At 46.6% G+C, this 121896-nt stretch overlaps 1 protein-coding gene across 1 annotated transcript; it reads right to left on the bottom strand.

The window, feature by feature from the left end:
* Positions 1 to 1470: 1470 nt before the first annotated feature.
* On the bottom strand, positions 1471 to 103062 carry LOC142576538 (monocarboxylate transporter 12-B-like). Its single transcript, XM_075686698.1, has 8 exons — positions 102847 to 103062; positions 76934 to 77091; positions 42473 to 42802; positions 23600 to 23881; positions 21391 to 21534; positions 8789 to 9014; positions 5381 to 5961; positions 1471 to 3783 (listed from the first exon to the last, which is right to left on the bottom strand). The coding sequence occupies exons 3-8, from the start codon at positions 42600 to 42602 to the stop codon at positions 3569 to 3571; spliced, it is 1578 nt and encodes a 525-aa protein (XP_075542813.1). The 5' UTR covers positions 42603 to 42802; positions 76934 to 77091; positions 102847 to 103062; the 3' UTR covers positions 1471 to 3568.
* Positions 103063 to 121896: the final 18834 nt, after the last annotated feature.

Here is a 121896-nt window from a genome sequence, read left to right as displayed (position 1 = left end):
TAACAACACCGATGCGAAAGCTGAAATATAGAGTGATTTATCCTTGCTGGACTTCTTGATTCCTAAGCGTAGACGCGCTGATAACGTACAGACGGACTCGGCGGATACGCTAGGCCTAAGCTTCGCTGGGGTCCGATCTCGGCGCGGATAGCTGGCAAAAGCTAAAATGTGTGCATTTGAGCCTCAGAACATTTTTTCAGTACAATACGGAACGTGGAAGCGCACAAATCGCCTCAGCTTCGTTATCGGTGCGATAAAATCAATCACCGGTAGGCTTCGAATTCGGGGCCGGTTCGAGTGCGTCTGAACGACTTCTGGATTTCATGTCCAATCCACAACATTGCGACAACGGCGACAACTGCCAGTCATATGTTAATGCGAACTGCTGAAAAACGCGGCGTCCTCCGCCTTTGCGTGGTTTCGTTAAAAAATTCAGCTATCCGCCCAGTCAAAAGAGACAATGCAAAAAACGAAAGTGATCTTCAGTGTCAAATGCGCATGAATAAACAACGCAGCTCACACACCTTTATTCAAAGCTGCGACACAAAATAGAGTTTTATGACCCCAAGATATAGCGTTTTTAGGACAAGACACTAGTATCAAGCGATGGAATTGTATAAAGCATTTCATATTCAGAAGCGCTCGTCCTTGCGTACTGCAACCAGCGCGGCACAAGCATAACCAGCGCAATTTCCAGGGCGAACCAGAGCCTGTACAGCACAAACAAATGCGCCCCAGCGTCATGGCAGTCGAACCGGCGACTCTTCCAGTGTGACCCAGCTCTTATCCAGCGTTCTCACTGGTGTCCCAGTGAGTTCCGGCGAGCGCCAGCGTATCCACTGCGATCCAGTTCTAAAAAACGCGCTGGTTTCACATTGGAAAGCACTGAAAGACGCTCGTTTTTGCAATAGGGTTGCCTTTAAGACAGAAATTTTCGATGTGTAAATGGAACTGATTTGGACCTCTGGCCATCCACACATAAAAAAATCGTCCAACTTTCACTATACCATGTATATGCTCATACAAGAAATGAGGCCAGCGAGAATAGCTTGTATTTATTCGAGCTAATAAAGACAATGACATTAATACCTCACATTCAAGAGCCACGCGAATGTAAACATATAGTACAAGTACTTTTTTTAAATGTGGCTCACCATCCGGACTACCAATAGTACTAATTGGTTGCAATAAAAAGCTTAGCCAAACATTTAGGACAAGTTTTGATAAATAGCTGAAAGGCTTGGGCGAAATTACAGCTGAGAAGTGACATTTCACTTCGTGAACGTGAGTTACGCGCAAGGGTATGAGTGCTATAGCGCTTTTGTGCAATGCGCGTAGAATGCTTTAAAAATGCTCGGATTGTGTGTAAGCGTAGCGATTTTCCCAAGGCTTACTCTTTATGCTGTGTTTTATGTACGTTTTTCCATCTTTATAAAGTATAAAGTACCATTAGGAAGGATGATAAGACACTGTAAGGAAATGCACAGTCTTTATTATTTCAAACAATTTCGTAATGTACTATGCACACTATTTATTTTCCCCTTCCTCTTCTGGAGTCTCCTGGGTATCCTAAGGCGAGGCCTTTTCGTGGATTTGTTCAGCTCGTGCCCGGCGCTTGGCCACGACTTCGGGGTTGGTAGAGTCGCACTCGGCCTACCGCGGCTGGGGTCGCTGCTCCATCCTTCTTGCTCGGCGCTCGGTCTCTCGATCGCGAGACAAACCCAGTAAGTCCATAGAGAACACGGAACCCGTGGCAATTGCCAGAGGAGATGAACTGAGCGCGCTCCCGCATACCTTACTACTCATCAAAACTGAGAGCTGGGTGTGTTGGTGTAGCACCATCTTAAAGAAAAAAGTGCGCGAAAAAGGCGTAGACGTGCACACTTGAGAGGGTGGCTGTTCTCCTTTCAGCGTAGTTTTATACTTAATCGGTTTCTTTGGAAATAAACTGTTAGTTGCAAGTTGCGCCCATGTTTGTCGTTTCTCTCTTTCTCGTGTACGCCTTTTTCATACACTTTCGCGTTAAGATGGACCTTCCTACACTGCGATGCCTCGCCTCCTTTTTCCTTCTCCGCTTCGCTCAACGCGACCCAGAGGATAGTCTAGGTGGCGACACCCAGAACTAGACTTTCCTCAAGGTGGCGTTGCTTTGCCGGGCGCTCAGCGCGCCCCCGTACTTTCCCCGGCGTACGATTCCCTTCACCTCCAACTGCATTCCTCCTCGGGTGCTTACGTCCCTCGTGGCGACACACATAATCTCGCCGATTTCCCAGACTCTTACTGTACTGTACTCTTACGCACAAAAGAACCTAGTCGGCCGGGTAACTCAGCTGGCAAAGAGAAAGCACAAATTTAAAAATGGGCACAACATAAACAAACAGCTGTGACATATTAGTAGAACGGTCTAACTCCAAGAACCACAAAAAACACATGACGCGTCCACGAGGCTCTCCAAAAGAAACTGCGTGTCGCAACCGTACTTGAAAACGTCCTTGCTGCGCTCTCGCAGACATGCGCAACTGGAGTATACATACACATAAACTAAAATGTTCCAAGCGTAACAATGTCCACATCACAGACAACAAATGCAACAAGAACTTAAAAGAATAATAGCGTGGTAACGGTCACTTCAGTGTGTAAACAGTTATCACAGAAATGACTGCAGTGCCTTCATGACCTACCATGAATATTAAGGAAGCCTATAGGTGGCAAGGAATTTTGTACATAAGAAAACAACATCGGCGTAGAATTATGAGAATATTCCCCAACGAAATTACCTTGCATTTCGTGCGATGTGACTTGCTGGCATAATTTATTTTCATTTGCAGGATAACGAACGCCAGTAGGTATTGGTGCCGCTTTTGAGCAATAAACATTGCTACATAATATACGTCCAGGTTCTACTGTGCACTGAATTTATCATACTAAACGTAATTATAGTTGATCATAACCGTAGCTCTATGGTCCTTTCACCCCCGAGACATCGCAATAGTAATGACTTCAAAAAGAGGTGCCACAACCATGATATTCTGTAAACCAAGCAAAAAATGAAATAGCGAGACAGACATCAAGGGGTCACACCAAAGTATCTGAACTATTGAATTTTGAGGGCTCAAACACGAAGGCCAAAGCATGGAAAACGCACTTCACGAGTGCTCCAATGAGAAGATAGAAAAAACCCATTTACACTTTCATTCAACTCAACATGAGTATGATTTTTTTTTACAAGGATGCGATATTTTTCTTGAAGTAGATCAATCGGCACAAGTTTGTGACCATCGTTTGGCACACCTGCAGCTACGCCCCTACAATGACGAACAAACATCGCACACACACACATCTATATGCAATTAATATTTCTTGCACGTAATTACCCACAACAAACCCTTTGCACTGAAAAATGATCTCAGGACTGCCTATCTAAAACTGCTTTCCAACTAATGTCAGAAGGTCAAACATTCATCTGTAGTTCCCGGTTACTCATATCAACTTGCGGGCTCCAGCTGCACTATTTAGTCACTTGCACACGGCTAGGTGGCGAAACACATTTGCTTGAGTGTCAGCAGCATCACGCCATCAACGACGTCAAATCCATGACTTGGTAACCAGTCAGCGTTGGAAGGTCACACAATTGGAGTTGAGAACTGATCGTTGTCCACTTTCCTTTCTTACGGAACCTTTCTGTAAGATTTACGACTAGCCAAACAAAAGCATTGAAAAACATGAAGCCACTCATGAAGCGGTACAGGTTGTCATAAGATCCCTGCATGTCTCTGAAGAAACCTGCAAAATAGGGCACAAAATAAGCGTCACATAAACGATTAAACAGTAGCGATAGTAGCGAAGCTCATTCGAATCAGTGAATGGTTAGGCGCACTGCGAGAATAACTAATTCTAGCATTTCTTTTTTTTTTCAAGTAGTTGACCTTACCTGAAACATGGAAGTTCCATAAAGGAAGTAACTCATTTTTTTCTCTTTCTTGAATGCTAGTTTGCATAATGTATAATTTTTTAGACTTACTACGCCGAAGGTATCAAGAAATTGGCGTCTTAAATTTGCGGCGCGGGAGTTCTGCTCCGATCGATAAATATTGTGGATGCATTTGACAGTTTTGGTTTCATATTGTGGAGCTGCTGGTTCCAAATTAGTTTTGATTGTACAACAAAACTTGCTCAACCGGTATTGCACTAACTCAAATGTGGAAAGAAAGACAGGCGAGAATGTGTCGCGAATGCCTTGCACTGTGTCGAACCTCGCAGAAACAGCGCACATGACAGGAGAAAGCGATGCGGGAAATAAAAGGAGAGTTCTTTTCGACTGATGTTGGAAGAGTGATATTGGAAGAATCATTCTTTGTTGGCCTCACTGTTCAAAAATAGAAGATTCGCTTTTGAAGATTCAACATCAGATTTCAAGAGTATTTGCTTCTGCTGCCGAGAAGTTTCAATACGATGTGTGGTAGCCAATGGCTACTGGACGTTAAATAGCATTCGGCATTCGTGCTTATATAAATACCGGCAGGTAAGCAGGCTGATATCATATTAAACTTCGTTCTGCCGTAAGTTCCGAGGTTTTCTATCCCCTCTTCTCGGTCATACTAGCATTCACTCGTACTTAAAGGAAGAAATGCAGAAAACTTCATAAACTTGGTGGCGACTGCCACAAGCCGTCTCCGGCAATATTTTTCTACAAAATATATGTGCATTTACTCACTCCCTCTGATTTCTCTTCCTCCCACCCAACCCGCCTTGAGTATATATTCATTTTTCTTTGCGTGTTCGTTCAGCGGACCGATGCATCCGTGAGGCATCAATGGGTCTGTTATTGAATAATTTTGATTCATGCGACGAATATTACATATAGTTTTGCTTAAAGCAAAGCGAACAGGTACTTTTTATATGTCCAGTCTGGCTGATAGCTTAAAACTGGTACTTCAGGGGCAGGGATCGCAATACCTTTGCGCCCGGAAGCTCACAAAAGGGCGCGGCAGTCAGAAGTAAGCGGCTGAGCTAGCATGTCCCTAAAGTAGGATTTTGGCACACTTTCACGACACAAAAAGTAGACCACAATAAAGGAACAGAAAACCCTCCTTGTGATCTCTAAGGTGCAATTTCCGAGTTCGAACGTGAAGCTTGAATTATCATTTACCAACTTAATGGATACATATAATAATTACACATTTTTTATGTGCCCTGATTTCAGTTCTTACTTTTGAATTTCCCGTGACTACACTACTCGATGATCTAGTAGGCAAACATTGTGATTTAAAGTGGAGCGTTTCATTTCCTTGTGGCATAGTGACCCGTATTCCGAGTGGCGAAATTTAACGAAAGTTTTCCCCTACTGCCTAGGAACTTGTTACAATGCAAGTATTCTCACCGAAGAGTAGAGGCTTCGTAAGAAAGGATACGGTGGCGATGCAGGTTACTATCACGTTGCTGAAGTTGAGTTGCTCGGCTCCGACAACGTCCCCCATCAGCGAGTTGTGCACAGCAATTGCGTGGCCGCTGAAGACGCCGAAGCCGAGGCAGGTGGCCAGCATTGCGGGGTAACTCCGGATGAAGGAGATCAGAAGAAATCCGACGCCAATGAAAAAGTAGTCCACCATTACGAGTGTCGATCTCCTCACGTACCCCTTCGCGGTAGCCAAGGGCATCACAACGCGGCCAATGCAGTCGAGCACAGACACCGAGGGCGCGATGGTGATCGCCAAGATGACGGGAATGCCTTTGCTTAAAATCGTGTCCACAGAAATACTCGCGAAGAGGTTAATGACGTAAAAGAAAATCAGGTGCGTCAGTGCTGTGACGTAAAATAGGGGTTTGGCGAATATAGATCCAGAGACGGGTGCACCAACATTTTCTGAAGAGCTCAGCTTAGTTCCCTGCTCGATGCTGAAAATTTTCTGCGCTGCAGTTGAAGGTAAGACGTTATTGTTTTCTTCAGGCTTCCGCCTTGGTCTGAAATGAAAAAAAAGAAAGAAAAGAGGATGACCACCCTGACGCTGCGCAGAGTTTGTGCAGCAGGCTTATATAGTCGAACGACAAAATAGAGGTTACGTAGTAAGTTATAATCTAAAACTAAGTTAACCAATCGGCAGCTGTGTGTGTCGATGCTGCCCCCCCAGCACGGCAATATTTCTATGAATTTTGGGGGCTAGATTAATCTGTGTGAGAGAAGATATTGATGTGAATCTAGAGATCTGTTTTCTTTCAAGTTTGCAGCTAACTTCCGAGCATCGCTGCTATAGAAGTACTGTACGTATATTTGCAGGATTGATGAGGAAAACAAGATTTCTAATGGCAATATGAATGTACTCCAAGCAATAGCATGTTTTGTAGGTCAACATTGCCCCCCCCCCCCATGTATCTGTAAAGACAAAATACTGTCCTGGCATTCAAAGGTGCACAACGTAGCTTCAGTTACATTGGAATTTGATTTATCTCACGGCGCTAGTCGTGCTCTCTTGCATACAAGTATTATGAAAAGCGTGGTAACCTGCGTTGACATACCGTATTATATTATGTACAAAGACTGAACAATTCAATATCTTTGAATCACGAAAGAAAGAAGATCTCGCTAAAAAATTCGCAACAGTTTTCCACTGAATTTCCCGTTGGTTCATCTTTGCGAAAAGTATTAGCATTTGCTTAGTAACCACAAGTTCCTCGAAATTATTAACGAATATGAACATATATTGTTCCAGACTTCCAGAAACATTGTCTCCTTAATTTGGCTATATGGTTTAGCAATACAAGATCACTGGAGGAGCGAGTTAAAAACAGGGTTGAATATATTGGCAATGATCGGAAGCTGCTGTATAACCGAACAAAATGACATTAGAAAGTATCGCCTATAATGTAAAGTAAAAATATACCCTCGTGTGTTACCACGCTTACGAATGTAGCACTTCTCACACAGCTTGTCCGTAGCTGCACCCCTGGCTTATACACCACTACATCTCTATTTCACAATCACATTTTTTGTCGCATTGCAGAGCCAGAAAATATCGCACCGCACGTTCAAATTCAGGTGAAGTTCTGGCGTTGAATAGAGCATCCTGCCATATAAAACTACCTATCTGATATTGCTAGGCCCCCATCTTGGCCCGTCGCCCAGAATGGATGTGCCAAGAGGACACAAGGGGTATGCAGCCCTAGATTAAATCACTGGAGCCCCATCCCCAACAGACACCTCCCCGTCGAGCGCGGTTGCTTAACGGATAGTCATAGAAACGAAGTAGCAGGCAGGATACTAGGGATAGTGATAGTTCTTGCGAAGTTTCATCTGGTGTGTCGTAATCACAAGACATTTTAACTGGGTCACGGTATAATTCGGCACTGTGGTTGACAGCGATATTGCCACTTCCCTGAGTCTGCTCATGCTCCCATGAGGTTTCGTGATTTACGGATGGTATAGGGATGCGCAGCTGCTTGCACAAGAAAACTACCGCTGACTATGGCAAACATCTTCGATAGTTTCCGCCGCCCTTTTTTTTTTGTATTTGCAGTCGTTGCATGTTTGTCACACGTGCGCAGGCTTTCGCTCTTGCGGGAAATCAGATGCCTTTACCTTCTCACTGCGCGGTATACATACTCCGTTTGCGTACTTAGCGGGCAATACTGCGGAAGTTGCGCAAGTACTGTAGTCATAGAAGTCTCATTCCGCGCGTTTCACAAAACAGTTCTGCCTAATTTAAGACGTTTACTAGTCGATAACACTTTACATCTCACTAGTGCAATTTGTGGGTTCAGGGAAGTGAAATCACGTACTTTTGGCGCACCTTTGTGCGGCTTCTACGCAACGCACAATGCTTCACTCGCCAGCGAAAGCAGTGCTCCGTGACCGCTAGTCACACAATCGAGTCCCTCCTCTCGTTCGGTGGAAGGTAGAGTCTGATTTGTGACGCCAGCCATGTAATAAACACGTCATATTTTGTTACGTATAAGTGCGAGAGGAATACATCGAATTTGTCTTGCCGCATACCTATGCTTATATCATACATGACGCACTAATTTTTGCTCCAACATGAGGGAAATAAGTGAAGTCTCTAGCATTTGTGCCATTGCATGCAGTAGATGAAACGGAGTACAAGTGGCCGTTTGCTGAAACAAAATTTAGCTGGCACAGCGCAATCGTCTCTCCTCCCCTTCTTCCCACACTGTTTCCTGCTCCTTCACATAATGTTTCTGACCCGACTGGTCCTACTTTCTTTCTGCTTCCGCGAATAGCGGGAAGTATGTAGGGCTCCTGAAATTTCTGTAACTGTGGCGAACATGTTCGTACAAGAAAGTTAGAGTATATTTGTGACTAATTTTTTGGTAGCCTACTTACACGCTTTCCTGGGACGGCTTGCACGAACATTGAATAAAGAAAATAATAACTAATTTAAGAACGCTTTCTTCTGCGGACTGGGCGTTGTCTAAGGAATATTTAGAAACGCGTTCTTAAATTCGATATTATTTTCGTTATGAAATGTTCGCGCAAGCCAACCCTGGACTCGTCATCTTTTTCGAAATTCGCCCTTCTAACTGACATTCCGTGTAAGGGTATTTCATTCGCTCAAGCTTCTTTCGCAAGGGAAGTTGCGTGGCCTTCGCCGACCTTGTTTAGCTGCGCACACACTTTTGACGGCATCTACTGCTTGCGCAATGTATACGGATACTTCGCAGCAACGTGATAGCTTGTGAAAAATCAAAGGAAATGCCGCTTGAGTGAGCTGCACGCAAACAGTGCGCATAACCGTGATTCATTCCGGAACGCATGCAGTGACTAAAAGTAACTAACCTGAAAAGCACGCACAGTACAGGCACGTTGAGCAGTACTCCGGCAAGAAAGAGCATCATCCACGAGTAGCCGAATTCGTGCGCAATGTATAGCAGTATGCGAGGGAAGAAGGAGCCAGCACCGCAGAACGCGACCATGTTCAGCTGCATCAGGAGACGCCGCTTGGTGACGAAAGTGCGCTCGATGAACGTGCCAGTCAGCACAAACACGAGGCCAGCCCCAATGCCTGTGCATTCACAAATACCAATACAGTGAACCGGCAGAAGGAGAAAAAAGAGATGAAAATGTAGCGAGGTTTGTCAGCGTAAGTACTGGCTGTCTACCATCTACCACGAAATAGCTAAAGGAAGTAAAACGTGATACAAGTAGAGAATAGATGAAAGAAAGCGAGATAAAGAGAGATCTTATTGCAGGAAGCGCTAGATGGTCGGATTTTGCAGGTTTGTAACCTAGTAATCTAGTAACCTAGTAATCATCACTAATGCAGTGCAACGCGCTCCAACTTTCAGAGGCGGTCACACAATCCACAAGTCCTTAACTACTGCAGCAATGGTTCAAGGCGTGGGTTGCTGAACCCGGTGAGAACGAACCACTCTGCTGAGACTCTCTCCTCCGTCAGAGGGGAATCGTCGAATTTGTCAAACACGGTCGAGAGCACTTTTCTTGTGACACTGTAACCGGAAACTTGTCACCACACGCAGGGGCTATGAAGTATACACACGTAATGCAACGAGACGACATTTCACAGCAAAAGAGTGTTTCGACAGCTAGTACTTCATATTTAAGTACTAACTCTCGATATAATCTTACCGCGAACAAGATGGACAAAAGAGGCAGAGTGAAACCTGCACCGGGAGTAGCGTTCGCGCCGTCACCTTCTTCGTCAGTCTTGATCACACGCCCGAAATTCGTTTCTTCGTAAGAGAACAAGGCTTAGATAGCGGCATAAGTTCATTCGCGAATGATTGGTTCGCTCTTCCTACGAAGAGTACGCCATGTTGTGTTGGTCACGCGAAAGTTGTGTCAGATTTTCACATATCCCGCAATGAATTGAATTCAATACGTTGTACCTAAAATAAAAATGTTGATTTATTACTATGCTTTAAGAGCCTACATCTTGTGTACGTCGTTATGTGCTTAAACTACGCCATCATGTCGGAAAACAGCTTGCTTTGTAAACAATTATTACATAAGAAAGTGTGAGCTGCCTTCATTCCTAAAGGGTTATAAATACCATAGATGGACAAAATACAAAAAATGCACAAAAAAGTTAATACTCAGAATTATTGCAAGAGAGGAGCCATCGTGAATATTTTTTTAAAATCTTCCCCATATTTTCATGCCGTCTCGTGATCCACGGAAGACTTTATGGGGATGTCAGCCGAAACACTAAGCCGTAATGGAATACCTGTTTAATTCGAGATGCGCGATCGTATATATATATTTGAAAATCGATCCGACATGCAATGCGCACGTGCTGTACACGTGTTATCCATTGCGTCACGGAGTGTCTGAATTGGATGCGTGCTTTCATTTCATCGCTTCTCGCCTATCTACGTGAAGGCATGCCAAATGGATTTAATCACGTGATCCACTATCTCCGCGCCCGCATATTCGCTTCCACCTCCCGTGTCCCGCTCTGCTCGTTCGGGCATACTAACATCCTGCCTATTTGTAGGGCGAAAAACACCCACCATTCAGAGTAGGTGCAGTAGCTGAAGCAAGATATCTCTTTAAACAACCTTATTAATAAAACCTTGAAAACAATGTTCCAAAGGAAATCGCTTAAGAGACACGCCTCGATCATTGCCTCAAAGTAAGAGAAGCGTGTCATTGTTCAATTCTGGCATAACTGTTTCATACAAGCGGTGATCTCAAACGAATAATTGGAAATTCAGTTACGTGAGCAATTCAAAAATATGCAAGGCCGTTTACCCAGCGTGGTGGATAAGCGGCTATGGTGTTGAGCTGTCAAGCATGAGGTCGCCGGATCGAATCACAAGCCACTGCAGCCACATTTCGATGGGCGCGAAATGCAAAAACGTCCGTGTCTCGTGCATCGGAGGCACATTAAAGATCCCCAAGTGGTCAAAATTAATCCGGAGTTCCCGACTACAGCGTGAATCATAATCAAATCTTGTATTTGGCACGCAAAACCCGAAAATTCAATTCAGTGCAGCTTTCTCATAGTCATTAATGGGCCAAGCGCAAATTTTGCACTGCTATAGTATACTTGCATTGATCGCTATTTCATCGAATATGTCCTTGCGACCCGACATGGTTGCTTAGTGGCTATTGTGCTGGGCTGCTAAACACGAGGTCGCAGGATCGAATCCCGGCCACGGCGGCCGCATTTCGATGGGGGCAAAAAGCAAAAGCATCCGTGTACTTAGGTATAGGTGCGCGTTAAAGAACTCCATGTGGGCAGAATTTCCGAACTACGGCCCCACTACGGCGTACCTCTTATTTAGATCGTGGTTTCGGCACGTAAAAACCCATAGTCTAATCTGTCCTTGCGTATGACAAAGCGCATCACAGACGCCTGAGATAGTTGATGCACATACGAAAGATGTGATGAAATTAAGCACGTATGTTCCCTTAGGTTGTAGTGATAAAAATAGCTCTAACTCATACCTTTAGAAGAAAATTAAAATTACAACAAGCAGCTCTTCACAAGAATACCTGCAAATGCACTGTATGCATCAGAAATTTCATTTCCATTTGCATACCATTGCAAAGTGAACCTTTCAAGTTTTCGATTTCGACTCACATGATCGATTCATCGCGTTGTACGTTCAAACAAAAACAGAAGCTATGAGAGCTATTATAGCGCGGAGATTTTATTTTCATCCCTGAATTCTTTGAAATGCATCTCAAGCTCGTCATACGAAGATCCTATGCAGTCCAATTTTATCGTACAGTAGTAAATTGAATTGTTACATCGTGCACAGCAGAACGCTATACAATTGAACGGCTGCACAACGAACGCGTCTACTACAATATGGCCTGTATAACGAAAGATTCATTACCTCCCAGCCAAATTCCTACGTTTCATATGTATTGTTAACGCCTCCAGAATGAAGACCAGTACAACAAGTTTGCCTGTACGAGGAATAGATTTATGGGACCCCTACGGCTCATTTGTTGCTTTATAATGAACGTAACGTACTGATGCCGCCGTTGCCCACTCGCAGACGCCACAGGACTGCGCCCTATCCTGATGCTGATGGCAACGCTAGCGACGCACTTGACGAGCGTGTCAATGTCAAGGAGTCTTACAGTCCTGCTACACAGATCCAGCAGTCGTTCAACTGATGCGCTGCTTGCTGTAGCGCTGCAGCAGGTGCGATGGCCGAGGAATACGTCGCAGATGATGATGGCGTGATGATGTAATCGAAACAGATTGTCGACGATGTTTTGAAAGTCGTGTATGGCTGTTTATATCGCATTCTTCACTTTCAACTCACCGGTGTTGAAAGTCTTCTTCGCGGCGTCGGCATCTTTGAATGTAACCGCCCACACATGACTCATGTGCTACGCGCCTAAGGCGATAACTTCCGGCAGCAGTGAAAGCAGAGCTAGCGCATCACGACAATCTTCCACCCGGTGTGAGCGGGCACTGATGTTGCCGTGCAGGCAAACGGTGTTTAAATAAAACGACCTGTAGGCAAAGTAGGCGGTACGACCTGGTATTCATTGTCCGATGCAATAGCCTTGTTTCCGCGACCAGGCTTGGCCGCTGTAGCCGCTCCAACGGAGCCCGTCATCGTACGCCCGTCGTGCTCGGTGGCCGAAAGTATATATCGACAAGCGAGCGAAACGCCCTTATGAACTGTCCTGGGCACTCAAGTGCCATAAGACGCTTGGCGCGTTTGGATATGGCTGAATGGACAAGCTGAATTTTTGCAATTAATAGCAATTGTGCGGGTTCGCGGTGTCTTCTGCACTTCAAAGAGTATAGACTGCGCTGAAATTTAAGACAATACGATTTATGTAGTGCAATGTGCAAAGCCACAAGAACGTCTGAATCCACGAGCACGAACATCAGCCAAATCCATGTTCTCTCGATCATTCCCAAGGTAGTACAACGATTGCAGCGCCAGAGTTCGCTCTAGTAATTATTGTATGAAACTCTATGGTTTTAACCACCCGAGATTCATAGCGTGTCAAGAAAGAACTGCGAAGAAGCGTCCCTGCTGGAATCATCAAAATAGGCCGCTAAAGCCCTGAATGGAACCTGCGACTTTGTGCTTAGCAGCAGAAGGCCGCGTCAGCTGAGTGACCATGGAGGGCGCTGAGGGTTCGATCATGGTATCACAATATTAAACCAAACCTCTGTTTTCGTAGTTTCCCAAGTTTGTCGACGCTGTTGCCGCTCTGCGCAGACTGCTGTCTGCTTCGCCGTCAGCCCGCATGTCAGCGGCTATATTTGTGGCTACATATGCTGGCTATAAGGCCACATATTATGCGTACTTTCGGTTCGCTTCATCGTTTTTTACCTCTACATTATCATAATGATACTCTTCTACTGGGCGATCACTATCTGAGACCAGGCCAGACAAAGAGAGGGAGATAAGCGGGATGGGAAAGGCAGGGAGCGCAACTGGATGAGGTTCTGGATGCTACCCTGCACTGAGGTAAGGGTACGGTAAAGCCAAACAAAAGCGTTCGTTTTGCTTCCGTCGTTTAAGTGGTGGAGGTGCGGGGTGCACAAGTAGATTCCTCCTTCCGCGTCCGTCTTCCACGTTACCTTATTCTCTGTTGCCGCGTCTACCACAGCGTCCCACCCAGAGAAGTTCGATAGGTGAGTCGGCTGCTGCTGTTGTGCCGCCTCATCCAGCATGGACGACACCCAGGCAGATCGAAAGCTTCGCCATTGCGAGAAACGACCTGTAGTATCGCTCCGCGTGGACGACGCAGTTCTTCTATGAACTCTATTCGAAGCCATGGCCTCTCTCAGGAGTTTCTACATCGCTACATCAGCCGGCACACCGTTGTAGAACAAGCGTCTGTCTTGAATTACCGCATATACGCAGCACATTCTGCGGACGACCTCCGTCGCCGCAACACTGAACAGTAGATGCGTCCAACCGCAAGCCGTTGACTCGTCGCTCCCTTGTTAGACTCGCTCACTTATTTTAGAAAAGCGTTTGCCGCCTTACGTGCATTAAACCCAAGCACCTTTGCGGGACGTTACCTTGCGTGTGTCTTCAGGGCTTTTAGTTTAATGCACGCGAACGCAAACGTAAGGAAGAAGTTAGAAGAAGCGATGCCGTCTGGTCCCTCGCAACAAATGTATCCAAGCAAAGACAATTCGTTACCAGCTATCCTGCTATTATTCGGACGCATCTCGCAAGACCTACGGATGCCGGAATCATCGAACGATCTCAAAAATTGGACTTTCATAACTAACCTTTCAGGTGAGTTTAGAGGAAGCAAGAAGAAGAAGTATAATCAAGTTTTTAGAGTGGCAAGGATTAGCAGTGAAGATCAACGGCGGGCATCTAGACTTGCCGTTTGCAATATATATCACGCTATCGAGCCATAAAACAAATGATTGATAAAAAATTATTTAGGATCTTAATTGAAGTGGTTGATTACAAATTAGGTCTCGGGATTACGATAAACAGACAAATATATTATGCAAGAGTTTGGCAAGAAAACAAGAATTCTTTGTTATCTGTGAACCCCAAGAATATGAACAAAAGTACATTTATCCAGGCTAATTAGACACAGGCCGCGCGGATCTCAAAAGGCATCTCACAAAAAAATAATATCTGTGGATGCCACGCACTACTGGAATCGGTGTAAGCGATGCTTTCTCTGTTGTACTGGCGCTGCGATGATTGCTGCGAATCAGTACTTTCTTCAGCGTTTAGTCCAATACGAGTATGGTAAGTTGATTTTAAAAGCTACCGTCCGTGCACCATTGCTATTTGTCTGCGTCGTGCACAGAACGCAAAGGGAGACGTGTTTGCTTGAGGCGTTCTTGTGCGTCCTTGTACATAATCAATGTGTCGGAGGATTGAGCATTACCATTCCCTCGCATGGCACATCACATCTTGGCGGAAGTGCTAAACTTTCATTGAATTACGGGGATGCACGTAATTCAATTAATAACTATAATTGTACGTATAGATTGTATACGTACATTCGCGGTCCGCACCACAATTCGCGGCGTAGCGAAGGCGCTACACTTTATCCGCGCGACGTTTCTTTCGATCGATCCCCAGTGTCCTCTACGCCAAGGGCACGCTTTGGAGCCATTTTGGTGGCGCGCGTTTACGTGCTCCTTCTGCATACGTGGCCAGCACGCTGTTGAGACGCCAGCTCCAAGCGCCTCTTCAGGCTATGGACGGTTGTAATGTTTGCACTATCACAGCCCAAAACGCGACCTCGACAACCCAGCAGCTGCATTTCTGTCGCACGGGAAAGCAAGCACGACACATGTTATGCACACAAACTATGAGACGCTGCCGTGACGGCGTGTGGGATGCGCGGAAACGAGCGCCATCTGGTAGTGTTGTCAGGAACTCAGCGGCGCGCAAGGCAAGACCATCACGGCAGCAGGGCCGGTCATGCGGCGCGTTCCGCTGGGTTCCTAACATCACTACCAGATGGCGCTCGCTTCCGCGCATCCGCGTGGGAAGAGGCAAAGAAAACTTCGATTTAAAAATGGCTTGGAGCGCACACGGCTGGCATTGCTAAGTCGTTACCGACGCTTGCCGTTATCCTTGAAATCAGAAGTGCAAAGTTGTTGCGTTCTAGTGGTGCTAAAACATGGGGCAGATACTTAGAGATTAAAAAGAAGCTTGAGAAGTAGTTAAAGACCGTGCAACCGGAGATTGAACGAAAAATGATAGGCGTGACCTTAAGGAACAGGAATACAGCTGCGTGGATTACAGAGCAAACGCGAGTAGCTGATATACACAGACATTAGCAGGAAGAAATGGAGCTGGGCAGACATGTAATGCGTGGGGCAGATAGCGACTGGCCTACAGGATGGGTGCGAAGAGAAGGAAAGTGCAGTCGAGGACGGCAGATAAATAGCTGGTATGATAAAATTACCAAACTGGCAGGTTTAAGATGTGGTCTGGTGCTGCAAGACAGGGGCAGTTGGAGATCGCGTCGTCGTCCTACACTGGACATATGTGGGTGACGATCATGGCGACGATTATACGAAGGTGCTGTTTTACATGATTATTCTCTGGTGGCCTAAGGAAGCCGGGAACTGGATATAAGGCGAATAAAGGCAGCCCAGGGCGGCAGCTGTCGATAGCAAGCAAGGAGACGAGCTCTAGTACAAGCATTCAGTCATCTTCGTGACGTAATCGTCCCTTTATGGTCTTCATTACGTTGCGATCATTCGTACGTGATCGTTCCGCCGTCCTCATTCTGTCATCTTCACTGCTTTGTAATCACGTGATTGTCATTGTCATTCGGTCGTCGTCAATGCATCGTCCTCACGCCACCGTAATCCTTAGGTGTCATTCCGTCGTCACCATGCGGCCATCGCCATGCGATCGTCGTCGTTGATTCATGGTCATAACCTCATCGTCATTCCAGCTTTGTGGTGTCGTTGTCGTGCTGTCGTCATCGCGCCATTTATCTTCATACAGTCGCCTTTCTATTGTCGTCATGCTGCCGTATTATTCCACTGTCGTTGTTCCATCGTCGTCATTCCTTATTCGCCATTCTATCTACACGCTATTACGCCACGCTTTTTACCCTCATCCTCATTTAGTGACTCACACTCGCTCAATTGTCATCAATAAAGTGCCCCCCTGCCATCACCGTTACTGTGCCATAATCAGGAGGTCCTCCTTATTCGTTCGTGGTCACCGCCTCGTTACGATGCCGTCGCATTCAGTGCACCCTCGTGATTTCATGTTCGCCATCCAATTTCCGTCATGCTGTCATCGCTACCCTATAGTTATACCATCGCCGTTGATGCAGAATTGTCAGCCCAATGTCATCTTGTCGTCCTCGCTGCACCGCCATCATTCCTTATTCGTCGTGCAATCGTCATTATCATGATGTCATAGTTTGTCATTTTTTTTCATAAGGTCGTGGTGATTGCCATTTTCGCCCTGCTGCCGTCGTCATACCGTTATCGTCCTACTCACATTGTCATTACATCGTGATCAATCCTTCGACATCGTGCGTTAGATCTACATGCTCGAGCAGCACAAACTTATGTTGAGCTAGGCATGCTCAACCGTGTGCTCTCTACATAAATATTTGTTATTGGAGAGACTCGTTCTTCGCAAACTACAATGAAAGCTTCGCTTCAGCCGATTTCTAGCGCGTCGCATCAGAATTTTTTTTTGTCCGAGCATATAAATAAAAGATAAATGCTGGAGCACGTGCGATTCCTCATCTACCGCGTTTCAACCGTTTGAACACACGCCCAATATATGACACCGCATGACCGCATCCTAACCGCAAAAATAAAACCAAGAGCAGCACACGGTGGCCGCTTGCCAAACCGAGGCATCGCCCGCGGAAACCGAGAGCACGTGCCACCTGTTGCTGTAGTATCTATCTGAAGCGCAATACCGAGAGGCGAAATGCGGCCACGCGCTGTGCTTTAACGAGCCTCTAACTTTCGACCTAATTCTTTCACAGAACAGCACTTCGGTATTGCGCTATGCGAAGACCGGATGTAATAACTTCACTGTTGATGCTATAAATCCGACTCGTGTTGAACTTTCTGCCCTGTGTGGAAAATCAAGCGAACAAGTAGCATATACCATATATAGTCTCGTAAGGTCCGCATTTTATTTTCGCAATCTTGATTAAGTGGCGCCTCTACATAGAGGACAGGGGGTGAGGTTGCCATAGCGGTGTGCTCTTTCTGGCCGTGAGTAATGTTCTTCCTTTCTCTGTGCGGAAAGAGCGAACGCTGTTGTTTTCATAACGCGTATATTCGTTCACGCAAGCACGACACGCAGTTGGTACCCGTATACGACACCCTACTTTCGTTGCCACCGCTGCTAAGATTGCGTTCGGTAGCGGACTCAGGGGTACAATCGTCCTCAGTGTATCTGAAAGCGTTGGATGTAACTGTTATGTCGAAACATTTCACAGCGATTCCCGAAGACTGCGCACGCCACCTCCTCAGAATCCAATAGCATGCACACAAACTGCCACGTTCTTTCCTCTCTTAGAATTCCTTTTTCAACTTTATTTTTCTCATTTTGCGCTGCCAAGTAGCCCACAAAATGGTATCAAGCGTAAGCTTCACGACAAAGCGGACTTGTGCGGCAGTGATGCATGATCCTTCATGTATAACGAAACACTCTGTAGGTCGTAAGGACATCGTAGATGACGACGAACTGGAATTTCTGCACTGGCGAACAACGAAGCTTCTTATTTCTCATTGAATTGCACAGTGCGTAGGTGACAAACCGAATAGACGTTGTTACTTTGAATTTGATTTTCCCTACGCCTGAGAGCCAATTGCTTTCCTGGCGAATTCAAGTGTCTCGTACACTTTTACAGCCCACTGTGCTTTCTCACTCACGCACTGATTGAATGAAATAGTCGATAACAATAGACACTACACATATCGACAACTAAATCGTCAAAATGTACCTTTTCCGTGCGCACGCTACTTATGTATATAGCTGATCAGTATGCCCTTCTTTTTTCTCTCTGTATTCTTTTCGTGTGCTGTTAGAGTAATATTTCAGCGAGTGAATATTTTATAGTTCTGTTCATGTTATGCTTAGTCTCTGTATATGGACTTTTGCTGTTTTGCATGAACTTTGCTGATGTATACTGCTGTTGTATTTTGCATCCCGCATTTTCGTATTGTACTTATGTACCGATTCCTGCCATAGCTGCTAAAGGTAGCAGCGATTATCTGACAAATAACACAAAAAAGTCACAATAAAGAGACTGCGATGGGAAACTATGCCGTCAAATGGCCTCCAATCGGTTGTGCTACATGCTGACAACTTGACTGAGCTAGGTAAGATTGCACGACTCGCCTTCATTACAGACAAAATATAGGAACGCCAACATCGCCATTCTTGGCGCTGCACTAGACTCTCGAGCAGCTACTGCTCTTCTTTTAAGAAATGGTTGGCCTTTGTAATCGCCTTTGACTGTATACGCGACAATTCAATTTTGCGTGCATATGATTAGGCCAACTTTTCTTTTCATTCTGTTTTCTCCTAACCAGTGCTTGTGTGCTTAGAGGGCAGATAACCGGATAATTTTCTGGTTAACCTACCCACCTTAGTCTCTACACAGTTTATTTCTACGTAAAATGAAATTACCAGCGCCACCCTGAATAAAGTTCTGCAGCAGCCTTGTAGTTTTCTTAGAACCATCGTTCTCCAACACTTCAACGAGTGCAATAATTTCAAAGAATTGAAGAAAGCGTTGAAATAAAGTTACAACGTTAATCCGCGGAAGTAGGGCTTAAGGAGGCATTTTCACCACTTTTCCGTGTGTATGAAAACATCAAGAATGAATTCACTTTTATTTTGTATTCCCGCAAAAGCGCTACATGTTTACTCAGGCAAATATTTCTCCGCCAGCTACGCTGAATGTTTTGCTCATCTATTCACATGAAATTTCCTGACTCTTCTTTTAAGCCACTGTCCTGCGAACGAAGCCGATTTCCCTTTCAGAATTAAGGCGCCAGGGAAGTTTGGCTTTCTCAGCCTGAGAGCGCGGGAGGAAATAATTGCCTAGTAGCCGAAGACAGAGTTTGTCACGTTCTTCCTCCTGCAATTCCAACTCATTCTTTTTGGACCCGCCACGGTCGCTTAGCAGCTATGGTGTGCCGCTGCTAAGCACGAGGTCGCGGGATGAAATCGCGGCCGCGGCGGCCTCTTTCCATGGGAGCGAAATGCAAGAACGCCCGCATAGCGTGCATTCGGGACACGTTAACCAATTAGCGCCCACTGTACTAAAACTAGTACGCTTGGTTTCGCATGGCTCCCTTTGGAACCTCTGTATATTTCTTTTTGGCTATTTCAGTTTCTTCTACAGAGCAGATACGCACATAAACCCTAACACAGGGTATATCCAACTGTTTGATCCATATCTAAAAAAAGATCTCGCAAATTGCAGCAAAGGTGCAGACTTCGGACAAATTCTCATGAGCAATTCTGCTCACTAGGTCTATATATATATATATATATATATATATATATATATATATATATATATATATATATATATATATATATATATATATATATATATATATATGCTTTTCTTGCTGTGTTTAGTAGATGTGTTCCGGGTGTTAGAAAAAAACTGTCGTACCTGCGGCTTCGTTTCGAAGAATGGAACACGCATTGAAAGTTTGGTGCACTGGGCATTTGCATTTACAAATCTGCGCTTTAATTTTTCAGAGCTGTTCCATCATGTATAGATGGTTTTTCTTCGGAAGAAGCCGTTCTGTCGCTTGCGCGATGCTCTGAATGCGAGTGAGTGCAGAAAACATGTAAGAGGACTTTCTATCGTGATTGCACCACGAAGACCAGCTCAGGATACGGATGAGGAGGAATGCGACCACGAGAACACCGATGCTTTCGCTGGTTGGTGTAGGTTAGTATAGCCCACAACAATATTCCGCCAAAATGGTTTTATTTCAATAGCATTAGTGTGGACACCTCAGCTGTGCTCGTGATACCGGGGTTGTTCTGCTTGCTCGCTATCCCATGTGTGTGTTTGGGCGCTCATATGGTCGATAGCCATGGTCACTACTCCGAAAAAAATCGGAGAACAGCCGGGGGGCCGGTATTGTCACGCCGGAGCGCCATGGAGATGGTAGAAGTGCACAGCCACGTTATGCCTCAAAAAAGGGTGGGTCAAAACATTTCGTACAATGAGGTAGAAGCGCAAATACAAGTGCCTTGGACATTGCAACTCCATACGCCCGGTGTACTAGATGCAGTACAACACTGTAACTTGAGAACCAATGAATATTTGTCTATAACATTTTAAAAGATTTGTGTTATTCCCTGATTATTCTCATACTTTGATGAAAACCGCACATGGACTTTTAGAAGGGTTTATAATGAGTTAAAGGTCCCCTCGTAGTCAAAACTACTCCGGAGTCCCTTACTTCGGCGTGCCTCATAGTCAAATCGTACTGTTGGCACGACTAACCTCAGAATTCAATCCAACTACTTATTTTTGGGTTGCCGTTCAGTAATCTCTCATAACCAAACTTTTTTCTGGTTGTAATAGCCGTTGCATGACGTCATGTTCATTCTTTACGTGTATTCCGAGGTCGACAGTGTACGTGGAAAACTAAATAGGTGAAATGATGCGCGTTTGTTCGAACTGGCAAACATAAAATATGTGGAATTGAATTGCCATATCATATTGTCCCCTTACACTGTAGCATTTGCCTGTGCGACCCTTTTACATTCTGACCTCACAAAGTGTTCGTGCCTCACTGGATGCTATGAGCGCAAATAGAACAGGTTAGTTCATGACGATGAATTGACATTGTGCTCGCGTTAATTCGCACGGAAAACGCTTATTCAAGATTTTGTACCCTTGAAGCTACAGGAACGCTCTCGTGAGGGATGAAGCGCAAGAACCGGGTGTGTTTGGACTCATAAACTGACCGTGTAGCAGGCCGAAGGTCACCGCCAAGATAGTGACGTCTGGGGCGCAGTAGGCGCCGAACATCCCAGCCACTTGGCACGCTGAGCCGACCATGATCAATGGCCAGGGTGGTGACCACCGAAGCAGGAACTTGCACAGGACCCCTGAGAGACGCAAGGGGCCAATGAGGGAAAGAAACGTCAGAAATTTTACTTGTGCGGCGTACTTCAAATGTGTGATGTGATAGGCCGAAAGCATTGAAAACAAGATATATATATATATATATATATATATATAATTTCATGCACGTCATACAGAAATAGCGAGATCCGGTGCCCCCTATGGGGTGTTGTACTTCTCGTTCCAGATTATTTCACATTTTTTAAGAATAGGACTTAAACTGTAAAGTGCCATTTTGCAAGGCGAACACTAGCAGCCAGTGACTAATTGGCGACAATTTAACGTGGCGGGTGGCTCGTGCTGCGTGATACTGTCCCAGATGGCGCCCGCCTGCGATGTGTAATTACGAGTCTGCGGCGGTAGAGTGACCAGGCTGTCGTCGGCACCAATAACGCCACCGAATACTGCCAGGGATCCACCCGTCACTCCCACAACAGCAACAGCATTCGCCGCGCAAAGCATCAGAGCCATGGCAGACGTGCTTGGGTTTCCACTTCCAGGAAGCGATGAAGCATCGAGATACACGAGCACGGCCGACACTGACAGCACGCTGAACGGGAAAAAAGCCACCCAGCAGGAACTCGGCAGCAGCTGTGCGCGTTTGATTGCACAATTAGAGGACGTAAGTGTGGCGCCAGCTCTAGAATTCTCTCAGCCGTGCAGCTTAAAACACACAGACAGATAGCAGGCGGACGCGACTGGCAAATTCATTTGGATTCACTAAACATTACGGCAGCCTTGCTTCTGCAAACCGGATAATCATTGTTTTCTCATTACCGCTGTATTCAATGACAGAACGACTATGTAAGCCGCCCATCTAATCGATGGTCACTACACGCCATGTAATAGGTCTAGCCAGTATTCCTAATGGGCTTTGAAGTGGTTCTCTGAGCTGTTATTTCGGAACTCTAGAATATTTTTTGTCACAGTAGTTAACTTTAGGAAGCATGACTAGCCGTCTGTTACGTATGCACATGGTTAAATGCCAGCCAACTCGTGTGCGTGCGTGCGTGCGTGCGTGCGTGTGTGATGAAAACGAAGATGTCATAGGAGGCCAACAAACAATGACTCGAAGAACAATGTAGGGGAAATTACTTGTACTTAATAATTGAATTAAATAAATGGTAAATTAATGACATTGAAAGTGCATAAAAATACAACTTGCCGCTGGTGGGGAATGACCCCACGTTCTCACATTACGCGTGCGATGCTCAACCGATTGAGCCACCGCGGCGTCCATTTTCCCATCCGCTTTCTGGGGCACTTACGTGTTACTACGAGAACTAACCCTGGAAGTGTTAGTCAGCGCCACCGCTGTAATGTGAAGGCGTGGGATCGTTCCCTACTTGCGGCAAATAGTTTTTTATCCAGTTTCACTGCCATTAACTTATCATTTCCTTAATGCAATTGATCCCGTCCGCGGTGGTCGCATGTCGATGGGGGCGAAGTGCGAAAACACCCGTGTACTTAGATTTAGGTGCATGTTAAAGAAACTCAGGTGGTCGAAAGCTCCGGAGTCCTCCACTACGGCGTGCCTCATAATCAGAAAGTGGTTTTGGCACGTAAAACCCTATAATTTATTTTTTAATTTTTAATTCAATTATTAAGTACAAGTAATTTCCCCTGCGTTGTCCTTGGTGTCTCGGTTTATTGACCTCTTATGATATTATACACATATCACTTTGAAATAAGTGCCTGGAAATGCTCCAAAACTGCATTTGGAAGCAGTCGCAATGGCCTCGATGACAGTGATCTAAAGAAGTACATGATGCTTGCGCACGCTTACAACGCCACATTCCATCGTGACAAGATTCTTTGCTTTTTTTTTAGTTTACCTGCTGCCCAGCCAGGAACCTTTTCAAGGGGAACGCTTTCGTGCTCGCGTCTAATAACAAAAATATATGACATCTTTTGTCGTGATTTGTCATGCCTTGCACCGAAGGATAAAAGTGTTCATTACATTGGCCTTCTATACTTCCCTATACATCTTCTATACACATCCCTCTATACATCCCTTCGATACTGCACCGTGACAGCTGGCGTACTTACCGGAGAACGCGACACCTGCCGAGGTGAAACTGACGGACCACGCCGTTTGCTGCCTGGTGGCTCCGAACTTGGCCAGGAAGTTGACGAAGAGAAAACCTATGGTGCGTAACGTCGCACCGGTCATGAACGTCGTGGCCACGCACGCTGCGCCTATAACCCACTTGTCCAGGTTGCTGCTGCTGCCTGGTGGCGCCGCCGCTGTGGTGCCGCGCGCCGTGCAGGCTTGAACGATCACGGCAGGCCGGGTGAGCTTCCATTTATGCAGCTTTGTGCTTGCTTCAACTGCGTCACGGCATTGGAGGGGAATCTCTAATATACGCAAACTCGGTGTCTCAACAAAGTAAAGTAACAGCGCCTTTATCAAGACGCAAAAAGTACATTCTTATTTGAAACGTGAAGCCACTACAGTCACGCGACCTTATCAAAAAAAAAAAAAAAAACGCTCGGAACCTTCGAGGTCCTTAAAGTAATACATGTCACTTTGCCTATACACTGTGCTATTCGCAATAGAGCAAGCTGAGATCACTCGGCAACAAAAGTTGTCATTTAACGTGCATTGAAGGTATAGTTAGCGAGTGAAGTTGTTAATTTTCTTCAGCAGTGTTCATCCGGCGCTAGTGTGACTTGCACTGACCTACGAAGTCAAAGTTCACGGCCAGTTGCGAATGTATCATCAGCGTTCGGTGACCTCCGCTCTATACGTTTTTCTTTTTTCTCTCTTTTTTTTTGTTACGTGTCAGGGGACGCTACCGCAAGTAACATGGAGCCTGTTCATTCAAGCATGTTTTTGGTCGTGGCATCGACCGCCACTCGGAATGTGCGCCGCCGCTCGGTGGCAGCTGCGGATGCGCGTTCGTTGTACAGCAACAAATCAACCGTCAGAGTGGCCTAAAAATCTATTGTTATACAGACATATTGCTTGTAGCTATCATCGCCTGCAGACGTACTTAGGATGCATACTTAAGAAAGAAATTTAACTGGAACATGCAGAATCGTTTCTTTTAAGGGTCATTACACTGTACAGGCGTTCCACTCTGTATCGTGACAGGCCAATTCCTAAAGAAACCGAATCGTTGAAATAAGCGAGTCACAGGATATGGAGCAGCAAGCTTCATAGCCAAGCAATGGCGCTTTTCCTCGTACTGCCTAAATAATATGTACACAGTGCCATGGCTCTCCCGTTTGCCCATCGTCCCGTCCCGTATATACGGTTGTTACTGTAGAGTGAAAATATATACATCCCAACGAAGGGACTACAGAGCACAGTCGATGGTCACAATATTCCACACGATCTGGACCCGCTCCCGATTCTCGCATTATTTGCCTTATACTGTGCTCCCAACTTGAAAACTGCTGATTATTTTATTAGTTGAAAGATGCGATGCTGCCAGAAACAATTGCATGCTATCACTGAAGCGGAACGCACCATTGTAACATTACCTACGCATGAGTACATCAGTAGCTTTCGATATATGTGGTTTTGAAGGCTTTTTGTGACCTGGCGTTTTATATTAGGTGCCTATAAAAATGATCTCTTTCTTTAGAGGTACGGAAAACAATCTGAATAGATAAGGGTAACGTTAGTTTCTTGTTTGTTTTCCTAGAAAAATGGCGCATATTGAGAAAGTGAAACGAAGTAAAAAAACAAACTAAGCCGGCCACAACCTGCACACCATCTTTGGCGCAGCGACATTAATCAAAGTGCACTATATAAAAGGTGGTACACTTTTAAAATCTTCGTGCTGTTCACGGTCTAAATGATTTACTTGCGAAGGCATAACAGTAGCCCACGAACAACACACCGATACAAAGTAAGCTAAATAATTACAAAAAACTTGATTTAAGAAAGTGTGGAATATTTGCAGAATTAAGAATCAGTTCGCTTGTGGTAATTCGGTGTTATGTACGAGCACCCCATTGCGCATTGCAATGCAGCTTATGTGGCGTCTCAAAGAGAACCGCGAAACCTGCCAATGGCACGGCGCTTCGGGATTCGAACTGGCAGCGGGCACATTGAGGGAGAAAGTGGTTGTGTCGGTAGAAATGCGATCATGGCGTCCATAGCCGCTGAGCGAGAGTGGGCGCTATCACAGAAAATAAAACAATTGCAGGCACTAACTAAGCATCCCTTATCGGGCACGCTTATCAACCTCGAGCGTTAAAGAGGCTGTGAAACACTTTTGTCGTCATAGATTGACATCGCTGTTAAATTACGTCACCTCAGGAATCTCCTGCAGTAATAATTTTTTGAGTGCGTCAAGCGCAAGCGATCTTAGACGTAGGTAACGAACTGCTCCCCCCCCCCCCCCCAGCGGCTTTCAGTATCTTCATTTCCACTGGCTCGCTGGAAGATACAAAGGGGAGTCGGTAAGAGGCGCAAAAGAGCCATTAGAGTGTACTAATACACACTAAGAGCAATGTGTGTTGACATGCATTTTGCATATTCACAAGCGGCGACGCATGCGTCAGTTCTGCGTTGCTGATGCCATCAACAAAACTGAATTATCTCGGCGACTAACGCTTAATCTTCTTTTTCTGTTCTTTATGTCACCTTCAATGATGTCTTTATATGCTGCTTCTGCAAACAAAAAAATTTGGTTGCTAGTCAGCGCTCTGTCCTGGGCTTTTTACTCGCTCGTCCTGTTTCGCGCTGTTTCCGATTTATTCGTCACACGTGCTGCTGCATGAGTTTAGTACCGTGGCAAAGGCGTAGTGCCTGCAGAATTGCGTTAGTCTCCGTGTTTTGTTCCGTTGTGTTATCTAGACCGTGCTCTTGCCGCTGTCGTTGTGGCCAGTTGGGAGTGGAAGTAAAAAGCGCGAAACGAGCGCGCATGCAACGCCGTACGCCACGTGCCACGCCCCGGACGAAGGACGACATGCGGATATGTTTCCCGTCTTCAGTCGATTCATGCGAACGTGCCATCACAGGCTGAAACCGCTGTGCTTCAGCTTATGTACGATGAAGACCTTGCACGTCAGTGACAACTGTGCAGTGTTCCTACTTTTGACAGTGGACGATGCAATTACGGCACGTAAAAGAGCCATGTCTAAGCACGGGAAAGAAGCGGCTGCTGTGAGTAATAAAGGAACGAGCCCCGTTTACTGCAGCAGTCTTATCTGTGGGCTCGAGGGGCGCGGGGGGAAGTGAAGGTTGGCGCATTCGGTGCAAGATTGAACAAGGCTCGAAAGAAGAACGCATGCTTGCACGCGCGTAGACCCGGTCAATGCGCTGGCCGAACGCATGCGCGCTTACTGTTCGGCGCGGCAGAATTTTGTGTCCGCGTAGCTTCACTTCCCGTGAGAACCATATGCCTCAGGCCGCAGTTGGTGCATGTAAACGCGTATCTACGTTCTCTGCCGGACCGTTCGTCGGTGCGCTGTGGCTCGCCACACCTGCGCTGAGTGGCCACCCGAAACGTGCTCAGTAAAGCAGAACGATTTCGATGAAGCTACGACCAACATACGTGTTTGTTCTCACAAACCCCAGATTGGCTTGCCGTAGGTCATATCGCGATGGCATACACAGCTATTGGATCATTTGTCAGGTCGCTGCGGCGCGCAACCAGGCCAGGCTGCGCGTAAGTTTGCACCCACGCAAACTTAAGCGCAGTCCGCCGTGGTTGCCCCTGTGGTTGCGTCCCGAAGGCGAGAAAATGAAAATAAGAAACGGGAATGTGGTCCGACACGATGGCAGAGTAAGGCCGACTTCCGGAGTCACTTTGCTTCGCAAAGAGCGACGTCAGGTCCCCTGCTTAGATCTTCCTTTTTCCATGGTCCCACTCACATGTTCACTGGAGGCTCTTTAACAGGTCGGTAATGTTTTCTTAGTGTGTTCAAAGAGTGTTTCAGGGGCCCTTTAATTTAACTGGTAGTCGAGCTTTTTTGTGCGCATGCGTGCCTCTCTTGCATGTAGTCTTTTGCAGAAAATGACAATGTTAAGTGCACTGCATAAAATGGGGCTCCAGAACGAGTGCTTTTGAGCTATTTTGCCTGTTTACTTCTTTGCGGCGTGCAATACGAACGCTTGCAAACTACACCTCAGCTATCTGAAATGAAATCGCAGAGAGACTCGCGTGTCATTCGTACCGTACAATGGATCATCGATAAGCGCCAGTAGAGAAAATGCAGTATATCCTACTTTCGACGACTTCCTCGCCAACGACCGCAGATGCTTTCAGCCAACAGCGGCTAATTTAGAATAAGAAGCTCAACCACAACGACGCCTACTTCGACAGACTGTAATCTTACGTCGATATGATCGAACGCACATGGTTCAGCGTAGTCCTTGGTTCGCGCGTTTCGAAATTCGGACGAAGAGGCATTGGTCGCTTAAATTGAATACGTTGGCGTATCCACACTCCTCTCGTTTTCTAATGTGTTCGTCCAGCGTTTCCCGCACATACAAGCAATATATGTGCACAAAGCACAAATGATTTCCAACAGAACGCAATGACACGGGCATAAACGGTGCGAATCACGAGAGCCAGAAATACTGACTCCCCAATAAAATAGAGCAACGACGACCAAACGTTTGATATTTTTCACCAAGTGTAGGTCTCAAAATTATAAAAAAAGATATAGAAAATTGGTGCCAGCAACAACTCACGATAACTTGGCAATGATTACTGGTTGACACGAGATGTCAAACGCAGCATAAACAAAAAAGATGAGAACTTTACAGAAAGGAATTCCCTACAAACTATTTCAACTGTCAAAATTACAGAAACGTTTCTAAATTAACTGAAGATTTAATTATTTAGGGTAAAAAAAGCTACTTTAAAGTTACCCTTCCCAACATCTTGGCAATCGATACGAAATAATTCGGAAAGTTGGAACCCCCCCCCCCCCTACAAAAAAAAGGAAAAAGAAAACAAGAAAGGACAGTCGGAACACTCCGCCAATGTTAAATGAAGACGGAAATTTGTCATCACCAGAACGTAGCACCGATGAATTTATAAAGTACTGAACTGGTGTTTTTACTCGCAAATTGTCACTTTCGAAACCTACTGAGTGCCTTGGGAAACCGATTATTTAATTCCCTTTTTCAACCATCGTGATGTCAGCTCGCGGTGCGCAATCGATCGTCTGCCCCTCAACACTAGCCCGGGATCCGACGGCATCAGTTCTTAACTGTTGAAGATTTCGTCTCGGAATTCCGCACCATTACTTGCCTCAACGCTCCAGCAATACCCATATTCTGGTTGTGGGCCAGAAGACTCGAAATCGGCTCATGTCATAACAATATTTATATGCGGTGTATATACTGATCCAAGTAACTACCGATTTCCCATGCCTCCAGTTGTTGAAAGCTGATCGAGCATATTCTTTGCACGCATATAATTATATCCATGTAAATTGCAACATTTTATTCAACAATCAAGATGGCCTTCGCAAAAAATTATGTGAAACGCAACGGCACAAGCTCCTAACGGATCTCCATTCCTCTGTGCACAGTCTTTTCTCAGTCGATGCCGCTTTATAGAGTTTAAGAAAATCTTTGAGGTACGACACAAATGTCTAATGCTTAAAATTCGCAATTTGCAACTCGATTTGATCACTACGCTATGGATAGAAGAATCTTTATTTATCAGAATGCAGTCAGTAAAACTACAACAACGCTACTGCACATGGACTGGGTGAAAGGAGGGGACACCACATGGCGCTGACTATAGCCTATATCCTATAGAAAACATTCCGAATATGAAGCATAACAGTCGCGTAACCTTCACGCAGCCGCTCGGCATAATCAACGATAATTATCAGGAACACCAGCTTCAATTTAAGATTACACAACTTACGCATGTCAAAAGAGGGGAAAGCGACAAAACTATCGAGAAAACAAAATGAAAAATTAGTGTCTAAGCACCAGGCATATCGGTGGCCTCACGCGATAGCTAATAGGGCAACTTTGCTTTCTTGCAGTGATATGGATGACTGACTAACATATTGTGAGCCATTCTCTTTCTCACATGGTAAGCGTCCATTCAGTAAGAACCGTGTGCTGTCCCCTCCTTTTACTGAGTCTGTGTTCAGTCGCGCTGGTGGAAACATGAAGCTGTACCAACTCGCTCGATTTAAAATTAATTTAATTGTGGGGTTTTGCGCTCAATGAGGCACTCCGTAGTGGGGGACTCAGGATTAATTTTGGCCACCTGGGGTTCCTTAACGTGCGCCTAAATATCAGCACGCGTTTTTTTTTTTCTTTTCGACCCCGATGAAACGCGGCCACCGAGGCCGGGATTTGTCCACGCCGCCTCGTGCTCAGCAGTGAAACCCCAGAGCCAATTAGCAGCTCCGGCGGATTTCGCTTGCATTGCCATCCTGCTAAATTAGAAAAACACGTTTTCATTCTACCATAGGTAAAATCAGCGCGCCTCAGGGGTCTCTGTTGGGTCCTCTAATGTTTGTAGTAGACAGGGTGACCAATCCTAAGTTTTGCGAATTTTTTAAATATCGTCTGTTGCCGATAACATAATTCTAGTCGTTGAGCTGGACTATTCAGAGAGGCGCACAATATGGAACGAGATATCGCAACACATGCTCAACTAGTTAACGAAAATTCCCTAATTATCTTCTGAATTAGTTACTTTACATCACATGTTGCAATTTAAGAAGTGTAGCCGGTAATCTTTCAATGTGCATACGCTTAGAGTAAATTTTCCAGAATGACGTCAGTTTCGAGATATGTGCCAACAAATTCGCTGCAAAAGTGCACTCTTGGCTCAGTTACTTATTTAAAGAAACGCAGTTTTATGCATTGAAGCACAAAAGTGGAACGCCCACGTATTTTGTCCAACACTTTTGGAAATAATATCGCGAAACTGGTGTCATCCTGGAAATTCATATGAAGTGGATACGTCTTGCAGGCTAACCGGCTACAATTCGTAAATTGTAATATGTGCCATAATTTATTAAGAAGTTCATCAGTGAGTTCGTGTTATTTACCTGCATATGTGTTTGGATTTTTCGTACTAGTAATGTCCGCCTCTTCGAATAATCCAGCTCAACGACACAAATTATTTTATCTGCCACAGGAATTTTTTTTTAATTCCAAAAGCTTAATAATGATCACCGTGCATATAAATGACACAGCTTCAAACGAAACTTCTTTGATCCGTCTTTCTGCCGACAACTTTGTAATCACTCGGATGTGAGCAAGCTACAACTACATCCTTTTTTTCTGACGGCAAATTGCGAAAACCTAAACAAGCATAAAAATTTCCTTCGTTGTAATATTTCTACTATATTCAGGATAGATGGCGCCACTGTAGAATCACTCTAACAGCAGAAATATTTAGGTGTCATTCTTGCTTGCAATCCATGTTGAACCTCCCATATAGAGCACATGACTAATAATGCCTCTGAAGAAAAGCGGGCATTCTCAAACTTCCCTTACATCTTCTTAACAAGGGAACCAGACTATTTAATATACTTCGATAATGCGGCATTCTTTGGAATTGGCTTCCTTTATGTGCCATCACCACCCAGCTCATATTACAAACGTGCTCGAAGTGCAGAACAATGCAGCTGGTGTTCTTCTGTCGTGGTAATCCCACTATAAACAAAAAAGCAGACACAGCGCTGACTGCTTGCTGTGTGTATGTTTTATTACGCTGGCCTTTAACGCACACAAAAAGAACAAAACAACAAATAAAAAGCAGGATATGCCCATTTCGTTTGATCTGTCATAAATCTACCTCCATTTTTTTTTCAACTTGGACTTTTGCAGCTGCTCTTCCCCATTTGTATAAAAGGCAAGGGGTAATAAACGCTCTTTGTCCTCCTTGTAGCACCCAATCGTGTAGCGTTGTTCTTTTCGTAATTGTTGAAAATATTTACACATAGTCCCGGTGTCACAATTTCGGTGACAACCAAAGTCCAGATCAGCACAGTATAATGAGAGCGACAAATCGTTGCGGATTTTCCAAACGTCACTGACATGTTGCGATATGACTAAGTGTCTCAAATTTATGATTTTCTTGTGCTTTTCTCACACAGAAGTAGCAATTACATATTTTCTTGATCGTCTGATAGAACAGACAGCCAAACGTCTCAGCGAGAAGAGTTTCTTTAGGGCGCCTGCAGGTAAAGAAAATCTGCGCTGTTTAAATTTTAGGTCATGGGGAAAACAAATAAAAAGAAGTCAGCAAACCAAACTCAACTACTCGGCCAAAGTTCGCCACCTATGCTATTTGAGTTTTACATAGGGCTTGGATTCCTAGAAGTAAAAGGTTGCGTGGTAACTATGTGTGTCTTTTTTTTTCATAAGACTCCCCCAATGTAGGCCTAAGAGCTTGTGCTCCCTTTGCGGTATGGCTTTGTTTTTCGTCACAAGCGCAGAGCGGCTGTGAATGGAGTGAGAAGCACAACGCGGTCCGCTAGCTAGACTCCGCTTCAATTCTACCCCTCCGCGCGAAGTAGTGCGCGCTATTCCAGACGCCTCACAATTGAGAAATAAAACAGTCAGTAGAGCCCTTGGTAGTGCGTTGCGCTGAACCACCTGGCTGCACAGCTTCCTCCTCCTCTGTTCTACCTTCCTCGCTTGCTTTCTGACGCACTCATCCTACACGATTAACACCGAGTTGGTCTTCTGTGCGAGAAAGCTGCAGAAACGAAGCTCTATGCAAAGTGCCCCCGACGAGTCTATACCCAGAGAGTTCCCCGTAACCGGAAATAAGAAGAAAAAAACTTGCTTTCAGTGACCGTTATATTGATGTAACGTAGACAAGAGAATGTAACCCCCAACAACGACAGGGCTGGGCTTCCTGAAGGAAAAGCTGATCTAGGATGTAATTGCGGTATTGCACGCATAAAATGAGGCAAAGCGTTGCAGAGCCACAAATCTTTTCTTACGTAAAAAAGCGCGCAGCAGGCGTTAGAATTTATTGCGACATTTCTAAGTATAAGCTGTCCCATAAAGCGGATTAGTCTTTAAGTTTTTCGTTTTTATTGGAGTTTTGAATGAAAACAATGCGTTATTTGGATCAGTGATCTGCTGTCTGGGCAGTGGTGTCCAAAACACTGACTTTTTTTTGCACTTGAGAAGGAAAGGTTACACCTAGTTAAAAGCGAAACAATTTGTTGACAGAAAAAAATAGGAATATTCTTGAAACATTGGGATAAAGTGCGTCAGGCCTGTTTTCTAGGGACTACGAGCAATGGTGAGACGCGACGAGGGTGGCGATATGGGCTTGTTGGTCGGTCATCATTGAAGGGTATCTGTTTAGCGCAACAAAGCAAGGAAACAAGAAGAAACGAAGACGAAGACGAACGCTTGTCTTCGTCCTCGTTTCTTCTTGTGTCCTTGCTTTGTTGCGCTATACGGATACCTTTCAATGATAAGGAGCACTTGTTTCTGAATGCGCTCGAGCAAGGAAATATGGGAAGCATACCTTAAGTTCCATGACGTAAGGTGTTAAGTAATACGACTGTGAATTAAAGCGCGTTAAAAAGTAATGAACGTATGTTGATGAAAGCAACATTTTTTGTTCTTTCAATAGTTGCCTTCCGTCAAAGGCACGCTTTCTTTTTATTGAATTCACATGGATAACACATTTTAATGAAGATGTCTAGGTATAAGCCTAGAGAGAGAAAGAGAGAAAGGAAAGGCTGGGAGTTTAACAAAAAGCGTGCTTCCAGATTTCGACATATCACTAGGATTTTCTAGTCCTAAACATATACGTTGACTACAAAGTGAGATTACATTATCGTTTATGCGTAATACACAAATATAAGTAATCCGCTAGGCTGCTGAACTGAATATATATGTTGTGCTTTCGTGGAACAAGTGATGGTACAGGTAAATGCGGCACTGGTTCAAAGTCTGCAGAGACACTTCCTTATTTCAAAAGCCTCTGCTTGACTTCACTATGTACCAAAACTATTAAAAGCACAATGATGATGATAATAATCAATCCAATTTATCCATTGATTGAGTACATTTATTTAAATATCTCGCAACGCAAGAATACATGTAATTGGCAACTTGAGGAGCCAATTCGGTGACATTTGCTATTAATATGAGCACATACAAGTGATATGAACTGTGGTTATTAACCATGGAAAAAATGAATTAGGACCAGTATCGCATTACATGCTGAAATGAGTGAGAAATTAAATCGAAGCATTGAGATACGCGCTGCACATGCTAAAAGGAATGCATAAATTCACAGCTACGCTAGAACAAGCAATAACTACAGTCGCCGCTACTATGTACTAGGGAATGAAAAATGTTTCCAATTATTTTCTTTGAGGCTCTAAAATCATTCCACAATCCAAACAATTGTTGCGGACTAATATGAATTCTGTTGAGACGGTTCGAAAATCAATTCCAAGAGTACGTCTCCCACTCAAAGAGTGTTGCTGGTGAAGGCATCTTCTTGTCTCCCATAACTGACCGCACTTTCGACAAAACAGGGTTTCACAGCTCCTAAAATAGAGTTTCGCATTTGTGCTACGTCTAAGTGGGTGATCGCAAACAGAGAATTTACAAACGAATACCTCATTTGTTATTCCTTTATTTAATCGAAGTAAATTGAGGCAGTATTGTGTCTACACAGAGCCAACAGGTCTTTGCTTCGTGACCGCAAAGTAGCTAGAAATGCGGTCTTTCACAACAAACAGAGCTATTCCACTGTGTGAAGATAGATGACCATCGAAGCTGTTGAAAACCAACGCTACAACTGCTGAGGCTGGTATGCAATGCTTTATGGCTTTAGCGCAGTGATAGTAGTGCTGTGTTATAGTAATGGTAGGAACGGGAGTAATCGTAATTCTGACAGCACATCGCGACCCATAGCGGGGCTGCAACCACATTTAAATCAGTTGCTAGGCTGTATATTTTATATAGAGGATGGCCTGGGATGTCACACCTCATGTGTAAAGCTGGCATTTCCTTGGCAGCTTGCGCAGCAGTAATCTCTGCCGGGAAACATTTGCGGGGAGCGCCATGTGTTTGCCATTGCTATCACGAGCGCCTTATCAATTATGCGGTTCAGATGCTTCTTTTTTTAGCTTGTTCTTTATGAAACATGTGCTGTCCTGTATTTTCTATGTTTCTGTCCCCTCTTATCAGAAGAGAACGCAGCCGTTGTGCCCCTTCTGATGGCAGTTGCCAGCCTGCTCCTCGCTTGCGCTTTCCTGTCGAGTGTATATATATTTTCAAAACAAACAATGTATCCACTGTTCGCTGCACTTTGCTGAGTGCTCGTAGCCTCTGTCTTACGGAGGTATGAGCCACTGATAATGACAGTTTTCGGCATGCTGTTCTGTATGTTGTATGCGCGACTCCAAAAAATGTAAGCACTGCTCGCTTCCTATTGCTAAGTGCTTGTAGCCTCTACTTCACGGGGCTATGAGCGATTACAGTGTTTGTATGAGTGCGGGGGTGTTAGCCATTGATGATAATAGTTTTTGTTCACGGAGAACAAAAATTCACGGAACCCTAGCCATATGCAGCTTCGCTGTAAGAACCAAATATTGATAATAGTAAAAATGATATTGTAAATAGCTTCATTGACGCTAAATAGAGAACATGCATTGGCAAATTGGAAGAGGTACGATATCTTAGTATTGCCGCAAAGCGTCGAATTAAGAAGAAGATATAGAGTTTCATTTTCTCATGGTCAAGTCCAATAGAAACTACGATAAAACTAAGTGACCCGGACTAATATGTGCAATACTTCGTGTAATCTGGGTGCTGGTACAAACAGAATAGGCAGATAAGTTGACACAAAGGACACTCAGATAAACCGGATTTATTGAAAAGGAGTTCCACTCCTTCAACCATTAGCACGCATGTACTGACAGCAACAAATGAGATGACATCAAGCACTCAACGTGATAAGGGCGAAGACAGAAATATAGGCAGAAAACAGCGATGCGAGTCGCGGCCCTGCTGCGAAAACTGTCAGTAGCAGGTATCATAGCTGTAGAAATGTGAGTATAAATTCTTTGTTGTTTTGTCTGTGTCGCCTAATTGAACTATCGCCTCCGTAGCTGACAGCGTCTTAGTGTTTTATTCAGTGTTCCCTCACGTCGCCATATCTTTGAAGATTGTGTCAACGGACTTTTCGTCTACTGGATTTAGCCCTGTACTTCATGCATTAACGCAGTGTATGCTGGGGATACGATCCAACTACGGCACATACTCATTTGGAACATCCTCATATCACTATATCGACATGCGTGGGCTGCCCGCCTCAGCCCACGCTAGGTTCCATTTCTGCCCTTGTGAGGAATGAAGTGCAGCGATCCAAGGTCCCGTTCCAAGCAGCAATGCGCCGCCCGCGACAGCACACTATCAGCGGCCGTCGTATGCGGAAGTTTTGAGGCGAGTCCCTGCCCCCGCTCCGACGCATTTGGACCCCGCCACGTCTTACGCCGCGTCATACGTCCCGCCGCTCCCATCAGTGCAACCGATTCAACGTATGGAGGATCGGCGCCCGCTCGAAAGGAAATCTGACGTCTGGCGCACCCTGAACAGAAGGCCTCTGTGCTATCACTGTGGAGAAGCCGGTCACGTATACCGCGAATGCCCATACCGCCGCCTCGGACTGCAAGGTTTTGCCGCGGATTCACCAAGGCCCAGATATGGCGAAAGGCCTAGGGCGATTGAGAATACCTGAACCAGCAGAGTATGCCACCGTTGCCGCGGCGGCAGTCGCGCTCGCCGTCCGCTAGGCATTCTTCCCCAGCTCCTAGAAGCCCTCCAATGGCAGCACAGGGACGATCGCCAAGCCCTCGCGTGGGAAAACTAAGAACAGCGACCTTCGGGGGCGAGGTCGCTGATAATCGCCTTTCCGAAGACCTCCCATCGACGCGAGCATGGTCTATTCCGCACGATTCAACGACGACAGCAGCCGAACTCAGCGACAGACTCTCGCTAGACATACCTGTTGTGCTCGACGGCCGCCACGTTAGTGCTTTATTGGACACGGGGGCCGACTACTCAATCTTGTGCGGAAAACTAGCGACGCAACTTAGAAAATTATCACGCCTTGGTCTGGAACGCAAATTCGTACTGCTGGCGGGCATATCGTAACACCGTTGGGCATGTGCACGGTCAGAGTACAAATTCGTGGGTCCACGTTTCCAGCCAGCGGCCTTATACTCCGCGATTGTTCTCGGGACCTCATCTCAGGCGTCGACTTTCTGCGAGAGTGTGGTGCCATTATAGACCTCCGGGAGCGCACAGTGGCTTTGTCAACAGAAAGAGCAGCGAACAGCCGCGACAATTGCCGACGTAACGCGCTTCGGGTTTACGCCGGCAGTGTAACTGTACCACCCCGCGCAGGTGTCCTGGTAATGGTCGTACGCGACGATCTGCGTGACGGCGAAGCTGTTGCAGAGGGCAATTCCTCTCTTATGGTAACTCATGGTGTGTGTGCAGCCCGCAGTCTCATTATGCTTCGAGGTGGACTTTCGGCGCTCCTCATGACGAATTTCAGCCAGCAACATCGGCACCTATTTCGTGGTACTACTATCGCTTTCGCTGAGCCCATAGCAGACGTTGCTGAATGCTTTGCGTCTATGACGAAGAAGAACCCAGCTCAGACACTCAGCAATATCGACATCAATTCAGGCCTTTCGGAGGAAAAGCAGAAAGCGCTGCGCGAGTTGTTCCTTCGGTTCAAGGAGTGCTTCGCACCTTCTCCTAAGGTATGCCAGACACCCATCACGAGACACCGAATAATCACGTATGACGACTCTCGTCCCACACGACAACTGCCTTATCGCGTATCGGCGAATGAGCGGAACGTGATTCATGCACAAGTGAAAGAAATGCTCGATGATGACGTCATACAACCATCCCAAAGCCCTTGGTCATCGCCGGTGGTCCTCGGCAAAAACAAAGACGCAACGCTTTGATTCTGCGTTGACTATAGAAAGTTGAATAACGTCACAAAAAAAAGACGTTTATCCGCTTCCGCGGATCGATGATTCGTTACATCGAGCGCGGCGAAACAGGTACTTTTCATCCATAGATCTGAAGAGCGGATATTGGCAAATTGAAGTTGACGAACGAGATCGCGAAAAGACTGCCTTTGTTACGCCGGATGGACTGTACGAATTTAAGGTACTTCCATTCGGCCGGTGTTCTGCACCGGCCACATTCCAACGAATGATGGATACTGTTCTGACGGGTCTGAAGTGGCACAGCTGTTTAGTATACTTAGATGACGTCGTCGTGTTTGCCGCGACTTTCGAAGAACATCTGAAGCGTTTAGAGGCAGCACTTGAGGCGCTCCGATCCGCTAATATCACACTAAAGCCAGAAATGTGTTACTTCGGTGACGAAGAGCTGAAGTTTCTCGGGCATGTCGTGAACGCCGACGGCGTCCAGCCTGACCCAGACAAAGCATCTGCTGTTGCTGCTTTCCGACTCCTCGTGACAAGAAAGCAGTACGTCGCTTTCTCGGTCTGTGTGCGTACTATCGTCGCTTCATCGCTAATTTCTCCCGGATCGCCGAACCACTCATACGCCTAACGCGAGAAGACACACCCTTCGTTTGGAGGGATGAGCAGGACGCAGCTTTCACCGATTTACGGCAAAGCCTGCAGCAATCACCCTCCCTCGCTCACTTTGACGAGCACGCTGACACCGAGGTGCATACCGATGCAAGCAACATCGGTCATGGCGCTGTAGTCGTTCAGCACCAGGAAGGCATCGAGCGAGTCATCGCTTACCCCAGTCGCACCTTTTCACGCGCCTAAATCAACTACCCCACCTCCGAGAAAGAGTGTCTAGTGGTTGTGTGGGTCATCATGAAATTTCGGCCTTATCTCTACGGTCGCCCTTTCAAGGTAGTGACAGAACACCATTCCCTGCGTTGGTTAGCCAACTTACGAGACCGGCCCGGGCGAGTTACTCGATGGAGTCTCCGTCTGCAGGAGTTCGATGTTACCATCGTCTAGAAATCGGGCCGCAAACACGAAGTTGCGGACGCGTTGTCACGCGCTCCCGTTCAAACTTGCGATAAGGACATGGACGAAAACGGCGCATTCCTTGGGGCCCTCGCCGCATCTGACTTGATCATACGGCAGCGTGAGGACGCCGAAATACGCCCTCTCATCGATCACCTAGAAGGCAAGAATGCTACAATCCCACGACACATTTCTCGCAGTCTCTCGACCTTCTACCTCTGAAAGCGTGTCCTCTACAAGAAAACCTCGAGTGCCAGCGACGAAGAGTATCTATTGGTCGTACCTGCCGCCCTCCGTGATGACATTCTCCTAGCTTGCCATGATGAGCCCACGTCTGGACACTTGGGATTTTCACGCACTCTGGGACAGAGTACGCCAGACGTACTACTGGCCCAGACTTTCTAGCACGGTGAAGCGTTACGTGCAAACTGTCGTGAGTGCCAACGCAGGAAATCGCCATCTTTGAAGCCCGGGGGGTTACTCCAACCCATCGCACCAACTAGCGTGCCGTTTGATCAAATCGGCATGGATCTTCTGGGACCCTTTCCCTTGTCAGTCAGCGGAAACAAGTGGATTATGGTCGCCACGGACTATTTAACACGCTACGCCGAGACGAAAGCTGTACAACGTGCCAGGGCCTTCGAAGTTGCCTAGTTTTTTATCGATCACATATTCCTCAGACATGGTGTCCCATCACATGTCATCACCGACAGAGGCACTGCCTTTACAGCCCAGCTGATAGAGGACATATTCGAGCGGAGCTGTACACAACATCGCAAGTCGACTGCCTATCATCCGCAGACCAACGGACTGACGGAACGGCTAAACAAAACCATTGCTGACATGCTGTCTATGTATGTGGACGTCCAGCATAAAACATGGGATCAAGTCCTGCCGTACGTTGCATTCGCGTACAACACCGCCATTCAGGAAACCAAACGATTCAACTGTCTTGTCTACGGGCGCGAGGTCCAGACCACGCTAGACGCTATGCTCCCGCACGACACCGACGCATCACTTACTTCCGACGCCGAGCAACTTACTCAACAGGCAGAGGAAGCTCTTCAACTCGCGCACATACACATCACGAAGCAGCAGAGTACAGACGCACGACGCTACAACCTTTAACATCGGCAAGTCGAGTACCAGCCAGGTGACCAAGTCTGGGTGTGGACTGCAGGCCGTCGCCAGGGGTTGTCTGAGAAGCTCCTTAGTAGATACTTTGGACCCTACAAAGTGATACGCCGCGTTAGTGAACTACGAGGTCATTCCCGACGGTGCCGCGTCGCCTCGGCGTCGACAGCACCACTCAGAGATAGTGCACGCTATTCGCCTCAAGCCGTATTTCGCGCGTTAAGGCGGCGCCAATCCGATCTCATACGACTTCCACACTTCTACTTTCTAGTTTAGTAAGCATCGGGTCGATGCCTTTCTTTTGGCGGGGGAATAATGCCGCTAGGTGTCATGAGCCAGCACTGAGAAAGAAGTTGGGACTGGAACGCGCGCTCGGCAAGAGGCGGGCGCTGAAGAAGTAGTAGAAGCTGAGGACGCAGGCTTTAATTATTGCTCGCCATATTGTATAACTGTCTGCTTCACCGACGCCGGGTACATCTTCCATTGTCTTTTCATGACAATATGCTCAAACGGGACATTGCGTCGTCATGCCCTAAGTCAGCATGGATAAGGCCTGGGAAGGTTGTTCGTATCTTCGACCTGTTTACGCGTGAGAGCAGCCCAGGGTTGTCTTCCTTCGTACTGTGCGCGCGAGGCCGTCGCCACCTAAAAAACTTGACAAGATGACTTGTTTTCCGACATCCACAACGGAGGCCAAAAGAAATACGTCATAATGACAAACATTTTGGCTATTTCGCGTGAACTGAAGAAGCATTGCGCGCAATTGCAATGTACGCATGGCCTACTCAGCGCCTATCAGCCTTTGCCAATTGTATGGCCAGCAAGTGTGCAGAAAGCAAAACGGTTCGTCGCTTGCAGAATTGGCATAGTACGTAGGATTTCGTTGACTTTTGGGAAAGTTGGTGTAGGACAGACTACCTGCTCTACCAATGGCACGCTAAGAGACCGGTCAACATTGTCCATGACCATAGCGATTAGTTCCACATTGTAAGAAATTTGGTTGCGCAGTACTTTTACAAAAAAAACATGGTGGTAAGTAGATCTAAGGACAAGTTACCAAGGACAATGCTGGACGCAAGCCAGACTTGAGAACATACTGATACGTGCTTTAGATACTGATACGCACCCTAATGTATTGCGAAGAACAAAGAATTACCAATTACCTCATCGAAGTGCTGTCTAATATCTACAGTGTTTCAACTGTTCCCTCTCGTGCTGACAAGGCTCTCACTGCGGTTCACATGTGGTGCCTGATAAAGCCTCAGCTTGCTTTTCATCCTCGTCTTATCACTTTCGTGACTTTATGCTCATTTCTTTGTCAACTATGAATGCTTGCATTTTAAGGTTCGAAATGGTGGGATTCTTGTTTCAATATCCCTCATTTGCATGTGAGCAGCGTTCCCGTCATACTCGAGCACTCTGCTTTGAACAGAAGAACACGAAATGCCACAATCTTTCTTTTTTGGACTCAAGAAACCCGGGCAACTATAATTGCCTAATCCAAGCGTGGTTGTGTAGTAATAAAAGAGAATTTATTTTATTGAATGTTATCCCTATATTTCTGAGGATACTTTATGTGGGAACCAAGGTATGCTGGACATAACCGTACAGTGTTTCCAAACCAAAATAGTATTCTTCCCTATAACACTGCATGTCCGCATTTCCACTTCAAGGCACGGTGACTTGTCTCGCCCTTTGACTGCACTAGTTCATGTGCGTTTATTGTGGGCGAAGACAACCTTCACACATAATAACGCATCCACAAAACGCTTAAAATATTCTTCAAACCTAAATGCATGAAATTCACATTTATGCATGCGTAAAGTAGCATATAGCCGCGTAAAGTAGCGCACACACATATATCGGGCAAATTTTGATCGAGTAGTCTTCAATACTACTAATCTGTAGCAGATTGAACGCATGTGAAATAGTTGTTTTTCGCTCCATAAGTCCAGTCTCTGAAGTAACATTTATAGAACCTTTGATGTTACATTTCCGTGCGCAGCAAGCGCACATACAATTATGCTTTTAGATGGATTCGCTGCTTCCATAAAGGGAAGCCAACGCATAGAAACAGATATTGCTTCAAGTAAAGAATAATAATACGATGACATCAAGATACATATTGACATACGTAATGGAAATATATGTTACAGGAGCCATCGCACACTTCTGCACCTTGAAGAGAAGGTTGCTTCGAAAGGAAACTGACAGGTTGACGTTAGCATAAGGGCACGACCATATTTCTGCTTCCTTTATAGGAACGTGTAAACAAACATGTACATCAAAAATACGATACTGTGCATTATACGATACGCTGTGTGGGTTCAGCGGACATGCTAATGACGAGCAATGCATGCGTCTATCCTTAACGCTTTACATTTTTTAATTGGACTAAATTTCTGAACGATTATTTTTCGAAACGCTTGCACGACAGTGCGGATATTCATAATCAATGAGAATTGTTACCGTTAGGATGCAATATTTTGTTGGTTACGATGAATTTGCAATGTAAAAAAGCCGAATAAATCCAGAAGGACGAAGTTTATGCAAATGCATGCTCAATCCATGATTCCACGCTAAATGAAGTGCCATATGCCAACAGCTCCTGTAGATAATAGTGCACCATTTCTTTCTAATAATTCTTGCCGGAAACTATTCTTTGCACAGAACACTTAAATGTAGCAGGTTAATTACGTTTTCTTGTTTAGCACAAGGTAGGTTTCTTCTGATTATTTGTGGTGCATGTTTGGCCAATTGCTGCTCCATTCTTTTTTGTTCTTTTTTGTATGTATAATCATTCGAAATACTCACCGCGTTTTCCCACTCCGCCACAGTCGGACAGACCAGTTTGTAGCGAAGGATGCCTGGGCCGGAGATCACCGTCAGGGCAAAACGAAAGACACTGGTTCGACACAGCCAGCTCCGAGCTATCGGCCACCATTGTTGCTGGAAGCACGTCGCCTGGCAACGGGTTCGGGTGTTTGATGATAGTTGGGAAAGCCCCGGTGAAAGTGTGGCAGCAGGAACGGAAGAGGCGCCCCCCCGCTTCTTTTTGCAGAAGACAGGGGCTTTCCCTAGCAGCTGCCACCGTCGCAATGCCGGCGCAAACCAGGCAGCTCCGGACTTGCACCGCGCGACCACCTGTGGGACGACACGCGATGAACTGTTGCTGCAGTTGTCTAGCTCTACGTGCAGCGCGCGTGGCACAGGACGACACAGACAAATGACGGCTGGGAGCGCGACAGGAAGAAAAGAATAAAACAGATAAGCGCCGCTCGGCATTTTACGTGAAGCGAATCATGTGACGCCGCTTGCGAAGTGGTTTTGCGTAGATTTGCGCTCTGGAAGTACTGGGAGAATTAGGGTGCACGACGGAGTGTCGCAGTCGTAAATGCGTGCAGCTTACCCGCTCGCCAGTACAGCGACAATATGCGGGATTTCGCACACAACGAAATCAACAGATCACCAAGGTCGCCAATAGTGGGACCTCGAAATACGGGACCAATAAGGATATGTTCGTACGTGCGCTGTCACACATTCATATGACGCCTGCTAAAAGAAGCTATGACTGCGACTCATTCAGGAATATAACCATGGGGCAGCACCGATCAAGACCAAGATGCTCTGCTTGAGCAAGTCTAAGCTCAAAACTGAAGACTTCGCATTTTAAAGATTGTGAACTAATGAATTAGCTAGAACATTTTTGCTAGAACATGATTACAAAAGAAAGTCAGAAAGATAATACCGCAATGGCGCACACGTGCGTATAGAAGTGACAACCTAAAATGGCCATGACAACAAATTTTAGAGCTTCACATGTGCATCCCACCGCAAACCAAACTCGTCCCACTGCAAGGTTGCAAAATTTTAGCGCATTTGGTCGGTAGAAATGTTTGTTTAGGCTTTTTAATATCTCTGTGGCATTCCGGCAACAGTGATCGGTAAGTAAATGAAGTGCCGTGCGCATCGGGTGGCTCAATTTTCGCATGTGCGCCTCGGCGGTCAGGCCGAGACGCACCCTCACATGAATGAACGTGCACCTCCGCTGCACTACTTGCACCTGAGAAGACGACAGAGTGGTGGCCCCGGAGTTCTTGACTCAAAAGCTATGCCGAAATGCAGGTCGCTGTCAGTGTGAAAGCGAATTCCTATTGAATTCGCTTTCACACCGACAGCGAATTCAATGAAAGCGAATGACAGTGAATTCAATGAATGAAAGCGAATTAGTATTGAATTCGCTTTCATTCGGTTATCCGAAAGCTAATTCGGTTAAAATGTACGCGGGCTGCCTTGTTTGTTGTGTTTATAACAATGCCGGCCCCTCTGCTTTCGGTTACGATGATAAACTGATAATAGCTGGACGATGGTGTCGTGTCTCTTTTGCACCATCATTGTGAAAGAAGAGAACGCTTTATTATTCATAATCAAGCACGGTACAGACCACGCCTTTTCGTGGTTTTCAATTGATATATCTCTGCCACATTGTTTTGTGGTGTTAGTACAAACTTTCATTTTATTTGTTGCTATAGCTACTTACACAGCCATTGACACCGTGTGTATGAAAGAAGGCCACCAAGAAGAAGTACCCTTTCTGAAACAGTTCCCGGGGACGCCATTTTAAACGTCGTGCGCTCAGGCACGCCACCAGGTAACACGCTAGGGGAGGGACGTGTACGACGGGCATGCCACCCAGCATGCAAATTGAAATCGTCGATGTCGAATGTATTGACTAGCTTCCCTGATCCTGATATGAAATTCCACGTGTTGCTTCTATTAGTTAAATTGGATTAACTTGTCTTTTTCATTCGATTTTTGTCGCATCACATATTTCAGGCTAACTGTTAGTGCAGGCTAAGTGGTACTGATATAGCTTCCTACAGAGAACGGTACCCGCCACCTGAAATAATAGGTTACACTCTTGGCTGTTCGCTGTCAGGGCTTCCTCCTTTCCCGGTATGCCTTTAACCATCTACGATGCGGAAAACGAGAACAAGGTGAAAGCCGGAGCCAACGTTATGACAACTGGAGTTGTCTTTTTCAAGGCAAGTCCCCTTGAAGAAGTCAAGTTCACTGTCGAAACGTTGGCTCCGGCTTTCACCTTGTTATCGCTTTGCTCATCGACTTCGATTTCCATATCCCGCCTTCCCCGTGTTATTTCATGAATTTTTAAGCATCTACACACTCAAACGTTTCATGGACACAGATTCTTACTAATCGTAATAAACCTTCTTGGGCTAGTTGATGCCAATTCAAACACATGATTTCATGGCGCCGAATAGACACACGCAAAGGAGAAACACACATAGACAAAGATAGCACCGGTGCGTCTGTGTGTGTTTCTCCCTTGCGTGTTTCTATTCCGCGCCATAAAATTGTTTTCTAAGCCTTATTAATCGACTTTTATCGCCTACTGACACGAATGACAGGACGAGGGCTGTTTTCGTATTCTGCGGTCCACGAGTCTTAGTGACCGGCTTTAGTGGTACCGCGTGTCAGTAAGTACGAATGCACTGGTCCTGCTCTCCTGTCTCTTTTAGTATCCTTTGACCACTTGTGGCTTTGTGCAGTAGCCAACTCGTCGGACGCGTGGTTAACGCCTCCTTAGCAGTGCCATGTCTTTCTTCCCTTTCATTCCCATTTCTGATGATGCGCCTGTCGATAGCACGCGTTCCTGTCTTTCTGTGGCTGAAGTACTGACATTCTTAATGGGCTGATCAAAAATGACCTTTCTAAGAGTGACACGCCTTGTGTTTCCATGCTTACACGGAAATGGAAGCATGTTGAAGAAAGATCGTATAAAGCCAGATGGTGCTTCACACATGCACGCAGAAAAGCAAAAGTGAACCTGTTCCGTGCGGGCCTTGACGAAGACAACTCGACGTGACATGATCCCGCAGCATGCGTAAACATTTTGCGTTTACGACAGCTGCATAATAGGGGAACCAGTGTGCCGCCTAGATAAAAACAAAGCGGCGCATCCTTTCTTTGATCCGCACCTGATGTTGAAATTCTCTGCATACCCGTCGAGGTTGCTTAATGGCTATGGTGTGGGGCTGCTAAGCATGAAGGCACGCGCTCGAAACCCGGCCAGGGTGGCCGCATTTCAATGGGGCCGAAATGCGAAAACACCCGTGTACTTAAATTTAAGGGTACATTGAAGAACTCCAGGGCGTCGAAATTATTCCGGAGTCGCCCCTACGGCGTGCCTCGTAATCAGATCATGGGGCGCGAACCTAGAAGCCCATTATGTAATTTCATTATTCAGTCCTATGCATTAGGCAAACGAAAAAGAAAGCTCATTTCTCTGCTGTTCTTGAGACGAAGAAAGAACAGGGGGGCTCAGTAGATAATATATAACCTGTACCAGTATTTAGCAAAAGGTACGCTATAATTGTTTGCAAGAGCAAATCCCAGCTGAATCCGATGTTGAACACAGCATTAGCAAAGGCTGCTGGTCACTGGAAAAAAGCACGTACAAAAATAAAGTCTTATTACTTCTCCAATCTCCAGCTAGAAAACAGGACGTCCCCTAAAGTAACACAAAAGTACGGAAGTCGTTTTACAAAAAAGCGTAATGTGCAGATCAAGTTTCCTCTTCAAAACGCTCTGCCTTCGTGATGTCATGTCCGAAATTGCCCTAAAGGCTAAGAGCTAAACTCTCCATACGGTTTGTTCTGGTTTCGCAAGGTAGCATTTTTGAAAAATCTCCTAATATTGGCCCATGGTGTGAGCTAAATTTCCTGGAGAACTCATGTGGTCTCTTTCAGATAACGCAGTGTACACGTGCTATGTGAGCTTGCTGGTTCAAGAAGCTGAGCTCATTTTGTCCACAGAAGAAGCGCAAATGCACCAGAGCGACGCTTGCCGTAAGCACAGGTGGAAAGCAAACGTCCCTTATACAGAGACCACTTTGTCACGTCGATGGACCGCTTTAAAAGCACAGAACCAATGGTTCCATTCCAAAGTAAGTAATTAGCGATCTTTAACAGGCGCAGATCTCCAATGTAACAAAACAATGCGCTGGGCTATTTGGTATGAAAAGTTATTAGACATTACACAAACAACGTAACAATGAACAGACGTTGCGAAGCACTGTTCCAAAATAGTTCACTCGGCGTGTTGCTGAATTCCCAGTGCGTTTGCCAGAGTAACGAAGGATACTCCTTGCCGTCAGTGCAAATATAACCGAATATCAAGTCGTACCGAACATGAGCGCGAAAGATAGCTTTTAGTGATGTCAATACTGCACCAGTTACAGCGCCAATAAAGCAGCCTCCTACCAAACGAAGCACCGTGTCAAGTAAAACGTGTTTGTGAAAAGAAGTATCGCTTGTTGGTGTTTCAAGATGTATCGTTATAAGTCGTGTGTTCACACCATTCGGTCCAGTCCAACGGAGCCGTTGATCTGGATACCCGCCAAATTTCCTAAGCATACAGAAATGCCTTCATAAGTGACTTCCGCCTGGCTGCGTTCTGCCAGGCTAATGGAATTAATGTTACTGCCATTAAATCGAACATTCCTTTGCTAACCGTCCTATGTTTGGCGTCCCAGCTGCATGGTCACTTGGCAGCCTGCCATATTCGTATATGTAGACATTATATGCGCGTCAAATACAAGCTCCCACAAGCGAAGTTATGTTAGTCCTGTATACTAACATACAAAAGAGTGCCAGTTCGTGCACCCATATTCCATGTAAGCAAACGGCAAGTGACGTCATGAAATGTACGTTTAATGCCGGCGTATAGGTAGCCTTGAAGCACATACGCCTCTGAATGGGAAGTTTAGCTCGGGGCACCTATCTAAATATACATAAGGACAAAGAAATCGTTTTTCTCGGAAAACACTGCGCTGATATAGAGGAGCTTTGGTGCATTTAAAGGAAGTCTTATGATCTACTAAGTGTAGGAAGCGGATTCCTCACTTGCGTTATCAATTATGTTAGAAAAACATCTTGAGCATTGCAAAATACCTCGTTTTTCTCTGTGCATGCACCTGCCGTCACCATTCTTCCCGCGTCAGGCATCATACGGTGCCTTTCTTAGTCCCTACGCTGCATAGCCCGCACACTGTGCATTCCTCTGATTTGGCAGTCGATCTTGGTATTGCCGGAGAAAAGCCTACTGCAGAAATATTAATATTTCATGAAAATGAGGTTGTGACTTTTGCGGTAGTTAAACATAAATATTGAATATCATTACACGCTGCAGGGGATGAAAATAATTGCAATTGTGCGCATCGGCGTTAGTCGTGTGGCATTTAATAAAATGTTTCATCAGACCTTCCCATCACGTAGACACCGATGCGTGCGTTGCATTTTCATACCTTTCTTTCAGTCAATTCGAATTCTGGAAGGAACACTTAAACATAGATTGACCACTTTAAACCACGGTAAGAACCAGGGCTGGGTTGCAATTGTATCATGATACGAGACAAGATGCTGGGGCAACAAGTATGGGGATACAGATACCAGATACTACTCTAATTACTGTATCCGATATGATACTATCCATTTGTACCTTACGAGACTTCCATACTTTCGCGAACTTCTTATTATAACTCTATATAATCTAGCAGCAAAAACATATCCACAAAAAGTTTGCTTGGAAATTTCTTAACTCCGACCAACCTTGTTTTGTTTGTGTGAAATGTCTGTTAGTCTAAAAACTTGAACGCAATAGCGTTAAGGGCCCCGTGTCGAAGAAAATTCGGTGTCGGTGTCAGCGGAGTGGTGTGTCAGCAAATATTTCTGTATATATATATATATATATATGTATATATATATATATGTATATATATAGGTATATGTATGTGCAAAAGGATAGAAAGTTGCGCGAGTTGGTACGGTAACATGATCTTGGATTGTAGCGCGAAGTCAACACGGACACACAGAAAGGAGCAGACAGGATGAGCGCTAACTCTCAACTAAATTTTTATTAAAACGATGACCATATATATATAGATGATTGCAAAAACCGCAGCATAAGAACACGACAAGGTAAAAAACATCAGTTAAACATATCAGGAGGTATGGAAGTCAAAGAAGGAAACAAGAAAAATTTGACGCTAAATGTGATGCATTAGAGTTGTTTAGTGAATATTTGTGTTCTTGTAGTCTAATATTAATGCACCTACCGCTCTGTCCACTGTAAGCTTTCCCGCACTTGAGTGGAACCTGATAAACTATACCGGTGTTACAAGGCACTATAGGGGACACATGTTTAACGCCGCAATCATCTTTTCTTTTTTCGCCACCATGTTCAAGTTTCCTATTTATCATAGGGCACATGTTAGAAAACTTGCGAGGGGCCGACAAAACTGTATTGACGTCATACCTATTGGCCACGTTTCGTAAACCATGGGATAATCTATGTACATAGGGTACCACAGCAAACTTTGTTTCTTTTTTCTGTTTTTCTTTTTTCTTACCGCGGCTTTTACCGGGGCTTTTTACCAGCGCTCGTCTTGTCTGCTCCTTTCTGTGTCCGTGTTCACTTCGCGCTACAATCCAAGATCATATGTATGTGCCTCGCCTTGCTATATTGCCGTATATGCGCGTTATATTGCCACACCATTCTATCACTTAAGTTGCTCATACGTTGTCTTACGTTCTTGACAAAGTTGTTCCTCGCAATTTTGAGAATAACAGCCCACAAACAAATGTCATGCAACAACAGACCAATCGCATGCCTTTTATGTTATATCTTCCCAGTGTTAAATATCAAAAGTGAAAAAAAATAACAGAAACCTGCAAATGATGTAAGCTTTTAGTGTTTCTACCAGAAAGATCGCCTTCGTGCGTACCGTTCTCCGCCAACGTTTCACGGTAAACATTACGGTTGCATAAGCTGCAGTTGCCGGGAAGCATGAGAAGGAGCCAGGGATCTTTGCTTACTATCCCGTTCCCATCTTAATGATGAAGAAGGACGCTTACAGCATGTAAGCGTCGTCGAAATGTTTGTTTTACTTGCTGAAAGTATGTCTTCATGTCGAAAAAGTTTATTGTGGTTGCGTTAGCTGCTTAACAGGAATGCTCTTTGTACGCTGCACTGTCAGAGGTTCGTGCTTGTCGCTTCTGTAGATTATGGGAGTCGCTGGTGCGCTCGCCGATCAGCTAGTGGGCCGCCATCTAGTTACAAGAACTTCAATACGAAGCCTCAGCACGACGGCGCAAACACAACTGTGGCGTTTTACGTTCTCCGTAAGCGCATTACCGTTTACGCAATACCGGATCACCGGAGAGGTGTGCAGATGCAACAACGCGGGCATCGACATTGTTTTTTTGTGACGCGTCGTGTGTACAGAGAGAAAATAAAGCTGCAATGACCTTTAATATTCTACTTATCTGACCTTGACCTCATCGCGTGCCCTCGTTGGAGGGCTCTGACAGAAAGATAAACGGATGTCGCTGCTTTTAGTTTTATTCAAGTCGCTTGGTGGCAGCAGTAACAGCTTGAGAAGCGGAGTTGAGCCAACGTATATAGTGTCGTACGTTGACTTTCCGATAGCAGTATCTTGTATCTTGTACGGCACTCCTTCCAGGTCTGTTGCTGTAACCACCGGAGTTCCTCGAGTGTCAATGTTGGGCCAATTGCTATATTTAATCCTTTTTAACGACATTACTGCTAACATTCAATGTGACATGAAGCACTTCGCGGGAGACTGTTATTTATAAAGAAATTGTGAGTTACGCAGACCACTTATAATTAGGCAGAGCACTGGACTTGGTGTCCAATTGGTGTACAAAATGACAAATGTCAAATAACACTGCTAAATCTGTATGCATGTCGTTTACAACAAAAAGAACCCCAAGGAATTTTCTTATGCTCTCGGTGGAACTGGCCCGAATAAAGTAAATCACCGCAAGTACTTATGTTTTGCATTCACTTCCGACCATTCGTAGAATTTGCACATTGATAATATTACCTCTGCCGCGTTACGCAATTTTGCTTTATTAGACGATGTTTACGCCTAACACAGAAGAACACCATACCAATAGTCTACACAACTTTTGTTCGCTCCGTCTTAGAATACGCTAACATGAGCTGGTTGCCACGCACATCAACTGGCACATAAAAGCTAGAAAAGATGTAAAGGAATGCTGTGCGGTTTATCTTTTTAAGTAGAGGCCCTATGACGCCCTTACAAACCTCTCAGCTGATGCAAGCCTTAAAACACTATGTGTTAGGGCTGGACAAGCCCGATTAAAATTAATCTGCCAACTAATGCACGACAGTTTTAGGATTGATCGAGCTAAGTACGTTACTTAGTGAGTGTAAATCTCGTCTATCGCGCAAAAACCCATTTACAATAAACCAGCGCAGTGTTCCCTTTGACACGTTGAAGTTTTCACTTTTCCTATGTGCGTTCAAATAATAGAACCTTCTCAACACAGATGGTTTCCTCTGCGTCACTTTCATCGTTCGTGTATCTACTAGAAAGATCAAAAACAGACGCCACTTAACACATCCGGATGTCTTCGCTGTAATATATGTGTTTCCAGCGCATAAAATTTCTGCATTTCAAGCCCCAAACTGTGTTGACTTCAGCTCTGTTAACTGCACAACTTCTGTAATTTTGCATCGGTCATTTATTCGCTATTTTTGTAGAAATTTTAGTAATACTATATTTATTTTTGAGTGGTGTTATACTTACCAAAAATAGTGTTTTTCACATCTTCATTGGTGATGTTTTTCAATACTTAAAGTAGTTTCTCTAACTTTTTTTGGTTTTTTACTGTACCACCCAGCGCGAGCTGTTTGTTTCCTTTAGAAAACTATCTAGTACAGTGCCCACCTGCTTTGATCTCACTGAGACCGGCAGTATCGCATATAATTTACGATGCACGATCAATAATACATGATACATGTTTTCATGTATCGGAAATACAGATAGTGATACACGTTTTGCCAGACGTATGACGGTACAGATACAAGACACCTGAGGAATATCTAAGGTAGTATCTAAGATACATGTATCATCTGTACCGTCCAGCAATCGCAAGAACTCTTTCAGGACACTTCTTTCGTTAATGTTGCGGCAACAAGTTGAGAACTGTAAAATAGAATGGTGGCGAAGCTTCCACTTAGTAAGTTGTGCGCCCAACCGCCGTGGTAGCGTAGTAGCTCTAAGGTTGCGCTGCTGAGCGCGGGATGACATCACGGCCGCAGTGGCCGCATTTCGGTAGGGGAAAATCTAAAAAAACGCATATCTGATATTTGGCGCCCGTTAAATAACCAAAATGAGTCAAACTTAACCTGTAGTAAACCCGTACGGCGTACCGCATAACCATATCATGGTTTTCGCACGTAAAAACCCCAGACTATATGTCGCGCCAATGCATGGGCGCCTGTTTGTCAGTGTTAAGTTTTCTTTTAATACACTTCAGCCGTTTTAGCACTGAAATAATTCCCAATTTTTTTTCCTTTTCGCCATAATTGCCATGTTGCCACTTCGATGCCGGTATCATCTTTCATCTAATGTTGCACACACTGAGTGTCTCGAGATGAGAAACGGCTCATCCGCGACACGCTTGTGACGAGCCCGCAGCATACATGCTGCAGACAGCGCGTCTCCGGACAAGCGCTGCTACAAACCACCACTTCAGGCCATCGTGCGAATTCTCCTTCACACCCTTTTAATGTGTTACTCGATGAACGATAGGAAAAAACATCTAACCAGACGCTCTTTAATGACTGGTGGGAACAGCAAGAGTGTGCGTCAGGTCTTAGACACAGCGAACGTTTCGCTGAAGCTTCGTCGGTATCGCGAGAAGCATTTCTTGATTAAAATGGGGCTCGCAGCAATGTATTGCTTCAGTTTACCCTGAAAGTAAACTCCTACAGTCACCGCATCGGAAGATTATCTACAAGAGAAGGCGTTGCCGACCGATTTAGAGCTACTGCATTCAAAGATTGATAGTACCTTATTTCAATATTTTATAAGAAGCACACTTATGAGACTATAATCTTAAAACCAAATTCGATTAACTGCAACCATCAATGCACACCTAAGGACAAAGATATCGTGTATAGCGATAATGAAAAAGCCATAAAACGATGGTAAGTTAAATTGGATTTTCTATCGCAGAAGCAGCAACACTATCATGCGACGTTTTCTAAAAAAAAATCAAAAAGCAGCAGGTTGCATAAGAACCATCACAACATGTTGATCTTCTACTAGGAAAATGAACTTCGATGTGACAGGGAGTTTCCCTTTTGAGTTGCTGTCTAGACGCAAAACGTAATAAACAGGCTTCATGCGATTAACTGGGGCATATTGCAGAGGTCGGTTCGCGACGTATGTGTTTACACGCAAGAGGTTTTGACATTGAAGCGGTACTAGCGCCTCGTGTTGCGACGTGCAATGATCCACAGCTTGAAAACAACATCGCATCTGCGCAGTTGCAGGAACAGGGTTCCCCTTCATCGCATCATGCGCAATTCAGTCTTGTCCGGACCTGTAAATGAGCGATAAACTGCTGTTCGTTTTTTTTTTGACGCACTAAGCTGAGGAATACCACAGCCCCTGACAGGCCGGATATGATGTAGAGGCAAAAGAGACACCGACCTCGAATGCTAAATGCTAAATGAATGCTAAATGAATTGTTAGCCAACACTCCGCTTCACTTCGCGACTGGACCGACTCTGCGGCCGACGATGAAGCGGTCAATAGCAACGTCGGTTGTCTCAGAGGAGAGAAAAAGAGAAGGTAGGCGAATGGGGAAGGAAGATGTGCACCTTGCTTCCTGCCCTACGCCAGACGACAGAAAATAAGAGTGGTAGAGTCAATTGATATATAAAACAACAGTCAATGCACGCAGTCAACAAAACTCATGACTCATAACCCCGTTAAGCGATAAATACATATCATGATGGTGATTATCATTACCACGAGTGGTTCATTTGTAATCCGGGAAATCAATGCCTTTCCAAGCGATTCCCACGTAATCAAACTAGAAGCAAATAAAACCCGCATAATAGTCATATGTGATTTTTTCACGTGGGAGAGCAGCATTCTGGATTGCAGTTAACATCGCAGTTCGGAAAGCGTTGCCATAAATGTTACAGCCAGGTGCAGCATCCGTTTTCAGAAATATCTTGACTTCGTCCATATCGCATTGCTCATAACATGCCGGGTTGCTTCCACAAGAAAACCTCATGTGCTTACGCATATTTATATGTTTGTTCCACGCGGTGCTAGGGCTTGTGTCACGTGGCGTGAGTGTTTGTGTCATGCGACGGCGATGCTACACGTGGCCTGGCTGATACTGACTCTCTGGAATGAACTCACAGTCACTGCTGCCATTTGCTCGATTTGAGTGACTACCTCGGGAGAGAAACTTGTAGAGGTTGATTACAGTTATACCTGTACACTGTAAAATAATTTACACCCTCAAAAGGGAAAAAATGATGTAAATGTGTCTATAAATCGCATGCTTAGGGTGTGATTTATATAACTAGTACCCGGAAGGTGTAAGTTAGAGACACATTTACACCCTTTTTAACTTTTGAGGGTGTAAATTATCTTACAATGCAGCAACACAGTGGCTATTATAGGCGCCGTAGTGAAATGAAGGGAGCCTTCCGAATAAACTAACCAATTGTTCTTTAACATGTGCACAAATTTAAGTGCCCGACCGTTCTTCGCTTTGCGTTCATAAAATAATGTTGCTACGACTGGAACTCGAACCCGCGACCTCGTGTTTAGCAGCGGAACGCCATAGCGACTCAGCTCACCGCAGGGGCGTGGAATTTGTGAAGACGCCATGGCACGATAATAGAAATGCAACACTCAGAAAACAAAGAAAGTTCTGGGAACTGTTTCCGAAGGAGTAACTGCTTGTCCGATATTTCACTCCCTTTTCGCGAGTAGATCGACGCCCTCTGAGAGAGAGCAGAATAACTCCCCCCGACAGAGTTTTATTACTCCACCGTAAGGGAGCGCTAGTACGGTTCCGCAGAGTGCTAATATTCTCCCTACAAGGGTAATAGTACTCCCCAGACTGAGTGCTTCTACTCTTCCAAACCGAGTGTTTTTACTCCCCCAAACAAAGCGCTTGCACTCCTAACCGAGAGACTGTACTCCTTCAGAATACAGTGATTGTACTTTTCCCAATAGTGTGAAAGCCATGGCCACGTTAGAAGGCATTCGCAATACTTACATTTGGGGAATATTGGATCGTTTCATAAGCAGCTCGTGCACTTATGCTTGGTGAATCTGATGTAATCTGTTGTCGCCAAGTAACTCAAATGAAACATTTTTACCCGAATAGAGTCACAATCTTTATTGATTAGTCGCAAGAGAAATTAAATAATAATTTGAGAAATACTGACACACACAATGAGATTGCAATGATACCCAGGAACTTTAAGATTAATCTTGTAATAAAACACAAGTATATTCTCTAATGTTTCTTCAGTATTAAAGTGTAGGAATATCCTTTATGCAATTGGCTCCATGTTTTCAATAATGAAGCATACAATGGAAAGTTGAGCATACAACAAACGTGTGCAAACTCACAAAGTATTGACACTATGATTCAAGAGAATTATGCACCAAATTACTGGCCAGGAAGTGAATTTATAGCATCAGACGGATGGAGTTATATGGCAGAGGTTGCCAGATGAGCTGGAAAGCATGGGACTGGTAACGTCGATAAATTGTGTAAGAAACTTTTTTGGGCTAAATTCTAAAAGAGCAGCTCATTTGATAACGCCCTGTACAATGTATGGATGTTCCTGACTGAGAGTACAGTGCATTTAGCAATGTGTCGTATATTCTCATGTGAGGCCGCAGGTCCAGTTTTGGTTGCAAAGATTTCACAGATTGTATCGGCTGTACCCCATTGTTTCTTAGCGTGTCTTGTCTCAAAGCAGTAAAGAGGCGTATCATATTTCCTATTGGGCTGGCGTCCTCACGAAAGTAGTTTCTTGGTGCTGTTGGGATAGATCCGTTACACTTTTCACAAATAAATAAAATTATACTTAGAATATTAACAAGTGTGTGGCAAATGGGTACTAACTGCAATGTGTATTGACATTAAAATGTTGCGCATCAAATTTGTCATAAATGGTAGCTTTCTATTCTGCATTAGGCTATGAATGCTATGCTTCTGAGGAGCATCCAGCATGATTACGTGATCAATGATTGTGACTAGTTTAAAATGCAGTCTAACTAGTATGTAGCATGGCACCATACGTGAACGAAAAATCATGTCATGAATATGATGCATTAAAGGCAACATGAACATAAAAACAGGCCGGCCAGTCCACAAACAAGACAAAGAAATTGATCATAAATTAAGAAAAGCACCATCCTGCTTTACATATCCCTTCCATGCAAATGGCTTGTGCATGCGGCTATGCACAAACTTCCATAATGAACCAACTACCTGAAACCAAAGTTTTTTTTCCTACTGAAGTGGTTAAGGTACGCTAAGAAAAATTATCGCGCTTCAGATAATCTTATCTTCGTCGCAAAATAAGTATATATGGGTCTGGGAAGACTAATAAAGTGCCTCAGTGTGCATTGTATCTCAAGTCCAAAAATTTACAATGTGCAAAAATGCTTTAATTTTATTTTGCCTGATAAAAATGATATCTGCAGAAATCATCAAAGTAAGGGGCTTTTGCTTGAATGACACAATATGTTCACATCCACCAACTGATGAACAAGTGTTCCAAGCAGATGCTCTCAGTACTTTGCATTGAACACATCCCTGCCTCCGCTAGCATTCTCGGTAGGCAGCAAGTAGATTGAGTCACCCTAATCAAAATCTGAAATACCTGCCAGAATCACTCATATGACAATTTCACACAAGGATAAACCTCAATTTTACGTGCCCCAAAATAATTTTTCAATTGCAAACGCCTCTACGGCTTCTAATTAAGACGGAAGGTGTGCAACACGGTGTACAAAGTCAAGGCGTTGCTGCTTGCTACCGCTTCGGGGGGAGCCGCGAGCAGATCTAATAAACTGGTTTCGTGAGCACGCACGTAAACCATAATGACTTCTTAAACCTGGGGTACTCTGCCCCCAATGCTTTCCCTTTCTGAAACTTAAGAGGTAACCATACGTCTAAAATCAGGTGTAAAAATAGGTAATAGTGAAGACATTAAAAATCGGTCTGCTTCATGTCAGCGTTGAAAATACAGAATCCCAGTGCTTTCTATTTGCACCCTTGCATTTACGTGCTGTTAAATTATGTGAGCAGCTAACCAAGCATGAGCAGTTGCTTTTTATAGAGAACACAGGCACCGCCCTCACTGGACATTTGTATTATCACGAAGTAAACCTGCAATGTTATTGTACCACTATCTTTTTGTCACATGGATATATCTGTTGAGAGGCAAGATAAAATAAGGTCACTTCTCAAAAAAGTAATAAACTTTTCTTTAAAACACATTTCTCGCTTTTCAATGACACTTGCTCATAACTGCTTGTCTCCAGATAGCATACTTAATCTTGACTTCCCCATCAGAGACATCCTATCAAAAATACCATGTTAAAATGACTGCCTAGAGCATGTGAGAATTTTCATCTTGGTGCCACATACTGTATTTTGAAAGTTTGATGACATCTAGTCAAATGGTGCACCCATATACCCACATTCTAGTTTTCTCGTGCAAATTGCAAGACAACGTATTTTGGTTCTTTCGGCTGCGCTCCGCTGCAACATGTGGAGTCATGCTGGGCTGGCTCTTTGACATCCTTGTGTCCTTGCAGCTGCCTTCTTGCCTTATACAGGGGGCTTTTTAGCTACACCAAATTTTTTGAATTAGAAAAATACAAATCATGGTAACGTTATGTTTATCTTTCGAGTGTAGGGAATGGCAGCCTCTAGATATGGAGCAATTACCGCAATCACGTGCGTAATTAGCAAGTCTACGGTAATTAACTTTCTGACTATCAACAATAGGTGGCTACAGCCAGTGGGTACTTTGGAGCCCGTCCTCGACACTACCTGTCCCAACGATCAAATTTTGAATAGTTCCTTTCATGGGGGAGCTACGCGAACAACTTATTTCCCTTCGCAGGCTCCTTGAAACCGAAACTGGCTGGCAGAAGAGTGCCTATGTCGTAGATGTCAACCCCCCCCCCCCCGAATTTTGTCACATCTCCGAGGTCACCGCCTGTCTGGCCCCGCAGCTGTCTGTGGCGTTAGCCTAGCGCTTCGATGCGGGCGAGCCGCCAAGTTTACTTCGTCATTCCGTTGGGTGCCATGTGTACACGCACACCGACGAAAGGCTGTTTCAAGCTTTTGGATGAGAACAACGTTATGCGACATTCAATTTCTCCGGGAAAGCTGTCTCAAACGCGCGCGTGCAAGTTGCGCATATAAAAACGTGTGAACTAACACAGATGGGAACGTTACTCCCGAGTGAAGGGGAAAAAAAGAAAGGAATAAAATATGGTCAGCGCTACAGAGTGATATGACGCCGTGCCTGCAGTATCTAAAAGCCCAAAGAGCTGGATTGGCGCTACAGCGCCAAGGTAGTCCGAAACAGAATGACGAAGTAAATTTGGCTGCCTGCCGGCATTGAAGCGCTAGGCTAACGCCGCAGACAGCAAGGAGATAACGCAAGGTGCCCGCGGGGCCGGACTGCCGGTGTCCTCGGAGACGTGACGGAAAGCGTTGGGGGGGGGGGGGGGTGAGCGCAGCGGTGACATCCACGATACAGGCGCTCTTTTTCCAGCCAGTTTCGGTTTCAAGGAGCCTTCCAAGGGGAACTAATTGCTCGCGTAGCTCCCATATGAACACTGCTATTGAAAATTTGATCGTTGGGATAGGTAGTGACGAGGACGGCCCCAAAGTACTCTTTGCTGTAGCCACGTATTGTTGATAATTATAAAGTTAATTACTGTAATTTCGCTAATGACGCACGTAATTGGGGAAATTGTACCATATCTAGTGGATGCCAATCCGTACACTCCAATAGTAAACATAACGTTACTGTTATTTATATTTTTGTAATTTTAAAAATTTCGTGCAGCTCAAAAGAACGCCCTCTATAAAGCGGGTGCCTGAAAAATATTGTGTGCAGAAGTCAACGTGAGGACATGGTGTAGAAACAAAAGGACAGTCAAGAAATAAGGTGACTGAACAAAAAGAAAATCTTAGCTCTTAGTCTTCCCACTGAAATGCATGAGAAGCATCTAAATGACTGCAATAGTCAAGTGCAAACGTTTACTTGTTAGATTAAAAGAAAAAAGAAATAACCAACAGTTTATCCTCGTTCCGCACCGATATTACCATCCTCCTGCTAATAAATAAAATATTGGTCATTGCCAGATGTCATAAGTCTGTCATTAGTCTGGTGTGTCACAAACACCACTTGTGAAACTGCTAAACTTCAATTCTTAGATTTAAAGAAAAAGAAATAACCAACAGTTCATCCTGGTTCAGCACCATTGTTACAATACTCACACTAATAAATAGAATATTAGTCATTGTCAGATTTAATAAGGCTGTCATTAGTCTGATTTGTCAGAACACCACTTGTGAGACATCCTAAGCGCGTCTTCAGCATGCCTCCCGCACCTTCTCTGGTTGTGCCACGGCTCAAGACGTTTTTTGAGAATCATATCTCCAAACATGATGCTCAGTAGGGATGAAAATATGGTCCTCCGATTCAACGGATATTACTGCCTGTGCCTATAAGAATGTGCTTCTAAGAAGGCTTGTTATGGCAAGCTTACCCACATTTCAAGACTAACAAGAAACAGTTCACTACGGCCTGCATCTAAGCCATTTATAAGGTACGTAATGGACTTAATTTTTGACGACTCGACTATTGCTGCTGTCTGAAATCTAGCATTTTACATTCTTGAAGGTATGTAAAAGTTGCAGTTGGACCGCAGTAATTAGTTTATTAAACCAACTCTTTGTTTTGTCTGTGAGAGACAACTGGTAACACAGAATTAAGGCAACGTTTTATTTTGAGAATTTATTTGTCCATTAAAATATTAAAGCGATAAACACATTTTGATGTGCGACGCAGTAGCTAAATGCACATATTGCACTTCTAACCCCCAGAGGAAGGGCGGTTTAAATGTTCATATGACGTAACTCTGAAGCGCCAATTCATATTAGCAAATGCACAGACATATCCAAAACAGTAAGCGTATACAAAACGTCCCTGCAACTGTAATTGCACAGTAGTCGTTATATACTATACCGATGCATAAGTCGCCGCTTGAAAATTCATCGAGTTCGTACACGTTGGCACCCTTTCGTATTCCCAACGTTCTCGAAAACCGCAACACGAGACATAAAATAAGACACATAATCACACTATTTCAATAAATGAGCAAAAACTGCTCAGTCTTATTCAGCCTAAAGTATGAATTCCTGAAGCGTTTTCAGTACGTTCAAGACAATGCGCCCAACTGGCATCTTGCAGCATGTAGCTATATGCCTCCGGCAAAGTCTCTAACTAGCGCTGGCGCTGCACGTAACTTCAGTGGTCGCAGATTATTCATGGGCAAGAGGCACCGTCAAGCGCGCGGCTTATTATAACGAAAGCATGCCGCCAGCAAAATGGCGGCTTCTGTTGTCTGATGCCTTCTGTTATCTGACTCCCTATTTCAACAGCGTTTCGTTCAGAGCTGACTGCCAAACAAAGTAAATTCAAACACACAAAACGCACGCTAAGCATGCTCGGCAATGAATCGGAATAATGGACTTGTAAAGAAACAATTTTATGCGTCCCCTCGCCTCAGGTCTTATTGTAGGTACCTTGGTTCTGGCAGCCCTTGGCATTTTCAAAGCTCTTACGGATAGCGGCAAGTGATAAAATTACATGCAGGTATCGCGACGACTGGCTTTTTCGATTGACATCGATAGACACAGCGCGTTGGCTAAACGCAGTGACGATTTCCTGGTTTTAGCTCGTCATATACGCAGAATGTGTACGTAAGTTAGAATTCACTTACCATGGAGCATTTGTTGTTATATCCAACGAATGACGAACGACTGTCCTGTTTACGCGATGGCTGCCACACGGTCGCCCTTGGATGGCCTTCGTTCCTGCTTGCAGGACGAATCAGCTTTCTCCGGTGCTGTGCTGTTCCGCGATGTGTGCGCGCACGGTGGGGCAACTCCGAGTGAAAAAGTAGAGTGCTGGCTATGGCTGGCTATGCTTCCCTTTGCAGTGTGGCTGCCTTTCTGCTTAGAAGCAAAACGGTGTGTTCTTTGCTCAGCGTGCGTGAGTGATACATCGCCATGTTCGGAGCCAGCCTCCTATTGGTGAAGCAGGAGCTTCCGCTACGTTTTGTTCTCTATTACCGCAAGAGTAGAACGGGCCTTCTACTCTCTCCTTGCTGACCGAGTGAACTCTCCACTCAACGTTTTGAGAAAGTAAAAAAAATGATTTGAATAGTAAATCGGCCTCTTTACTCCTGCGATACCTTCTCTAGTTTTTAGATTGAATCAGCCGTTTGCTGTCACGACGTGTGATGGACGACGTATAGATGCGTGATCGACTATATCGGTGGCTGTGCAACAACCCCTACGTGCATCAATTACCATTACCACCGCGAGTTGTGTTACGAGTGTAAACCAGATAAGCTTAAGCGTGTCTCATCTCCACTGACAGCTAGTAAGAATGATGGTACTTTGTGGCAAGCTCCAGCCAAAAACTGTAGTGCCCTTCCAGCTTGGATCGCACGACTAGCTACCATTGAACAGAAAACTCACCATTGAGGTTTGTTTTTGAGGATTCAAAAGGGAGCCAGTCTAACCCAATATACTAATTGCCTGAACCAAATGAGCCTCAAGCTATCTTGAAACTCATTCTACGAAAGTGAAGTGCAGTTTCAAGACAACGGCTGCAGCGAAGATTTTCATCAAAGTTCTCGTCCAAAGAAGTTTGAGCAAGAAACTTAGAGATGATCTGGATTACTCAAAATGGATTACCCAGGCTCTTGTACTACTTTATATCGGGCTAAGCTTCTGGGCTGTATAATAAAAACGAAAGAAAATGCTTTATGTGGGTAATTTCGGTCTCAACAGGGTTCCTCGCGATTGTAGGCTCTGCTTTGAAGCCAAAACCATAAATATTTTATTCCCGACCAGGGCAGCGTAGAGATGTTGGAAGCCGATCGCATCAGAAGCTTTGGAAGATGGTGTCCTTACAAACCTCCACTTGCCTCGCGGGCGAGACAAGCTGTTTTTTGCGCGGTTCAACGTGCTTCATGATCTTGACTGTTTTATTTACCTTTTACCCTAATTCGCTTTTTATTTTGTGTGTGTGGCTGAAGCTTTAGATGTGTGGTTGCCTTGTTGATATATTTCCACATGAGTGCTTGCCAGTGCCTGGCAGCGGCCGTACTGCCGCGGCTGGTACAAATACGACATTTGTCCAGTAAAGATCGATTTACTAGCGCATGTGGCGGCAAGTGCCAACTCGTGTTTCACTGTGCTTTCCGCTTACCACTATGCTTAGATTCTTGAGCCTCAGCCAACTCACTGAAGTTAATGTGCTTGCTCCAACCTCTTCAAAAACACAAAAATAGAAGAAAGGTACTTCTTCCGTCAAAGCTACATGCAGTTATTTCTGACAGAGGTGCGTTTTAATTCGGAAGTGATAATGGTTCCTAAATACAACAGACGCTTCGGAAGGGCCGTTTCCAAAGATAGTGCAATGCCGGGCCGACCCGCGGCGGAGGTGAAGCAGGCGTGAAGCACTTCCCGTACACGGGCTGATCCCGAACATAGTGCAATCTCGGGCCTACCCGCGGCGGAGGTGAAGCAGGCGTTAAGCATTCCGCATACGTGGGCCGATGCCGAATATAGTGCAATGCAGGGTCGACCCGCGGCGGAGGTGAAGCAAGTGTTAAGCACTCCCCATGCCTGGGCCGATCCCGAAGATAGTGCATTGCCGGGCGTACCCGCGGTGGAGTTGAAGCAGGCGTTACGTACTCCCCATACGTGGGCCGATCCCGGATATAGTCCAGTACCGGGCCGACCCGCGGTGTAGGTGAAGCAAGCGTTAAGCACTCCCCATGCCTGGGCCATCCCCGAAGAGAGTGCAATACCGGCCGACCCGCGGGCGAGATGAAGTAAGTGTTAAGCACTACATGAAGGGCAGGTCGGAAGGGCAGGCTCCAGTCTCTTGAGATCGTTATTCAGGCTGGCTACCATTACGCTTAAGCCCAGAAATCTTGATGTATCAATTTTGACATCTTCAAAAAGATAACTGAGATTTATGACTTAACGACTGAAAACATTGAAACCGTTCCCACATGTAGATTACTCACCAAACAAATAACTAATCATTCTAGTAATATAATATGTAAGTTTATTAAATTATTATTTCGTTGTTGTTTTTTCTAGAGTGTGCGGATCATAGAAATAATCCAGAGTCTTCATTACTCACTCTAATTAGAGTCAGTACTAGTGACATACCAGTTTTCTGTCAGCGTAGTGCATTACCAGTGTTGGTTGTGCTATGCCATGGCTGGACCATGCCGGAGTTTTGTGGTAATCCTCTGCAGGCTATTGTCTGGGGTCAAGGTGTTGATCAGCTCATACACAAATAAGCTCGGATGAATTCGAGTTATCCATGCTTCCATCCAATGAAGAGTAAGATCTAGGTTCACCTGGGCATTGTCCCTCTCGGGTAAGCAGGAACCATGCTGAAATGGCTGGGGGCTTTGGTCCTCCCTTGTAATGAAACTACTTGGAGGCCTTGGTATGGGATTGCGTTCCTTGTGAGACTGTTCAATAAGCATGCTGTTAGGGCTCGGAGTTCGTTGCGCACCCCGGAAATCCAGCTCACTGGAAGACACAGCTGCGAAGTCGGGTCTCGTCAGTCGGTCCTCGAAAGAGTCCGGCAACCATTCATGGCCCAGAGGCGCGTGTACGGTGCGGGTGGTTGCCTACCCGTATAATCCAGCTAGGACAGAGCCGCTGCCTCTGGGTGGAACTCTCCACACCTCCACGGGGTGCGTCACGGGCAACGTGTAGGTGAGTTGAATGCCTGCACGGCTAGCAGAGGAGCGCATGCTGCGTACCCGGAGCCGTAGGCCCACAGCTGCAGTGAGGGGGAACAAGGTGCACCACAAGCCTATTACGGCACCCGAACAACTTAGCGCGGACTGTCAACCACTTTTTACTCTGCCGATGTGTGGAATGTGCCATGGTAAGCCCAACTAGTTTATGTCCTCCAGAGCAGTGAAGCAGTAACTGCTTTCTTGGCTAGGTAATTGCGGTTGCTCTGGAGCTGCAAGTGGTGATTCCATAGTTTCCTCTGACCCACGCACTTATGGTCTTGCTGCGCTCCTTGGTAGAGAAGACGGGCGTTTGTGTCGCTCGCTTTGCGTTTCATTCAAGAGGGCCAACTCACAAGAAGCAGATGGTGGGCCTAGCTGCATTGTGGGGGCTGACTCCAAAACTGAGTCCGAAAAATCGGGGCTAGGTTTACCAATGTCATTCAGGTGGATTTCAATCCACGTCTGGCGCGGGGGGATTGCCCGCTAGGCTATGCACCCACCCCGACAATCTCAGAGCGAAGCGCCGCGCCGGTACGCCAGTCTTGGGGCGCTCCTGGACTTTGTACAATGTTGAACCATTTATTGCCGCAAATTGCGACACTTAGTGACAGCAAATTGGCATCGTACTAACTACGGTGAGTAAAGAGAAGTAAAAAAAACCACAGCAATGAAGGCGCACAGATGTTACGACAAGCGAGTAACTGCGCTTGCCGATATCCATACTCACTCATACGTTTCGGGGTATTTTCTTGCAATATCGAGCACCAACTAGCCTCGTTCTTCGTAACTGATTCGCTTTATACTGATTTGAGCGTGGGCACTCCAGAGTTCGGTCTACTATGCTATACTGCTATACACAGGACAAAAAATAGAGACTGATACACATGTGCGTTATTGATGACGAAAAGAATACGGTGAAGTGGCGGACCACCCCAAACGTTCACGCCCGATGGGCTCGAAATAACGTTCAATAAGGCTCCGACTGGGGCTAGTTGGTATGGCGTCGTTGTTGTGATCGACCGTTCACACCGTGGCTCCCTTCGGTCACGGCTCGCGCGATTATGGGAAACGGGCCGACAGCCTCGTCAAAATGGTTATCAAAACAGATTATTTATCACCACCGCGGGAGTACTTCGGTCAGGAGAGGTTTGGGCAATTAGCAAGGATACGGCCATCACTTGTAAGCCGCACAAATTGGCACGTCCACGCCGGAGACGCGGTCTATGTAATGATGCGGTCCATCACCTGTCAGCCGCCCTAATTGGCATGTCCACACCGGGTACGGAGTCAGTGTACGATCGGAGTCAGCGTACGTTGCCCTCCTTTCCCCTATTTGTGCCCAGTGATGTACGTGTGTTTCCAACAAAGCTCCCTTCGGAGGGAAAGGGCAACCGACCTCCGGATTGGTGGAACCTGATGTCATCGCTCTCTTGACGCCGGATTGGGGGAAGTGACTGAACAATGACCAGGCAGGGAACAAAAAGAGGAACGGACGGCGAGAGTGATTGACTGCAACAACTTTCTCATGAACTTTTTCTATGCTACTTTGACTTTTCTTGTAAATATATAAATATAAAGGTTTCTTTCAAACGTACTGATTATCGGGCCCAGCCTCACGTTCCGTTACTCCTCCACGAGCAAAGTGAATTCCACATCTTCGGACCTCCAGTTGCAACATCGTTTTGTTTACTGCACTATACAGTTATACAAAGGCCAAAAATAGGGACTGACGAACATTGAGCATATGGATGTCAATATGTTTTTTTGTACTTGGTATAACAGTACAGCGCAGTAAAATAGAACGATGCCATACCAACTAGGCCCAATCGAAGCCTTATTTGGGCTCCAAAGTGCGACAAATATACTTCTGCCGTTATTCTCTTTGCCCTGAATTTCATAGCGTCCGTACAATTACTCAGAATATGTTTTTTTTTATTTTTAGCCATTTCTCAAGGCGTCTTTATGGCACTAAATAGCACTGACCGAAATGCGTTTGAAACATATTGTGTTTCAAAGCAGCTAACGTCAACGGGAAAACTCACGTTAAAGAATTTCAGGGGATGCGACAGCAGTTCGCTACTCCTGAAAACAGTCCAGCGCAGGCTGCTGCGAAGCCGGCGCAAGGAAATGAATATAACTAAAATATCCCCTCTTGCCCTCAATGAATACCGCCACTTTCTGAGACGTATCGGCTTAGGACAAACACCTGGTTTGATAGGAAAATAAAAGTGCTGCCAGTTATGATTCATAGACCCTCAAAGCAAAAGGTCAATTTCACTAATATGAGCGACAATAGAAATTTACTTTATTTCACACCTGTCACTTATTGCACAGAAACTGCTTCACTAGTCCGCAGTGCTATCAGGGCCACGCTCACGAAGACGTGCAACACCTATTTCAGAACCAACGGCACGCTACGGCAGGGCGAAGACTGAAGGCTGATTTGCTGGTGTTAGACTTTCGACCGTACAGTGTAAAAAATGATATATTTAGCACATGGCCAACAATAAGGCTACCGAAAGGACCATTGGCGGTTTTGAAATCTTTTTTACAAAGTGGACTTGTCTTTTTCGAGGAGACATACGCCATATATGGCAAATAGTCAAGTCCACTTGTGGAAACGCTGGCCCATGCTTTCGTGTTGTTCTCGTTTTGCGCATCGCCTTGAATGTCCATCTCCCACCTTCCCCGCGTTTTCTCTGCTTCCCCGTATTTTGTGTTTCTCGGTCTGTTTGTGCTTTTATTGTTGCTTTCTCGCGCAGATAAGCAGCAGGCGCCAACCTCTCCTTTATCTGTATATTTTTCGTGTATTTTGCTTTGTAGTATTAGTGCCTTACGTTAAGTTTTACTCGTGTTATTTCCTTAAGCGTACCTTCGTGGCCTTTAATTACTTCAGTTTTTCCCTTTTGATATCTTGATCTCGGTAGTAATGTGGATGAGTCCTGCGTTGAGGCGTATCTATTGTATTAGACTTCAGAAGGCTACTTACTCTATTTTTTTGCCTTGATTTTGTAACCCCCTTACACAATGTCCCCATAGGGCCTGTAAGGTATTTTAAATAAATAAATAAATATGCATACCAAGGAAATTCACGCTGTAACGTTATCAAATTATTAGATTTAGATTCGCACTGGGCTTGTTCAATTTTAGAGCACTTGTAATCGTCTGTTCGATGTATATCATTTGATTGCTACTTAATTCGAGGTCGTGGGTTGGATCCCGGCTGATTAGGTGGTATTCCAGTGGGGGCGCAATAATATAGCGGTCGTCTATGGGGACTTATGCACACAGTAATATCCCCAGGTGGTTGCAATTAGTACGGAGTCCTCCGCTACGGCGCGCCTCATGATTCGGTACAGTAATACTAGACATCTTCAGTTCAATATTTTGCATCGCGCAGAACGGCGCAGTTCAAAGTTTCAGGTTTCAAAGTGGCATTAGGCGCCGCTCGTGCAGGGCAACAGTCGGTATAATGTCTTTTGACGCCGCCTCCCCAGTAGGACCCCCGATTTTTTAATCGGGCATCGCGACGCGCTCTCAAAATTAAATAAAAAGATTAAAGAGCCGTTATCAAGGGTAACAGCACGTACATTTTCCTGTCGCAGGCACACTATACCACTTTCATTGAACGAGCCAACTTCAACCATTCTACCAGAGGTGGGCCTTTGGTAGGAGTGCTCGAGGAGGTTCGTCTCAGCAAAGGACAGCGAGCGGCTGGCGTAATCTATTACTATTTCAGTGACGTCTTGAGGTTGGACGAGTACGGCAACAAGATTGATGTTAGTGGCGCCAGTATGCACCTTGGTGGAAGCATCGTCACTAAAATGTGCAAGAACATAACTGCATGGGATGTCGTAGTTCAGCAAAGGCCTGCCTTTTGCACATTCGTCCAGGCAAATGGAGTGTCGTCCCTGGTGAAGCGAGTCAGGGGTTCTGCTATCTTCGATGAGTTTTCAATGAAACGGCGACAATACACCCACCTCCACGAAGCGCCAGAGAGCCTTCTTGTCAGCACGAGCAGGAAATGCTTCTACAGCGGCAAGCTTTTCGGGATCGGGTCGCATTCCAGTGGCGCTTACCACGTGACCGACAAAACCTGAGCCCTTCATAACCAAAGTGACACGTTTCTCGCTTAAGCGTGAGATCAACCGATTAGATTGCTTCTAGCACATTCCGCAGACGATGAAGATGTTGCTCAAATGTTTTAGAAAAGAATACTAGGTCATCAAGATGCACAATACAAGTCGGCAACTTCATTCCAGTGTTCATAATTCACTGGTAAGTTGCTGGGGCTGAATACAAGCCGAATGGAAACACTCGACAATCGTAGAGGCCGTCAGGAACCACACAAAAAAAAAGATTTTTTTAGAGCGCTCTGTTTGGGTGTACTTTCCTGCGACAACCGCCGGCGTCTTACGTCGTGACCGAGTGAACGCGAAGGGCCATAGGGGATGAAAAAAGCAGAGAGAGCGAATAGAGCGCGAGCAGGAAAGCGGAGGAGAAGGGTATGGCGAAAGTGTTAGAAGAAAAGTATAGTGCCGTGACATGAGGGGCTTTGCGGTGACGATGGCTACGAGATGGCACGAGAGCCGCCCGCGTCGTCTGTATGGAAACAAAGCACTGCATCAGCGGATGTTCTCTGCGGTGGAGGCTGTGAACAGCGATTCCTCTCGCTATTTCCCGATTACCCAGGCAGTCGCGTCACATTTAGTTCCCTTTGCAACAGGCCGCACGAGACACATTGTCTACGCCAGTCGAAATATCGCGAAATGAAACACGTCTGCAGCTGCGCTCAAATTTTGCAATCATCGTATCGCAATCGTCGGTGAATTTTCAGTGCTTTTTTTCATCTATTTCGATCAGCCAGTACCCGAGTTTCAAATCGAGTGACGAAAATTACTGGGTGCACCACAGCCTATTTAATGAGTCGGTGATACGTTACATTGTACATATGTTATTTTCAGTTGCATTGCTGCGCTTCTGGTAGTCGATGTACAAACGTAGCGTTCTGTCTTCATTTTTCTCTAGAAATCCTGGAGACGACCGCGAGCTGTTGGAAGGTTCGATAAAGCCGTCGTGAAGCATCTGTTGTACTTGTGCACCAATTTGCTTCGCGTTGTTTTCTCGACACACGGTTGAGCAGCTTATGTATCGGGCATGTGCCGTCGCATGTTATGATATTGCATCTTGTAATTGAAGGCTGGCTCACGTTAGATATAGTTTCAAAACACGCCCTGAACTCAAGCAAGTGCTCGCGCAGTACTTCCCGGTTGTCTTTCGAGAGTTCGGAGTTATTGTCGATGTTACCCAGTGACATGTCAGCAATCCCCACTGCTTCAGAGGCAAAAAAAGCGCGTTTGCTATTTCACCGTCATGCGCTATCGAAGTAACACGGAAAAGGTGTCGAAATTCGTTACTACAGTTCGCGGCAAACAACTGAGATTGACCTTGCGTCAATATGTTCCGTAAGTTACTTCGTACGACCTCTTCACCTTCGCGCATTCCACCGGAAGTCCCTTCGGCTTGGGCACTTGCTCGTGGGGAAACCGTAACACTTTCGGTAGAAACGCTACGTGCATCATCACCTCGCTTGCTGTCGCGCCCGTCGATAACTGGGTTGACTGAGAAGCTGATTACACTTCCTCGCAGGTCAATAACAGCGCCTTAGTCTTGCAAAACGTCAACCCTGAGAATGACGTCGCGGGAGCATTCCATAAGGTCAAGGCAGCCCACTACGAACGTCGATCCTCTAATCCCAACTCTTGACGTACGGGTGCCCAACGGAGCGGTGGCGTGGCCACCAGCCATCTGAATCGGCGAGTCATACTAGGCTGTTATTACTCTCTTTATAATAGTCGCTATCTACCCAATTAAGGAGGAATTGTCCGTTGCGGTATGCATTATAGTGCAACCGCGCAACCACGTAATTGCCGACCACCACCGGTATGTCCAGTGAAAGCCCGTCATTCCTTTCAATTGCAGCTGAAATCGAATAAAATGCCTCTCGTTGTTCGTGTCAATTCGAGGTCTTCAGCTCGTCGATTACCAGGGCCCTTGCACTGATAGGTTGCTATAGTTAGTATTCCTGGCGGGAACTTGGCGATCGTGCTCTACAATATCGCTGTGGCGGTGCTGAAAACAGTCTTGCCGACGGTGAGTGCGACTGCCACCTGGTATGCGTAAGAATGCGCTCTTGAGCCACGGCGTCTTCAGTGTCTCGAGTTTGTTGAAGTCGGCGGCGAGTAGGTGGAAAGCCCCACAACCCGGGCGTCAGCATGGGCCCTGACAGTGGAACGATCTGCTTCATCGCTATGGAAGCACAGGGGACGGTGGTCCGGTGTGCGCCGAACATCCGAGTTTTGAGAGGACGTGCCTCTAACTCGGCGCAATCACCCATTGCTCCGCCTGGAGCACAACCGGAGAAGCGGCATGAAGAAACGCCGGAGGCATGTGTTGTTCTTCGATGTGCTGTACCGGTTGGGCCCATTGAAGTTAAACCTGAGGTGAAGTAACAACGAGGGAGATGAAGCAGGCTGTCTCAAGACTTTTGCGTGAGGTCGCACGGCACTGCTCAGTCGGTACAGGCGCGGTTGTCTGGAGGGCTTGGGGCACTTCATCTTTCATAGCACTCGCAATGGAGTGCACTGTAGGCTGTGGCTTGCCGTAAACCTCTACCACATCGCGCAGAAGGCTGTGAGCGAGTTTTCGAAGGTAGTTACTGTTGCTTCCGATGACTGTCGTAATTTCGGTAGTAGATGTCAATGTTCGCTTGCAGCTCGCAGAAGTTTGATCGATTCTGGCGCACCTTTTCGATATTTACGGCTTCGGATAAAACTTGAAGTTGAAGTTGAAGTTGAAGTTTATTTTCACCACCAACAGTACTTCGGTGGCAGACTTCGGAGAGCTCCGTATAAGACCAGTGAAAAAGCTCTTCCTTCACTCCTCGCTCCAGGTTACGCAACTTGTTGTCCTCTGCAATTCCTGGTATGGCGCATTTGAAGAGGTGCGGAATATCTTCAACGAACGTAGTAACACTTTCTTCGGGAAGCTCGACGCCTGCCTGGATCACTCATCCTGCTCGTTCGCAGGGGTCAGCACTTATTGTAGGTGTCCAGTTGCCGATGGCGGAATTCGCGCCACGATGATAAACTCTCCTCGATGTTTTGAAACCACAGAAACGAGCGTTCCTCCAGGCAAAAGTAGACATTTCGCAGTTTAGTCGCGTCGTACTATTCGTAGCATTTGGCAAGCGCGCTCGAAGTCGGTCATCCCGTCTTCGACGTGTTCGAACACGTCGCCCTGAAACAACATCGAAACCCGCGGGTTATGAAATGTGTGCTCGTTCATCATTGCGCTTTCCATAACAATTGAGCTGGTCTGAATAGTTGTGTTCTCTTGCTGAAGCAGTCCCAGGATCCTGCGGCTGGCCCGATGGAGGAGAGCATCCGGTGGCGCTGGTTTGGTGGTTCCGCTTACAGGCGAGGTCTGCCCGGCAGCACCTCCACCACTTTGCCACTTATCTTGTAAAGGAACTGGCGGCGTTTATTAAAGCAGCTGTGTTCTGAAAAATACGTCGGTAGAACCTAGCTATCCAGTGAGGTGGGTAGCGCGCGCACTTCTTCCTTCGTGTCCTCGTCTGCCTATTCAACTGCATTATGGCCAATGTTTCAGTTGAGGTGGAAATGTAAACTTTTTTCGAATTCGAATCGAGTACGAATAGTCAAATACAAAAGCATATCTTTAAAGCAGGAATGTTTATTCCGGTGTGATCGCGTGCTTCATATGTACTCTGTAGTGCAAGAAAAACAACTAATTATCCGAAACGCAGGATGATTGCGATACACAAGGCTATCTTTCATTATAAAACTGCACACTTATGTCCTCGACGTAGTCACAACCTGGTGGTAAGCAAGATTCGCAAGAATGAATGGCTGCTGTATGACTATAGTTTTTCGAAAATGGTAAACTAATCATTGCCGAAAAGATATCTGAGTCTGCGGAAAAGAAATGAAGAAGGTTGCTGAAGGACTGCAGTACCGTTAACATGTGTAAATGGTCCGTTGCAATGAAATCATCCCTGGTTGTAGCACGCAAAATAAAACTACGAGATGGCTGACTTCCAAAAACACCAAAAGACACGCTTGAGGCAAAAATCACGGTTGTGATGCAGTCCTCGGCCGTGAAGCCGATACCACATGTTGCAATATCCGTATTGTATCTGCATTGCTATTCCATTTTCTTGCTTTGTTTCACTTCTGATAAATTGCGATACATTGATTAGTACAAAAAGAACACCTGCTGCTGGAGAACTACTTCAGCAGCAGGTTGTTGCAAAGTTTTGTTTTGGTTGTTGTTTCGCTTGGTGATGGTATCCGCCGCCGGTGTCTGGTGTCCGCAGTAGCTATCGCCGGTAATGAAACAGAAAATACCCAGTTCCCGCCGAGATCGAACCCGTGCCCGCAGGATGGGAGTCAGCTACTCTATCACTGAGTCACGCCAGTGCTTGCTAGCGTGCAGAGGAAAAAATGCGCCATAAGCGCGTCCTAGCGCACGGGGAGACACGTGATGGAACATGCGCGCCATTTTGCGCCGATACGTCCACATTTTGCATTGCAGTTGCATATGGTTACAGCAGGTACAAGACCATGTAGCAGATGCACAGGTGTGAAAGGAAGTTTGAGGAAGGAAAAAAGACGTATACAAGAATGATAGAAAAAAAATCTATTGTCCTCCTCACGCTTATGCTGTCCCTCTAGTGCATGTGCCGTGCAGGCCTGTGACGTTCTTTTTCAATTTAACTTTCCAAAATGTGCAACAAAACGATGAATTGGGCTAGTTGGTGTACGTCCATTGTTATTGAGCTATATACAGCGCACATTAACGAGGACAAGATGGACACTGAAACAGCGCAAAAACTGCGTGTCGTAAAAGGTAGCTCTTTTTAAAACCCTTTCGTGACGCATTATCTCCCATCTCAAAGGTAAATGTTTGCGCGCAGGCTACTCTGTATGTGAACTATTTCAAAGTAAGCTGTTTACGCGGCTTGAAATTTCTTTACTGTTGACCTTTAATGGGTGGTAATGAGCCCTCGGCCATCCCGGATACACTGTACTGATAAGTATGCCGATGCTTTGCCTTGGTGAACAAACGAGAGCGGGCAACATGGGAAATGGCGTAGATGAGCACCATAATTTAGGAGTTATTTTACGGCTTAGTTCTTTAGATATTAGAAATGTTGGCAACACGCACAAACATGTCACTACTCTCGCCTTAATGGTTACCTGTCTAGTGAAATGGCACGTTTTTAAGAAAAAAATTGTTAACGTGATTAGACACGTTGATAGCTCAAGCGTTACCATTATAATGTAATAAATGTAAGAAAGAAAAACACGACAATTTTCTGATAGTATGGTCGCATACGCGCAATCAACACCGCAATTTATGCAAAATTTGCGGCGCCTTAGGTAACCCCGACCATCAAGACGTGCACGGGTTGCAAATCGCAGCCGTGTCGAGGGCAATTATGAACAGCTGCGTGCATGCACTCCTGAGGTCATTGGAAATGACCATTGAGGAGACAAAGCGCAAACTGATTTAAAGAATCCCTAAGCTTCTCTCCTGTTCGCCTATGCTCCGAGCTGATATTGCCAGCACCCTGGGCTAACCTAGTTCCTTCGCTTTTTGCCGACGTAGTTGTGGTTTCCTTTCATCGCAGATTTGACGCTATATACACATCCAACTTCAAAAAGGAAGCGATGATCTATGCATAGAACTATTTACAAACACTTGATCACCAAGTGAACATTGGACAGGATGTACCAGCTGAGGCGGTGGTCTATAGCAGCGCACGCACGCTCCTAACGCACGGGAGGGTTCAGGAGCGTGGCTTTCAAACTCCGCGGTACCTGTGACGCCACGTCGCTACAAATGACAGTCCTTATCCGGTCAACTGTGATATCGCATGTGTGCATTCGTTTCGCCCTTTCTCTCTTTAACAAATAAAGTCGCCATCTTGTAAGCTTCCTTGACTGCTTCCTTGTAGCTAAAATAACTGCGCTTACTCAGTGAGCGGGATAGGGGCGGCGAGGGTGGGGGCTAGGGCGTTTTGAAGCGAGTGATTTCAGGGTGACAGGAATGGAAGAGTGCGGTTGTACGAGGGAGATGACAAGGAGGCCACTTGCGTCATGCCGCTTCCAGAGCCCTCTAAGGCAAATTCGGTTGGTGGGTGGATGGATGGATGCTATGAGCGTCTCCTATGAGTGCGGTGGGTTGCGCCACCAAGCACTTGTCCTCATTTTGTCTAATGTCCTACCTACCTTTTTTCTTTTTTCTTAAGCACAAAATTCCCAGAATCAAACTTTCTTAACCTCCATCGAGAACTTTGTTTTTGTACGCCTCCATTGTTTCTGGTCTCCCTACTATTATGGCATCAAACCTCCGATAGCATTTTGCTAATGTCTATTGCGGACATGTTTACTTTCCCTCTGGTATTTCCCTCTGGTATTTCACTCTGAAGCCCAAGGGCTTCAAGGAGGCCAGCGCGGGGCGTAAAGCGACAGCTGCGTCAATATCTGAGCACATTAGTAAAACATGTCCCGTCGTTTCCTTAGCTTTACCGCAGGAAGCACAAGCTTCTTCTTCCTTGGTGTACCTCGCTCAACCAGACATGTCAGATGTGTGGTTGAGACTTGTGAGAACACACGTCTCAACAGCCACCTACGTTATATTCCTCCCTGAAACGTCCGTGGTGGAGTGGTAGCAGGCTGTCAGCAATGTGCAGCCTTGTAAGCTGCACATTGATTCAGCCAAACAATAAGCAATTCTCTGGCCGCCTAAGCGCCGCCCTATTGGTATCGTCGCCAACCGCTGAAGCGCAGCACATACCTGGCGCATTTATGGCACTGACGTGAAGGGAGCTTATTGAAAAGCGGCATATGTCTAGTGCATTTGTGGCGCAGCCTGCTAATGCGTTGGGTTGCTATTGTTGAGGAACCGTTGCGACGTGGGTTTAATTCCGCTCAGTATTACAGCAGTTTCAGGGACTTTTATATCATTGTCAGTGGCGCATTCCCAGTGGCTCATGGCTAGTTGCCCAAGTTAGTGCTAAAGACGCTCATCGGAGGCCACCACAGACCGGGTTGCACATACGCAGTACCACACCAAGTTGACATGAAATGATGAATGAATGAAACACTTTCTCCCAAAGGCCAAAAAAAAAACAAGGGGTCAGGTAGTCTTATAGGTGAGGTCCTGCGTTCCAATTGCGTACGCCGCCCCTCTGGACTTGATCCAGGATTACTAGTTGCATTCCTATGTCCGAACTGGCTAGCTGTGCCTCTCGCTGATCCGTACTAATTTTTGTTTGGCTGCCTTAACTAGAATTCAGTTCTCCGAGCTTCGGCACACACCACCACGAAACGTGTTACAGTGTCGGCCTACATCCGACCCACTGCCACTTAGGCAGGTAAAGCGCTGGATGTGTGATGTGTAATGTTATTAGGTGCGAATCCGTCTACACCCTTCTTGGATCGATCACCTCTTCTCCTTTAAGGGACTTAGGAGGCGTTTCATATATTTGCCGCGTAAAACGCTGGTGAGCGTGAATCTCTCGCTAGATCTGGAACTGGCGAGAATCTGGGGTCAGAGAGCGCCGCTCGGTTGCTAAACTCACGAGTTAACGCGCCCGCCCTCGAGCCTGCAGCGTGGGCTTGGGAAAAAAATCAACCTGTGATGGTGGGTCGGTGCGGATTTGAGTAGCCGTAAGGCTGCGGCAGGTGTTCTTCCGGTCATGGAGAGCCGGCAGGCTCCCTGCAAGTCTGATATTATGGACGACACTGCTTTAAGCTCGTGAAACCGTATTGCTAAGGCTATAGCCGTCGCCTCTGCATTAGTAGCGAATGTGTTGAGTAAGCAAGCGCTAGTGATTAATTGCAAATCCTTGTTTACGGCCGCAATCACGTGGCGTTGCCTATCGAAGCTGGCCGTGTCGACGTACACGACACTGGAGCCGCTTCTTAATTGTTTACGGAGCCATTTGACTCTCGCTGTACATCTGGCCTCCGTGGCAGTCATCATGCATGTTCATGGGAACTGGCGCTACTGGGATTCGTTTCCAAATGTCAGTGGTACGCTGTCCAACATCTCGTCAAAATGCAATGGGTAGGGCGGGGCTCCTATCTTGGTGACGATTTCCCTATCCACTGGCGTTTTACTGAGACGGTCCCTCTGACAAATGAGCACCGCTGCCTGTGTTTTGCCCCGGATGGCCGCTTTGTAGGCGCTTTTAATTAAGGCATCGACATAGCCTTCTTCGCCCTCGTCGAGCCAGTGTTACGGGCAAAACCGTGTGTCAGTTTACTCAAGATAACGGCCGGGAACGTGTGGGAGCGGCGCGTTCCCTCAGTCCACGCCAGCAGGCCTCACTCCTGGCCAGCCGCACCCAACCTCGCCGCGCCAAACCTCTCTCGCAGCCCAAACCTTCAGGCTACTAGAGCGTGGCACAGCGCTATAGCCAACTGCCAGACTCCAGAGCCTTCTGCCTGTACCGACAGGCACGTCCTTCCCTGTTTAGTGTCCTGAGGCTTGTAAATGTATCGTCATTATAGGGCGTAGCAAGCAGGCTTCCTCCATGTTGAGTGTGTTGGAATAAGCGTGAGAGCATTGAGCAGTTTTTTTAATGCCACAAAACTCAAGGTATTTCATAATTAGTATACAGTACACGCTTTCAACAAAGTATCGCAAACTTATGTCCCGCTCTGCATACTCTAAAGCTCCACACGGCACCGTAGACTGGCCTTCGCTGTGAATTTCATATAGCCAAAAGTTCGACGAAACTTCGTCTGATCAGGCGTCATAATGAAGGAATTATTGCAATTACATGAGCACGTCGTGCTGTGATAAAAAGCCGTTGCGGAACCCGCTTGGTATCCTCGGTTGCCACCAGGGTTCCACGGACAGCAAGGAATCAATATATAATCCAATAAATGTTTTATTGATATGAACATTTACTTTTTACGTATTTACTTCACATCTAGAATTAATGCTCTTTTGAGACGTTGCACATAATTTTCAGCCGTAGCTATAACAATTACAAGAAATCACACGGCTGCAAGCGAAACGCATGGCGCATATCAAACACGGTGTACGGCTTTGTAACAACGCTAATGCATGCCCACTGCTTCGTTTATCAAGAGTAGAAAGTGAGCCACTTCACGCCGACTGGGACCTTTCAAGTTACAGGGCAATCAAAACAAGAAAGTATACTATGACAGGCTCACCTTCGTACGGCAGGCACCTTGCTCCAGCTAAGGCCCGTCGTGAGCTCGGAGAAACCAGACCGGCGCCATGGCGGATTCCGACATTGTTTGTGAAAACTCAACAGTCGGGTGACAAGTGGGATTGCGGCGTGCTCTGCAGACGGAACCAGCGGGCACGTCTGCAAGTCAGAAACAACAAATACGTAGACTGGCGAACGAGACGGCCTACGCGGTAACATCTGGCTTATACAATAACAGCTGCAGAAGAAAAAGAAAATAGATGACATGACAGCAAGAACACGCGCTGTGTTCTGACTCTTCCTGTGGAAGATAGCGCTATTTTTTATCGCAGAACATAAAAGTAAGATCGTTCGCTTCAGGCGCGAACGAGGAATGCACGGGCCGAGTTGAGAAGAAGAATGCGCGTAAAAAAATGGGGCTGACGGCCCGAGATTGCTCAAACCCCTAGCGCTTCGGTGACTAAGCGACGCATCTGACAGCGTGGACGGCGTAATATTACCTCCAAATGCTATTGGCGAATAACTTCGCAGTAAAGTTGCATCGAATTCTGCAAAAAAAGTCACAGCCATCGATACTGAAATGTAACTGATACCGCGTACCGTGCTGGTCACAATTAGCTGTTTGCCGTATGCGCAAGATCAAACGTCCCCGCGGCGTGCTCGCACTTGAAGGCATCGTTATTTTCCGACGCCGGCTTGTGCAGAAGCTTTGGAAGTTGTTTTCTGGGACATCGCAGACTGTGTGGAATCCTCGATGGCTCCGAATAAAAAATAAGAAAGAAAGAAAGGAAGAAAGGAAGAAGGAAAGAAAGAAAGAAAGACAGAAAGAAAGAAGGAAAGAAAGAGAGAACACCACAAATATTTCGCCACTGCGCAGAGGCCACGAGGTGCACCACATCTAAAGCTTCAGATAAAATCCAACATGGGCCCTATTCTCATGCGATGCCTTTTATTTTCTACTGTTTCTGCCCTCATTCACTGGTTCTAGTGCCGCAGTGCGAGTATTATTGATGGAATCGCCCATTGGAGGCAACGCACGATAAAGAAAGGATGTGAAAAGAAATGAAATGTTCCAAATATGGGCCCGGTTTTCCTTGTCGCTTTCTTGCGATAGCAGTTATATGGACATTCAAGGCACATTTCTGCCGTTGTCATCGCCGTGATGTTCCGAATTAAGGTCTAAGGGCGATAACACCGTCGTGGTGCGCCCTGCAGTGAATGCGCGAGTGAAAGCGTGCGAGGGGCGCCGACGATCGCGGCACAATCTCGCCCGCGTGAAAGGGAGGAAAACGGGGAAGAAGCGCGCTGTCTTCCGTCGTGCCCGAGCCACCCAACGTTGCGAGGCACGGAGTGCGGCATTTGACTCCGGCTCCAACTGCGTATGTGGCAGTTGCGCGCGGTTGTGCGGCCGCACCTTGAAAGCGATCTTCATTTGGGGAAGAATCTAGGTGCGTCGACGGCTTGTAGCTTTGTGCGCCCTGTGTGCTCTCGGCGCCCAGTTTGCTTTGAAGCGATAGATAGCACGAAGGTATCTTCGCTCGCTGCTGTTGCCGCGCTTGCTCACACCAGCGTTTTACAGCGAGTGTCTGCGGTCATCGAGTGTGATGTGTTTGTGTTTGCTGTGCGCGCTGAGACCATGCCTGTTAATTTAGTTAGCAAGCGAATGTTTACAAGTTGATACGGCCAATAAAAATACTATCCTCACTTCGCACGGCTGTCTACAAATTTGCTATCGCAATCGATGCTTTGCTTTTAGGACGCAACTGCGAGTTTTTTTTTCGCCTCCCGTTTTCTTAGTGGGGCTGTATTTTGCAAGAATCACTGTCATCCGCTTCCATCGGTTCCTTCTCACTCGCAACAACGAACGTTGCCTGCCGGCTGTAACGGCGACGCCATGGTGTGCGAGCTCACGATGTGTGACATGAAAGTAAATCACAAAAAAAAACTAATTCAGCTCTCTGCACTTCGTTTATGCTTTTTTGAAGCCTCTTTTCTTGATTGCCGTCGGGTGTCACCCTGTAGGAAATTAATGTAATGGCGGGACGAAGGGACTGCAGCTTAATGTCAAAGGACGGACTGCTGGGGCGCTATAACGTAAAACTATTCCAAACTTTTCTATTCCAATTCTGCTATCAGCCCTCTACGATTCGTCAAAAACTTTTTTCGACCACCCCTACTTCACCTGTCTATCACGCAACGTCACGAAAACCGCGATACCTTCCCATCTGATATGATGTGTACACATTGATTATACATTATTTGGCAGAAAAAAGAAAAAAACAGTTGTTTGTGATTTGACCCCTTTTCGCCATTAGCCCTCGGCTATTGATAAAAAGTTATCGGGCTGCACCCGCTTCACCTGCCTGTCACGCGACGTCACAAAACCGCAAGAACTCACCGCGTCAAAGTGACGTGTACGCGATAAAGATTCATTAATATGCCGAACAAAACTGAATTTTCTTCGGAATAGCCGCAGGCTGCCCCGTTCCGAAAGGGATAAAAGAAGGCTGCCGCCCATCGCTCGGACGCTGGCTACTCGCACCTGCTGGAGAGCATGGGTGTATTTGCGTACCATAAAACTTCTTGCGTGGCCGTGTAACGTTTTCGAGCACTTTCGGCACGTTTACCCCCTCATTCTGCCAACTCTTCTTTGCTGAGGGTCCGTTTTAGCGTCATCCTTGAGCTTCCGTTGCGTGCCGCCGCGATTTTCGACCAGCCACCGCAAGCTAAGCCAGGGAAAGCCGACCAATCGTAGACGCCGGCACCTGCCTCTTCATCCGGTTATTGACTTTCAGTGCAGTGGCTCGGCCCCATCGAATCCCTCTCCACTTGAGCGTCCTCCTCGCCTCTTGTCAGCCAATTAGATACGACAAGCCGCTCAGTGTAGGCAATGTTATTCGTTTTTCAAGCAAACAAAAGTGACCTCCTATGAACGAGGAGAGCGTTTGATTGGTCTGTTCAGACAACACTGCGCGTGACCGCCCGGTGCTTGCGTTGGTAGTTACGCAAATTTGACGTCAGGAGATTGGAATAGAAACGTATTGGAGTAGTTTTACGTTATAGGGCCCCTGACTACAGTTTGACTATTTTGTTACAATGACCCCGGTACATGGAAAGGAAATTAAAAAAAATGTTTAATGTCACAACATGCGGAAATGTCGGTTCGTGAAGCATTGTGAGGGACGGCACGGTCACTATACAATCTTTTACTTTTACAATATATCTAAATATCGCTTGAAACACGAGGATTATAATTTGCCTGTTGAGGCAGATTTTTTCACGAGTCGGGCGTTACTTGCATGACAAGTCACAAACTCAAGACTATTGACAAAGTGAAATAACACGGACGACACAGAAGAGATACACGGACAAGCGCTATCAACCTTTTATCTTCTCTGTGTTATTCGTGTCGTTACGCGCTGTCAATAGTTTTCAGCAGGGATTACCAACATGCCTAACGTACCGTCCTTTGGAAACAAATGACAATGTCCGGACCCCTAATAAGAAAGATTCACTAAATTACTCTTTAACCAATCTCTTTGGGACACGTGTTACAATTTCTAAATTGAAGCCAAGCTGTAGTCCAGCCATGCCTCCAGAAAAGAAATGCTACGCCTAGATTTTTTTTACATATCCACCATCCTTTACCTAGGTTTAGAATCGCGTTAAGGAACTCGTGGTTGTCAAAATAATTTCGGACTCCCCTACTACAGCGCGCACCTTATATTGAGATCGTGGTGCTGGCAAGTAAAAATCCAGAACTTAGATCTCTCACGCGAGTAGCGTCCGTCTATTCAGTAAATACAGTCGAAAAAGCGGAACAGCCTTATCAGTATCGGGAAACTACTGTCTTGTCGAACTAGAAAAAAAAAACTAGCCATGATTATTCCTTAGAGGCCACACACGAACTTTGGAGTGCGAAAATTTGAGAAAGAAGTTTCGCTAATTACAGAGCGTCCATTGTAGACAGCCTGGAGAAACCCGCGTCTGTACCCCGACAGTACTCGGCCATTATACCGTTAGACCGTTACAGAAGCAGCAGGATGCGGTACCCCCCGCCGTACAAGTTTCTTAGCAGGGAAGCAGCTCTCGCATGGAGACAACTACAAACAGCGTTGTACCATAACCTTAACGTGCTAAGTAAAATGCACCCCACACTTTAACGTGCTAAGTAAAATGCACCCCACACTATGGGAGGACAAATGTCCATGGTGCAATGTGAAACCCATATTAAACCACATAACATGGGCATGTCAGCAAACGGACGTAGTCCCAATCATATCACTACCAAGGTCGGTGCAATGGAAGGAATTCCTGCTTATCGACCGCTGCGAAGACCAGCTGGGCCTAGTGTGGCGCGCACGATGAAGAGCAGAAGCCAGCGGAGCCATGGACCGAGGGCAACCGACCACTGTGAAAGAGGACGGACGAAGCTGCGGGTGAAGACCTCCGTGGAAGACACAAGGGGGAAGGCTCCCCCGAAAAATTCGCCCCAGCCACAGAAGAACACAAATACTGAAGCTCAATAGAGTTTTCACTCACTCACTCGCTGAGCGTACTGAGCATTCCCGCATACTTGCTAATTTCCACACGCCGCTAATGGGCAGTTCCTTTCGTGGAGCCTATGGCGTTATATTAGAAATTTTCACCCTCTCACGTGCGGCATTATTCGATTCGGCGAAGCACCGATCAAGGGGCGCCAAAGGGTCGTAGTAAGAGGTACTGACGAGCAAGACGGTTAGTGCCCGCCATTCGGGAAAGTGACCGAAAAGGGTCGAAAGCCGGTTTAGGGATTATCGTCGTTTCTTCATCGACGCGACCATGACGCCGCGACAGGTTTTCCTAGGAACCCCTGTGTATTCTCGGCCCCGCACGTGCATTCAGAAGCTTACTAGGAAGACCGGGGTGCGAATACTCTGAAGTATGTGGCGTCTGTGCAATCCTGTGTCTACGAACTGCTGACAGTGGATGTGTGCCAACAGTGCCATATGGCCAGCTGCCACAGTTTATCTCATTTTATGAATGTACAATGGAGGCCCGGCACGGACTGAAGGGTGTGCGTGGGTGGTGCAATACGTGTGCGCGAACTCTATCAGCAGGGGGGGGGGGGAATACCCCATTCCCTGGCCCCTAATTAATAAGGGCGCGGCCAAGAGCTTGGGAGGAGCCAGTATACAATTGGGTGAACTTGACTGGATCGCCACCAATATCTGCTGTCCTCCGACCCAGGGCACTAGGGAAACGAGAGGTTATTTAAGCGCAGATTTTAGACCTAGCTAGGCCATCTAGAGTATAGAAGCTGAGCCTACAACCTGTTGAGAAGCGTCATAGAGCTAGTGCCATCCAGAATCGCCTGGGCCGCCTAGCTGCGTCTGAACTGCGAGTTACTAGTTGGCGTAGGAGTCGACAAGTCAACGTCAGCAACGAATCTCACGGTAGTCCCCTCAACTTAGCTCAACCTGCTCGAGTGAAGACGTCAGACCTAGACTCGCGGGACACCCAGCCCACCAATCGCATCCACCGCAACGAGATCGGCTTGCCAGCATTCTTCGGAAAAACTCTACCGTCGACTCCAGCCTTCATGAAATTAATGCTGCTTCCCGTCCATGCGTATGCCATCAATTGTTTTCTATTGAACTTTGTTTTGTGCGCAAGGGTAAATTGTATTCTTGAGTAGCGTTAATCTCTACGCCACCGTCCGATACTTCGCGAAACTTCAACGATTCATTGTTCTCGCCATCAGAAGCCTTTTGGCTACGTTTTCTGAGCAAGTGCGCCGCTCGGAGCTTCGTCAGTTGACCTACATATAGAAATTTGATACCGCCATTTCTTACACGGCTCCTGAGTAGGCGGCGACAGGCCGTAAGCTTGTGACCTTCGTTAGGGAACGATTCCTGTGTCTGCCCAGTAGCCTGAGGTGCACTCACAATGGCTCATGTTACAGAGGAACTCGAGCTGGACACGTGCGTGCCTGTGCAATAGTGCACCAAATAGGTGCACATCGTGGTAGTCCTAGGAAAATTGTCAGTGCGCGAGCCTGAGCACTTTCAAGTGTGCGCTCATTTATTACATTAACGGTGTGGTTGGGGAAGGTACTGATGGACTCTCTCAGATCACCGGCATTCGCTTCATTAAGAACGCTATACAGTGGGAGAAGTTAGGGATAGCGCAACTTGAAGAAACTGACTTACAAGCACAACGTGATAGCCCTCATTCGCGTCATACATAGCTTTCAGTTTAGTCGTGTGCGTCCAGGGAACTCTGGTGAGATCCGTCGGCGCATTTTCCTCATCCCTTGGTTCCCGCTACCGGCCACTGTGCGCGTTTACACTCTCTGCACAATTTTTGCCAAATAAGCATCACAATAAGTCTCCGCCTCAGCGTTTCTAGTGACCCGATTAACGTGTATACCATGCATTCATCGAGGAGACCGAACAACTTTATTTGCCACGCTTTCACGCGACAAATGTAGTGTCACCTACTAATAATAGCGGAAAATGTTGCGCTCTGGCTGGAGGCTGTTGTCTTAAAAGACGTCACTGGCGAATGTGGAGCCGAAATTACTAAACTTTGTGTTCCTAAGCGCTGTGTTCCGGCGGCCGGCCACCTTCGCCAATAGAGTGAAGAATCAATAGTATGATATCAAAGTATTACTCTATCAAAGCGAGGAAGTCTCCAGGTTTATAGGAAGTAAAAATTAAACAACCGCGAACAAAATAAGCTGGGACTGGCTCACTGAACTATATACATGAAGTGAGTTAACCTGATGAACCCACTACCTGAACCCACGTGTTGAGGAACGCCGGCAGCGGTGAGCGCGAATGCTTGTCTCGAAGTGAACGTTCCGTGCTGCCGCTTCTTTTACCGTTTGCACTGTGCTCCGCCTCCGAAACTACCCTGATCAGGTGCATCCCAGACTTAAGGCGCGAGTGTACAGCCCGCGTGATGCCACCAACCTTACTCGTCTTGTCCTCGCGTGCTCGTCCTGCCACCTGCAGCTGGTCACATGGCCTCAAACACAGGCTCAGCAAGCACGCGTACTCAGACGGCTTGGTTGCAAGCACCGTACATGCTTCGTACCACTCAGGAAAACGTGGCTGCGGCGCTGCTAACGTGTCTAAAGTGTGCGTGTAATTGATATGGCCATAAAAATCAACTAAGTGGTCCTTTGTATCAGTCGTCCCTTCTGTCGTACACCAGCGACAGCAATTTTGACTTCCCGCATTGAGGTAGAAGTGCACTTCTTTCGTCGATCACCTAAAGGCTGCCGACGCCACCCGGGGTTATTAGAAATAGCTATCCTACAGCGACTGAGTGAGTCAGTATAGTATGCTTCTATTGTATAGACAGATGTCACAGATTTTGAGCCGTCGTAAAATGGAGGAAATCTCTCTTTAAAGCAGTATCGGAACAATCTTATAATACCGTAAATAAAGTGCTGCAGAGGCACAAATTATTACTTACACCATCCCCCAAGTATTAAGGATTTTGCCACGGAGCTGTGCGTCTCGTGTTGATGAAATGACAGTCGCCGGAACTTACTTAAGTAATCCAGCACTACTTTTTAAAACGAGGAAACAGAAATACTTGACAGGACGGGCACTGACTCCAACTACGTTTATCGAAAGGGGCGCAGGCTACATTTATCAGGAAGGCGCTCAATGCATGCGCAATCATGACTGCAGGAGAAACTTACGCACACACAGAATCAAGGGCGAGGCAGTTGTCCTGTGTAAATCCATGGGACTTCAGAACCTGGCTAGAGCTACTGTGGACTCCAAAGTCAATACTTGGTCCGTGTTCTTCCCTGTTAAAACCCATAAACTCGATGCGCCTTTCAGGACAATTACATGTGAGAGAGAGAGAGAGAGAGAGACAACTTCATGTAGTCGCCTGCAGAACGACACCATGACTAAATGGCGCCGTGACGCGGGCCCTGACGTCTTCTCAGCGGGTGGTCTCTACTCAACTCCAGCGCGTGTTACTCCCGCGGTTGGTCGCCCTGTGGGGCAACGTTCCGTCGGTTTCGCCCGGCCTTTGTCTTTCAAGAGCCGCCGAGACCTGCTGGACGGCCCAGGTTTGGCTTTCGTGGCATTCCGACGCAGCCGCGAGTCGCGGAGGAATCGTTGTACTTGTCGAAGCCTCATTGGGGAACTTGGTGCAATCCCATAGGATGTGCGTCAGGGTGGCCCTCTCCCGCTGGTACACGCGGCATACATCACTCACATATAATTTAGGGTATTTATTTAGAAAGGCACCTGGCAGCAGCACATTAGTCGATTTTTGCTTAAGCCCTTAAATAGTTTAGAAGTGTCAGACCCCTTTGCTACAAAGGATTATTTGGGCGTTGCCCGCTTGTTGAAAGCAGAGGAGCGAATAGGTTATACTTTCTCTATAGATATAGAGGATATACTTTATTCTTTACCCCAGAACGACCTGTTTATTGCAGTTCGACAATATATAGAAGTAAATGGCACAATTGGCTTTCAGAATGCAGCTGCTCGGAGTATCGCCAATCTTATGTCACTTTTAGAGTTTTACATCAACACCACCTTCATCCAGTTTGACAACCGACAGTTTCTACAGCGCCAAGGCACTTGCATAGGATCATGTCTAGCTACAGTTCTGTGTATTATTTTTCTTGCATCAACTGACAACATTCTGCTGTCATTACTTGAGAATGCAACGTCCCTCAAGATCTTTAGATATGTGGATAGCTTTAAGTAATCTTAAAGAAGCGAAATACAGGTACTTATGAAAAGATCGCTATGCGGATTTTACATCAGTTCAGACAACATGGCACAGGGCTGCCTTTAACGTACGAGTTGACGGAACAAAATAGCTTTCAATTCTTAGACCTCAACATCCAGCTGGGAGAAAGATGTGTTTGCTGGGACTATTGCCCAAGAACCAAGAAAAAATTTTTTTCCCTTTTGATTCGGCCCAATCAAAAACTGTAAAAAGGGCTATTGTGACCCTTTCTCTCCAATCTACACTCCTCATGTCATACCCTCACATGATGCAGGTGGCGATTCAGGGTACGGTAGCTACATTGCGAAAAGCAGGGTTCCCTGACCGTGTTTTGCCAGCCGTGACTAAGGCACTGTTAAAGAAAATCAAGTAAAGAGCAAAGAATCGACGGGGACATGAACGTAGCAGCGCCAAACCAGCGGTGATCCCGCATATCCATACGGTGTACCACAATCTGAATAGGGTTTTTAACAAGTATGGTGTTACGATGGTCTCCTCTGCACCTTTAAACTGGCCAAGATGCGCCCCAAGGTCAGCAGTGGCTGGTCATCTCATTTCAGTCGAATTTGCCGTCATAGAGAAGTGCCCCCATGGCCTAATCGTCGGCTTAGATTTTTTGTCTTGTCATTCTGCTTTAATTGACTGTGTGACCAGCGCTCTTCAGCTTGAGCTGCCCCATCTTCCCAATATTCCAGCCGACATACCACCACGCTTATGCTCTCCACATTACGTTCGCCTGCCGCCTCAACTTCTGCATACGTCAGTTTGACGTCTTCGCATGATATTGCCGATGGCGACTACGTCTACTACTACTAAGTACTGTTACCCGCTATGTTGCCCTTTCTCACACAATTGTTTCCATTGTGTGAGCAAGGTGATGCGCCAACTCGAGATTGTCATTTACCAGATTATACCCATGAGCCCCGCTTCTTCGATCTCGCTACTGACTGATGTTCACGTTTCCCGACCTCCTCTTTGTAGCGAGCGCCAGGACAGCGCTACTGCCACCGAAGGGTGAGGTTACGGAGTGATCCGTACACGGATGAACCCGAGGTTTGGCAGAGCGATGAAGCCGACGATGAGGTCGCATGCACTTAGGCAGGCTCAGACATCTTTACTTGCCCTAGCGCTATTTGTAAATATTTTGTAAATATATATTTCGCCTATATCTTGCCTCTGTCACAGTATCATCGGGGCAGAGGCGTCAATGCCCTTCCTTCGTTCCCCAAGGTTCTGCCATTCGTGAATTATGCAGGAGTTGTGGCTGTATGTGCATGTACTTTGTTGAGAAAGGTTTCCTGCGATCAGCTGAGAGGGAAGGCCCTAAAGTGTGGGGAGGAACGACTTCTTTGAGTCCCTCCGAGTGAAGATACTTGAGGAAGCGAAGTAACCGTGCCATTTGGAAGTGAGAGTTCGGCGGCAAATCCGCGTATGGGCGGTAATCGAGATCAGAAGACCCCCATAGGAAAAGTTGGGCATGATAAAGTTGAACACGAAAATGTGAGGTGGCAGTACTATGAGCCACTTTGTTACCTTCTCCGTGAGCTGCCACATGTCATGGCCGCCAGGTACCCCAGCTTTATTGCCACTATTCCATTCCTACACGAGAATCTGGCGGATGCGTAGAGCCATGTCATATTCATGCTGGGGTCTTAACGTCCTTTATTCCGTAAAAGCAGTCAGTGTAGGTGATGGATGGCACTTTTTTTCTTGCGAGGTAGTACAGATGGCAAATAAATTGCGCCTGTGCAGGGGTCGTGTGGTTCAGTGTCGAAATGTAGCGTCTGTATTCGCCGGTGGAGGGTTTGTGCCAGACCAGGTCCAGGCAGTAGCGATCGAGAAGGGCGTGGCTACATCGCGATTATACCGATTGTACCGATGAGTCGCTGCCTGGTCGTTGTGGCCCCATTTGCCAGTGACACAGATGAGGCAGTTAAGACGGTGCCTTGCAGTGTCTCGAGGCTCTACACGAACGCGTCGGCTGTTCCAGAGCAGGGTCTTCTGGTCCTCTGTCTTGAGATGCAGTCAATACGGAATTATGTCTGCGCGTGTTTGAGGATATCTTCGCTGGACGACAAGGCCGTTAAGTCCTGCAATTTGCTTATACACTCGAACCTGATTACTAGTAATTTGGAGGAGGAACCGAAAGTACTTCGCTATATCTATTATTGCCCTTTGCTGAAGTATATACCTAGTGGTGCACACAACTTTAAACATGCGAAGAAGCTACGGCTCCGCGGCCTTTCCAACGGCTACGCAACCGCGTATGCAATCAAATTTTAGGGAAACACGAGGGGAGAATTTGCGGCGTGTGAAACACGCGACTTTTTAGCCTTTACAATAGCGTCCTTATGTGCCAATGTGACGGTATTTTACTTCTACTCTCCATTTGACTTGTTCATATTGTCGCGAAATTGACGAAACTGCGACGCAGTCGACACCAACAGCTAGCACGCTGCGATGCGAACGAAGTCCGTCGTGTTCGAGCAGAACGTGGCACACAACAGGGTGCGCCGACTGCTCCGCTTGGGCCGTATTCTCGGGTGACCTTAGTAATGATATTGTGAGACTGCTGTTAAGCCTCAACAGTTTATTGCACACGTCGCGCGCTGCAGACGATGCCGCTGGCCATGATGATGAATATATACAGATGAATAAGACGAATGCTCACACAATTTCCCCCGCGCGTGAAAGCGGCCAACCTGGCCGCTGGTTATGGCGGGAAACGCCATATGAAAGATTTTAAACGCGAAACATGCACAATCTCTGTGGGACGGCAGCGGCCATCCAAAGGCGGAACAAATGGAGTAACACGATAGTTAACTGGCGAAGTCTGTTCCCGAACAATGCAGGGCTCGACAACACGGGACAGAAATTTCTCGCACAATCCAAGAGCGCGAACTGGGGTCCACAGTAACACTTCGTCTCCAGGGTGGAAGGAAACGACACGGTGAGATGCATCATAGCAAATTTTGCGGTCTTGTTGACTGGCGTCGGTGTTGAGGCGGGCATTTTGGCGGCACCGGGCAATGCGCGAAACGAACCGCTCACACACTGATGTGGACGAAGGCACGGGGACATCGAAGAAAGAAGCATCGAGGATAGTGAGCGGTTGGCGACCATACACGAGGAAAAAGGGCGACTATCCCATAGTGCGTTGGACGGCCGTGTTGTATGCGAAAGTGACGAATGGTAGAATGACATCCCAATTGGTGTGGTCAGGGTTGATGTACAAAGATAGAATGTCGGAAAGCGTGCGATCAAAACGCTCTGTGAGACCCTTAGTTTGAGGGTGGTAGCTGGAAGTCGTTTTATGGACGGTATTGCACGCACGGAGAACATCGTCGAGAAGCTTAGAGCGAAAGGTCCTGCCCCGGTCAATCAAAAGGCCACGTGGGGCTCCGTGCCGTAAAAAGGTGGCTTCCAAGAAAAAGGCTGCACCCTCCACTGCGGATCCCGAAGATAGAGCGGCTGTTTTAGCGTACCGTTTCAAGTGGTCTACAGCTGTGACGATCCATCGTCTACCGCCAGTGGTTAAGGGTAGCGGTCCATAGAGGTCGATACCAACGACTGCGAAAGGAGCTTCAGGACACGGGACAGGTTGGAGGAGTCCAGCCGGAGGTGAGGTCAGCCGTTTGCGGTGTTGGCTGAGCGAACAGGAAGCCACGTATTTTGCTAAGCTGGTTGCAAGTCCAGGCCAAGAGAAGCGGCTGCGAAGTCGCTTGTTGGTTTTATGGAAACCAAAGTGACCGGCAGTGGGATCGCCGTGAAAGGTCTCCAATAGCTGGACCCGAAGTGATCGGGGAACGACAGGAACTCAACGGTGCCCTTCGGGATGAAACAGGTACCGGTATAATATCGAATTTTTGATCTTGAAGTTCTTCAACTAGCGACGGAGCCGAGCGTTAGGTGTGCGAGATGATCCGCGAACACGTTCCATAAGGGAGTGGCAGTAGGAGTCATTACGTTGACTAGAGCAAAACGTATGAGAATGGCTCGATGGGAGCCCGTCGAGAGCTGCGAGCGAACGGAATGCATGCGACGCGACCTGCGGTTCCCTCACGGAAGGTGGTAAGCAAGCAGCGTTTGAAAACGGTGGTAGGGGACGAGAGAGAGCATCGGCATCCTGGTGTTTCTTTCCAGACCTTTAGGTGACGTTGAAGTCGTATTCTTGTAAACGGAGCATCCAACGGCCGAGACGTCCCGTTAAATTCTTCAGCGTCGCCAACCAGCACAAGGCGTGGTGATCAGTAACTACCGTGAAGTGGCGGCCGTGCAGATAAGACCGAAATTTTTGGACGGACCAAACAACGGCGAGACACTCTTGCTGGGTAATCGTATAATTTTTCTCTGCAGCTGTTAGCGTGCGACTTGCGTATGCAACCACACGTTCTTCGGAATTTTGCTGACGTTGCAGAAGAACAGCGCCGATACCGTGTCCGCTTGCGTCAGAATGTAAAAGAGTGGGTGCGGTGTTGTCGAAATGACAAAGCACGGGTTCGGACGTGAGGGCACGCTTGAGGGCGTCAAAAGCAGTTTGGCATTCGTCCGACCATACGTAGGGAGCTCCAGAAGGAAGGAGTTGATGGTAAGGCGCCGCAATGTTGGCAAAGTTACGTATGAAGTGCCGGAAATACGAAGCTAGGCCAAGGAAGCTACGCAAATCTTTGGCGCGTTGGGGCCTGGGAAAGCAAAGGACAGCGGTAATCTTGTCGGGCTAGGGTAGAAGGCACTCCTTGGTAACAAGGTGTCCGAGAACTTTAATGACCCGCCGTGGTTGCTCAGTGGCTATGGTGTTGGGCTGCTGAGCACGAGGTCGCGGGATCGAATCCCGGCCACGGCGGCCGCATTTCGATGGGGGCGAAATGCGAAAACACCCGTGTGCTTAGATTTAGGTGCACGTTAAAGAACCCCAGGTGGTCAAAATTTCCGGAGTCCTCCACTACGGCGTGCCTCATAATCAGAAAGTGGTTTGGCACGTAAAACCCCAATTAATATTATTATCATTATTATTAGAACTTTAATGGTTTTGCTGGCGAACTGGCACTTTTTTGTATTCAGCTGAAGGCCAGCAGCTGAGAGGCATGTCAGGACTTCGTCGAGGCGAAAAGGTTGGCGAAAATATGATGATGTCGTCAAGGTAGCATAAGCAAGTCTTCCACTTTAGGCCCCGTAGTACGGTGTCAATCATCCGCTCAAATGTGGCGGGAGCATTACACAGGCCGAAAGCCATTACGTTAAATTCGTAAAGTCCATCGGGTGCGGCAAAGGCAGTTTTCTCCTTGTCTGCTTCGTGCATGGGTATCTGCCAGTATCCGGAGCGTAGATCAAGGCTGGAGAAATAATCCGTGCCATGTAATGAATCTGACGCATCATCGATTCGGGGCAGTGGATATACATCCTTGCGGATTATTTTGTTCAAGGCACGGTAGTCTACGCAAAATCACACTGAGCCGTCTTTCTTACGCACGAAAACGACAGGTGACGACCAAGGACTTGATGAAGGGCGTATTATGCTACGTTTCAGCATGTCGGCAACGTGAGTATCGATGATCTATCGTTCAACGGAAGAAACGCGAAATGGCCGCCGGCGCACGATGGTGTTCCATCTGTGTCTATGCGATGAGCCGTCGCAGAAGTGTGTCCTAGAAGAGGAGAGTGGACGTCGAAGCAGTCTTTACGCTTGGATAACAACGCCAGTAAATCGCTCGTCTGCTGTGGCGTTAGATCGGAGCTGATGGTACTAGCGAGATCAGAAGCAGGGAGCGGATCCATAGCTGTGGGTGGTTGTGAGACAGCGGTAGTCGAGGTAAGCACAGAGACAGGCTGAGTGTCCAAGACGCACATGAGAACGGCGCCTTTAGAAAGCAGGACTGGCTCATTGGTTGTGTTGAGTACAGCCAAAGTGGCCATGCCATTGGTGAAGCGAACAAGGCTGGGAACAAAACGTCACCATCGGTGATGTCAGAGTTAAGTGCAAGGAGTTGTTCGCAACCAGGGGGCACCATACAATGGTCAGCAGTTCGTAAGCGAGGCGCGGTTTGTGCACGTCGTCGGAATTGTCGGCCTCTATCAAGTTACCGAGGCGTTCACGGCACGATATGAAAGCCGACGCCGAAGAGAGAAAGTCCCACCCTAGTATAAGCATGTGAGCATAGGAAGTCAACACTGCGAACTGGATATGGTGGCGTATCCCGTCGATCGAAGCTCTAACGATGCATTGCGCCGATGGCCGAATCACAATATTATTTGCACCACAAAGAAGAGCTCCACTGTAAGGTGTAATAACTTTGCGTAGGCGAGCGCACAAGCCAGCGTGAATAATAGAACTAGCGGCTCCCGTATCAAGCAATGCTAGGACTGGTACACCTTCTTCACACATGAATAAAGTATTGGCCGGGCACGCTGGAGGAATTGTAGGCTGTGCGAGCCATGCAGCTTTCTCTCGAAAAACTGCACCACGACCACCACCACCACCAGTTTTTCGATCGGTAGTCAGGAGTACGGGTGGCCGGTTGCAGGGGTTATGTCGAGCGTCGGAGAGGGGAGGGCGAGCGGCGGCGCTCTGGATGGTAGTTGCGAGGTGCTTCGGGAGGTGGAGAAGGTGAGCGTGGGGAGAGCCGGCGCTGGTAAGGACTCGGAGGAAGCAACGGGTCTCTCTCATAAACATCGCAGCCGCGGCGTTCGTCCTGTTGTCGTATTCGGCAAAAACGCGATATGTGACCGCGAATACCACAATAATAACGAATGGGGCGGGGCGTAGGGCGAGTAGTTTAATATGCTGTGGCAGGCGGACAGGGTGGTAGAGTCGCCAGATGGTTGGGGGCAGTAGCAGGAGCAGGAGGCCCTGTCCCAACGAACGCTGGTTGCATAGCCGCAAGCTGAGCATACGAGGTGGATGGCGAAGGAGGGCCACAGCTCGCAGCCTAGGTCATGGAGGATAGCTCCTCTTTGATGATGTCGCGCAGGCCAGGAACCGAAGGCTGAGGCTGGAGAACTAGAGGGCTGAGCAGGCCACACGCTTAGAGCTCTTCGCGTATGAGAATCCGAATCAGCATACGCAGGTAGGTATCCGACGAAGGAGGCGCATAACTGGCGACACGTTGTAAACGGATGGCCTGCAGTGCGTCCAGGTGTTGGCAAGTCGCGATCACATCGTTAACGGTATTAGGATTCTTGATCGCCAGTGCGTTGAACGCGACGTGAGCAATGCCCTTTAGGATGTGACGAGCACGGTCAAATTCCGTCATGGTGGCGTCAACACGGCGACAAAGGGCGAGTACGTCCTCGATATGAGATGTGTACGTTTCCCCGGGAAGTTGCGTGCGTTCATCAAGCTTTTTCTTGGCGACCTCAGAGCGGACGTTGGGAGCGCGAAAAATCTGCCGAAGCTGGTGTTTGAAGGCAGCCCAGTCAGGCAAGGTGCTCTCGTGGTTGATGAACCAAGTCCTGGCAACGTCAGTGAGGTAGAATGCGACGTTGCGACGCTTGTGCATGTCATCCCGCCGGTTGGACTCACTCACGCGGTCATAATTTTCCAGTCAGTCATCAACGTCGTCACTACGAAGGCCAACAAACATGGTAGGATCGCGCTGCCGCGTGCTGGCGGTCCATGAAGGAACAGCCGTTAGGGCAGAGATGGTGACGCCGGAGGTTCCTGGAGGATCTTCTTGGAGCATCCTGGCGGAAAGGTGGATCAAGCGGCGGCCTGACCGAAGCTCTAGGGAAACTCGAAGGCGTAGAGGACCAAGGTATCGAAAGCAGCCTCCACCACTTTCGAGACAGCTGTTAAGCCTCAACGGTTTATTGCACAGGTCGCGCGCTGAAGACGATGACGCTGGCCATGATGATGAATATATAGAGATGAAGGGGTAATATAATGCTCACAATATTTATATCATTACTATATTGATATAAATAAATATAAATATATTAATATCAGTACTCTACATTCTTTATAGTGACCTTAATAATGATAATTTGGTCTCGGTGGTCTAGAGTGATCTGTATTGCAGCTGGGGATCAGTATCCCGAGAATGTTGCCGTGTCCACGTGTGGCTTTGACTTCATTGTGTCCGAGTGCTAAGGTTATTGCGTGCTGTGGCAGCATGATGCTTCGTCTGCCATTGATACATAGAAGCTACGTTTCTGCCGGTGCTAAAGTGCAGTTTTATTTTTAGGAAAAGCGTTTTCGAGTGTTATGGGCAGCTTAAAGTTCCATGGCGATGTCTTGTGTATTTCCGCCATAGTCTCGTGGTTCAGCCTAAACGGTTAAGTAGTCTGCATATATAGTATAGCAGATGCCAGTGCTTGGTTCAAGTTCTAGGGACACAGAGAACACGGCCACATTAAAGTCAGGAGGTCAAGATCGAGCCCTGGGGTGTGCCTCGAGTGATATAGCAAATTACAAGTGGAGAGGAGGTATTGCTGTTGCTGGGAAGTCGAATGGGTCTTGGTTCCATAAACCTTGCTATTCCGCTGAGTGCTCGTTGGCTAGGATTTATTCTTGCTTTGTTGAGAGAGTGTGATCCTTCTTGACATTGTCAAATGTTTTCCACATATCGGCAATTAGGATTTAATCCAGAAGTACATCCTGTTGGGCAAGTTGCTTGATATTGCTCCGTAGACCATAAAACTTCTGGTCGTTTTACGCAAAGAAAAAGAAGGACGGAAGGACGATCCCCTTGTCCCCTTTCGTCCTTGCATGTTTGCGCTACACGACCATTTTTTGTGGACTACTGAGCAAGTTAGGATGTAGTCTGGCAGTCCACTTCGTGAGATTTAACATACAAGCCTCCAAAACAATCAAATGTGATTGTCAGTTCCCATGCTGAGTCTGAACCCAGACCATCAGAAAACATCATGCATGGCTGTACAGTATTCAGTGTAACTAAGAAGTGTGTCAAGTGTGTCCCGTGGGAGGCGAGTGCGGGTTCAGCGTCTGCCTTGCTTACTCGGTAGCCAAATAATCAGTATGCTGCCGAACGCGTTGCAGATGAACAGCTTTATTATCTTTTATTAGCCGCTTGATCAATATACCAACATAAATCACAGCGTAGGCCTTATATTCCCAGTTACTTGAACTCCTCTCATATGTAACATAGTGCCATTCTTCGATTTCAATCACTCGAATACTATTACTATTACTTTACTATTAGCGCAACAGCACTAATAGTAAAGAGCTGAATTCTGCCATTAAGGTCCAGGATATGAACCACCTTCGAGGTTCTTCTTGGCTGACAGGATAAAGTGCCGCTCAAGACGTTACAAGTTCAATAGTTGTCGGTGCCGTCGGGTGGCATGCTATGAAACTGGCGGTGGTGATAGATAAGCAGCGTGAGCCAAAAGCGATGGACACATAAAATGACTGGTCCAAGGACCCTGGACAAACTTCATTATTTTTTCAGGTCGGTCAAGTGAATAACGCATAAAGAAGCAAAATCAAGATGTAAGAGTAATAGGTAAATATGCAAAGCAGGAAAGTCAAACAAAAAATATAATACCTTTGGCTAAGTGGTAAAACTTCCAAGTGAAACATTAAAAGATTCCATCTGTTGTGGTAGTAAAGAAATTGACGACAAGCTAACGCATGTTGTGCCATAGTGTCTCATTGAGTGGCACCTGCTCCCAATATTCTTCAGAAATAGAGCTTACCACTCAAATTTAGTTTCATAGTCACATTCTTTGCAAGGCTCGGCCAAGTGCTCCTCGAACCCCTGCGTCACACTATTGTCTTGGTACCGCATCTTATCGTTGACGCAGTGACAAATTTCCTCAGTACATTGCCTTGAGCAACACAGTGGAATATTGAGTATGACATCTTCAAGGCATGATACGTTAGGACGACGGCTTTTAGTATGACTACTTTCTCACTTTTCGCATGTTTGCGTGCTTACGTACAGCAGTGCGACCACCCTTATTTCTGTTGCTGGCGGGCTCTTCTGTGCCACGGAGACTTCGACATGTCGATGCATCAGATTTCTGAGATTTTGTTTCCGTGTGTAATCTGTTAGCGCCAGTTACTGACTAGCATAAACTAACGTTTTTTTCTTGAAGAAGGAAACGGCCCTGGTTGAACATTTTAGGTGGTTCAGTCATTTGTAATGAAGTGAACAAAGTCTGTCTACATTTCATGCGAAAGTACGGTGATAGTTGTTTAACAATGGAAAGCGAAATTTAAATTTGTTTATTTATCAGTCGTATGGTGAGGTGCACTTTGGAGTGAACGCGATATGAAAGGGGAACCAACGGTTTAGTAGTGGGCATGGGGAAAGGCTGGTGCGATAAGCAGGAATCCCAGCGCTAAATTACATCTGCTACTTTTCTGAAAGGACAGTCATCAGAAAAGACAGATAATGAAGCCACAGAATGAATAGGGTAAGTTATGTGTTATGTTTCATTGAAATGGCCAATTAATAAGGTAAAGGGAATTAAAAGTGACTAAAAGGCAACTAAAAGGTGGAGACCAAAGCTAGATTTTCGCATTACACATGTGGCGCTTTTATGCGGTGCGGTACTATGCTTATGACCATGAAATATTAAGTCCCTTGGTTTGCCCTATTTTCCTCGCTTCTTCATGGCAGTGAAGCCAAATGGTCGGAATGGACTGCAGAAAAGTGCCTAATGCGCACTCTTTAAACATCCATAGGAATGTGCGTTTGTATAAAATGGACCCCGGCGACAGCAATAGTTGCTGTTGATGCCCCTTTTGGCAAACGAAAACGAAATGTATGAACCGGCAAAAAGAGCCTGTAGGAAGCGAATATCTGTCGCGCAAGTGAGCGCCCACATGGGGGAATTGCATCTCAGGAAGCCCAGAAAGAGAACCCTGCCGAATTTCGACAATGCTTGCGACTGATCTCCGCCATGTGTTTCATTGTAGGTACTTGAACACCGCTGAAAATTCCTGTCAGGCGCACGATCTTTTATGTAGATTACACGAGGGCTCCAATGGCGATTTTTATCCAGTGGTAATACCAACAAATCTGTGTGTTCTTCTTATAGGAAATCATCAGTTTGTTGATCAAGGCTGTCTAGGGTGTAAGCGCCAACGAAGTCCACTTGTCTGACGATATGTCCAGGTCTGGGATGCAATGGCACTACGTTGTCCAAGTAAGAGCCTTTGAATTATTTCGCGTACATGAGGACTTGAGGGGGAAGGAAGGCTTGAGAGAAGCCTGCGAAGTGCATTGTCACGTGGTAAGGCTATCTTCGGTACACACGAATAAAGACTTCCTAAGGAAGCAACTAGAAATATCGAAAAATAATCGCCGACAATAACAAGAACATTGAGAATGGATTCGTAGAAGGCGTTATGTGCCCCTTTGACACCTAGGAACACAGCGGCAGACATATGTTTATGTGATTTTTGATAGTATACCTACGTAATGAGATCAACAAAATTATAGATTGATGAGCGCCACCGTCGAAAACAAGCCATATAGTATGCATAGACATTGGGCTCTAAGAACTACACCAAGGTGGCAAGGATAATCTTTGCAGGCGTGTGCCTGCCAGTGAAGTGTGCAGTGAAGTGTGCCGGCGCCGTCGTTGAAATCACATTATGCGCACTCATACGTACTCCTGTAGGAATATAAAGGCCCCCTTTTCCATAGCGCCTACCTAGACCAGTGGCGCCGTCATCTTGCATTCTAAAACAGCAGTATTTGAGCGAGACCAAACCGAACGTTATCAGTAATGAAGAAGCCTAGAAAAGCGCTTATGACGTTGGTCGAATTATACCAGCAAATGCATGAACACCTGCTGAGCTTGAGTAGAATACGTCGCCTTCATCTAGCATACCTCCTGCTACCAAAAAGTTGCCAGAACTAGATGTACAATCAGTTATTTTATTGAACTCACTAATGACTACCATTCGCACACTTTTGGCAAATGCACAAACTCCGCCTGGTCGATGCGTTTGGCAATTGCCACTTGAGTAGCATGCGTCGCCTTCATCAAGCCTACCTCTTGCTACCAACAAGCTGCCTGAATAAGGTGTAAAGATTGCTATTTTGCTGAACTCAGTATTGACTGCGATTCGCACACTTTTGGGAAATGAGAAACTCCGACTCCTAGATGCGTTTTGCAAGTGTTGGATATTCTCGCTGCTGTGCTTGAAAGCCTACATTAGAAACATGGCTTGCCCATTTCTGCAGAAGCGACCCTTTCAAGAAAAAGACAAGAATACCCCAATTTTTGGTGAAATTCCGCAGGCCTCAAGTCACGTATTTCCAATTTTAGTACATTTGTTTAATAAATCCTTTCCTGTTACTTGTCATCTTTGAATCAAACATGCCAAATATCCTGAGATTATGTGGATGCGAAGCTTTTGTTTCTGCCACCTGTGACAAAAGTAGCAAGGTCCTCGTTTATGTTTGCAAGGCACTCACCAACGTGGCCCATGTTTGCCCTCCACGACGACAACCATTATATGTGCCTTTGCGTAAAGAAGAAGAGTCGCAAGGCAACACCCGTCTTAAGCAACAATTCCCCATGAAGTGGTTTTGGCTGCAAACGGCTTCAAAATGTTTTGAGCACGAGCTCCTGCCCTTCAATAATGGCAAGATATTTTATTGCTCATCACCCTCTTTGGAAAACTACAAGAACCAATCTAAGAGGCAGCACTCTTGTATTCTTTGCTTCTGACTACGACCTCTGTGTTTTGAACGACGGCAGCCCGATATGCCTGAGAGGGTCGTCGTACAATAGCTGTCTGTATGTGACTTTGGTGCAACTATGTCCTACCTCGAACATCTGGTGCTTTACTGATTTGGAAGTGCGTGAAAATGACCATATTCCTACTTACGTTGCCGTCATTAGCTCCGGTCAATACTTTCTCACCTATGGTATCTCCAACAGTTGATTGGTCCGCATTTGAAGCCTCTGTGAACGCCAAATGCAATGGCGGCCTTGCACGCATCAAAGAGCTTGTAACTGCGGACGCAAAGCATGCTTCAACGCGCTCCTTCTCATGAACAGCTACTCGCGCGGAGTTTGACATTCAATTGGAAAGGCTTCGTGCATCAAGTCAGCGCGCAGAGAAGAGATATAGATGCACACAGTCGATACGAGAACTTCGGGAGGCCAGGCGCGTCCAGAGGAAGATGCGTTATCGCATGGACAAATTGGCTAGTGAACGATGGAGATCATTCTTTAAATCTTTTGATCCCCCACAAACCACTCTCGCTTATGCCACAGGGCCTTCGCTCTTCTCCTAAGCAACGCCTTCCCTTTAAGGCACTGGCTCTCCACCAAGGCTGTCGAGAAGTGGACGTTGGAAAAGGCTTGTGAGACAGTTGCATGTGAAAGAGTGTTACTAAAGATGCCTTCAGCCAAGATTCGGCAATGGACGAACCTTTTCCCATAGAAGAACTAGAGGCTGCTCTCGCCGCTTGCAGGCGCTCTCGCCGTTTGCCTGGAACCGACAATATAGCGTACACTACTCTACGCAACCTTGACCATGAAGCGCGACCATGTCAACGTTTCATGGAGTGACTTTTTATGTTTATTTACTAGAGCCTTAGCGCTGTGAGCTCTCCTCTTTTCGTTGTAGATAGGATGCATATTTTTAGGTAGGGGGCGATTCGGAAGCTTTTACGCACGTCCAACGGAATGTCCTTCTTGACAGTCGTGGCACCCCTGTCACAATAGATTCCTACCAATTTCATTATTTTTCTCCCTGTTTTGGACTGGCTTAATTTTTCCAAATGAGACTCTCGTACTGCCCCAGTGAGTTCAACTAGCGTGTGTTTTGAACCCCCCATTTTGAGAAGGAGGTACGTCGAGGTCGAGTCTGGCAGCCCTAGGGCTCTCTTAACGCTCTTTCTAATGATCGCATCTATTTTCACTTTTTCTTGTTTAAACACAAGATACGGTGTGGCATACGCTATTCGTCTGGTAATAAAGGCTTGCATGAGACTGAAGAGGCTGTTCTCTTTGAGGCCCCTATCTTTGAGTGCAACTCTCCTAAACGTTCCCGTGGCTCATCTAAATAAACATAAAAACAAAATGGCGCATAAAGTAGCGTACGTGGACTTCGCTTGCGGCAGAGACAGGGCTGACGGTGGTTGATGGCGACGGGTGCGTTAAGATAGCGTGCTCCACGTGCACGAGGGATGCCTGTACATCTGAGAAGGTTGCAGTAGCGCTCACTTGTGCGGGTACAAAAGCGGGAGTCATATTATGAGATAGAAAATTAGCTATCCGAAATTTTAACAAAAGGAGAATCTCGAAGAGGCCCTCCCAATTCTAAACAAAACCCTCCTAGGAGGGACATAACTTTTATTTGCATTCCGGCCCATGAAGAAGTTCCAGGTAACGAAGCCGCTCACAAGCTCGCCCAAGCACTCTACCACCGGGCAACTCTAGAGTAGCCACTTCCATGGACTAAAGATAACATTATCACGGACAGGGAAATTGTAGATCATTACAAAGCCAAAAGAAGAATCTTTGCGCCTCCTCATCGGTCTCTCACTCTGGAGGGCGCTCGCATTTGGCGGCGCCTCCAGGAAAACAATTATACATCACCATATTGGATCTACTTAACTCAGACGTGGGACTATAACAACGCTCTCTGCAAAATTTGCGAGAAAGGTACGCTAGATCATGTAATATGGGAATGTGCTGGCTCCCCAGCGGCCAAGGAAAACATCGAAAGTAGAGCAACCTGGGAGGCCTTGCTCCAGAGCGAGACTAAATACGACCAACGTCAAGCAATCCGCCTGGCCGTGAAAACTCACCGCCCTGAACGCGTGGGGACTGCTTCGTCCTCTCCCCTAGCTGCGTGTAGGATAACAGGCGGGCCCCCCTGTTCGGTGGAATAATAAAGTTTTCAATCAATCAATCAATTCATGGAGTGACGGTCTTGTTCCCTCTGTGTTGAAGCGTAGCCATGTTGTTCCAATGTCAAATGAAAGTCGCCCCCTTTTCCTAACATCACATCGGCCTATTGCTCTCGCTAGCTGTGTTGGAATGTTGATGGAAAGGATGATCTGCACGCATGTCCAGTGGTTTCGTGGACATTACAATATTTACCCAGACGTGACGACATGCTTTCGGCGTGGCCATTAGTTGGTAGACAATGTCATTGCCCTTGCGTCTTCGATGCAACAACAGAAATCATTAAACCGGTCTACCTAGCACCGTATCTAGACTTGAAGGGAGCTTACGGTAATGTTTCTCTAGAAGGCATCCTTGACGCACTCGCGCCTGCTGAAATAAGAGGCCACATGTTTCGGTAGATTTGGAGCTACCTGACCCGAAGGAGCTTCTTTGTGTTCCCAGAAGATGGCCAAACTAGTGACCACTACACCAGCTGTGGAGTTCCTCAAGGTGCAACCCCGTTTTGTTCAGCCTAGCCGTTATTGGGCAGGTGAAATCCCTGCCACTGTCGGCCATTCTTGATGTACCCAGATGAAATTTGCATCTGGGCTTCAACAGTAACTCGCCCGCATGTTCGGGCAAGCTTACAAAAGGCTGAAACCTTGACGTGTGCTTATCTTCAGAGACAAGGCCTCGGCGTCTCGAAAGCAAAATGCGCATTAGTCGCCTTCCCACGAAAATCGATGACTGGATACCCGGTATTTATTAATGGCCAGTCTATCTCATATAAGAGAACATATCGATCTTTAGGGATCTGTGTCGACCGCGACCTCGCCTGGAGCCCCATCTGGTATACCTTAAGAAGATACTCTTCTGGACTCATTGTTTCAAAGCCATCGCTAAAAAGCATGAACACCATCGGTGGGTTCTATGTTTCAACTCTACAAAGCGTGCTTCATGGGTTTCTTGCATTGCAGCATTCCGATGCTGTCAGGCACGCAAAACATAAATCTCAGAGTGCTTGAGAAAGTGCAAGCCCAAACGCTTGGAACCTGTCTTTGACTGCAGTGATGCGCTTCAACGGTCACAACAATTGCCATCGCCAGGGAACGTTCCATCAGTACGTATATCGTGACACACACGTTTAGAACTCATGCTCGACACATTTTGCGAAGGTAGTATCAGCTCATTGCGTCTATTTCATAACTTTACTGGAAACAACTTTTTGGAGCATTGTAGCCTCATACCAATCTTCTGTTACATCTGATTTCACAAGTGCAGCAAGATTACCATGCCCTTCGTGGTGTTTCCGGCAACCACAATTGCAGCTCTCCATTCTAGTTGTTGGAACCAAGTCGGGTTTGTTAACTTGTGCCCTCAATCAAGCCGCTTACATGTACTGCATTATTCCTATTTCTATCGAGTCCACATTTATACAGATGGCTCTTCAACTCTCACCAGCTCTACTGGTGCGGTGGTTATTCCAACAACGTCAAACTACACGAAGTTCAAGATCGGTAATGTCTAAACACCGACAGGGTCCGAACTTGCCGCCTTCCGTAGCTCATTGCTTTATTCGCATCAACAGTCAAGAAATCATTGGGCTCAAAGGCTACAGGATTTCAAAAGATAAATTGGGCTATCAGCCCTGCAATCATTCTTATCAGCTCCGCGCCGAAACGCACATGAACAATTGGTTATAGAAACAAGATTACACTACCATCAAGCGCTGGACAGAAGCCACAACGAGGTTTTTCAGTGGGTATTGCACCATTATTGGCGATGAACGTGACGACCAAGTTGCCCGCGAGGCACATGGAGAATGTAAAAGCACCTCTATACCATTGCCGAGAACGGATTCAGCGCGGCATCTTAGCGCCATGCCCATATTATTATTCTAAGAAATTACATGCCAAATTAACGCGCTACCGGCATCTCGAGGCGCATTGCCTGCATTCGTGGGCTTCTTTCATGCTCCGAAAAATATCTTTTATGTAGGACGTACGTATTGAGTAACATAAAGTTGCACCGGGAGTTTACCATGCGGCTCTGCAAGTTGCTCACTGCTAACTTTCTTTTAATTATAATATTCGAGAATTGAGTAATTAATTAAGGAAAATTGCGTAATGAGGCGCAATCCAAAAAATCATCTGAGTGTCCTCAAGCGACAGCAATTAAAATTACCTCAGTTCTAACCAGCTACGTGGCATGCGCCTAGAATGAAGGCGATCATTATGCTAGCTAATTACGAAGGGGAAAAGGATAGAAAATAGAACATCCTTGCTTGATAATGTTGAACCTCTTTTTATTTAAGAGGAGATAACTTAAATCGTTACATACCTCCTCGGCCTCAGAGCCACCTGTGCCACAAAGAACCTCCGCCCATGGTGTTGCTTAGCGTCAGATGCAGAGCCGATGTTCTACGTATTCCCAGACAGACTGAAGAGACAACAGAGACGATGCCGTCGCGCCGCTAACGGGCGGCTTCAAACGTCACATTTCAGAATGAATACAAAAAGAAAGAAAGGACATCGACCAAAAAGCGGTGTCATTCTTCTTGAACGCTTCCGCAACCGGCGGCAGTTCTGCGCTCAGGCACAGCACAGTACTACCATTCCTCCAACAAAACCCAAAACCAAACGAAAAGAAACGCTACGCAGCTGACACTTGTGACGTGAGTGCATTCCTGGACGTGCTGAGAGAGACACCTATGAGAGAAATAACTACGACATAAAGAATCGCGCTATACTAACGTCTACGTCAGTTGTAGGCTCTCTATACGGTCTGGAGTTCACTGCACAGCAAGAGGCCCTTCATGCTCTTCGCTGCACTTCCGATATCCGACTTTGCTATCAGCGCTCGCCTTTACGCCCTAGGTCGGCGGTCGTGTGACACGTCCGCTCCCGGGAACACTCTGACAGCGCATTTCGTGGATGGCCTTCCACATTCCCCGAACGCAGCACGGCGTACATTGCCGCGTCCCAGAGTGTGCTATGACGCAAGTGCTGTTAGAAGAGATCATTGCAAGGCCTAGCAGCACTGAGAGCTGCAAATATATGTGCGTGATATTTAAAATTGATTGTGCCAACATCCATTACGTTGGACTCACAGACGGGAAGCGACCGTATGCAGTTGCTCTGTCATTTTATTTTTACCTGCGTATAACGAAACTGGCAACGATGATAAATTATTAGCGATGACGCTAATCTATTGGTGTGTCTATGCGACAAAACTACACATGCTGAGAAGCTGTATACAGACGTATATTGTGCTCAGGGTTTTATACTATCCCATCGAAGGTTTGAATGCAATGATGACCCTCCGCTCAAGCTCAGTAGCTATGGTGTGCGCTGCTGAGCTCGATGTTGAGGGTTCGATCCCGGCCATGGCGTCTAACTTTATAAGGGGACGAAGCGCAACAACGCTCATGTACTTTAATATAGGTGCTGGTTAGATAACTCTGGGTGCTCAAACTTATTCTGGAGTACTTCAGTACGGCGTTCTTCAAAAACAGATCCTGCAGTTCCGCACGCAAATTTTCTTAATTTAATTTATAGTTATAGCAATAGTACACAGACGAAGTACCCTGTGGGCTTACCATTCACGCCCAGATCTCGCACTATCCCATATCTGACTTTGGTATTTAGTTTCCTTCTATCTCCCTACAGCATCGGGTAACTTCTGATTGCACTCATTAAAAGTGCAGCGCCAAATCTAGCCATCTCAGTGGATGCCACATTCAGCGGGTTTCTCTCCTGGAGCCCTGATTGGCACGGGAAAGCGGAAAGCTCCAGTGGGGCGGAACAAATCTGTCTGGGAGCGATCGGGCTGGCCGTCTCGTTTTGCGCCTGCTTTCGGATGTTTTCGCCTCTTTCTGCGTTCCCGCCTTGGCCTTCGGTGTGAGCCTGCCTTAAAGGGGCCCCTCTCCAGGACTGGCTATTTGGGCTCACAAGCGCTTACCATATATTGCGCGATAACAATCGCGTCTGCAAAGTATTACATCGCTACGAGCCTCGGAAAGACCTGAAGTTTCAAACCGAATGCCATTTTGCCCTGTCCTCGTGGCGTCGCACCCCTAGCGGGAATTTGACGCCCACATGCTAGTCCGCCTACGTACACTTGTTTGCACTGTGACATCGCTCGTGGTGACAAGTGACTTCGAGAATTATTCAAGGCCACATCTGTTATTTGTGTAATATGTTGCTTGAATAGACCAATTAAAGCTTATAGAAATACTAAGACACACAAACCAAATGTATGCATGTTTTTGTTTTACTCCGTCAGCCATCAGCGGGCAAGCCAGTGCGCTGCGGCTCTGGTTTCCTCGCTGTCGCAGCGGGCTGGCTGTATATATCATGTCCAATCATCGGTTATTGATGACTCCTGGCAGCAGCTACGTACTGCGCGACAGAGCGCAAGGGGAACTCACGATCGCGGCTCAATCTCGTGCGCGATAGGGAGGAAAGCCGGGAAGCAGCGCGGGAGGGAGGGGGGGGGTGCGGCTTCGACTCCGCCACCAAGTGCGTATTTTGCACGGCCCCACAAGTTCGCGCGTGCCCCATCTGGAATGGGATTAGCAGACAGCGCATATCTTTGTGCTCGATGTGCTTTAAGGCCCTCCGATAGACTGCAGAAAGGTCACTTTGCACTCCACTGCTGCCGCGCTTGCTCCCACCAGCATTTCGACAGCGAGTGTCTACAGTCATCCAGTATAATGTATTCATGCTTGCTGTGCGCGCTGACGTTATGCTTGTTAATTTAGATAGCAAGCGAATGCTTACAAGTTTATGCGGCCGATAAGAGTACTATGCTTACATCTTATTACTGTCTCCTAATTTGCTATTGCAAACGAAGCTTCGCCTTTTGGGCGGAACTGAGACTTTTTTATAATGACCATCCATGCGTGTCATTATCAATCCCACATGGTGAATCATTTTGGACCAAAAATTATTTTCATACATTTCCAGAAATTATGTAACACTTGTAAGTGATGCAGTGACATAAGGCTATTAGTGTCTTACAGAAGTCCCTGACCACGCTCAGTAGCAGCAGTATGACGCTCATAAAAATAAACAATTGCTACACTTTTATTCTTTCCACAAATAATACTGTTAGTGTATTAATCTACAGTACAAGTGTATCGCTAATTAAGGTAATTGAACTGTCGAGGCTATGCACGTCAAAGAAGACAACATAAAGAACTTACAATATTCGTAAGGAAACACAAAAAGGAAACGTAAGCTGATGTTCACGACCTTGCAGAATTACAAACTAATTTCCCGCCAAACTGTTTGTTTCGACCTCTCCAAATATAACATTTAGGTTCCTGTATTTACACCTTAAAAAGTTGTTCGGTTCCGTTTGAAGCCTTGCTTGTTTGGCGCTTTCGAGCTGTTATTGATAGGAATCTTGGAAAGCCAATAACTGCTAAAAACACATCTTGCTTCGCCAGAACATTAACAACACCTGACGACATAACATTCTTATCTGTTTTTGCTACATTTTATCTTCGTTATGTTCCCAGATCACCAAGAGCAGCGCGATAAATTCTGTTTTGTTCAAGAGGCACATTGATAAAGCTCTCGAGCACATTCTGTAGCTCACACAGGAACCCACCGAAACCAACTACGAACGTCTTGTGAGGCTTGGAAATATGGGTTCTGAAACGAAGCTTCAGTAATTGTTTGGAAGGTTTCTAACTAGACGAGGAATGCGAAAATTTTGTCCGACATGGCACTTACCATGGCCATCCATCCAATTTCCGCCATATTAAACATGTTGCAACATACAGCTATGTCGAGGCAATAGGAAGCATAGCTGATAGCCGCCATATCAAATGTTCTAATACTTGATTAAAACATATTTATTTAGACAAGCTATGTTCGATCCAGCTCGTCTAACTTTGCACAGAGATTTCAATAGCATTCCATACATTTGTGCTGACTTTGGCCATGGTGGCATTTGTAGTTTTGCCAGGGCAATGGTTATATTCATGTCCGTTCCTTAGACCTTGTCATAACGCTAGAGCAGTTACATAGGTAGTTTATTACTTCAGCCTCAATTAGCCACCCACTTTGGCCCATAACCCATCACATCTTCGTTACTGTCAGCGAACATAAAGAAGGTGACTTGTACTTTTTTGTTTTGGCCATTTACTGAGGACGCTAAGCGAACCAAATATATATCATGCATAGAAAGAACGGAAAATCAAGGGTTCGACAATTATTCGTAACGCTCCTAACTAAGCCAGAAACGTTAGAACTTCGCGAAACACTCCAATTAAGCTGCGTTCATTGCTGCTAATTATTAAATTTGAAAATGCAGAGTACTTAAGCGAAGCTGGGAAACGTATGAGATAACGCCAACTTGACGCTTTCGAACGCTTGCTTAAGATTTCCAAATTTTTTTAAATACCTTTTTTGCGAAAACTGAATTTGATCAACACGGATATAACATCGTACACAAACTTGGCGTAGTCTTCCTCATACGTTAGCAAATATTTCTTCTCGGTTTCAATTGTAATTATTCTAAGTCAGCTATATCAGTTTTACGCCACTCGTTCAACACTTGTCACGCTCCGGAGACTGCTGTTCAGTGCCAGGCTTCTCTACAATGCCAGCGTTTGTATGGTGCTGCAGTAAGAGGACGCGATTTAAAGTGCGCTGGCTTCAAAATCGGTGCTTGTGCTGGTGTGCGGGGCTGAAAAGCACGACTGTGCGCGTGATTGCAGCGCTGGTTCCACGAGATCGGCTCGAGCGACGGGGCCGACAGGCTGAGCGGAGCGGGACAGGAAGAGAAGCTCTCGCCGGCTGCAGCGGATGCAGCGGCAGGCCACGTCGCGACAAGCCCGGTCTTGCCCCTGCTGAATCACGCTTCGCCCCGGCTTGCAGCGCTGTCCTCGGAGGCTACCTGGCGGATCCTGCCATGGTCGGGCTTCGCCCCGGCTCCTCACGCTTCCGAGGCAGGCTGCGTTGTGGCGTTCATCGACGTGCTGCCCCGTTGGGACCGAGCTGTGCCCCAGCTCCTATGTTGCCGGGATAGGCCGCAGTACGCCGGTCGTCGCCGTTCCTCAAGCGCCGAGGTCAGGCTGCGCTCCGGCTCGCGTCACTGTCGTAGCTACTTGCGGCTAGAGCTACGTCCCAGCCAACAGTACTCAACCTCTGCGGCTCGAATCGACTACCACTGGAAGTGTAAGTGGCGCCGAACTGAACTGAGATTTGTGACAACAGCGCGACACCGCTGTTTCGTGTACTGTCAGCGTTTAGTTTGTGTGTAGTACCTATTACGGTGGGGAATAAGCGGCACTGGGGTGTGTCAGAAGGTGCTGCCAGAATCGGCAACTCAAGGCGAAGGGTACTTGCAGAGCAGTAAATAAGAGCAGAATGCGCGGAGAGAAAATCGAGGCCGAGAATGAGGTCGGGGGGGCAACGAGCAATCACGGTGAAGAGGACAGGAGTGTGGCGGCCGGCGATGCTAATACGTGCCGTACACATGAAGATGATAGGCACAGTACCGCCATCCGCAACGCGGACGACGCATGCCCACGCTGGGTGAGGAGCTCGTTCAGTCGTGGCAGGAAGGCAGCACTCAGAATAGAAAGATGTGCACATGTATCGATGAGTGCCGTGACAGGATAGCCATCAATGTCACCGTCAAAAAGGTTTTGGTTCGTGTGTAACGTGAGCAGAGGATTTTAGGGCAGGGTGGACAACGCAGCTTCACCTCCAGAGGCTACAGTGCCTAGTATTCCGGCTGCATCCGGGAGGCGACAGGCGACGGAGAGAAGCGACGGGGTTGGGGCGAACGAGACTGATGGCGTCGAGGTGAGGGCGAGCGGCTGTAGCGAAGGTTCGGGGCAGGAGCATCAGCGGCAATGGGTTTATGGCGGGTGGCATAGGGAACAGAAGGTCCTAAGGGGCGGGAATGAGCAGCGGTGTATGTCTGAGGAGGTGGTGGCCATCGGTTGCGGCAGTGACGAGCGACGTGGCCGATGCGACAGCAGTGAAAGCAGATCGGCCTGTCATCAGGGGTACGCCGTTCGGACGGGTTGCGGCGAGATGTGGCAGAAAAGGACTGCCGGGGACGAGGAGGTCTGCTAGAGAACTGTGGAACCGTGGGTGTATACGATGAACACACGGAGTTGAGACCCATGTTCTCAAATTCCTGTCTGACGACGGCCTGAATCAGCGCAATCGTGGTTGCTGGTGGATCGGGAGGCATCGCGGAGAAAGCTGGCAAGGAGGCGGCCTCGAGCTCGCGGCGAACAATACGAGTTACGTCGTCACAGGGGGTGGTCTGACGCGGTCTACCCTCACATGTCGACGTAGCAGCAGTGTTGGCTACCCGCGTGATGTGATGCGTGATACGGTGGCTCTTAGCTTGCTCAAGGCGACAGCATTCTTTGAATTATGGCGTCGATAGTCGAGACGTGGCCGAAAACAAGCAAATTGAAACCATCGTCGGCGATTCCTTTTATTACATGCGACACTTTATCTGCTTCAGACATAGTATCGTCAGCTTTGCGGCAGAGAGCCAAGACGTCAAGGATGTATGAAACGTACGGCTCTGTAGATGTCGGAACACAAGACGCAAGAGCCTTTCTAGCGGCAGCCTTGCGCCCAATGGGGTCGCCGACCCTGAGCTTTTCTTTGAAACTGTCCCAACTGTTTATCTGGTCGTCATGCGTTTGGTGCCACACGTGTGGGTTGCCGCCGAGATAAAAGATGACATTGGCGAGCATGATCGTTGGGTCCCACCTTTTATTAGCACTGGCGTGTTCATGGAGCTTGATCCATTAGTCAACGTGCTCTCCCTCCAGGCCAGAGAACACACCAGGGTCGCGATGTTGGGCAACCGTCATGATTGGAGCAGTCCGACAAGCCGAAACCGTTGCAGAGGCGGTCTCGTCACCGGGAGGCATGGTGACAAGCTCGATGTACCGACCACTCCGGAGTTCCGTGGTGAGGACGGGGATCGCCGACCTCCACCATAATGTTACGTATGGAATGACACAAATTAAAGAGGCTATATATAGGCTGTTTACGCTGGAGCCAGATCACCAGGCCGACACTCGCTCGTGCCAAGTGCACAGACCCACTTCGTCGTCGTTCTCGCGGCGGCTCGTCCCTTGAGCATCGCTCGATGATATCGTAATAATATGTATACATAGATATTGTAAATGTAATCTTCTATACTCCCAACATCCCCGTAACATATTGGTGAGAGGTGCGGGGTACCGCGGCTGGAAACGGAGCACCGCAGTGGACGTCGCATTACCGTCCGCACCATGACTGTGATCACACGGCATCAACGTCGTTGTTGTCTCCTATGTCACCGCCGCATGCTACGCTGCTGCCACTTTCGGGTGTCGTTGTGCAACCCAAGGATACTGGAACTTTCTGCGGGACCGATGGTGCCAACGTGGAAGAGTGGGTGGCCATGTACAAACGCGTGAATGAAATCAACGGATGGGACCATACGCTTATGCTAGCTAACCTGTTGTTCTACCTTGGAGGCAAGGCAAACGTGTCGTACAATAGCCACGAAGAGGAGCTAACCAGCTGGGACCAATGCAAAGAGAAATTGACAGAGTTGTTTGGCAAACCAGCCGGCACTGCTGACGACGCGTTTCATCTGCTCATGTGCAAAAGCTTCTCTACAGTTGATACAATCATTAAAGAGTGCCAAGAACTGGAGCAGACCGAAAGCCGACGCGTCTCGCAACCATTCGCCCGACTTCCCAATACTGCCGCAACGTCACCGGATGAAGATACACCCGCACACTACCACGCGTCGCCATCAGAGAACGTGGTGCGAATAGTTAGACGTGAATGGATTTGATGGCGACCACAGCTTTCTGTTCGCATGGCCCTGATGCTACCACATTTTCAGTTTTCCTCGTACAAGCTATCGTTCGCCAGGAACTTGAAAATTTTGGCTTATATTCTATGTCTGCTGTCGCCAATCCCAGAGCTAACGAACGCCCTTCTAATATTTTCGCTCCAACCCGACGCTTCTCTCCGCGTTGTCGCAACACGACTCAGTGGAGAACTGCGGACGACCAGCCAATATGTTTCACCTGTCGCCGTGTTGGTCATGTCGCCCGATACTGTCGCAGCTCGTGGCCCTCAACACCTTGCATGCCGACCAACCTGAGCCATTTTGATGAAAGTACCCGCAATGTTTCGCCCACCGCCGAGTCTAACAGCGGCGACAACTCTGCTTGGTACACGTGGTACGGCCGCTCGCCATCGTCGTACGGACACCAGTCTCGTTCACCGCAAACACGTCGCCAATCTTCCTGTTCGCCGCGGCCACGCCGCCTTTCGTCCCCTGTGCTTTTTGGCCGCATCCTTTCGGAAAACCAGACAATGCAGCCCTCGGAGGCGGTGCTGCATTGCCGACTGCTGCAGCAAATCCTCTGTCTGTGCCCACAAGGAGAAGTGTAATAGACGTTAAAATAGACGGCGTACCTGTCCAAGCACTCGTCGACACTATAGCCCACGCATCTGTTATGAGTGCTAGCCTACTTCGACATTTAAAGAAGGTGTTCAGCCCAGCAGAAGCCCGAGTGCTTCCCGTGGCCGATGGCGGCGTGCTGGTTGTTCTTATTATGTGTACTGCGCGTTTAAGTATAGCCGGCCGCTCTACTTCTGTTCTCTTTGCTGTGATCGACAACTGTCCTCACGACGTTATCCTTGGATTGGACTTTTTATCCATTTATTCTTCTCTCATCGAATGCGCGACCGGCGTTCTTCAGTTAGAACTGCCTCAACTCGCCGATGCTCCGAGCACCACACCATCGCATTTGTGCTCGCTTCACGATGTGCGTCTGCCATCCGAGGCAGTTACTTACGTCACTTTGACCGCACAGCCACAGGTTCCTGGCGGTGAATATGTGCTCTGCACCATCATCGACATGCTTTTGAACCGGAACTTCGCTTTTCCACATACGCCGGTCACGGTTACTAATAACGACGTCATTCTACCACTTCTGAATTGTCAATTATCGCCTGTGCCCTTAAGTGATTTGGCCCGGCATGTTTTTGACCAGTGTTTCTAGTGGTTCCGAAATTGATATCGAGAGTCTGAATGGGAGAGTGGTCTATTAGCACCACTTTCAACTCACAGCTCTGGTTCCTTAACGGATGACATGGCGAAAATGATTGCACCTGACCTCACCTCTGCACAGGCTACACACATACGTCTCCTGCTTGAATCACACAGTGACATCTTTAATTTCGGCGACAGGCCCTTAGGCCAAACATCTGTTGTTCAGCACCGTATAAACACTGGAGACACGAATCCTATTCGTCGGCGTTCCTATCGTGTATCGCATGCTGAACGTCGAGTCATCCAATCAGAACTGGAAGAAATGTTCCGCAAAGGGGTCATCGAGCCATAAGCAAGTCCTTGGGCTTCGTCTGTCGTCCTTCTGAAAAAAAATGGCACCTGGCGCTTTTGCGTCGATTATTGCCACTTAAACAAGATCATGCGAAAAGACGTCGATCCACTACCACGCATCGATGATGCCTTGGACTGCTTGCACGGAGCTAAATACTTCTCGTCCATCAATCTTCGATCCGGCTACTGGCAGATTTCAGTCGATGAAATGCATCGCGAGAAAACTGCCTTCATCATGCCGGATGGCTTTTATGGGTTCAAAGTCATGCCCTTTGGCCTTCTCTCTCCCTTCTCATATTCCACGCGGCACGCTAACAATCAGATTTCAATAAACTGCTTCCTGCGACGTTTGAACGTATGATGGACTCTCTTCTGAGAGGCTACAAATGGACCACCTGTTTCTGTTACCTTGACGATGTTATTGTGTTATCGCCCAGGTTCGGCAGCCACCTTACGCGACTCGCTGCCATTCTTGCGGTCTTCCGAAAAAGCGACCTCCAACCAAACTCCAGAAAGTGTCAATTCGGGCGCCGTCAGAATTCCTTGTTGGGACACCTCGTTGACGCATCCGGTGTCCAACCAGATCCGGAAAAAGTTCGTGCCATACGCAGTTTCCTTGTGCCACGTTCCGTTTCTTACGTGCGCTGCTTCGTCGGCCTGTGTTCTTACTTTCGCCGTTTCGTCAAAAACTTCGCCGTCATTGCTCGGCCCTTGACAGATCTTCCAAAGAAGAACACGCCATTCTTATGACGCCCGGAGCAGGCTCATGCGTTCACCGCTCTCATCTGATTTCTGACGACCCCTCCCATACTGCCCACTTTGATCTATATGCACCGACCGAAGTCTACACTGACGCAAGCGTCCATGGCTTCGGCGCTGTTCTCGCCCAACAACAGAATAATGCCCAGTTCGTGATAGCTTACGCCAGCCACCTGCTGCCCCTGCCGAGAGCAATTACTCCATCACCGAGCAGGAGTGCTTGGCTTTACTTTGGGCTGTCGGCAAGTTCCGGCCATATTTGTACGACCGCACGTTTTTGGTCATTACAGACCACCACGCACTCTGCTGGCTGTCTTCCCTCCAGGACCCTACAGGACGGCTTGGTCGCTGGCCTTTGCGGCTCCATGAGTTTTCGTTTGCTGTCAACTATAAGTCTGGACGTCTGCGCAAGGACGCTGACTGCCTGTCTCGTAACCCCTTGCATCCCCCTGATCCTGCTGCGCATGATTCGGTGACCTGCGTGATGGCTTTTACTGACGTGACCGACATGCGCGCTAAACAACAACGAGACGAATCCTTACAGTCCATCATCGCCGGAGTGCAATCTGGCAGCAGTGACACCACGTGCCGCATGTTCGTTCTGCACGACGGCATCCTCTATCGTCAAAGCGCTAGTCAATGCTTTCTCACCTATGGTATCTCGAACAGTTGATTGGCCCGAATTTCAAGCCTTTAGGAACACCGAATGCAAGGGTAGCCTTGCACGCATCATATAGATTGTGATTGCTGATGCAAAACATGCTTCAACTGGCTGCTTCTAGTGGTCAGCTACTCGCACGGAGTTCAACATTATACCTGAAAGCCTTCGCGCAGTAAGTCGGCACGCAGAGAAGAGATTTACACGCACGCAGTCAAATTCTAGACCTTAGAGAGGTCAGCCGCATCCACTAGAAAATACTTCGTCCCATGGACAAAGTAGTCAGCGAAAAATGGAAATCATTCTGTAAATTGTTATATCCCCCGCCAACCAATTCTTCCGCTTATGCGACACTCTCAAGAGCCTTCGCTCCTCTGCTCCGCAACGCCACCCCTTTAAGGCACTGGCTCTCCACCAAAGCTGTGGAGAAGTGGACTTTGGAGAAGACTTGTGAGACAGCTGTATGTGACGGAGTGCTACTAATGAGAGTTTCATGCAAGATTCGTCTATGGACGAACCTTTCGACATGGAAGGACTGAAGGCTGCTGCGGCCATTTCCAGGCGTTCCGCGTCGCAAACAATAACGTACACTGCTATACACCACCTTGAACATGAATCACGAGAGATCGTACTCCGTCATCTCAATGTTTCATGGAGTGAGGTCTTGTTCCCTGTAAGTTGAATAGCAGACGTCTTGTTCCAACCTTAAAGCAAAGCTTTCCCTCGGACTAACATGCCATCGACATATTGCTCTCGCTAGCTGTGTTAGAAAGTTGATGGAATGGATGATCTTCACGCGCTTTACGTGCTTTCTTAAACAATGGAATATTTATGCAGACCCGATGGCATGCTTTCGGCGTGGCCATTCGCTTTTCGACAATGTGATTGATATTGTGTCTTCAATGCAACAATAGAAATCAGGCAAACACCTCTACGTAGCACCACATTTAGACGTGAAGGGAGCTTATGATAATCTTACTGTAGAAGGCATCCTTGACGCCCTTCCGCCTGCTGAAATCAGAGGTTACATGTTTCGCTGGATTTGGATGTACATGACCCAAAGAAGCTTCCTTATATTCACCAAGGATAGCCAAACTAGCGGCCACTACACCACCCGTGGAGTTCCACAAGGGGGACCTCAGTTTTGTTCATCCTAACCCTTATTGGGCTGGCGAAATGACTGCCACTGTTGCTCATTCTTGATGTACACAAATGACATTTGCATCTGGACTTAAACAGTAACTCGCCCGTAGGTTCGCGCATGCTTACAAAACGCTGACACTCTGACGTGTGCTTATCTTCAGAGACAAGGTCTCGGCGTTTTGAAAGCAAAATGCGCATTAGTCGCCTTCCTACGGAAATTGATGACCGGATACTCGGTGTTCGTTAATGGCCAGCCTATATTACACTGGAGAACCCATAGATCTGTAGGGATTACCTACAGAAGAGACTCTTCTGGACTCACCTTTTCAATGCCATCGCTAGAAAACATGGAGACCATCGGTGTGTTCTATCCTTCTACTGTACAAAGCGCGCTTCGTGGGTTTCTCGCATTGCAACCCTCCGATGCTGTCAGGCACGCGAAACAGAAATGTCAGAGTGCTTGAGAGAATGCGAGCCCAAGCGCTTGGAACCTGTCTTTGTCTACCGCGATGCGCTTGAGCAGTCACAATTGCCATCGTCAGGGAACATTACATCAGTACGTATATAAGATCATCGTCGACTCATTTTCCGACCGTAGTATCAGCGGATGGCTTCGATTTCTCAAGTCTACTAGAGACAACTTTTTCGAGCATTGTAGCCTCATACAGGTCTTCTCTTGCGTCCGGTTTCACGACTGCAGCAAAATCACCGTGTCCTTTGTGGTGTGTCCGGCAACCACATTTGCAGCTCTCCATTCTAGGAGTTGGAAGGAAGTCCGACTTGTTAACTTCTTGCACTGAATCAAACCGCTGACATGCACTGCATGATTCCTATTTCTATAGAGTTCACACTTCTACAGATGCCTCTTGAACTCTCATCAGCTGTACCGGTGCGCTGGTTGATCCAACAACTTCAAACTACAAGAAGTTCAAGATCAGTCGTGGCTTACCGTCGACAGGGTTCGAACTTGCCGCTTTCGGTAGCTGACTGCTTTACTTGCATCAGCAGTGAACAAATCAATGGGCTTAAAGGCTACAGGATATGAAAAGATACATTAGGCTATCAGCCTTGTAATGACTCTTATCAGCTCTGAGCCGGAACCCACATGAACAATTGGCGATAGAGATACGATTACACTACCTTCAAGCGGTGGATAGAAGCCACAACGTAGTTCTTCAATGGCTGCCTAGCTACTGCAACATTAGTGGCTATGAAAGTGCCGACAAAGCTGCCCGCAAGGCACATGGAGAACGTGAAAGCACCTTGATACCTTTGTCAATAACGGATTCAGCGCGGCCTTTTAACGCCTAGCCCGTATTACTACTCTACGAAAATACACACCACAGCCTCCCGCTACTGGCCTCTCGATTCACTGCGCGTATTCGCGGCCTTCTTTCACGCATTGAAAAATTTTTTTATCAAGCACTTATTGAGCAACATAAAGATGCATCGGGAGTTTAGTATGTTCACGGCAAGTTACTAACTGATAGTTTTCGTGTAATTGTAATATTTGAGAAAATGATTCATTGTTTAGAATAATGATAATTGAGGAGCAATGCAAAAGATAATCTCAGTATCCCCAAAGAGAGGCAATTAAAATTACCTTGGTTCTCTTCAGCTACGCTGCATTTCCATATATTCAAATTTTTGTGCATAAAAGTATATATATATATATATATATATATATATATATATATATATATATATATATATATATATATATATATATTCGGCGCCATCTAGTATCCTGTATCTGGGCTGTATCCCGCCCAGAAGGAAGGTGATCTTCATGCTAGCCAATAACGAAGGAAGAAAGAATGGCAAATAAGACATAAATAGGAAAATTAACATAAATCGTTACATCACTCCTTGGCCTCACAGCCACCGGTGCCGCAGAGAACCTGCGCGCGCGCTTTTGCTGAGCGTCAGATGCAGAGCCGATGTTACACTTATTCAGAGATAGAGTGAAGAGACAACAGTGACGATGCCGTCGCGCCGCTAACGGGTGGCTAAAAAGTCACATTTCCAGAATGAATTAAAAAGAAGAAAATACATCAAACAAAAGCGGTGGAATTCTTCTTGTACGCTGTCGCAATCGGAGGCAGTTGGCGCTGCGCTCATGCGCAGCACAATACCTCCATTCCTCGAACAAAACATTAAAACCCATCGGAAAGAAACGCTACGCCATTCTCACTTCTGACGTGAAGGCATTCCTGGACGTGCGAAGAGAGACACCAATGCGAGAAGTAACTGGGACATGAACAATCGCGCTATACTAACGCATACATCAGTCGCAGGCTCTCTATACGCTCTGGAGTTCACTGCACTGCAAGAGCCCCTTTATTCTCTTCGCTGCAGTTTCTATAACTGAGCTTGCATCAGCGCTCGCTTTTACGCCCTAGGTCGGCGGTTGTGCGATGGTCCGCTGCCGGGAACATTCTGACAGCGTATTTGCTGGATGCCCCCCCCCCCCCCCGTGTGCTATGACGCAGGGCTCAGGGACGGGAAGCGACCGTCTGCAGTTGCTGTGTTATATTTCTTTTACCTGCGTACAACGAAAGTGGCAACGATGATAAATTATTAGTGATGACGCTGGTGTATTCATGACGCTGCTGTATGCGGCTAAGGGACAAAAAGAACCATGATAAGAAGCCGTACACAGACGTGTAACGAGTTTAGCGTTTTATGCTGTCGCAGTAAAGCTTCGAATGCGATGGTGACTCGCCGCTGGAGTTCAGTGGCTATGGCGAGCACTGCTTAGCTCTAGGTTGAGGGTTCGATCCAGGCCGTGGTGGCTACATATACAGGAGGGCCAAACGCGATAACTGTCATGTACTTCGATACAGGGACTCATTCGATAAGTCCGGGTGGTCAAAATCATTATGGAGTGTTTCACTACGACGTGTCTCATAAACAGATCCTGTGGTTCGGCACGTAAAATTTCTCAACTTATTTGAATTTTTACCAATAGTGTTTAGCATTTCGGCAGGTAATGTTTGGGAGTACATGCGGAATTTCATTTCATTTATTTCATTTCATTTATTCAACCTTAAGGGCCCGAAGGCATTACATAAGGGGGTGCGTGCATCAAAGTCGAACAGCTTCATAAGAAAGTTACATAATAAAGTGCACATTGGTTGTAATGGGTACAAAAAAGAAAATATCAAAAAGAAGAAAACGGAACATATACACAGCACCAACAAGGCAATAAATAAATAGATGTGGTGTTCATGTGGTTATGTTGGCATTATCAAAATCGTTTAGTTTTTCGCGAAATGTTTTGCGGTCGCTGCACGAGACAATGTCATCCGGGCGTGCGTTCCAATGTGTTATGGCATGGGGGAAAAATGAGCTGCTCATCGCCGTCGTCCGGCACTTTATCGCCGCCAGGGGGTGAGTGTGAGATAAGCGGGATGATGTTCTGAACGGGCGTTTTAAGAGGGCGTGTCCTGAATGGGTGAAGTAAAAGAAAGTGTGAAGAAGGCAAAGACGAGAAGTTACGCGCCGTGAAGCAAGCAGTGGAAGAGACAAAGTTTGTTTTAAGGTGGTTACGCTGATATGTCTTAAATATTGTGACGTAATGAAGCGAGCAGCGCGGTTTTGTATGGCTTCTAAGTCATCGGCGAGATAAGCTTGTGAGGGATGCCAGATGGATGATGCGTACTCAAGTTTGGGTCGCACATACGTTAAATATGCTAGTTTTTTTATTTCAGACGATGCGGATTTTAAGTTACGTCGTAAATACCCTAGTGTGCGTGAAGCTTCGCAGCGAATTGTTTGAATATGTTTCACCCATGAAAGTGATGGCGTCATATGAACTCCTAGATATTTGTAAGTACACGTGTGGTCAATAGGAACAGAGTTAATGCGATAAGTGTGGTGTACGGTGGTGTGTTTGCGCGTGAAGGATATTACCTTGCATTTAGTGAGGTTAAGAGGCATGTGCCATTTTTCGCACCAAGAAGCGATAGTGTCAAGGTCGTGTTGTAGGGCGATTGTGTCGTTAGATGTATGAAGGGGGTTATAAAGAACGCAATCGTCTGCAAAAAGCCGCAGCTTCGTTGATATGTTAGTGGGAAGGTCATTTATGTAAATCAAAAACAATAGAGGAGATAAACCTGCGCCTTGGGGAACCCCGGAAGTTACACTGGTAAGGGTTGACTGAAAATTGTTAGCATACGTAAACTGAACGCGTTTCGTTAAAAAATTTTCAATCCATTTGATAATCTCGGGGCGGATACCGAGGGAGGATAATTTTGCAAGGAGATGGTTATGAGACACGCGGTCAAAGGCCTTAGAAAAATCTAGAAAAATTGCATCTATTTGGAGGTGATCGTCCATGTGTAGTAGTAGGTCGTGGGTAAATTCGGCAAGTTGAGTTTCGCAAGACAAACATTTACGAAAACCGTGTTGTAAGGGGTAAAAAAAATTGATTGATTCTAGGTAATCCATTAAGTTAGATGCTATAATGTGCTCAAGGAGCTTAGATGGGACACTGGTTAGAGAGATCGGACGGTAATTAGTAGGGTTATCGCGCCTTCCTGCTTTAAAAATGGGGATTACCTTCGCTTTTTTCCAATCGTCTGGAACGTTTCCTGTGTTTAAAGATTGATCAAATATAAGGTACAAAAATTTTGTAGAAAGAGTTATAGTACCTTTAAGTAATTTGGAGTTTATCTCGTCGCAGCCAGCCGAGGATGATATTTTAAGAGAGCGAATTAGATTAGATATGCCATCCGGGTTTATTTGCACTTTAGGCATTGTTTTTGCCGAGAAGCTTGGTAAAGGTTCCATAGTGCAGGGATTAGGGACGTGAAAGACTGACGTGAAGAATTGATTTAGGGCTGCTGCGGAATTATTAGGGCTTATTAATTCATCATCTGAGTCAACGAGATTTATTTCGTTAGTTTGTTGTTTCGTGGAGATGACACGCCAGAATTTGTTTGGGTTTGAGCGGAGCATTGTAATCAGGTCAACAGAGAAGAATTTGTCCTTTGCCTCATTTATTGCTTTAATATATTCAGTCTCACAGAGGCGATGTCGCTCCCATACTTCAGGACTATTTTTACTTTTGGCGGTTCTGTAGAGGCGTTTTTTTCGGTTAAGTAGTGATTTTAAGTGTTTGTTAAACCATGGGTTATTTGAGTCAGACTTAATAATGATTGTAGGGATAGATTTGTTTTTTAAGCTCAGCAACGTGTTTTTATAGAGTTCCCAATTCGCATTCACAGAACGGGTAGCGTAGGACTTTTCGAAGTGTTCATAAACGCGAGTGAGTTCATGATTGATTAGCTGAAAGTTTCCTCTATTATAGTCGGTGATTAATTTCTTCGTAGGTGATCTTTTTAGTGGTATAGAAAGGGATACATGAAGAAGGTTGTGGTCGCTAATTCCGGGCGGTATTGTCACACTTGATATGTCATCAGGGCAGCTGGTGAGTAAAAGATCAATTGTGTTATCGCCTCTAGTGGGGTTGGTTATTGTTTGATGGAGGTTGAAGTCTAGTGCCAAGTCTAGGAATTGTTTGGATTCATTCAATGGCGACTGATTAGTTACTGAAAGGAGGGCCCAATTGATGTGAGGGTAGTTAAAATCACCGAAAAGAAAAATAGGCGCATCGGGGAATTTATCTTTTATGTTTGTAAGGGAACTGCGAAGGTGATCACAAAAAAAGCGGATGACTGTCTGGTGGTCTATAGCAAATGCCGTATACTGATTTAATCGAGGAATTATGTTCACATACCCATGTTAGTTCTAAATTGGAATCATGGCAGATGAGTGAGGACGATAGGTTGTTGTTCACTGCTATAAGGACGCCGCCTCCTCTCCTTTCCTTGCGGTCATGACGGTACAGCGTGAAATTCTGATTTAAGGGGAAAATTTCACAATCTTTGATGTTGTCAGTCAGCCATGTCTCGGTGAAAAGAATTAGGTCTGCGTCGATGTCTGTGATAAAACCATGTAGCTGCTCACGTTTCGGAATTACACTTCTGATGTTCGTGAAACCAATGTTTACATTTACTGACAAAGATGAACGGTTGCTTGAACGACCTTTGTTGTTTAGTCTGTGTCATTCGCTGTACGTATCAGCCTTATCACGCGACTGATGTGCGTAAGGTAGTAATGCAGGGGGTTTTGCGCATTCTAGGACAGCATCGGTTGCAGTGTCATAAAAATATGACTTACTGCCTACGTGAAGTTTGTCAACGGAAAGTTTAAAGGCACATTTTTGAGGGCGTATGAACTGGATTAATTTGGAGCGCGCGTGGCGAGTAGAGGGAGCGAAATCTTCTCTGATAGCATAGTCAGTTCCTTTCAGTTGGCGGCCGCAAGCAAGAATGTTTTCTTTAGTCTTGTAGTGATTTAGCTTTACAATAATTGGTCTCTTCTTTTCGTTACCATATTTGCCTAAGCGGTGCGCACGTTCAATGGCGTTTCCGTCCAATTGCAGTTTAAAAGTGTCAGCGCAAAGTTTTAGGATCTTTTTTTCAGACTCTTGCCAAGTTTCTTTTTCTGTGTCATCGAAACCAAGAAACAGAAGATTGTTCCTGCGCATTCGATTGTTAGTGTCGTTGCTAGCCGCTTTAAGAACCGCGATGTCACGCCTGATTTGAATTTCCTCGTGGGCAGCTGGGTCGGGATTGGTTTTCGGGTGTGCGATTTCCAGTGCGGCTAGCCGGTTGCTAATTTCTGTGAGCGTTTTGTCCTGTGTTAACTGAGCGGTCTTTAGTTCATTAAGTTCGGTCCGCATATTATATTGGCATTCTTTGAGTTTAGTTATGACAGCCAGAATTTCTTTGGTAGGACCGGGGTTCAGCTCAACGTCACCGGAAAGAATCAATAGCAGGTGGTATAGCAAATTGAAGGCAACAGCATCCGTACACATGCGAATAGCACGGTCCCAATCGGGGTCGTAGGGGCACGACACCGCAACAAGATAACGGTTGTCACTCCGGTACTCGGCTGAGTAGCGGAGGTAACTAACCTGCAGAAATAGACGTGGGGTAAGCATGGTGTTGCATGCGGTGTCGTGCCCCAAGTGGTCGATTCGTTGCTGCGCCTTAAGTAGCCTGTGCTCAGAATGCGTGATCGGTGACGTAATCGATGATAGGGGTTGCCAGGCCAGGAGAAGAATCCGGGCTGGGTCTGGGATTTCCGGGGGTGTCGGCGGGTCCGTAGGCCATCCAACGATGCAGTCGCCTGCCTCGTGAAGGCGTAGGGTGCTGGGCTGTGGCAGAAGCTCAAGGGAAGAGCACGAAGCAGGCGATAGGCAGCACATGAGCACCTGCAGAAATAGACGTGGGGTAAGCATGGTGTTGCATGCGGTGTCGTGCCCCAAGTGGTCGATTCGTTGCTGCGCCTTAAGTAGCCTGTGCTCGGAATGCGTGATCGGTGACGTAATCGATGATAGGGGTTGCCAGGCCAGG

Source organism: Dermacentor variabilis, chromosome 3 (genome assembly GCF_050947875.1).
Source record: "Dermacentor variabilis isolate Ectoservices chromosome 3, ASM5094787v1, whole genome shotgun sequence".
Lineage (NCBI taxonomy): Eukaryota > Metazoa > Arthropoda > Arachnida > Ixodida > Ixodidae > Dermacentor > Dermacentor variabilis.
This window is presented reverse-complemented; position numbering and strand designations above follow the sequence as displayed.

What these genes read in the sequence shown, in the direction of transcription:
- LOC142576538 (XM_075686698.1), bottom strand. Translation starts at nt 42,602, where the DNA reads ATGGTGGCCGATAGCTCGGAGCTGGCTGTGTCGAACCAGTGTCTTTCG. An exon ending in TGGCGGAGTGGGAAAACGCG is followed by an intron (nt 23,882 to 42,472) that starts GTGAGTATTTCG and finishes GCCGTGACGCAG; the next exon opens with TTGAAGCAAGCACAAAGCTG. An exon ending in TACGAAGCCTCTACTCTTCG is followed by an intron (nt 3,784 to 5,380) that starts GTGAGAATACTT and finishes CCTATTTTGCAG; the next exon opens with GTTTCTTCAGAGACATGCAG.